The following is a 144,179-nucleotide window of genomic DNA, read 5'->3' as shown; positions in this document are numbered from 1 at the left end:
ATATGGAATCCCAAAATTCTGTGGTCAGGTTGTAAATCAGCCCCAAGATAAAGAATAGTACAAACATCATTTCTGATTAAAAATATATAGGGGCGCCTGGGTGGCTCAGTCAGTTAAGCGTCCAACATTGGATCAGGTCATGATCTCACAGTCTGTGAGTTGGAGCCCCCCATCAGGCCCTGTGCCTACAGCTGGGAGCCTGGAGCCTGCTTTAGAGTCTGTGTCTCCCTCTCTCTCTGCCCCTCCCCCGCTCATGCTCTGTCTCAAAAATAAACATTCGAAATATTTTTTAATAATAAAATATTTTTAATAAATATTAAAAAATTAATTTAATAATAAAATAGTTTTTAATAAATAAAAAATTAAATAATATACAGTATAAACAAAGCAAAACACATGTACACATAAATACAAGAAGAAACTAGAGACAATGATAACCTTGAGAAGGAAAACTGGCAGTTTAAGGAACATAGTAGAAGAGAGATTTAATTATTTCTGTATAATTTTTGTTTCATATCTATGTACAGTATCATTTTAAATAAATGCAAAAAAAGGGAAAAAAACAATAGATTTTTAAAACTCAGGTTATTCGGTTTGGGTGGCTGAGCCATTACCATTTAATATAGATTTGTAAGATAATGTCATGTACAGTGTCAAGACCTGCTGATTTTGAAATCAGCAAAACTCATAAACAGAAGTATGAAAATGTGGATCCGTAGCACCCTCTGCTGGTAATGAGTTGAAATTCAAGACACAGAAATCATTAATAAACCTAAATGATTATTATCAAGTACTCAAATAGTATATAGTAAGAATGATAATTTTTATATCACAATTTAAAAAAATCACTGGGAATTTACTAAAGTTAAAAAATTACACATTTTTGGTAGCAGTCCACAATTCTACTGTTTAACTGTTGTCTGAGGGCAGAACTTCACTTTTCATATGGGAATCGAGAAAAAAACAATACTTATTTTTAACAATAGTTATCACCAATGTGCATAAAAGTGAGCATAATTGTACATGTTTATCTTGTCAGTCTGTATAGTTTCCTCATGTTCTCCCCATTCTAATTTCTATGCACTAGGCCATACCCCCAACACACACAAAGTGCTCAATATTTTTCAAATGAATTAATTAGAATTAATTAATTAATTAGAATTAAGAATTCTTTGTGTGTGTTGGGGGTATGGCCTAGTGCATAGAAAAGAGAAGTCCCATAGGGTGCCTGGGTGGCTCAGTCAGTTAAGTGTGGGACTCTTGGTTTAGGCTCAGGTCATGATCTCAAGGTTTATGAGATTGAGCCATGCATCAGGCTCTGCACTGTTAGCCTGGAGCCTGCTTGGGATTCTCTCTCTCTCTCTCTCTCTCTCTGCCCCCCACCCCAAAATTAATTTAAAAAAAATAGAAGTCGGAGGCATGAGCCCTACTGCACGTCAACTTTTTTTTTTAATGCTTATTTATTTTTGAGAGAAAGAGAGCAGCTGGGGGGAGGTGTAGAGAGAGTAGGAGGCAGTATGTCTACGTGCTGACAGCGGAGAGTCCGATGTGGGACTCAAACTAGCTAACGGGTGAGATCATAACCTGAACCAAAGTGGACACTTAACTGACTGAGCCACCCACGTGCTCCACTGCATGTCTACTTTCAACAGCATGGGTGATGAGATGAGGAGGAACAGCCATAGAGATTGAAAAGGAGCAGCAGAAAGGTAGAAGGCAGAGGATGGAAAATCCAGTGAGTGTGGTGTCCTGGAAGCCAAGTGGGGAAAGGGTTTCAAGAAAGAGAAATGACTAGGAAATTACCTAGGATTATCAGTGAGGGAGGAAGATATTGGTTACTTGACGAGAAATTTCATTATAATGTGTTTCAAATTCTATGGAGCCAGTATTACTTTGATTCCTAAACCAGACAGAGACCCAAAAAAAGAGAACTACAGGTCAATATCCCTGATGAAAATGGATGCAAAAATTCTCAATAAGATACTAGCAAATCGAATTCAACAGCATATATAAAGAATTATGCACCATGATCAAGTGGGATTCATTCCTGGGATGCAGGGCTGGTTCAACATTTGCAAATCAATGTGATACATCACATTAATAAAAGAAAAGATAAGAACCATATGATCTTGTCAATTGATGCAGAAAAAGCCTTTGACAAAATTCAGCATCCTTTCTTTTTCTTTTTTTTTTTTTTCAGGATCTTTTCTTAATAAAAACCCTCGAGAAAGTCGGGATAGAAGGAACATACTTAAACATCATAAAAGCCATTTATGAAAAGCCCACAGCTAATATCATCCTCAATGGGGAAAAACTGAGAGCTTTTTCCCTGAGATCAGGAACACGACAAGGATGTCCACTCTCACCGCTGTTGTTTAACATAGTGTTGGAAGTGCTAGCATCAGCAATTAGACAACAAAAGGAAATCAAAGGCATCAAAATTGGCAAAGATGAAGTCAAGCTTTCGCTTTTTGCAAATGACATGATATTATACATGGAAAACCTGATAGACTCCACCAAAAGTCTGCTAGAACTGATACATGAATTCAGCAAAGTCACAGGATACAAAATCAATGTACACAAATCAGTTGCATTCTTATACACTAATAATGAAGCAACAGAAAGACAAAAAAAGAAACTGATCCCATTCACAATTGCACCAAGAAGCATAAAATACCTAGGAATAAATCTAACCAAAGATGTACAAGGTCTGTATGCTGAAAACTATAGAAAGCTTATGAAGGAAATTGAAGAAGATATAAAGAAATGGAAAAACATTCTGTGCTCATGGGTTGGAAGAATAAATATTGTTAAAATGTCAGTACTACCCAAAGCTATCTACACATTCAATGCAAACCCAGTCAAAATTGCACCAGCATTCTTCTCGAAGCTAGAATAAGCAATCCTAAAATTCATATGGAACCACAAAAGGCCCCGAATAGCCAAAGTAATTTTGAAGAAGAAGACCAAAGCAGGAGGCATCACAATCCCAGACGTTAGCCTCTACTACAAAGCTGTCATCATCAAGACAGCATGGTATTGGCATAAAAACAGACACATAGACCAATGGAATAGAATAGAAACCCCAGAACTAGACCCACAAAAAGTATGGCCAACTCATCTTTGACAAAGCAGGAAAGAACATCCAATGGAAAAAAGACAGTCTCTTTAACAAATGGTGCTGGGAGAACTGGACAGCAACATGCAGAAGATTGAAACTAGACCACTTTTCTTACACCATTCACAAAAACTAACTCAAAATGGATAAAGGACTTGAATGTGAGACAGGAAACCATCAAAACCTTAGAGGAAAAGGCAGGAAAAGACCTCTCTGACCTCACCCGTAGCAATTTCTTACTTGACACATCCCCAAAGGCAAGGGAATTAAAAGCAAAAATGAACTACTGGGACCTCATGAAGATAAAAAGCTTCTGCACAGCAAGGGAAACAATCAACAAAACTAAAAGTCAACCAACGGAATGGGAAAAGATATTTGCAAATGACGTATCGGACAAAGGGGTAGTACCCAAAATCTATAAAGAGCTCACCAAACTCCACACCCGAAAAACAAATAATCCAGTGAAGAAATGGGCAGAAGACATGAATAGACACTTCTCTAAAGAAGACATCTAGGGGCGCCTGGGTGGCGCAGTCGGTTAAGCGTCCGACTTCAGCCAGGTCACGATCTCACGGTCCGTGAGTTCGAGCCCCGCGTCAGGCTCTGGGCTGATGGCTCAGAGCCTGGAGCCTGTTTCCGATTCTGTGTCTCCCTCTCTCTCTGTCCCTCCCCCGTTCATGCTCTGTCTCTCTCTGTCCCACAAATAAATAAAAAAACGTTGAAAAAAAAAAATTAAAAAAAAAAAAAGAAGACATCTAGATGGCCAACAGGCACATGAAAAGATGCTCAACATCGCTCCTCATCAGGGAAATACAAATCAAAACCACACTCAGATATCACCTTATGCCAGACAGAGTGGCCCTAATGAACAAATCAGGAGACTATAGATGCTGCAGAGGATGTGGAGAAATGGGAACCCTCTTGCACTGTTGGTGGGAATGCAAACTGGTGCAGCCGCTCTGGAAAACAGTGTGGAGGTTCCTCAAAAAATTAAAAATAGACCTACCCTATGACCCAGCAGTAGCACTGCTGGGAATTTACCCAAGGGATACAGGAGTACTGATGCATAGAGGCTCTTATACCCCAATGTTTATAGCAGCACCTTCAACAATAGCCAAATTTTGGAAAGAGCCTAAATGTCCATCAACTGATGAATGGATAAAGAAATTGTGGTTTATATACACAATGGAGTACTACGTGGCAATGAGAAAAAATGAAATATGGCCCTTTGTAGCAACGTGGATGGAACTGGAGAGTGTGATGCTAAGTGAAATAAGCCATACAGAGAAAGACAGATACCATATGTTTTCATTCTTATGTGGATCCTGAGAAACTTAACAGAAACCCATGGGGGAGGGGAAGGAAAAAAAAAAAAAAAAGAGGTTAGAGTGGGAGAGAGAGCCAAAGCATAAGAGACTCTTAAAAACTGAGAACAAACTGAGGGTTGATGGGGGGTGGGAGGGAGGGGAGGGTAGGTGATGGGCATTGAAGAGGGCATCTTTTGGGATGAGCACTGGGTGTTGTATGGAAACTAATTTGACAATAAATTTCATATAATAAAAAATTTAAAAAAATAAAAATAAATAAATAAATGAATAATATAGTATAATATAACATAATATGTTTCAAAGTAAATGGCTGGAGAGAAATTAGAGTGTCTAAATATGGACACCACTTTTTTAAAAAGTTTATTTACTTTGAAAGAGAGAGAGGGAGCAAACAGGGAAGGGGCAGAGAGAGAGGGAGGGAGAATACTAAGTAGGCTCTGCACTGTCAACCCAAAGCCCAATGTGGGGCTTAAACTCATGAACCATGAGATCATGACCTGAGCCACAATCAAGAGTCAGATGCTCAACCAACTGAACCACCCAGGTGCCCCAAAATCTTACATAGGTAAGCTATCACTGTTTCTTGGGAACTGAACTCTTTCCTCTGAAGCTTTGGATTTGACACTGCATTTGATTTTTTACATAGCAACTGATACGTACCAAGGCAATGATTGATTGGAATCTACCCCAGATTGAAGTATAATCAGTAAATTTTGCTTATATACTTATCACCTATTCCTATTTGACAAGAGTGCCGGATTCATTTAGCTAAAGTGATTCCAAGAAGTAGATGTACATTGATCTCAAGTAATTTCAAGGTGTCTTTTGTTTCTGTGTATGTTAAATACTTCTTACAATTTAAAAAATGATCTATTTTGAAGGTAAAATGAACAAATCTTGAAATTAAAAAGCCAAAATATGTGTAGGAGTGAAAATTATAAATCAAGTATTTGGGAAGTGAAGATTGGAAGCTTGCTTACCTTAAATTCGGAAAAACTTTTAACTCTTCCTGTAAATACTTTTCTTTTTTTAACTCTAAATCAGAATAGCCACATTTGGAACACTTTTTGTTAATAGTTTACATAGTTAGAACCTGGCCTTAAACCTAATGTGAACTGGATTCTGTAAAGCAAATCTTTTCACAACTGCCTGGATGCACAAGAAAACTTTTTAAAAATACACACTGCGAGGTCATTTGTTCACATGGTCACACACCGATGCTTAGATGTCCCAGTATCTAATATGGCCACAGTAGTCTTGATAACCGAAGTCATGTTTTCCCATCTTTAGGAACCGGCACCAGAACAACCATATCCAACAGATGTCAAGCTACTTTGTGCACGAATGAGCGTTCCATTTTGTTTCATACTTGAATGCTATACATCTATTTTGGATTGTATATTGTGTTTGTGTATTTACGCTTTGATTCACAGTAACTTCTCATGTTATGAATTGATTTGCATTGAACACAAACTGTAAATAAAAATAAATAGCTGAAAGAGGAAAAAAATACAGGAGGTAGACTTCATGTTAAATATTCTGATCAAAGAGAGAAAGAAAGAGAGAAAGAAAAGAAAGAAAAGAGGGGGCATGCCTGGGTGCATCAGTTGGTTAAGTGTCCGACTCTTGATATCAGCTCAGGTCATGAGCTTGCAGTCGTGGGATCGAGCCCCGTGTCAGGCTGTGCACTGAGTGTGGAGCTTGCTTGGGATTCTTTCTCTCCCTCCCTCTCTGTCCCTTTCCTCCCCTCTCAAAATAAATAAATAAAATAAAATAAGAAATAAAATGGAGATAAGGAAACTTTTGGAGGTAATGTGTGTGTTTATTATCTTGATTATGGTAATAGTATTCATATGTCCAAGTTGTATTCATATGTCCAAGCTCATCAAATGAGTACATGAAATATATGAAGTGTCTGTGTTTCACTATATACCAATAAACAGTAAAACAAAGGGGGAAAAAAGGATTTTGTTGTGAAAGGAAGAAAAGAAATGGATAACACCAGTGGCAGAAGTGAAGTCAAGGGAATTTTGGGTTTTGCTATTTTTTATAGGAGAGAGAACAGTGTATTTGCACATTTGTGGGAATGATCCAATTCAGAGGGGAAAATGAGGCAACAGAAGAGAGACATGAGAATGGTAGCCCCTGTCCCGGAGCATGTGTCAGGGGGTGTGGCCTAGGTCCAGGATAGGGTTCTGGCTTAGCTTGCTGCAGAGGCAGCCCATCCATAGGCCAAGGGAAGGCAGCAGGTATGGGCACAGACACAGATAGATAGATATTGGGGAGACATGGTGAATGTTCTCTTCTGACTGCTTCAATTATCTCAGCAGAGCCAAAAAGGAGGGAGTGTTAGAAGTTTGAGGGGAGACGAGAAGGTATAAAATATAAAATAACCTAGGAGAGAGCATAACAGACTGCATTAGGGAAGCACAGTGAGATTGCTGGACAGCATAAGAGACGACACGAAGACCGGTGGTCCCCAATTTCACGTGAGACCAGCCGGCATGGCTGTGTGTTGTTTAGGTGCATGGGCGCTGGCATAGAACAGGGGTAGCATTGGGTTGTGATTTATCCAACAAGTACGGTGTGACACGTGAGAAGGAGTTAGCAGAGTTGAGAGTGTATGAAAAGCAGTGATTCAACAATGGACTTGGGATTTAACTGGGTAGGGAGAAAACATAGGACCTAAGGATGCAGCAGGAGTAGGATCAGTGGGTAGAAGATCCAGGTAGGGCCAGAGAATGATGAAACTGGGGCACTAGGAGTGAGCTAGAAAGTTAGAAGATGACACCCAAAAAGTAGAGAATGTCAGGGCTGCAGCGATCGGTAATGACGAAGTCAAGGGTACGGCCATGGCAATGAGAGGCTATGGTAGAGGGCTCTAATAACTATGTAAGGCCAAAGCTTATTTTCTTTTTCCAAACAGAGCACTCAGACGGCACCTAGTGACTGAGGTATTTGACATAGGTGATCTGTTTATATATCTGCCTTGGGTACTTCCAAAAAAAGCCCCTTGAGTGGTTCATGTTTCCATATTATGCACTAGAAAATCAAACAGAACACACACCAGTACTTCTTAAATGGAAGAGATATTTCATTCCTTCCAAATGTGCAATCATAAATACTTGAACTAAAGCCCTATTTAAGTTTGCAAGGCAAAAATGCTTTTTTATTTTCCCTGCCTGGCAGTTAAGAATTAGTGTTAGGGTTGTGTTACATAAATATTGCATTCACATTCTTGTTTTTATGTTATACAAAATGGAATCGCTTATTCACCATGACTTTTCCCCCATAAAACTACTCACAAAGTAACTAGCATACAGAGTTGGATAATAAATCACTCTATGCAAAACCTAGGCATTCTGCACACACCTAAATCAACAGATTCAGCTTTGGCATGTTAAACTCTGCCTCCTGTTTCTCAAACAAGAACTATTCTTGAAAATCAGAAACCAGGTGTGAAACTGTTACAAAGATGGAATGTCCTGACCACTATAATATATACAAGCATTGAATAGGTCCTAAAAGGGAGACATCAGTACTTATACAGTAAAACCTTGGTTTGCAAGCATAATTCGTTCCAGAAATGTGCTTGTAATCCAAAGCACTTGTATATCAAAGCAAATTTCAAGAACCTTTGGCTCAGTTGTGATCATATGACATTTGGCATCATGAACTACTCATATTGCAAGACATCGCTTGTTTATCAAGTTAAAATTTATTAGAAATGTTTGCTCATCTTGCAGTACACTCAGAGAACGAGTTACTCACAATCCAAGGTTTTACTGTATCTTTATTAAACTGTTTTCCTCCAATTTGTTTATCCATGATCTACAATATCTTGCTGGGAAACTAAACTGGGCTTAATTTCCTGATATTCAACTAGCGTTGTTTTTTTTTTCTTTTTAATCAGCAACAACCACAGGATGCTGGGGATTTATTCTTGTCACCAGTCGGGTCAGAAGGTGCTCACAGAACAGACACAGGGGATGACTTGACCTTTGCAGGGACAGGACAAGCCTAAAGTGTATCTGAGGCTCTGCTGAGATCCCCAGGCACCTGCTCCCTTCATGCTTTCCTAAACGCCAGACACAAGTGCATGGAGGGCACTGTGAAAAAAGAAGAAAAAGAAAGCAAAATAACATGTTTGTGAAAAATCACAGTAACATATTTTGTTTTATCCTGGAGTAAGACTACTTGGATCAATCTGTTGATGACTTTTTTTCTTACGAGTGAATCAGTTGGGATGGAAATGTTAATTTATTTGAGCAACAAGACAGCATCACAAAAGACGTTGGTGACAGTATCTATTGTATCTATTGCCTGGGCTTTCTGCCTTTCTTGAAAAATGCCCCACCTGCCAAAACAGGTGGATTTCCTCATAGTCGGCTAGTTGCTTTTAGTAATGAAGGGGGAGATTTCATTCGTGTGGATTATGCTTAATAAAGTCAAATTTAGCCTTTTGCGAACATTTTCAGTTTTTCCTCTTGCTTGTGCTCCCTCCACCCTGCCCATAAGGGCCTTCTGACTGAATCTGGTGCATTCTCCCTGCGAGAATTAACAAGACCAGCACCCGGTTAAGAGCACGGACTCAACACCTGGATTGCCCGGGGTCTCCTCTAAACACTGTCTCTTGGTCAAGTGACTTAACCTGATAACAATGGTATCAGAGTGAGGATTATATGAATTGCTACATGTAAAATACATAGAACACTGCTTAGCACCTAGTAGGCATTCTGAGTGTTAGTTATCTCATTGCCAAAAATATCTCAGACACGAGTAGTTTTTCTTAGCTTCTCTATGTCTTAAACATCTTTATCAATTATCTATGGCTAGAAAGCAAGCCTTATTCATCTGAATAAGCATTTTTTAAAGTTGATGAATAAGCATTTTTTAAAGTTTATTTACTTATTTTTGAGAAAGAGAGAGAGCATGGGTGGATGGGTACACGAGAGAGAGAGAGAGAGAGAGAGAGAGAGAGAGAGAGAAAGGGAGGGAGGGAGAAAGACAGAGAGAGAGGGGAGGGGAGACAGGATCTGAAGCGAGCTCTGCAGTGACAGCAGAGAGCCCAACTGAGGGCTTGGACTCACGAACCGTGAGATTGTGTCCTGAGCCAAAGTCATATGCTTAACCTACTGGGTCACCCAGACATCCCACAACAAACATTTATTATCTCACAGTTTCTGAGGGTTAGGATTCTGGGACTGTGTAGCTACGTAGTTTGACTTCCAAGACCCTTCACATGATTATTAGCAAGTCTCAATCCCTCTCCGCATGGGTCTCTCAGTGGGGTTACCTCACAGTTTGGCGGTTGGCTTCCCCCAGAGTGAGCAATCCAAGAGAAAGAGAAGAATCTCTCTCTCTCTCTTTCACACACACACACATACACACACACACACACACACACACACACACACACTGAGAGGAAGAGAGAGAGAGAGAGAGAGGTCAAAAATGGTATCAATCTTTTAAACCTAATTTTGGAAGAGATATTCCACCCCTGCCATATTCTATTCATTATAATCAAGTTGCTAAATCTAGCACATACTTAGGGTAAGAGATTTCACAAAGGCAGGAATTACTGGGGATGGCCTACCATACCATTGATTGTGAACAGATTTAGAAAGTGTCCCGGGGCACCTGGGTGGCTCAGTTGGTTAAGTGTCCAACTCTTAGTTTCAGCTCAGGTCACAATCTCACAGTTCATGGGTTTGAGCCCCACATGGGGCTTTGTGCTGACAGTGCAGAGCCTGCTTGGGATTTTGTCTCCCTCCCTCTCTCTGCCCCTCCTGTGCACTCTCTCTCTCTCTCTCTCAACATAAAGAAAGAAACTTAAAAAAAAGTGTCCCTGGGGCGCCTGGTGGCTCAGTCGGTTGAGCGTCCGACTTCAGCTCAGGTCACGATCTCACACTCTGTGAGTTTGAGCCCCGCGTCGGGCTCTGGGCTGATGGCTCAGAGCCTGGAGCCTGCTTCCGATTCTGTGTCTCCCTCTCTCTCTGCCCCTCCCCCGTTCATGCTCTGTCACTCTCTGTCTCAAAAATAAATAAACGTTAAAAAAAATTTAAAAAAAAGTGTCCCTAAATTATTTTGCCTATACATATACAAAGAGATTATTTTTACCAATGAGAACCAGTTTCTAATATCTACTGTCTTGATAAACATACAAACACTAGTTTTGCCAATATAAAAACCTTATTTATCGGGGCACCTGGGTAGCTCAGTCGGTTAAACATCCAACTCTTGATTTCCGCTCAGGTCATGATCTCAAGTTCATGAGTTCAAGCCCTGCATCAGGCTCTGCATTGACATGATGGAGCCTGCTTGGGATTCTCTCTCCCCTCTCTCTCTGCCCCTACTTCACTTGTACTGTCTCTGTCTCTGAAAAGAAAAGAAAAGAAAAGAAAAGAAAAGAAAAGAAAAGAAAAAAAAAGAAAAGAGAAAAGAAAAACAAAAAAAAACAAAAACAAAAAAACTTAAAAAAACCAATCCTATTTATCATCCAATTTGCTAATTTGCCAAGACCTGGTTAATGGAGGAGATAGGATAGCAGAGAATCTGGCTTTTTCTGTACAGTGCTGCTGACCACCCTGGAATGCACTAAACAGCACGTCAACTGATCACCCCTGGAGACACAGCTTAAACAAATTGCATGCACATAATATTTTGCCAACTACACTGAAACTTTGAAAAGTAAATTACAGACTTTATAACACCTTCCTGTAAGATTTTCTGTAACTCCTACCAAAGCCCTACATCTATGAAAACCCCTTATTTTAAAAAAATATGGCTACAAGTAAAAGCATAAATAAAGGAAAAAATAAAAAGTAAATGGTACATATTTTTCTAACTTACATGACTCTCAAAATGGAAAATCCAGACAAGTGGAATGTCTATGTTGAATCCCACTGCACAGCAGCTCAAAACTGAGAAAGTATTTTGTTGACTTAATAAAGCTCCCTTTGGCAGTTCAAAAAGCTGTGGTTGCATTTATGCTTCACAGAGTTGAGGAGTTGGTCTTCCATCAATTCTCAAATACAAGTGAGGAAAAGGGAGGCATCCAAAACTGATAAAATGGGAATGGCATGAAAATAATCTTTAAATTCAAAAACAAAAGTTTTAAGTAAGCAAGAGCTTGTTATACATGCTATAGTCTCATATATATGGAGAGAAAGGGAAAAAGCCTGAGTAATAATCTTTTCTTCAACTTTTATTATTTCCAAAACAAATCTAAAATTGGTAGTACTAACATTGCTGTGTTACCAATGATCATGCTGAAGCACAGAGAGGCTAAGCAACTTGCCCAGGATCACACAGCTAGTAAGTAGCATAGCTGGGATTTGAAACCAGGCAGTCTAGCTCCAGAGTCAGCCCTTTTAGCCACCATGCTCTGCTGCTAAGGAAGAGTGCCACAGAAGAAGTGAAATCAGGGAGCTCTACATGGAAGAAGTAACCTTTAAATATTTCCACAAGAACAAAATCCTGTGTGAGAGTAATTTCTTTACTCTAAAATGGCAGGAAAATGTCTGCATCAACAGAAGTCCCACATCATTAGTGTTTTACACTAGTGTCATAACTGAGAGGGCTTATGGGAAGTTTGGAAAGTCAGTGAAGAGCAAGATAACAGATTACAGTGGGGTGCCTGGGTGGCTCAGTCGGTTAAGCATTTGACTTCATTTCAGGTCGTGATCTCACGGTTTGAGGGTTCAAGCCCCGCATCAGGTTCTGTGATGACAGACAGCTCAGAGCCTGGAGCCTGCTTTGGATTCTGCGTCTCCCTCTCTCTCTCTGCCCCTCCCTCGCTCATGCTCCTTCTCTCTCAAAAATTGAATAAACATTAAAAACATTTTTTAAAAAAGATAGATTACAGCCACTTACCGTGATAGTTCTAAATGTGATATTCTTCTTGAAGGCAGTCCCATTGTCTTAATTAATATAAATTCTTATTTGCATTCTCAGTTTCAGGAGATAAGAACAACTTTCATATCATGTACACATCTGTGTCAGAAATTAAGTAACCAGACTTTCCCAGTACTGAGCAACCTTTTAAAATCAAATGCAACACTGTCAAATAGGCAGTGTTCAAATAGTTCAAATAGAACTTTCTGTGGTGGTGAAAATGTTCTACATTTTGCTGTATTCACTACAGTTGCCATTAGCCACGTGGTTTTGGGACACTTGAAATGTGGGTAGTGTGAGGAACTGAATTTCTTATTTTATTTTAATTAACTTAAATTTCAATTTAAATAGCTACATGTGGGCAGCAAAGATACTTAATTATATGAGTTCAAACTCTTCCCAAACTTCTGGTGTGGTCCCTGAGCATGAGTGGTATATAGACTGGTCAGTTGGGGGTCTCAAGAATTGCAGCTGTGTGGACCAATAGAACAGGCAGGATCTTCTTTGTGACTGGAAGTGGCTGCCATAGCAATTTCCTTGAGTTTGGGAAATATAGAGCTGGAGTGATATACTTGTAACCATACTTAACTCATATTTATTTTTTTTCACTTGGGGAAACATTTTTTAAAGTAAGTAGTATTTTCAGACATGATTCCAGGGAAGTGTTAGAAACGAATCCCAAGCCTGGAAAAGATATAGATTCTTAGGGATCTTAGCTGGACTGTGGGTTTTGAGAGAAATTAGATTTCTACACTGTTCTGGAACAGGAGAGGCTGCATTTAAAGTGCTATGAAGAAAGTTTCTAGGTTTGAATATTAATCTCTTAGATTAAAGATAACTGAATTCCAACTTCTGAACTTTCTACAGTAAGTTTTAACTGCCTGTTGGCATTGAAAGTCCAACATGGAAAAGCCATACTTAAAGTGTGTGTGTGTGTGTGTGCGCGCGCATGCCTGGTTTAATAAACTTTTTTTTTTTGAAATGCAATAGCCATATAAATAGAGGACAAATTGTACTTTAATCTTGAACTTTAGGGTTTGGAAGAGGTGTTCACTATTGGGAAAAACAGATCATTTACAGGCAACACACTGGGTTGTGAGTGATCAGGCCACACCCAGGATCAGTCTGCATTTGAAGCTATCCTATTCATGCTGATACCACATACAGGTGTAAGCGTTTGGCTCCACTCTGCCTTTCTTTCTTTTTTTTCTTTTAGTTTATTTACTTATTTTGAGAGAGAGGGAGAGAGAGTAAGAGAGCGAGGGAAGGGTAGAGAGGGAGGACAGAGAGCATCCCAAGCAGGCTCTGCACTGTCAGCACAGAGCCCGACACAAGGCTCGAACTCATGAACTGTGAGATCATGACCTGAGCTGAAACCAAGAGTCAGACACTTAACTGACTGAGCCACCCAGGTGCCCCCCACCCCCCGCTGTGCTTTTCTGAAGGGTCATGGCCATGCATTTACACATGGAAACCTTGATTATTTTGTTATAAATTACTTTTCCTTTGGCTTTCCTTTATCGTGTGTGTGTTGAAACTATGTGTGTGGGTAGATCATCTCATCTATGAATTTTATTTTAGGATAGTAAATGGAGCATTGTCAAATATTTGCAATAAAAAAGGACACTTTGGGCTTGAAGTCCTGAAAGCCTCTGCTCTGGAGCATGCTGGCCTGCTGCCAGCTGTGCTGGTTCTCATGTCAACCACACCAAGAACGTTGTCATGTTTGGAAACCCTCACTCCCAAGCAGGCACCATTTCCTTGGGGATTTTCATCTACACACAGCTGTTGGTTAATTTTGACCCTCTGTTTCTGCTCAGGGTGCAGGCATGGGTGTGTGGGCATTTTCTAATAATATATATATATCCCCCGCTATCCCCTAAATTTTCTGAAGAGCATCTTGTGGCCAGAAGTGATCATAAATTTCGTTGCCCACATTTGAGCATGTACGTAGTCAAGGATTCACCTGAAGTGACAATGTTTGAAGTTTCAGTAACATATTCCTCACATATTCAGTAACATATTCCTCATGCATTCTATGAGTTCAAAGTTTGATAAGCCCTGGTCTGTTCCATATTTGACAGTAATCCTGGTCATCGTTAATAAGAGAGACCTACATAACAGAGACCAGATAAACCTATGAGGAAAAATGGTTAACTATGACTTGATCTTTATTATATCCCAGTCAATATTAACATCATCTTAAACCATTTTTCTCTTTCTCTCTTTTTTCCTTCCTTCCCTCCTTCCTTTCTCTCCTCCTCGTCCCCTTCCTTCTTCTCCTCCTTCTTCTCCTCCTCCCCCTTCTTATTTTGGCCTGTGTCAGAATGGATACTTTCCTTCTTTGCTTTCCCAGAGTCCAGTTTGTATCAGACCTGGCCATTGTGCTTCCGCTTTCCATCTTTCACTGACTACAAATACTTCAGTCTTTGCTATACTTCTTTGAATCTGCTTTATTCTTATGCTGGCTCCCTCATCAATGAATTAAATAAATTTTTTAATACATGTTGATTCTATATTTGTATGGGAGTCATGTTGTCAGCTTTTAGCTTTGAAAGTTTGGGAGGTCACTGAGATGTCCAAGTGGACTCACTTGCTAAGACTCGTTAAACTACCTTGGAGTTGTACCTCATGGGCTGCTTAAGTCCAGTCATGTGTCAAAGGAATTTCCCTCTGCTGACTTTCTTCCTCTGTTTCCTTCTCTTTTCATTCTGTGTATTTGTTTTCTGTTTTGTTTTTTTTTTCTTGGCCAAGTCTGCTAATCTTTCCACATCTTGTCTAACTTACATTTGGGGCCATTTATTTTCCCATTACTGGGTCCAGTGAGTAAAGGACAATTGTATGCTGGAAAATGTTCAACAGTTGGTTCTTTGAGGTGGCATAGGGGCTGATTTTTCAGTGTCTACTGTTTTCTGTGGTATAAATACTTCCAATATGGCCAATGATAAGCTACCAATGTGATGTCACTGAGGGCAAAGTTAGGAAGAAGTAAGCACAATCCATTCTTGTGAGCCAGTGCAATAAGCTGTAGCACAATATGTCATGAACCACTAATCAGGTCTTGGCTTCATTATTGAGAAACATCCTGTACATTCCTGAGTCCTTAGAAAATAGTGGTTGGGCAACATTTTCTTCCACGATATGGTCCAGGAAGTAGTGCATAAACGACTTCCAGGCTGGTCAAGAGAGAACCCTGTGAGTCTGTGACGCACATGGCTGATGATTTATTCTTAATTGTTGGCAGTAATAATTATAATAACTGATCCCTGGTAAGTCTTTATCACCTGATCCCTGGTAAAGTCTCTCATGAAGATGAGGACCAATTTTCTGTTGGTGCAACATGACAGACAGAGAATATGGTCTGCTAGCCTGTTTTATTTCTCTGTTCATCTATTTGTGAGCACAAATCAACTAAGAAAATATTTTGTGCCCACTGGGAAGGAGAACAGCTCTTTGAGACCTGATCAGAGAGTTTTTATATTTCTGTGTTGGATTTTGACCTGTGAATGAGAACTGAAAGTACAAATTCTCTGATGCCTGTATGTCTATTAATGAGGGTAGTCTTTACCTCTTTTTGACAAAAGGTTAAATATTAATAAATTAGATTTAAAACACTAATAAATTAGTTATAATGCCTTCAAAAATGGGATCTGGATCAATTCCTTAAAATATTCAATTTGCCAAAACTCACCTAGAAGAAATAATGATATGAATAGGCATGTATCTATTAAAGAAATTGAAAAAAAAAATTAATAACCTTCCAAAACAGAAAAACTACAGGTCCAGATGGGTTCACTGGTGAATTTTAACAAACATTTAAGAAATAAATTAAACGAATTCTCTACAATCACTTTTGGAGGATAGCAACAGAGGGAGTACTTCTAACTCATTCTATAAGGCCAGCATTACCCTACTACCAAAACCAGACAAAGACATTACAAGAAACTTCAGACCAATATCTCTTATGAAATAGATGCAAAAATCCTCAACAAAATATTAGTAAATCAAATCCAAAAAAAGTATAAAAAGAATTACATACTACAACCAAGTGGTATTTATCCCAGGTATGCCAGGCTGGGTACAACATTTGAAAATTAATTGATATAACCTATCATATCAATAAACTAAACAAGAGAAACCACATGATCATGTCAATGTACGCATGAAAAATATTTGAAGAAATCTAATACCCATTCATCATCATCATAATCATCATCACCTCTCAGTAAAATAGGAATAGAAGGGAACTTTCTCAACCATCTTACAGATAATATTGTACTTAATGGTGAGAAACTTGAAGCCTTCCCACTAAGGTCAGGTACAAAGCCAGGACGTTGCTTGTCACTACTCTTTTTCCACATTGTACTGGAAGACCTTGATAATACAGTAAGAAAATAAAATAAAAGGTATACAGACTGAGAAAGAAGATATAAAATTGTCTTTGTTCACAGATGACATGATCATCTGTGTAGAAAATCCAAAAGAATCTACAAAAAGCTCCTGAAACTAACAAGTGATTATAGCAAGGTTTTAGGATGCAAGGTTAATATTAAAAAGTTAATTGCTTTGAACCAACATATACTAAAAATGAACAAGTGGAATTTGAAATTAAAAACATAACATTTATATTAGCACCCAAAATGAAGTACTAAGGTATCAAATTAACAGAATATATGCGAGATATATATAAGGAAAACTACAAAACTCTGATGAATAAAATCAAAGAACTAAAAATAGTAGTCCTCTCTTATCCACAGGGAATACAGTCCAAGTCCCCAGTGGATGTCTGAGACCACAGAAAGTACCAAACCCTACATATACTATGTTTTTTCCTATACATACATACATATGATAAAGCTTATAAATTAGGCACAGTAAAGATTAACAACAATAACTAATAATAAAATAGAAAAATTATAACAATATGCTGTAATAAAAGTTATGTGAATGTACACTCCCTCTCAAAATATCTTATTGTACTATACTTACCCTTCTTCTTGTGATGATGTCAGATGATAACATGCCTATATGATGAGATAAGTGAGATGAATATGGGGCATTGTGATGTAGCATTAGGCTCCTGTTGTGATATTGTGACCTTGTGATGATATGTCAGAAGGAGGATGATCTGTTTCCAGACCACAGTTGATTGCAAGTAACTGAAACTGTGGAAAGCAAAACAGTGGATAAGGGTGGGACTACCATAAATGGAGAGATATTCCATGTTCGTCGATAGGAAGACTCATTATTGTTAAAATGTCAGTTCTTCCCAATTTGATTTATTGCCAATGCAATCCCAATCAAAATCCTAGCAAGTTTTATTTTAGGTATTGACAACTTGATTGTAAAGTTTTATATGAACAGGCAAAGAAACCAGAATGTGCAACATCATCATCATCATCATCATCACCTCAATATTGAAAGAGAAGAATAAAGTTAAAAGACTGACACTACCTGACTTTAAGACTGACTGTAAAGCTACAATAATCAAGATAGTGTGATATTGGTGAAAGAAGAGACAAATAGATTACAGAATAAAGAACCCATAAATAGTCCCCTCCCCCGCCTCCGGCAAATATTGTCAACTGATCCTTAACAAAGGAGAAAAGACAGTACAATGGAGCAAAAACAGTCTACACAACAAATGCTGGAACAATTGGACATCCACATACAAAAAAGTGAATCCAGACACAGATCTTATACTTTTCACAAAAATTAAGTCAAAATGATGCATAGACTTGAATATGAAACATAGAATTACAAAACTCCTGGAAGATAGTTTAGGAGAAAATCTAGATGACCATTTATATTTAGGTATGGTGATGATATATTAAGTACAGCACCAAAGCCACAATCCATTAGAGAAATAATTGATAAGCTGGACTCCATTAAGATGAAAATCTTGTGTTCTGTGAAAGACACTATCAAGAGAATGAAAAGACAAACCAGTCTGGAAGAAAATAGTTGCAAGAGATAATCTGATAAAAGACTATTATCCAAAATATATGAAGAACGCTTAAAATTCAACAATAAGAAAATAAACAACTCAATCAAAAGATGGGCTAAAGACCTTACCATACACCTCACCTCAAAATAGACTCCATATGTTATCAGGGAAATGCAAATTAAAATAATAATTAAATAACATTATACACTTATTAGGATGGTCAAAATCCAGAAACTACCACCAAAGTCTGGTAAGGATGTGGAGCAAGCAGAACTCTTATTCATTGCTGGTGAGGAAGTTAAATGGTACAGACCTTTTGGAAGACATTTTGGCAGTTTCTTACAAAACTAAACACGCTCTTACCATATGATCAAGCAATCCTCTCCTTGGTATTTACCCAAAGGAGTTGAAAACTAATGTCTGCATAAAAAACAAACAAATCACACATGGATGTTTATAACATCTTTATTCATGATTGCCCAAACTTGGAAGCAACCAAAATGCCCTTCAGTATATAAGTGGATAAATAAACTGTGGTACATCTAGATAATAGAATATTTTTCCATGCTGAAAACAAATAAAAAGATATTGAGGAAACTTGAATGCATACTACTAAGCGAAAGAAGACAATGTGAAAAGACGACATACTATATGATTCCAACTATATCACATTTAGGAAAAGGCAAAACTATGGAGATGATTTTCGGGGGTGGGGGCAAGGAAAGGGTGGAGGAGGCAGGAAAAGATGAATGAGCAAAGCACAGAGGATTGTTAGGGCAGTGAACACATTCTGTATGATATTATAATGATGAAAACGTCAGTATTTATTTGCCCAAACCTATAGAATGAACACCAAGAGTGAACCCTTATTTAAATATGGACTCTGGGTGATCATAATGTGTCATACAATGTGGGTCCATCTTTGGTTTAAAAAAACACATCATCCTTGGTTTAAAAAAATTATGTTGATGGGGGAGTTTACTCATCTGAGGGGAAGAGGTATATGAGAAATCTCTGTACATTCTTCTCAATTTTATTGTAAACATAAAACTGCTCTAAAAAGATCAGGTCTTTAAAGAATATGAGACCTGTTTTTATTGGTTTACAGGAAATAATAAGTGCTTACATAAATTTAATATCCCTAAGTTTCCTTGAAAATAAAGAAATGGAACTTCCAAGGTAGTGTTCTATAAGTGCCAGTTTAAAAAAAACAAAAAAAACAAAACCCTCATAGAAAGTTCTGCTCAGAAGCATTTGATATAAGAAGCCAAATTCAAAATATCATGTGAATCCTTGGACAAATCAGACTAGTTTGATAATTTTGATTTAAAAATAGCAATATCAGGGTGCCTGGGTGGCTCAGTTGGTCAAGCATCTGACTTTGGCTTAGGTCATGATCTCATGGCTTGTGAGTTTGAGCCCTGTGTCAGGTTCTGTGCTGACTGACAGCTCAGAGTCTGGAGCCTGCTTCAGATTCTGTGTTTGTTTCCCTCTTTCTCTGCCCCTTCCCCACTCGTGCTCTGTCTCTGTCTCTCTTTCTCTCAAAATAATAAATTTTTTTTTAATTTAAATAAAAAATAAAAATAGCAATATGTCTTTTCCCCAATTTTATCAGTGTGAAGTATAAGTGCATAATTTTTAAAAATAAGATTGAGTTTATTTTTTAAGAAAGAAACTAGTTAATCTGAACTTCCTGAAAGCCTTATAGTATTTACAGATGAGATAAATTAGAAATGTTTAAGAATATTGAAAATATTGGGGTTCCTGCATGACTCAGTTGGTTAATTCTCTGACTCTTGAGTTTGGCTCAGGTCATGATCTCGGGGTTTGTGGGACTGAGCCCCACGACAGGCTGTGCATTAGCAGTGCAGAGCCTGCTTGGGATTCTCTCTCTTGCTCTCTCTCTGCCCCTCCCCTGTGCTCTCTCTCAAAATAAATAAATAAACTTAAAAAAAAAATACTGAAAATATAAAATAATGTGGTAATGATATTGAGTTATAATTCCAACAAATGTCTTCATATCAACAATTATATTTTCTAATGTGTTGGATTAAATATAATATTCAAAATTCTTAGGTAACAAAACTTTGGACTAATACAAAATTTAGATAATATTATTTGGGAAGTTGGTAATTTGTTTTTTTTAAATATGCCAATGCATGAGTTAAAAAAATTTTTTTTCATGTTTATTTATTTTGAGAGAGAGCATGCATGCAGGAGATGAGCAGAGAGAGAGAGAGAGAGAGAGGGAGACAGAGAGAGAGAGAGAGGAGAGAATCCCAAGTAGCCTCCATGCTGTCAGCCCAGAGCCCAACATGGGGCTTGATCCCATGACTCCGAGATCATGACCTGAACCTAATCAAGAGTGGGACACTTAACTGGCTGAGCCACCCAGGTGCCCCTGGTAATTTCTAAATAAGATAAAATATTGAAACATTTCCTACCAAATATACCAACATATACTTTTGCATTTTATTTTTATATGAGATAAAGTGGGTATAACTTTGTGTTAATGTGAATGTGCTCAATTTCAGCACTTTATAAAGGTGTAAAAGGAATATGTCTGACGATAGGAGGTCATATTATGTGTGTTCATGAGGTTTGCTGTAGTAACAAAATATTTATTTATGACAAGGCGTTCCACATTACTTAACCTCCTCCCTCCCTGCCCCCACCATCACCTTTCTATAAAGGAACAAGATGGAGTATTAGGATCAGAATGACATTCCTGCCTTACATAATTCTAACACCAGAAAAATATGTATGGCACAATGGTTGTCAGACATTAAACAAGAGAACAGTAATTCCTGAAAGAGAGAAAACAAGTGAATTAAACCCATTGATTAGTTCAGCTTCTTACCTGAAAGTTTTCAGGCTATAGCATAAGGAGGATCTGTCTACTTGGGGTATCAATGAGTTGAAGAGACATTGCTGGGACTACAGGAAAACCAAAGCAACTAGAGTTTTCAGGACAAGAGTCTTGAAGAAAAGAGAATGAGAATGTCACAGAGAGAGGTCTGTGGATCTATAGTGGGTCCCTCCTTTCCTTGGGTGCTGCTCAGCACATGTGTATAAGGAGACTACCCAAGGTTGGGGAAGAAACCACTTGAAAGGAGTAGGCAGAACAAACAAGAGAGTTCCCACAGGGCCTGGAGAAATTGTCATTTTCACCACCCTGAGTGGAAGACCTTATAATACATTGGACATTGGGTATAATACTCAGAAGAGTATTGTCTCAGTAGTGGGACAAAATCACCCTTCACTGAAGACTGAACTGATCCCACCAAATAAAATTTAAAAGCAAAACCTAGAAATGTAAAACTGGTTCCAATGGACTTAACTGTGTTCCAGAACAAAGCATAGGAATATTGAAACAAAAACAGAATAAGAGGGCCACTTGGGTGGCTCAGTCAGTTAAGCATCCTACTTAGGTTCAGGTCATGATCTCACAGTTTATGAGTTTGAGCCCTGCACTGGGCTTTCTCCTGTAGGCACAAAGCCCACTTTGAATCCTCTATCCCTCTTTCTCTCTGCCCCTCCCCCCACTAGTGTGCTTGTGTGCACACACTCTCTTTCTCTCAAAACTAAATAAACATTAAAGAAGAAGAAGAAAAAGAAGAAGAAGAATATCTCTCACCCAATATGATAAAACTCACAATATATAGTATCCAGTAAATATTTATCAGGCATGCAAATAAATAAGAAAATATGACACAGGCACCTGGGTGGCTCAGTCAGTTAAGCGTCCAACTGATTTCGGCTCAGGTCATGATCTCATGGTTTGTGAGATGGAGCCCTGCATAGGGCCTTGTGCCGATGGTGTGAAGCCTGCTTGGGATTCTCTGTCTCCACCCCTCCCCTACTCACATTCTCTTTCTCTCCCTCCCTCTCTCTCTCTCTCAAAATGAATAAATAAACTTAAAAAAAAAAAAAAGAAAATATGACCCATAATGGGGGGAATTAGCAACTATTAGAAATGGATCCAGGGGGCGCCTGGGTGGCGCAGTGGGTTAAGCATCCGACTTCAGCCAGGTCACGATCTCGCGGTCCGTGAGTTCGAGCCCCGCGTCAGGCTCTGGGCTGATGGCTCGGAGCCTGGAGCCTGTTTCCGATTCTGTGTCTCCCTCTCTCTCTGCCCCTCCCCCGTTCATGCTCTGTCTCTCTCTGTCCCAAAAATAAATAAAAAACGTTGAAAAAAAAAATTAAAAAAAAAAAAAAAAAAAGAAATGGATCCAGAAGTGACAGTTTAGAATTCATAGGTGAGTATACTAAACCAGTTATTACAAAGTATATTTGTATTTTAGATTATATCTCATATGCTTGTGAAGGTAGAGGAAAACAGGCGTGTTAAGATATGGAAGTTATAAAAAAGACCCAAATAGAGGCACCGAGGTGGCTCAGTTGGCTCAGCATCTGACTCTTGATTTCAGCTCAGGTCATGATCTTGTGGTTCATGAGTTTGAGCCCCACATGGGGCTCTGTGCTGACAGTGTAGAGCATGTTTGGAATTCTCCTTCTCTCCCTCTCTCTCTGCCCCTCTCCTGCCCATGCTCTCTCTCTGTCTCTCAAAATAAATAAATAAACTTTAAAAAGTAAAAATAAAAAAATAAAATTATAAGACAAATAAAATTATAAGAAAGAAAAATATAATGTCTGAGATTAAATACAGGCTAGATTAACAGCAGATTTGACACTACAAAAAAATACTACACATAAGATATAAAAACTATTGAAAATGACACAAACAAGAAAAGATTGGAAAATTAATGGAGTATCAGTCAGCTGGGGGACAACTTCAAGTGACCTATATTACATAAAATTTGACTTTCTGAAGAATTTAAGAGAGAAAGAATAGAAAAAATTTGAAAAAAAATTTCCAGATTTGATGAAAATTGTAAACCTATAGATCCAAGAAGCTCAAACAACTCCAAGCAAAAGAAACATGAGGAAAACTACACCAAGGCATATCAAAATCAAATTGTTTAAAATTAGTGATAAACACAATGTTAAAGGCAGCAAGACAAAAAGACACTACATATAGAAGGTCAAAAATAAGAATGACAGGAGATTCTCAATGAAAACAATGCAGGCAAGAAGACAATAGGGTAATGTCTATAAAATGTTAAAACAAAAAAAAAAAAAACCTGTCAATCAGAATTCTATATCCAGTGACAATATCTTTAAAAACATAGGCAAAATAAAGACTTTTTCAGACATACAAACCTAAAAGAGTTCGTTACCAGCAGACCTGCCCTAAAAGAAATGTTAAAAGAAATTCTTTAGGCAGAATTAAAGTAATACTTGGTGGAAAGATGAATTTACACACGTAAATGAATATCACCAGAAATGGTGAATAAATTAGTAATAATTTTTTCTTAATTTAAAAATCATATTAAAAGATAACTGATTGTTTAAAGCCAAAATAACAACATATACAGAAATAAAATGTATGTCAATGATAGCACAAAGGCCAGGAGATTAAAAATGGAAGACTACTTTTGTAAGATTTTTATACCATACATGAAATAGTATAGTACAACTTAAAGATAGACTGTGATTAAAGATGTATACTAAAAATCCTAAAGCAATCAATAAAAAATATATGGGGTTCCTGGGTGTCTCAGTCAGTTAAACATCCAACTTTGGCTCAGTTTGTGATCTCACAGTTCATGGGTTCGAGCCCAGCATTAGGCTCTGTGCTGACAGCTTAGCCTGGAGCCTGGAGCCTGCTTCAGATTCTTTGTCTCCTTCTCTCTCTGCCCCTCCCCCACTCACACTTTGTCTCACTCTGTTTCTCAAAAATAATAAATAAATGTAAAAAAAGAGAAAAGTTACCACTAATAAGCAAATATAGGTATCACTAATAAGCAATTATAGGTATCACTAATAAACAATTCTAGGATACAAAATGGAATCATGATAAATATTCATTTAATCCCCCCCCCCCAAAAGCAGCAAAATAAGAGAAAAAGAACTAAGAACAGATGGGACAAATAGAAAATAAATAGCAACATGGTAGATTTAAACACAACCGTATTCATAATCATAATATATAAATGAGCTCATCAACTCACTTAAAGAGCAAATATTATCAGATTGGAGAAAAAGAGAGACCTAAATGATAGACCAAGGCATAATATCCTAGATATGGAAAAATATGAAGACAAAGGAGAATCCCTAGGCAGGACTAGAGTGTATGTTAAACTTTATTTAACAAATGTTTATTGAGGGCTTACTATATATGTCAAAAGGCTAAAAAGGTGGATAAAGTTGAAGAACAGGTTTACTATGTGTACCTGAGAAAACTGGAAGGATAGGGGGCTTTGTTTGGAGGATAATGTTTTCATAAAAATTTTAGAGGTATAGTAGTTCTGGGAGATGAGAAAGTCTAGTTCAATTGTGTCAAACATCAGTATGCATATCAGTCGGTTCAGGTGCTTGTTCAAATGCAAACGTTACAGTCTTACCCCTACCCACCCTCCCAGCAGTTCTGATTCAGTAAATCTGGGATGGAGCCTGGGGTGAGCATCTTCAAAAGGAGTCAAGGGTATAACTGTGTCCATGAATGGCTTACTTAGAGTAAAAATAAAGATTTTCTAGATACTTGGGTGTTAGTTCTCATTTGAAGATGGAAGAAAATGACGATTTTAAAAGGAGATGAAAGTTGTGTACCGTATAAGGAAGTCTTCAGGCGTTTTGAAATGGAAGGTCTGAGCAGGCTGTAAATGATATATGTGTTAAGAAGTCATATAAGAGAGTGTCTTGAGCCTAATTTCATGTGTTTTATTTATTTATTTATTTTTTGATTTTTAATAATGTTTATCTTTATTTTTGAGACAGAGAGACAGAGCATGAGCGGGGGTGAGGCAGAGAGAGAGGGAGACACAGAATCGGAAGCAGACTCCAGGCTCTGAGCTATCAGCACAGAGCTCAACGTGGGGCTCGAACTCGTCCACCATGAGATCATGACCTGAGCTGAAGTCGGATGCTCAACTGACTGAGCCACCCAGGCGCCCCTTGATGTGTTTTAAACAAGATCTTTGGAACTTCCATAAAATGGTTTGGTTAAAGTAGAGAGTATTTGGGCAGTAGTGATTTAGTGAAGGTGCTTTATGGTATAAACATCCTACAGAATAATAAAAAACAAAACAAACATATTAGATGGGAGAAATTGAATGCCATAATAATAACTAATGTTTACTGAGTATTTACTATGTGCTAGGCACATTACTTTACATGTAATAGCTCTTTTGGTCTTCATGAAAACTGCAGGCTTTTTTAATTCTCATTTTATAGGTAAGGAAAATAAGGTCAAGATAGATTAATATGTCCAGATGTCACACAGATAATAGTTAAGAGGCTACTGTCCAACCAGGAGATGATGAAGTTTGAAGTAAGGCATTCTAATGAGTGTTAAGAACAAAAGGCAAATTTGAGAAATAGTAAAGAGAAAAGTTTATGGAAATTATAAATGATGAAATTGGTGGAGAGTGAAGGAAAGATAGGATTTGAAGTTGACTGGCAATTGTTCGGGCTACCAGTTAAAGTATACTGTTACTAAGAAACATAGGAAATGCAAGGGGAGCCTACCAAGCATACAACGTATGGTAGGGGTGTGTGTGTGTGTTTGCTGAGAAAAGGATTTGAGAGTAAATATAAGTTAATTATACATAAGATAAGAATTTCCTACTGAGTTGGAGATGCCTTTGGGTCAAACACATGGGAAAATACATGGGAAATATGAGTAAAGAATTCTTGAAGCAAGTGGCACTGGACTGTAGATGTTATTGAAGCCAAAGAATACTTTCAGTGGTAGAAATAAAATACCTGACCAATAGCAGCAAGGCAATAAAGACATTTAATTATCTCTTAAGACAAATATTTTGAAGGTGGGCAATTCCAGGTTGGCAGGGTGGCTCAACAGCCCAGGCTCTCTCTCTGTTTTGCCATCTTCAATATATTGGTTTTTGATCTTGGGCATGTCACTCATGGTTGCAGCATGGCTATTGGCAGCTCCCCGAAACATATATTTATAGACAACCTTTAAAATGAAGAAGGGAGGGGAGCCTGGGTGGCTCAGTCGGTTGGGCGTCCGACTTCGGCTCAGGTCATGATCTCACGGTTCGTGGGTTCAAGTCCCGCATCGGGCTCTGTGCTGACAGCTCAGAGCCTGGAGCCTGCTTCAGATTCTGTGTCTCCCTCTCTCTCTGACCTTCCCCTGTTCATGCTCTGTCTCTCTCTGTCTCAAAAATAAATAAACATTAAAAAAAATTTAAAAAATAATGAAGAAGGGAATGGCACTGGCAAGGTCTCCTTGCCTGACTTTTTTGTTGTTTTTCTAATTAGAAGGTATGACCCTTCTTAGAAGCACTTAGATACCTCCCCTTAGGTCTCAGTGATTAGAACTTGATTCCTTGGTCCTCCCTGGCTCAAGAGAGTATGAGAAAATAGGTATAATGAAAAGTAAAATGAGGAGCACCTGGGTGGCTCAGTCAGTTGAGCATCTAACTCTTGATTTTGGCTCAGGTCATGATCACATAGTTTGTGAAATAGAGCCCTGAGTCCAAGTCTGCACTGGCAGGACAGAGCATGCTTGGGATTTTCTCTCTCCCTCTCTCTCTGTCCACCCACCTCCCCCCCCCCCCTGCTTATGTTCAATCTCTCAAAATAAATAAGTAAACTTAAAAAATAATAAAAGTCAAATAAGATTGTCATTACTGCCTTGGATTAATAATCATTCATCCCCCAGGACTAAGCATATTTTGTGCCTCTGCCCGAGGGGGCGGGGGGAGGGGGGAGAATCAGGGTTTTGTTCAAAGAAGAAAAGGAGGAAAATGGTCTTTTGGTAGTTTTGGATGAAGAGTAGATGAACTCACCCACAGAGAGCATTTAAAATTTTTTTTAAATTTATTTATTTTGAAAGAGAGAGAGAGAGAGGGAGAGAAACTGCCAGTGGGGGAGGGGCAGAAAGAGAAGGAGAGAGAAAGAATCTCAAGCAGGCTCCACGCTGGCAGTGCATAGCCTGACATGGGGCTCAAACTCACAAAACCATGAGATCATGACCTAAACTAAAACCAAGAATCAGACACTTAAACATCTGAACCGCTCAGGCGCCCCCCACAGACAGCATTTTCAATGAATGAGAAAAAAATGTTGAGAACAGACGATGAAAACCCAAGAGTGATCAATATGTAAAGAGTTATTAAGAGGTAGAAGAGGATATGATGGGATTGAAGAGGAATAGTCTGAAAATGTCCACTCTCAGTTGAGAACCACAGGTCTATAGGGCCAGTCTTCAGGAAAGACTGTAAGAAGACAATACTAGGTGAAATGGATCTTGAAGACTGGATATCATTTGGGCAAGCAAGCTGGAGGGAAAGAAGTTCCAAGTAGTGTTATTTAAAAGCAAGGAGGGAAGATTTCAGATGTGCTTAGGCACACAGCATGTGCTCTAGTCTGGCTCATGTTAAAGCATATGAGTGCAAGTTACATTCTTTTGAGTAGGGGGAAAATCTAATCAGAACTGAGGGCTAGGAAGATTACTGGCCATCTGTGTGTTGGGTGGATTGGGGCAAGGAGAGATTGGAGGCAGGGATAACAGTAATCCAGGGGAAAGGCATAATAAATGACTAAAGAAAGTAGGGCAATGAGAATGGGGACAGAGCAGGAAGGTTATAAGAGATCTTGTGGAGATGGAATTGGGAAGGCCTCGTGATAGTTGGATGTGGGAGGCTCATATCTTTCCCTCCTGCTTTAAAAGCTATCCATGATGGCATGAACTGTATTCAACTTTGGAGCCTGGATGACTGGAAGGTTGCTGATGGCATCAGCAGAAAGAAGGAAGACAAGACAAGCAGGTTTAAGAGGGAAGATTATGTGCTTGAATTTGAACCAACTGGCTTGAAGTAAAGGTGATGAACCAGATATGGGCCTTTGGAAATAAAGTTCTGGAGATCAGGAAATAGATTAAAATTAGAGGCATAGTTTTGTAAATTATCAGACTAGAAGTAACAGTTGAAATCACCTAGGAACAGAGTATAAAGCAAGGAGATTTAAGGTCAGATTCTGGTGGGATCATTATCTTGTCCACATCTAGAAGGCCTGAGGAAAAAAGAGTCGTGATCATAATTGAAAGAAAAGGACATGTCAGTAAGACTGGAGAAAGTCCAGAATAGCACAGTATCATGGAAGGGAAGGTTTTCAAGGAGAGAGTGGTCAGCTTTAAGAGTCAGGGTGGGAGGTGCCCTGAGAGACTGTAGAGAACTAGCAGGAAGATTTACAACATTCTTTCAAGAATTAGCTTATTTTTAAAAATCTGGAAGAGGGGCACCTGGCTGGTTCAGTTGGTAGAGCATACAACTCTCTATCTTGGGGTTGTAGGTTTGAGCCCCACTTGGGTGTAGAGATTATTTAAAAATAAAAATCTTAAAAAAAAAAAAAAAAAAAGAACCTGGAAGAAAGATTCCATAAATTCTCCTCATATTTTTTTAAATTTTTTAAAATTTATGTAAATTCTATGTCACACATGGGGCTGGAACTCATGACCTCAAGATAAAGAGTCACATGTTCCACCAACTGAGCCAGCAAGGCACCCCAGATTTTTTCTTGGCTAATAAGTGATGTGTTTTTAATATTCCCGAATTTCTATTGTTGTACCTTCATTTTATATCCTTCACTTATTAGTCATGGAAAATGAGTAGCTGGTACTTGTTCTAAGGTGATTAGGATTGAAAGATTCATAGGAGATATGTGGGGCATACACAGGAAGCCTCTAATGCTGGGCACTGTGCATGTATTAACTTGTCTCTCTCTCTTATACTTCCAAATGAACTGCTCCTTTTTTTATATTAGTGATTAGAAAAAAATCAATCTGAGTTTCAGAGAGATTAAATAACCTGTGAAAGTTTGTACATTACAAATCAGTGCAACTGGGTATACAAATTCAGATCTGCATCTAAAGCCGGTGATTTTCCCCAATCTGTGTCATCCCTTTGTTTGATGATTATTTATTAAATAGCTCCTCAGTCTTCTCTTAACTTACTTTGGATGTTGCTCTAGGATTAGGCTTGAGTCCGATTTGTTCTTTGAGGGACCTAAATAAAGAATCAAACTAAGGGGCGCCTGGGTGGCGCAGTCGGTTAAGTGTCCGACTTCAGCCAGGTCACGATCTCGCGGTCCCTGAGTTTGAGCCCCGCGTCAGGCTCTGGGCTGATGGCTTGGAGCCTGTTTCCGATTCTGTGTCTCCCTCTCTCTCTGCCCCTCCCCCGTTCATGCTCTGTCTCTCTCTGTCCCGAAAATAAATAAAAAACGTTGAAAAAAAATTAAAAAAAATCAAACTAAGAAGAAAGTGTGAAGGAGTTGTAAAAACACTAATCTTTTTTTTCCCCCCTTTGGCCAGAAATAGTTTATCCAAAGATTATTGAGGTATTTAGTGGCAGCTGGATGTGAAGGCTGCTACTGCTTCCATGTCCAACAAGAACTCTTTGGATAATTACCTTTTCCTTCCTTGGCTATCACCACTCCTGGGCATAAGGGATCATCCAACTTGGTTTTCCCCTACATTTGATGGGGCAGCCAATGCTCTCTGATAAAGTGAGTCTAATTTTACATGAAGATTAGGTTCTAGAAGATGTACAGTAAGGCTAAAAATAGGTCCAGTGGGTGTAAAATGTCCTGGAAAACTTTATATATTTCCCATAAAGTACAATATAAATGATTTTTGAATATTTAATTTAATTTAATCCTCTTAAATTTACTATTTGCAATTTTAATTTTAATATTTAATTTTTTTGGTGTGTGTGTGTACATGTATGTAATGGGATATATATATATATATATATATATATATATATATATATATATATGAAATATAAAAAGATAGAACTTTGTAGTATTTTTCATTTGAGAAATAAAGAGAGGAATGATTTTGTTCCCCTAAATTGGTAGAGTGGAATTTTAGAGTACACTTCCCTCTACTCTTTATGACAGAAAACATCATTGCTTTCTGCTAACTTTTTCCCAAGTCCCAGGAACTGGGAAAATTTGTGAGTTTCCCTTCCTCTAGATAAGATTTAGTAAGAATCAGAAGAGAAATTCTGCAAGTAGTTGGTATATAATTTTCATAATGATAACAACAATAGACTGTTCAAACAGTGGTGACAAAAAGGAGTTGAGCTCTCTGGGGCTCTGAAATCAATCTCAAAGCTAGTGTGGGTATGTTAGAACTATTTTGTCTCTTCTTCAAGTATAGTTAAAGTCCCTGCCTACAGGTAAAGATATGAAATACATTAAGTTTGGAGAATTCAGCTGCCTTTAGTATCTTTTTTTTTTTTTTTAATGTTTATTTTTGAGAGAGAGAGAGAGAGAGAGACAGAGCACAAGTGGGGGAGGGGCAGAGAGAGAGGGAGACACAGAATCCGAAGCAAGCTCCAGGCCTTGAGCTGTCAGCACGGAGCCCCACCCAGGGCTCTAACCCACAAGATGCAAGATCATGACCTGAGACGAAGTCTGATGCTCAACCGACTGAGCCACCCAGGCACCCCTCATATCTTTTAACTGTGACTTTCTTGAAGTGTAGTGCTGTTGGCAGAGTAACAATCTTGGTTGATGATGACCCTCTTCATTTGAAAAAAAACATTTTGGGTGTCTAGGAGGGAAGCTTTGGGAGAGTTTACATGTAGCAATGAGGGAGAACTGTGGGACCCTCCTCTCAACATTGGAGGGAAATGGGAGGGCAGACATAGCCAGATTGCTCTCATACTCTTCTGGATATGTTCATTCCCTAATTCCTCTTTCACTTCTACCTTCTTTTAAAGCTCTTTATATCACCTTCTCTCTTCCTCTATTGCTAACATCAAAAGAATCCTTAGGTAGTCATTGGATCTAGAAGTCATTGACAGGCATGCTCTAGAATTGACACATTAATTAATTCTGGTCTAATGTCCTATCATGCTTTTTTCCCTTTTCATGCCCTATTTTCTCCTCTTAAATTTACTATTTGCAACTTGATTCTTAAAAGTAGTATGTTTATGGAGATAAAATTCATATATCATACAATTCATCTATTTAAAGTGTATAGTCCACTGGTTTTTAGTGTATTCACAGTTGTGCAATCATTACCACGATCCAATTTTAGAACATTTTAAAATTTATTTATTTTTTAAAATGTTTATTTATTAATTTATTTTTAATATTTGTTTCTGAGACAGAGACAGAGCATGAACAGGGGAGGGGCAGAGAGAGAGGGAGACACAGAATCTGAAACAGGCTCCAGGCTCTGAGCTGTCAGCACAGAACCCAACGCAGGGCTCGAACCCACAAACTGTGAGATCATGACCTGAGCCGAAGTCGGACGCTTATCCGACTAAGCCACCCAGGTACCCCTAACTGTTTATTTTTGAGAGAAAGACATAAAGAGAGAGAGAGAGAGAGAGCTAGTGAGGGAGGGGCAGAGAGAGAGGGAGACAGAATCTAAAGCAGGCTCCATGCTCTGAGCTGTCAGCACAGAGACCCACGTGGGGTTTGAACTCACGAACCAGTGAGATCATGACCTGAGTTTAAGTCAAGTGCCACCTAACTGCCCCTAATTTTAGAACATTTTAATCACCCCAAGAAGAAATTCTGTACCCATTAGCCATCACTCCCCATTACCATTGGGAACAACCATCCGTTTTCTAGACATTTCAGAAAAATGGAAATCATACAATATATGGTTATTTTTGACTGTCTTATTTCATGTCTTATAGTGTTTTCAAGGTTAATTCATGCCCTATGTAAGCATGAATCAGTAATTCATTTATTAACAAACGATATTTCATTGTGTAAATCAGTGCATGAACATTTTGCTACCTGGATTAATGTTTGTTTTCTGTTTCCCACGCTAAAATATGAATTCTATGAGCATGAGAACATTTTTGTTGTTTACTACTTTATGCCTAGTATTTTGCCCAGCATCTGACATGTAATAAGAGATCAATAAATTTGTTGAATGATTGAATCATGCATTCACCTAACCAACATTTGTTAAGCAGCCCCTACACACATTTTTGTTCAATACTGGGATCTGTCTTTACAAATCTCCTAATCTAATGAAGTACTATCTGGCAAACACATAATTAAAAGAAAATTGAATTTAATAAAGGCTATGGATAAAGCACAGTGCACAGGTTCAAGTTTGCTTGAGAGACTCTGCAAAGACTTCCTAGCAAAGGTTTCATTTGAGATTGACAAAAATAGGACATTGCCATATTGACGGAGAGAACACCTCAACTAGAAGGGCCATTAAGCAAAGGCCAGGAGCCTGACCTGAGCTGCTGGGCATGGGAAAGTAGCAGTGCTGTATCTTTTGTGCTGCGGAGAGGGTCCCACAGAGGATGAACTGGGCCAGCAGGCAAGGCTCACATCAGAAAGAATTCTATATGCTCCCAGGATTAAGGATTATTCTTCCAGATACACAAGAAACTGGCAAAAAAAAAAAAAAAAAAAAAAATGGTTGTATCTGAGGGTGGGCCGTGGGACTAAAAATCAAGGATGGGAGAAGCCGAGGTTGGTAAACTTTTAAAAACCAGACACATGCTCTTTACATTAAAAACATACGTTTAAAATTTTCTGCTTTCGATGACGGGAATCCACCGTAGAATTCTGAACAGGACTTTCGGGAAAGTTACTTCGGGGATGGTGGGAAGTGAGGCGGGCGCGCAGCCAGCTCAGAGGGAGTGACAATCACGATCTATTCATTTCGTCCTTCTCCTTGGCATCCCCACACGCGGATGCACACTCACAGGCACTAACCGAGCGAGGGGTAACATGTGGAAACATGTCTGCAACACTGGCACCCCCCAGGAGTGAGGGACGAGGGCGGCTGGGGAGGGCGCTGGGTCTTACTCGCGGTGCTGGGAGTGACTCTACCCTCTGGGGGCGGTCTGGGGGAAACACAGCCTCGAGACTCTTCCTGCTGATGCAATCTGCTAGAGAGAGAGCCGGCGAGCTCCGCTGCGGGCGGACCAGTCAGCAATCTCGCCCGCCACGTGTGGCCGCCGCCGCGCCGGCCCGGTGCCCAGCCATTCATTCCCGCAGCCGCCGCCGCGCGCCCCGGTCGCCCGCGCCCGCGCAGCCCCAGAGCGCCTGGGACGCCCCGGGCTTGCCCTGCGCGCCGTTCCAGCGCTCTTCACGGCCCGCCGAACCATGAAGGTAACTGCTTACGATTCTGCCTGTGTTTTGCAAAAACGTGGGCATGGATTGAGGCTGCGATCCCGCAGAAGCACAGTTGGCAGAAACGGGGCGGAAGAAAGACGAGCGTGGTTCGTTTCCACGCAGACGTTTCGAGTACCTTCTTTGTCAGTGGTGGTTGGTCGACTGAAGTCTGATGCTCAGACCTTCCTTTTCTTTTCGAACTTGCTCACAGGATGTCCCTCCTCAGGCTTTTTCACAGCCGCATTTGTGAACGGAGGTGGAAGACTGCTCGCCGCTCCCTCCCCTACCTGTTTTGAAGTTTGGGAAGGAAGAGGAAGCTTTTTTCAATCGTTAAGATGCATAGGAGGTGGGGGGTTTGGGGCACGAGGTCTTGGGGTGTCTCTGGCTGTAAACAGGGGTTTCCTGGTGGGTGTATGCAATGAAGGAGGGAGGTGCAGAAGCGGGGCACGAGGGTGGGAGAAGGGGGGAAAACCGTCTCATCGCTGTTAAAAAGCTGAAGGCTAGTCTTTGGCTGGTGGAAATTAAAGCTTCTACGAGTTACAGATCTTAGAAGCCTAAGGGCATTCTTTTATTAAACTGAGTGAGCGCCTTAATGGTTTTAATTCTTATGCTAATCAAGGGTAGTTAGCCTAGCTGCCTATTACTTCTGATGGTTTAGGTGTAGAAAAGAACACTGGTTAAGTGTTTTCCTGGTGTCTTATACGTTGGAAAACTTCCTTGAGGTTAAAAACAGAAGAGCAGCTTTTTAAAAGAGTGTAAAAGATGGGCACATAGCCCTGCCATCTGAATATATTGGAAGAGCTGTGCGACCTGAACTTTTAGGAGAAAGAAACCCACCTTTGAGCATTTTGAAGGAGGAAGATTGAAGTTACGGTTCTCAACTGCACTTACCCACAACCCGCCCCAATCTACAATTCCACTCTCAAGAAATAATATGTAAAAATGGTGCCTGTTTGGCCAAAAATTTCTACTGAGATTAAATAGGAACTGAGTGGAAACACTGTTCGGTGTTAAAAGGAGATCAGGCAAATGTGCCACAGTGACAAGATTTAGCAACCTTTTGCTTCCATAGTCAGATACTCTATTTCTGCGGTGCTCATTCCTGTCTCATTTCAACTGAAAAATACACTTTGATCACGTATGGGGTTAGGGATTAAAAGGTGAAAATTATGAGAATAAACACTCTTGCTTTTCTAGCTTTTCCCTGTCCTATGTGGAGCTGTCGTCTATTATGAATTTTTGTAAATTCATGGATATTCTAACATGAGTCCCCAAACTCCTACCTGTCCCTTTTACAAGGTAGTTTTATAACACAGGACACTAGAAGATATCCTCAAGTAGTCTCATATCTGTTTTTCTGATATCTTACTGAAATTGGGAAAGAAAAGATTGCTTTCTAGGCATGAGGTTCCTTCCGGTTTGTTTTTGTTATTTCAAAAATTTTTCACCGAAGTTTTGCTGTCATGATTATTATTATTATTATTTTTTTACTGTTATTTGCCCATGGCACCAAGATAGGCTCTGTCTTTGGCACATTTTCCAGACGGGGCTCCCTTGCCTGGGAGCTTCTATTTTAAGATGGACACATGCAGCATGGGCAACCAAATAACGAAACTAGCATATACATTGAATAGGATGTGTCTAAGAATTGTAAGTACATATTATGATTTGCTGAACTAAGGTGGTGATTTAAGGAGCCACATATCTAAAGGGAAAGAGAGACAAGAGAAGTCATAGTCAGGGATGTGTGGGTAAGTGAAGGAAGTGAGAGGGTAGAGAGGGCTGTTTTGTGTGTGTGCAGGGGGCAGGTCCTGGGGCTTGGCAGGCAGAAGGGTTTACTTTTCAAATTCAGATGTGGCCCCTCAGGCAGAGCTCAGGGATGCGTAACCAGTTAAGCAGGCCTAACAAAAGGGCATTGGTAGCAACTGGTGGTGAGAAAAAAGGGAAAAGGGAGGGGAAAAAAAAAAGACAATAATTTGTTTTGGTTAATATTTCATTTAGTGACTTTCCATCACTTCATTTCATTTTAGAACTACAGGGAGAAAGGAAGGAAAATTAAGAAAATTTTCCATTTGTATGGAGGAATTTCTCTTGCTCAATCAGCTCATTGAACCGGGGAAGGTCTAATTATTTGAAGTGGGTTTAAAACCTTATGAAAAAAAGTTGAAAACAGTCATTTGATTATTACAGAGATTTGTGCTGAGACCGAAAACAAGTTAGGAGCTGCGTATTTCCCCCATTGTGCTCCTGAGTTTAGATTTTATCCCTCCGTTCAAGTCAGGACTTTTAGATCTGTAGGGAAGAAAAAATAATTTTTCCTCTACACCTTCTTAGGTTGTAAAACACAGATTAACAGGAGAAAAACAAAAAAAAAGTTTAATCCCATGTGTACTTCCTGTATACATGTGAGATATCCAGGAAAAGTGAGTAACTCCACAAAATGGCCCAAGCTACCACCTTAAAATATCATCCTCAGCTAAAGACCAAGGAAAGATGTTGGGGAGCAGTGAGAGCGGGGGAGCCAGGTTGGGAAATTTTCAGGCAGAGCACAGTAAACAAGAGTAAGATTGCAGATTTAAATCAGTACTTTCTCCATTGGTAAGTTTTTAGAGATTTAGTTATCCTTTTCTTCAGAGAAGAGACACCCTGTACAGGGGAGGAGAGACTCCCTGAAAAATGGAGATTTCCCTCATAAATATGAATTTCTTTCAGAAAAGGGCAACTTCCACTCTGTTTTCTGAAATTGTCCTATGTCTGACACCTCTCAAAAATAACTGGTCCAAAGTAATTGTTATGCCAGAGGCATATTTTTAGCATGGTATATTCCACTTCCCTTGAGTTCTTTATTTCTAATATCAGGTTGTAAACCAGTGAACAGTTGGATAGTAGTGTTATTAACCTGAGAGGTCTGGGCTTATGAGTAGACTATTTCTGTGCATAAATGAAGAGTTGTTTCTAAACTCTGGCCAGCTTGAGTGTTGGGTTGGTTATATCTTTTGGGGTTTCAAATTGTCTGCTTCTTTGAATGGCCTCTTCTCCGTGGGTGTAGGAAGATGGAAATTAAGAGCTTTCTCTTTTTTCCTTTAGGCTTGGCAACGGCAACTCCTGTAAATAACAGATGCCACCCTGGGGAAACCCAGTGGAATGTTCATCCTTATGCCTAAGGGGATTTTGTTACCATATAATGGAGAGAATCTAGGACCTTCCATGATAGACATCATTATTTCAGGCATCCTCTGCTTTCTAAATGATACTAACATTCTTTCTGAGCACTGGAGGAAACTGGCTGCTCTGCTCACTTTACAGTTGTAAGTGTGGGCAGTCTTTGTGTTGTAACTTTATCCCCTCAACAGCTGTCCAAATGCTCTAAGCATTTAATATAACATATGGTAAACATTCCAACTGATAGGCTTTCCTGAGCCTCTGTAGCCCATTTGGTAATACATGTCATGGCCGTTCAACTAACGCCTCTGAAATTGGATTCTGTATAAATCAACTGAGACACAAATGTGAGGTGCAACTCAGATTTTTAAAATACTTCCAAATTAAGCATTTGGGATGCTCGGATTTATAAATACTACTTTGTCGATATTTGCAATCTTTATAAGATCTAGTCTGAGTCACACCATCAATGGTGAATGCAAAGCCAAAGCAGAATCAAGAACCCCAGCGTTCAAGTGCCAATTGCACCTATGCTTCTAATTAGTTCTCTTAAGTCCACAAGCTGCATAATATTACCTCTGCAAAATGAGCATTTATATTTTAAAAATAACTTAGAGGGGCGCCTGGGTGGCTCAGTCGGTTAAGCGTCCGACTTTGGCTCAGGTCATGATCTCGCGGTATGTGAGTTCCAGCCCCGCGTCGGGCTCTGTGCTGACTGCTCAGAGCCTGGAGCCTGTTTCAGATTCTGTGTCTCCCTCTCTCTCTGACCCTCTCCCGTTCATGCTCTGTCTCTCTCTGTCTTAAAAATAAATAAATTTAGAAAAAAAAATTTAAAAAAAAAATTAAAAAAAAAATAACTTAGAAATTAGATCACCTTATTAATGCAGCATAGCCCATCACATGAACATTTTTTTTCTCTTGTCATATTGGCTGTGCCTTTTTTTGTGAGAAAAGCTATTTTACACAACACTTCTTTTGTGTTCGGTGGCTAATGGGAGAAAGAAAATCTTAAAGAGATATTCAAGGTGCAAACATATAGAAAAAAGTTGAAAAGAGGGAACAGAGAAGACAAGCTATGAAAAAACAAAAGAGGAAATTATATTACCACAAACAGTATTCCAGAGAAGTTGTACTGAAAAACACATGATTCTTTGTAATTGAAAAAGTGTAAAATACTTGTGAAATTCAGCTAGTTCCCTTAACACTTGTCTTAGAGTTCATCTGAAAATAATTGATTTCTTAGTTCTTTGTTGTGATATGTAGGTCTAAATATCTGATCGATTGCATTTATAGTCTACCCTAGTCTGAGAAATGTTTTTCCTATTTTAACTGTAAATGGCTATTTGCCTTAGGAAGCCCTAACCAGCCTAGGATGTAATTAGAGCATTCAAATTCTGACTCCTTGTATGTCTAGACAGAAGGGACACCTGTTGGGATGTTCTATGCCAAACATTGCCATAGATATCTCTTACGTGACCAACAAAGGTCTCAACAGAGTTTGGGCTTGAGGCCAAGGATGTATTTGCACAGGATGATTGCCCAGCAGTTGTTACCATTCGACCACTACATTAAAGGGCGATTTTGCCTAGTACATTTTACTTCATTTTAACTGATTCAGATTCAAAGTTATATTGTTTTGATTTTAGTACTAGATGTTCAAGCATCTGAAATCACAATAAATGTTAGTTTGAGCTTCGAAGATAAAAAGTAGAGTTAAAATGGAGCTATAAAGTTTACAATGGAAGCAGAATGCATTCCTCACGGATTCCATGGTTTTCAGTGCTGTGAATGTTATATATGCTTGCAAGGTGAGTGTTGGTGTTTATAGAAGAAATACATTCAAGCTTGAGGAAGGACTTCGTTGCTTAACTAAGATGATGCTTTATATTTCTGAATGCCATATAAATTACATGACATTGAATTGTAACCTCAAAACATTTGTATAAGGAAAGCATTGCAGCTATTATTAACCCTGTTTTAAGGACAAGGAAAATAAAGATCAGAATACTGGTAGTGTTTAAGGTCACAAATTGCAAAGCATAATGAGAAATTAGAGTCCAATGAGCTATCCATTTTACCAGTCATTCTAGCCTCTTTTGGGTCTGATAACATGTTGTAAATCTTATGGAAAGTACAAACAATCTCTCTAGCAAAATTTACAAACATACTTAGCAATAAAATTGTGTGTCTCAGTTATTTGTTAGTAAAACCAAGATGAGAGACTGATGGGAAATACTGAAATGATCTAGTTATTTAGAGCAGTAGAGAGCTATTGGCTCTTGCCTCTGCAATCAGCTGAGGTGTGAAAATATATAAAAGATCCACACTGTCCTTTGACTGTTGAAAAGTCCCAAGTAATCACCTGCCTTTAGCTCAAACAGAAAGGCAGTTTCCTTATTTTTTATCAGGATGTGAGTTATCAGTTTCTTCTTTATGTTTTATCTCATAAAGATCTAAGGTGTATAGTGTAGGAGAGGAATAAAAACTTTTCTAGTACCTTCTTAGGTTCTGTTGTTGGGGCCGTGCAAATTAGACTGACAAAAGAGAGATTAACAAGGGAAAAAGAAGTTGATTAGCTCATGTAGCATACATGCACAAGAGAGAAATTCAGTGATGAGTAACTCAAAGTTGTGGTCAGAATTTGGGCTTACATAGCATCTTAACAAAGAACGATAAATTTGTAGAAAAATAACAAAGAAAAAGGCACAGGTTTTAGGTTTTCAAGTGCAACAGACTGGGCAGATAAATACATTTGGGGAAACTAATGGGGTAAGGTTTGTGTACGTCCATCTCACTGCTGACTGTCTTAATGCTGTGAAACTTCCTCAGGAGAGGGGATTTCTCAGAAGTGTCTGCTTTTAGTCAGAGAAGGGAATCTCCAGGAAGGCGTCTTTCTCCATCTCATGGATCTCCATTGCCTTTAGCTCAAAGTAATCCTTATGTCGGGGCACCTGGGTGGCTCAGTTGGTCTGCCTTCGGCTCAGGTCATGGTCTCACGGTTCATGAGTTCGAGCCCCACATCAGGCTTGCTGCTGTTAGCCTATTAGTCCAAAGCCCACTTTGGATCCTCTGTCCCTTTCTCTCTACCCCTCCCTTGATTGTGCTCTCCCCAAAACAAAAGCAATCCTTATATCAAAGTGACATATTTTGGGGTGGCACATTTTGATCCCTTATACTATTCATAGACTAGAACTTGATTTACAGAATCTGCACCCTAATATCTTTGATCTCAATGTAGTTTTGAAGGGTGTGCATGGCTGTTTTGTGAAGCAGGGTTAATACACAATTTTTTACTAGAGCTTAATAGTTGGGGTGCCTTGTTTTCCCATTTCTTAGCTATAAATTCCCCACTACAGTGCCTGTCAAAGGGGCAGGCGTACAAGGCCATGTCCTACCTGGTGACCGCACCCTAGCCACAGATGATTGTAGCAAGGGTGGATATTTGACCCAATTTCAACCATCGTTTACTTCTTTCTTATTCTCTTGTCCCCCGTGTTCAACGAGATATCGTACCCTGCGGATTCTCTTTTCTCCATATCTATATGCTTTCTCTTTCCCATTGCTAATGTACTGATTTATGCTCTCATTACTTCTTACTTGAATTTTTCTCAGAAGTCTCTCAACTGGTCTCAAGCTTAATTTTCCTAAGGCACTATTTTGATCATATCATTTCTTCACTCAAAATACCTCTATGACTTCCCCATTGTCTACTGAATTTAGCTTAGTGCATAAGGTCTTTTTCTAATCTGTTCTTTCTATAACTTTTCTATCTGTGCACTCCTCCAGTCATAATGGGTAGGTTTGCTCTACCTCAGAATGAGGTCTTATATTCCCACATATTCCCTCCTAACCTCTTTGTCTCCATTTATGCCTCTCCCTGTCTATGCCCTCTGGCACACCCCTCACTATGTGGCTCACTCCCCAGGCACTTTTTGAGAAGAACATTGACTACTTTTAAAGGGAAATGAATATGGGTGGAAGGTGGTGGAAGGAAATAGTAGGGTTACATTTTGAAGTCAGGATATAAGATACTGATCATATCCTATAGTCTCTCTGCGTTCACCTTTCCTCTCCTCTGTCATGAACATCCTACCATCATTGGTGCTTGGTAGATTAGTTGAGCTAAATCATCTACCTGTTTTAGGCTTCATAGATCAGATCAATTAATCATGTTTTATACCTCTTCGTGTTGTATACCTTTTCAAACAGCAGTTACATCTTAACATCTGGATTTGTTCGGAGTCAAAGCTTTAGTTGACTCCCAAAAGACAAAGGTTTATAAAGACATAGAGAACAGTAAATATTTACATGTTTTAATGCCTAATTGACAGACTCATTTTATTTATTTATTTTTAAATGTTTATTTTTGAGAGACAGAGAGAGAGAGAGCATAAACGGGGGAGGGGTAGAGAGAGACATAGAGGATCCCAAGACTCTGCGTTGACAGCAGAGAGCCAAACGTGGGGCTCGAACGCACAAACCATGAGATCATGACCCGAACCAAAGTCCAACACTCAACTGACTGAGCCACCCAGGTGCCTGGCCAAACTCATTTTATATAGCTGTTATTTTCTGATTGACTTTTTTTTACAGAATGTCAGTGGTGAAACTATGTAGATTGCAAATAAACTGTAAGCATAAACAATTTAAATGTTTCTGGGAAAATTCATAGCAATATGAACTGAATACCATGAAATTCCTAGCAAATAAACCCAGCAATGCCAGTCTGCTAAATCACTACTGTTTTCATATTTAGGCAGGTTGTAAAGGGAAGCTCCCCTGTCATATCCCAAGGAACTGACTTAGAATATTGAACAAAGTCATGTGTCTGGGAATGCTAACCAATTCCAATACTGTTTAACATGTTTTTTTTGTTGTTGTTGCGAACAATGCAGTTTTTAAGCAAACTAATTAATGCATACACTGACAAACAAATCCAACAAAAGAGGCACTTAGAGGCAGTGTTCATTGAATACTGGAATTTTGAAAGAAAAAATCTATTAGGTCATTTTAAGCATTTACTTCTGCCAAAGAAGGATTGTCCTTTCAAGTTTATTTTTCTAGCTTTCAATTCTATTCCACTTAAATATCTCAACAACTAAGACTCTTCAAATCTTCTGTGGGCAGTTCTGCCACGTAGTATAGTCACTGTTTAAAGTTTTCTGATAATTAACTTCTTTTTCCTTTCAGTTATATACACCAACCATTTTTGCTTGGCTATGCTTATCATTTGCCATGAGTCTATATGCTTTTAAAAAATATATAACATTATGTATGTCTTCATGACTTGGTTACAAAGTACAACGTTGTTAACTAAACTGGCATTTTCTTTTGCAGTAACATTAGAGCGAATATTCTACTAGTAATGTCAGTAATTCAGTGAATATATAGATAAAGGATGTCAATGAGGTTTGTGCGTCTTTAATAATTTCATGCATGAGTCTTAACATTAACGTCATCCCTGCTGGTAAACCAGGCACCTTCCTTCCTCTTAACCAATGTTACGAGAACATTATTTACAGTAACCCATCAGCCCGCCACTTGACTTAAAAGGACAACACTTTGAAGCTGGGAATGAGGAGTCATTAGCAGCCATATGAACTTAACTACATAATAGCAGATAGATTTAATGGTTCAACATCATTGTTAAGACTTAGCTTAATTGGAAGTGTCTTGTATTTACTTGTAAATGTGTGAAATGATGTATGAACAAGAGTATTTATTGCAGCATTGTTTGTAAAGACAAAAGATTGAAACACACCCATATATTCATCAGGTGTTAAAAAGAATGAGGTAAAAAAAAATCAGTAGAGGGAAGAATGAGTAAGCTCTTTCTATAGATAAGAGGAAAATCTCCATGAGCCTTTTCACTGTACATGTTTATGTAGTGTTTGATTTTTGACACATGAATTTATTATGTTCACAATTGAAATGAAAAAGGAAATGGAAATGCTGTAGAGTGAAATTAACTTGACTCTAAAGCTATTGTCAAGAAAATCTGAAATACTGGGTAGTTTAGCACAATTTGGTTAAGACCCAGGATATATACCTTGACAAAATATCTAAACGGTTGTATTTAATTTTTATTAACTGAAAATGATCTATTGAGAAGGCAAGTTAAACACAATGTGGACACCAAACTTTACAGTAATTGTTATATTAAGAGTATACAAACTCTTCTTCAAACCTAAAATGTATATATTACAATAATGACCGGCAAACAATGATTAATTCGGGTTTCATTTAATTAAACACTTATGTAGCTCTTACTAAGGCTATCAGGCTTTGTATTAGGTAATAGGCAAATGGAAATAGTTCAAGCATTATCCTCACTCTTGAGAAATAACCACTCGGGGAGAGAAATGTATAAAAAGCAAATGCAGTAAAGTATAACAGTTGCCACAATAGGAGTCTGCACAAGGTACAGGGGAGCATAACAAAGATTAGTCAGAGAAATCAGAAAAGGCTTTATAGTGGAGGTGAAGGTTGAGCAGAACCATGAAAGAAAGCCAGGTGACCAAGGGAGTAAGAGCATCTTAGGCATATACATGTTGTGCTTTTATCCAACCTCAGATTCTGGACCTAGATTCCCTTACCATAGAAGACCATGAAGAAAAGCATATCTGGCTTTCCTTCCAGAACACTGGTAAACACAGACAGCCCCCAGTATCCAGCAAACTCCAGAGAATGAACTATGGGAACTCACAGCATTGGCAACCTGACAAATGTGTTAAATGGGCCCTATTATACTTTTTTTCATGAAGCCCTCATTCACCTTCACTCTCTGTGTTTTCTGTCTTGACTCAACCCTCACTAGAACCTCCCACCCAAATTTGTCCATAATACCCTTTGCAACTCAGTATTAGCACATCCCCCTTCACCTTCACTAAATATATATTGATCCTTCTGGCCTTAGGTGAGGTCATTTCCCTACCTTCCACTGGTGCACCTTCTCAGAATTGGAAGGGGCTGATCTCCTTCACTATGTCCAGTGCAGTTTCCTGTGAAATCCCTCTGCTAATCATGCCATCAGTCTGTGTACCCTCTCTCCTCCTGTAATGATCATTGAAAGACCTCCTGGTTACTTTGCCCCCATTATCCCCTGAAGATTTTAGCACTTGGCTCCCAATTCTCTCTTCCAACCCAAGTCTTGTTCTCCTGTATTATTTCAAGGTACATGGGTGGCTCATTTCCCTTTTTGGTATCTCAGTCACTTTAATTTCTCATCTCCATTAACTTGCTATATTTCCCAGATGCAACGCACACCTATGGCTATACCCTGGACTTTTGAATGACATTAAATTACAAGTCCTTGGGTTATTTTTGGTCCAAGATATATCTGATATTTGTACAGCTCTCTCCATTTTAACTTCCTTGTGTCCAGTTCAAGTCACTGTCTTCTCTTCACTAAATATACAGTAAAACCTTGGTTGCGTCCATACCTCATTCTGGAAACATGCTTATAATCCAAAGTACTTGTATATCAAAGCAAATTTCAAGAACTTTTGGCTCAGTTGTGATCATGTGACACTGGCATCACGTACTACTCCTATTGCAAGACATCGCTCATTTATCAAGTTAAAATGTATTAGAAATATTTGCTCATCTTGCGGAACACTCGCAGAATGAGTTACAATCCAAGGTTTTACTGTGTGTGTATGTTTCTTGCTCACGTCTTGCTCACCTCCACCTCCTACCCCTAATCTGTTCTCCATAGAGCAAAGTAATTATATCATCCATCTGCTTAAAAAAATTCGTGAACCCCTTTCAGTTATGCTTTGAATAAAACCCAAAGTCCCTACCATAGAAGTCCCAGAGGGATCTAGTTCCTCTCACCTTTGCAACCATACCTTGTTACCCCTTAGCCCCCAAACTTTTTCTTCAGGGCTTTTGTACTTGGGAATCCCTCTGCCTGGAAGGGATTGTCTTCCTACTCCTGATCTAGCCAGCGTCTTATCACCCTGCCAGCCTCAGACTGCATGTTGTTACCTCACAAAGACTCTCATGACCCCCTGTGATTCCCAGGCTTTCGGAGCACTAACTGCAATGTGTAATTGTTTATTGGTGTGATTATCATTGTGGTTTTGGGACTGATGTCTGACTCTCCCACTAGATCATACATTTCTTAATGGCAGGCAACATACTGCTTTTTACTACCATGCAACCGTACGTATTCTAATACCTGGCCTGTTATAGATGGTTGATGAGTGTGGTAGGCTCAATAATGGCTCCTCAATGATGTTCATGACCTAATTGTCAGAAACTGTATTATAAAGGAGATTTTGCAGATGTGATTAAGTTACAGATCTTGAGATAGGGAGATTTTCCTTGATTATCTGGGTGGGCCATTGTAATCACAAGGGTCTTTACAAGAGAGAGCAGGATGGTCATGGTCAGAAGAAGATGTGATAATGGAAGCAGAGGGGAGTGTGTGTGTGTGAGAGAGAGAGAGAGAATTAGATTTGCACATGCTTCACTGCTTGCTTTGAAGATGGAGGAGGAAGTGGCCATGAACCAAAGACTGTTAAGCGGCTTCTATGACTTCTAGAAGCTGGAAAAGGCAAGTAAGCAAATTCTCATCCTAGCACCTCCAGAAGGAATGCATTCAATGTGAACACATTGCCTTAAGACTTGTGACTTCCAAATCTGTAAGATAATAAATTTCTGTTATTTTAAGCCACAAAATTTGCACTAATTTGTTACAGCAGCATTAGGAAATGAATACCAAAATGATTTTGGTACCTGGAAACAGGGTGCTTCTGTAACAAATACCTAAAAATGTAGAAGAGGCTTTGAATTGAGCATTGGCCAGAGAGAATGGAAGAACTCTGAGGACCATAATAGACAAAGCAGAGATTGCCTTGAAATGAATGGACTGCTGGTTAGAATATGGAAACCAAAAGTGCTGCTGGTGAGGACTTAGAAGGAAGTGAGGAATAGGATACAGAAAATGTATAGAATCTTACAGAATATTTAAAAAGTCACAAACTATTGGTAGAAACAGGGATGTTAAAAGCACTACCAATGAGGGCTCAGGAAACATTGAAGAACGTGTTCACGGAAACCTGAGGAAAGGTCATCCTTGTTAAATATGGAAGAAAGCTTAATGGAATTGTGTATTATAGTTATGTGGAAAGCAGAACTTGTAGGTGATGAAGTTGGGTATGTAGTTGAGATTTCCAAGCCAAATACTGGTTTCCAAACAAAATACTTACCTCCTTTCCATTTCCCTCAGGATGATTACCTCAGATACTGTAATGCATTTATTGGACAAATGTTCGTAGAGTACCCACTATGTAAATATCAGGCACTGCTAAAGATCTTGAGGCCATAAGGATGAAGAGTTGGCAAAGTCGCTGCCCTCCTGGCCATTGCAGGGAAAGGTCATGTAACATGGTAGTTATGAGCACGAACCGGGGCCAGACTGTAGATGTTTTGAGTCCTGGCTTTGCTTATGATCGACCTCTGGCAAGTTATTTGTGCCTAAGTTTTCTTATTTAAAAAAAAAAAAAAAAAAATTGTGGGGGGGCGCCTGGGTGGCTCGGTCGGTTAAGCGTCCGACTTCAGCTCAGGTCATGATCTCACGGTCCGTGAGTTTGAGCCCCGCGTCGGGCTCTGTGCTGACAGCTCAGAGCCTGGAGCCTGTTTCAGACTCTGTATCTCCCTCTCTCTCTGCTCCTCCCCTGTTCATGCTCTGTCTCTTTCTGTCTCAAAAAAAATAAATTAATTAAAAAAAAATTGTGGTAATAATAGTACCTTACCTCATAGAGATGCTGTGAGGATTACATAAAATAACAAGTGTAAAGCATTTGTAACAGCACATGATCCAAAATAAGTCCTATATAAATAGTAAGTAATATCATAATTTACTCTCATATACTGGTACCAAATATTTCAATTAGTGGTGTAATAGGAAGAAAATAAAATGAAATGATGTTATAGTGACAGAGTTGAGGGGAAGCCAGACTCATTCATACTGGCTGGTCAGGGAAATCTTCAGAGAGAAGGTGAACTTTGAGCCACGACCTGAGCACTGCATACACAGGAAAACACTATAGGGTGATTTGAAAATGAGCATCCCATGCAGAGGGAGGAACAAATGAGATTTCCTGGGGTTTAGTGAGCCAGGGAGAAAGTTATAGGAATGAAAACTCCTTTAAATGGTGCTGAAGAGTGTACATTTTATTCTAGTGCAGTGAATGCCCCTGGGCAGGGGTAGGGAGAAGGGAATGGAGGGTGGAGGGTTGGGTGAGTGTTGAGCCACAGAAAGATCACATTTTTAAGAGTCATTGGTGAGTCAAGTAGTGTACTATGGTCACATTTTTTTCTTGCACAACATTTGCTTTTCCTGCAGTTATTGCATTATTTTCTTCCATTTATTTACTTTACTATGTATTTATTATGATTCTTCCCGCCTGCCCAATAGGGTTCCGAACAAAATTTTGCATAGGTCAAATGTCAGTTCCTCTTTTTCTCAACTCTTTTTCCCACTACCCTCCTTATTCTTACTCCAGTCTGTCCTGGTATCTTTCTAAGACTTCCCCTTAACCTCTTTTACCCTCTGTGTTAGGTCTCCAGACTTTTGGATCGTATGGCTTCCTCTTTCTTGGTTTACTTCCTTGTTTGTGTGGAGAATTATGCTCCAATAGTTGTCAAATAAAGAGCACAGGAGAGGTCAGTGTTTTGATCCTTGCATGCCTCAAAATGCTTTTGTTCTACTATCACTACATTGGTATTTGATTGTGAATAACTTTCTAGTTTAAAAATGATTTTCCATAAAATTTTAAAATAATTGCCTTATTGTTTACTAGTGTCCTGTGTCACTAATGAGAACACCAAGGGCACTCTTAAATTTTTTTTTAACTTTTTTTTTAAATTTATTTTTTTTTTTAATTTTTTTTTTTTTTAATTTTTTTTTTTTTTCAACATTTTTTTTTATTTATTTTTGGGACAGAGAGAGACAGAGCATGAACGGGGGAGGGGCAGAGAGAGAGGGAGACACAGAATCGGAAACAGGCTCCAGGCTCCGAGCCATCAGCCCAGAGCCCGACGCGGGGCTCGAACTCACGGACCGCGAGATCGTGACCTGGCTGAAGTCGGACGCTTAACCGACTGCGCCACCCAGGCGCCCCTTAAATTTATTTTTGAGACAGAGAGAGACAGAGCATGAACGAGGGAGGGTCATAGAGAGAGGGAGACACAGAATCTGAAACAGGCTCCAGGCTCTGAGCTGTCCGCACAGAGCCTGACGTGGGCTCAAACTCACAGACTGCAAGATCATGACCTGAGCCGAAGTCGGACGCTTAACCGACTGAGCCACCCAGGTACCCCAACACCAAGGGCACTCTTAGTTAAATACACTTTTTTATGTAACCTATTTTTTGTTCTTCCATGAAGTATACAAGATCTCTTTTTATTGCTTGTGTTTAGAAACTCTATGATGACATGAGTCCTTATCCATCCTAGGAAGTTTTCTGGTCATATGTCTTTGATAGTTTCTTCCCCTCTTCTTTCCCTGTTTTCTTCTTCTTAGACTTATATTAGTTTCATGTTAGACCCCTGTAACTGATCTTCTCATTTTTAAATTTTTTCTCTCCTTGTATCCATTTTTTTGGGTTAGGGGATGATTTTTATCAATGTTTTTCTTCTAACCTTTTTCTTGAAATTCTAAAATTTTAGTCTTCTTATTTCTAAGAGCTTTTAAAATTCTCTATTCCTATTGTTTCGTGAATAAAAGAATCTTCCCTGTATTTCTGAGGAAGTTAATTAAAAAAAATTTTTTTTAATGTTCATTTATTTTGGGGAGAGAGAGAGACAGGCAGACTGCAAGTGAGGGAGGGGCAGAGAGAGAGGGAGACACAGAATCTGAAGCAGGCTCCAGGCACTGAGCTGTCACCACAGATTGAACCCACGAACTGCGAGATCATGACCTGAGCCAAAGTCGGCCACTTAACAGACTGAGCCACCCAGGAGGCCCTCTGAGGAAGTTAATTAAAACCTATATTTTTGAGAAAATTAATTAAAATATTTTCTTTTGCTCTCTTCATCGCCCCTCCCTAACACCCATTTTTGTTTCTGGTGTTTTTTTTTTTTTTTTTGGTGGAGGAATTTACCTTTCTTTTTTTATTTATTTATTTTTTTAAATTTTTTTTTTTTTTAACGTTTATTTATTTTTGAGACAGAGAGAGACACAGCATGAATGGGGGAGGGGCAGAGAGAGAGGGAGACACAGAATCGGAAGCAGGCTCCAGGCTCTGAGCCATCAGCCCAGAGCCCGGCACGGGGCTTGAACTCGCAGACCGCGAAATCGTGACCTGAGCTGAAGTCGGACGCTTAACCGACTGAGCCACCCAGGCGCCCCGGAATTTACCTTTCATGTTAGTAGGCTTTCTTGAAATATCTGGTGACTTGTAGCAATCTATCTAGGCATTAAGAAGCCTATAGAGAAGTTCTGTCTGGCTCCTTCTCTGGGTGTTTCGGTTATATGACCACATGGAAGTGACTAGGCTGTTTCACTGGAGCACTCCCAGATAATCTTAACTCTAGGTATGTTCTCAGGATATTATGTAGTTTTTGCAAGAAGAATCATCCAATTTGCAAAGGACTTCCTGCCAGTGTTCTACAGGCCCACCAGGGGTAGGGGACTACGAATTTCATCATTAAGTGGGTTTTCACTTAATCCCCTAAAAACAGTGTTTAGATTCCCTCAGACCTGGATCTTTTGTGCTCATTTCTTCCATTTCCTGCTGGAATCTGGAAGGGGTAGTTACACTGTGGTGCTAGGTGGGTGTAGAGACACAGAGGTAGGCGTGTGTGAACCTTCTATGGGTGAGACAGGATGTCAAATGAGACGGTGGCCTCCACTGAGGCTCTAGTGCTAAGCACAGAGGGAAAAGTACCTCCATGTTCCAAACAGACATGTTTGGCGTACCCAAAGAACTTTCTGAACAACAGCAAAACCAATTCTGCAACCTTGAACTTCTTAACTTATCTCTAATTTATATTTAAGAGAAGGCTAGAGATTGAGCAGGCAAGGCAGAAGAGGCAAATTTGGGGAGAAAAAATTATTGGCCAAGCAAGGTGTGTTTGCCATTTCCCCTTCTTTATTTACCCCAGAGGAGGGAGGGGGTGATATTCTCATCTCTCCAACAGAATACTTACCAAACACTCTGAGGAGATTTGTGGGTTCCTTTGCCTTAAGGGTCTGGAGTGGAGCCTAGAGGCTCTTGAGAGCACTTGATGTGTGTTCCCTGGCCTATTGGTGTGGTATATACTGAGATTTGACTCCTGAAACAGTCAAGGCTGGCTGATACTGCCTGTGGTGGGAGAGTCAAGAAAGGGTGTTTGTCAACACCATGAGCTATGTGGACTTTGAGGAAAGGTGCCATATTGGAATCACCTAGACGGAACCCTGCCCAAGAAGGCTGCTTGCTGGGGCAAGGAGAGCCCAGCTATTGGAGGCTCTGTAGGGCATAATGCCAGAGCCAGAGCTGAAGGAGCATCATTAGTGAGGCAGAGCATGTATCTTTGCAGTAGGGAGCTGCAGGGCAGAGGCCTTCTTTGGTGGTGGGGATAAGGGAAGAAGGGTATGTGAAGAATCCATAAATGCTCTGTGATGCACATATATATATATATATATATATATATATATGCGCACACACACACACACGCACCACATCTTTATCCATAATTTGGCTATTGTTGATAGTCCTGCTATAAATATTAGGATGTTTTGAAGAGTTCAGGCCAGTTTTTTTGTAGGGTGTCCCACATTCTAGATTTTGCTTGTTATTGCTTTATTAGATTGAGATTGAACCTCCTGGTAAGAGGTAAGAATACCACCAAGGTAAGATTGTATACTCCTCATTGCCTCACATCAGGAGACACACAGTGTTTGTTGGTACCTCCATTAGTCATGTTAAATTTGGTTATTTGGTGAAAGTGATGCCCAGCATCTCTCTCCCTTGTAAAGGGGCATTCCCCTCCTCCCCTTTTAATTAACATGTAATTAGTGCATGATACTTTGAGACTGTGTAAATACCCCAGTCTGCAACAACTTTTCATTTGATGACCTTAGTATCCTGTAACTGGTCTAATTCTATCATTCTCAGCATCAATCAGCTGACATTCTGGTATAAAGAAAAGGTTTCCCTTTCTCTCCCTTCTCTCTCATTATAATTTGTTATTGTTATTTTCTTACAAGTTATTAAGAATTATTCACAATATTTTCAATAAATTGATGGCAATTTATGGTCTTCTCCATCTAGAAAAGAGGAAATGAGAAAGTAAGTTACCAATACACTTGCTTGAAATTGTCTAGTGCTCGAATCATGCCATCATACAGACTAAAAAGCTACCGGTGAAAAATCAACTTGGATTTTGTTTGTTTTGCAATAAGATCTGACAGCAGCTGAGTAAAAATTAAACAAATTGATCAGGATCGTCACTGATTACAGAAATAGATGGGGACTGCCCACACTACTTTCTACTGTAGTATTCATTAAGTGCCCCCATGTAGTCTGAAGGCCTGGGTTCTAGTGTCAGCTCTGCCTCATTCTGGGCCTTTTATTCTGGTCAAGGCAGCCTTCCTGATACCCAGTTTGGGTATCTCTAAAGTGAACATAAGAAATATACTTGAATCCTTCATGTCTCCTTCCCTCAAAGACAGCTCCTCTCTTCTGCATCTCCATGGTTAATCAAGGCCTCTCAGTCTATTCCCATGCAGAAGAGAGTTAATGAAGCAGGCCTGAGAATGCCAGTCTTGGAAACGTCTGTTTGCAGGGTTGGCCCTTGGCTGTTGTCTAGGAACTTGGACTTTGAGAGCATTCCCACAATTCCCCGATAAGGGTTCACTGTGCCTAAACTATTTGTACAAACAATGTGGTTTTTACTGAACATCTGCTTTCCTTCCAGGAGTGTGAAATTTTGGTATGTGCTAGGTAGAAGGTGCTTACGTGACCAGCCCCCAGTAAAGACCTTGAGCACCGAGTCTCAAATGTGTTTCCCTGGGAGACAGCACTTCACATGTGTTTGTGGTAGAGCCCCTCCCTAAGGAATGCAGTGAAAACCTCAAGACAAGGGAAGGCAACCTGGCTATGTGCGTGTGCACATTTGTCATGACTCCGTAACATAGAGCGCCTCTTCAGATTGTATGTTACCGTAGACTGGAGACAAAGGAGCCAAAACTGTACGAAAGGCCACCAACCCCTGTTGCACTTAGGGCTCAGCCTTTTGGGGTCTTTGCCCACTGAGCCCATGCTGGCACGAATAAAGCTGCTTCATGGAAAGAAAAGCCTCAGTGTCCCCACCCTCTTTGTGTGAGTCGCTGCTGCCCGTTGTCTCAACTTGTTGCTGGAGGAATGAGGAGTGTTCTGTGTGATTCCCCTGGAAGAGGACTCTTGGACGGTTGTGCCTGGCTTCCTCTGAAATTTGTCCCACATGCCTTTACCCTTTGCTGATTTTTGCCCTGTGTCCTTTTTTATCCTGTAATAATTCATAGCCGTGAGCACTGGATCCTGTGAGTCATCTTAGCAAATCATCAAACCTCTTCCAATTTTCGCATCTCTAAAATAGGGTTTATAATAATAATAATAATATCTACCTTATAGTGTTGTGAGGATAAAATGTGTGTGGAACTAAGGGCCTGATGAAGGGTGCATCTGATAGAGGGTGGTTGTTATTATGGAGTATGTTCACTGTTCCCATAGAGCACATCTTGTGTTCATGTGTGTATGCTCATATCTTTTCGTCAGGTAGCACTATTATATCTATTCAAGTAAATTAACTCTCAAATCTTTGATGACTCATCTGATGGGAACGCCAGGTTCACATGCCAGTTTATAAGGGCCCCTGGTTCTTTCACTAAAACGTACATGTGTGTTCACCACCTAACAACTATCAAATAAGTAATTTGGGACTTGTTTTGTCGTCTGAATGTGTCCTCCCCAAAATCACATGTTGAATCTTAACCCCCCAAGGGAATGGCATTAGGAGGTGGGGCCTCTGGGAGGTGACTAATCGTTCAGGACTGGGATTACTGCTGTATCAAAGAGGCTCTAGATCGATCCCTTGCCCCTTCATCATGTGAGGACAATGAGGAGTCTGTAACTCAAAAGAGGGCCCTCCCCAGCCATGCTGGCACTGCGATTCTGGATTTCCAGATTCTAGAACTGTGAGAAGGAAATTTCTGTCGTTTATAAGCTTCCCAGTCTGCGGTATTCTGTTATAGTAGTCCGAATGGACTAAGACAATTTTCCCTTTTTTCTTCTTTTCTTTTATTCATGCTTTCCTTTGTCGTGTGCCTGGTAATCTATAAAAGCAAACTATATATTCTAATGGCAGAAAGTTACAGAAGTGAGGAAGGGGCATGGAGTGGATTTAGAGAGGAACTTTGAAGTTTCTCAAGTTGTGACTAGTGGGAACTATTAAAAGAAAATGTTCCAAGGATACATCATAAATCCACGTCCTCTACAAACTGCTTACAAAGTTTGTCCGTCGGCTGCCTTGAGATGGAGGGAATGCTGCTGAATGTCTCATTAAATAATACAAAGGTCTCCAAGGTATTTGATATCTCTTAGGATCAATAAAGCAAAGCACTGAGGATGCCTCCTGACTGGTATGTAACATGCCTCAACACCACAAGCACCACACTATCAAAGCTGACTTTCAGGAAGAGTACAAATCAGGCTCATTAAAGGCAGAATCCCAGAGGATATTGACTTTTGGCTCTGTGGCTCCAGATTTAGAGCAGTCTCACATTCAGAGTCCTGTATCCTGGAGAACTGTCCATTCGTGCTATTTACATATGTAAAACATGATGGGGCGAGACTGGAGGCTTTGGATCCAAATTGGCTGTCCCTCCCTTGTCTGCCATCTGGGCAGTGCACTTTCTGCAGACTGCAGAATTGCTACCGCTCCCTGTCTGCTCCTGTTTTCTGTTCAGGCCCCAGGAAGCTGGAATAACTCCCCAGAGGGCATCCATCTTCCAGTTCCTCTTGCTCCAACCCATTCTATACATTCTTGGGAGACTGATATCACCCGTAGCCTTTTTTTTTTTTTTTTTTAATTTATTTTGAGAGAGAGTGTGTGTGCATGTGTGTGTGCCCAAGTGTGGGAAAGGCAGAAAGAGAGGGAGAGAATCCCAAGCATGCTCCTCACTATCGGCACAGAGCCCGATGTGGGGCTGGAACTTACAAGCCGTGAGATCATGACCTGAGCAGATAGCAAGAGTCAGATGCTTAATCGACTAAGCCACCAGGTGCCCTACCTGTAACTTCTTGAATCAAGTGCCTTAAAAATGTTCCCCATTGCCCATAGAATAAACTAGTGGCATACATATTCCTTAATAATCCTTGCCCTGCCTCCCCAAATCATTTCTCGTTAGTCTTCTTTATCTTATACTTCCCCCAACTTCCTGTGACTAAACCCTACTTACTTTTTACTGCTATCTGCTTTAAAGAGTTGTATGGTGATGATGAATTGCAATTTAGACCTGTTATAGGATATTTTATTTGATCTGACATCATTTATGACCAATAGGCTATTTTTCTGATGATTTGAAGTAGCTGGAATCACCACGGCAGAAAACACCATGTAAACATAAAACACACAGGTATGCTAACACTTTTAAAACTGTCTTGTTTTATGGCAGAAGATAGACTGGTTGAGAGAAATGCAGTTCTTTACTGTTGAGTCTATTTTTACCCAATAGGTGATTGCATTATTTTAAAGTCATAAGATCTGCTTTTATTTTGTAAATGAATCCCATTCAAATGCCCAAAGCGAATTGCTATTTAAAAGCCATTTGTAGGGACTCCTGGGTGGCTCAGTGAGTTAGGCCGTCCCACTTCACCTCAGGTCTTGACCTCCTGAGTTTGAGTCCCTGGTTAGTCTCTGTGCTGACAGCTCAGAGCCTGGAGTCTGCTTCAGATTCTGTGTCTCCCTCTCTCTGCTCAGTCCCCATTTGGACTCTGTTTCTTTCTCTCTCTCAAAAATAAAGAAAACATTAAGAAAAAATAAAAGCCATCTGTGGCAAAACTTTAGCATATCAGAGACCCTATGATACATCTGTTTTGTAAATTGAGACTGTCATCTATTGGGCTTACTTACAGTGGGAAAAAATGTTTGCCACCATCATTGGTGAGAAAGAGCTTCCATACCATTTTTTTTTTAAAGTAGAGAAATAAGTTAACCAGACTTTTTGAGGAAGCAAGTTTTAACTCACTTGAGGACTGCACCAAATCCAAAGAGTAAAGGATCTCCAGCAGAAAATTGCTCCAGTAATCTGAGGAAAGGCTAAAAAATACTGTGGACCTCCTAGTACAACGGTAGAAGTTCTGGCCACGTGGAGTGGTCTAAGGCCATGTGTTCCTTAGATGCTTAGGGAGCGTCTAAGGCCAAACCACCTTTTCTCAGCCAGGCAGCAGTATTCTAAGGAAGCCACACAGCAAGGTTCGGTTTTAGAGAAGTGAAGTATCTGTAGATCCTTTCTTCACTCTAAAATGATAAATAATTCCAGTTTCACAGATGCCAAAATTTCTCTAAATACCTTCAGATTCAATGTGAATCTTCACTGTAATAATTATAACCAGCGTAAATTGAGAATTCACTGGGTGCCAGCATGGGCTTTTGTGAATGTCTCATTTGGTCCTCATGAAAACTCATTTCACAAATGGGGAAAGTGAGATACAGAGAGATGCGATAACTAGATTAAGCTTGCAAAACTATGAAGTCTGGCAATGTCACTCTACAGTCTATGTGCTTCACTGCTGTATTATAGGGTCTCTTTAGAACCTTGATAACCTTATATTAAAACAAAGAAATGACTGTGACATATTCTGTTCAATGGTTTACAAAATGCTGTCACTTACGTATTTCATTTTTACCTCTATAGGGAAGGTAGCTGAACTTCAGAGATATTAATGTGAGGTTTAGAGACATTAGCTGATATGTCAAGGTCACATATGAACTAGACAGTGAGCTAGAGCTTGAAACAAAATCTTGTAATGGACTCAGAACTCATGTCTTAATAAGATTCAGAAAAAAGTTCCAAAGGGACTATCCAGAAATTAGAGGACATAAGCAAAATACCTTGTAAGTAGATGAAGGCGGTTTTAGTGCGTAAGTTTCAATATATCGATGACACAGAGCTTGAACAAGTGAGCACATTGAAAATCTATTTTTGATTCTTTTATGCCTGACACAATACAGTTTATACAGGTGTCTGTTTTCTTGCTCTCTTGCTCTCCCTCTTTCCCCATTTGTGTGTGTGTGTGTGTGTGTGAGAGAGAGAGAGAGAGAGAAACATATCAGCTCGTCTATCAATTTTTTTCTTACCGTAATAAGTTTAGCCAACATCCATCATATTAATTTTTACCTTACACAAAAACATGGTGGATTTATACATTCCAAAAATTTATTCAGAAAATATTTTTTGAGGTTCGTACGTTAGCCTGGATGTGTACTAAGGCCCAGAAATCCAAAGGAAAATGAAGTCACTGCCCGACAGGCAGAGACTGCTGTACAAACAAGCAAGGCAGTAATCAAGTGTCATAACTGCTCTAGTAAACGTAAGGCTAACCCCGTGTCTCCAGCCTGCAGAACTTACACCCCTAGGGATGCAAGATGACTTTCCGCAGCGGTACACGGGACACACGAGTGTTAGGAAGTCAACCAAATTCAAGGCTCCTAACCTTTCTGTAAGTCTTTCCTAAGCCCTGCCAAGGAGGAAGCATCTTGCCAGTTCTCTTTGCCACCTCCCGGTACAAAACAGCCCTTCTCCTGCTCTACAAAAGAAAAGCTTCTCTTTCATTCACTCCAAATTGTCCAGCAAGCCACCAGAGCATAAAGAAATGGATGGCTGGGATTATCACGTCAGCAAAACCTTCTCTAATCAAGTCATCATAAACCCACTGCCAGGCTTCATGTCTGTGTCACTGCTGTTTCTCCCCACTAGGGGTGAAGGGTGGCATCAGAAACCGGAAGTTTGGTGTGTGTTGCCATAGTCCACATTCAGACTATGTTAAAGATGGAAGCAGCAGGAGCAATGACACATTTTGTTTAAAGATCTTGCCTCTTCCATCCCCGAATCATCAGGGCGGGAGAGAAACACTGATGAGGGGCGGGTCCTTGTTTCATCCGGGTGAGGGACACATGGAATGCTTCCCTGCCTTATCTCTCCATATTAAAATCAGAGTATTTGAAGTTTATAAGAAGACCAGGAATGACAAACACGAGGCTTGCCCCTTCTCACCAGGAGAAAGCTTGGTAGACTCACTCTTCCCATCTGTGTCTCTGTTGTGTACTTGGCATCTTCTCAAAGAGAGGGGTTCAGTGTCCTGTTTACTTCTGATAGGGAATGACATGTCTTAGAGCAAGAGGGACATATCCAGAGAAAGTAGGATTTTATACTTTCTTGAGCATGTATTACACTCACAGGAAAGGCATTTTCATTAACATTTTCCAAAAGGCTACTCTCTTCCAAAATTCCACATTTTCCTTTATGTTTATCTTTTGCTCAGTGTCAAGCACCAACCACTTCTCATGTCTTTCCTACTTACCACACAATTAAAACTAGTTTATCTTAGTGGTAATATATTGTGGATTTTACTGTAAATAATGCACTTAACAATCACGAATAAAACTTAATACATCCGGGTTGTGGCCCAGTGCCTTTTCTTTTTGCGGTTAATTTCCTCCAAGTAGATTAACCTGGAATCTTACCAACTTATCTTAGCAACTCCTTAGGTACTAGTGTAAAACAAAATGTTCTCCAACGCAATCAGGATATAATACTCTGGATTAAAACAAAAACAAAAACAAAAACAAGGCTCATTTAGTTAGGATTAATTTCTCCCTCCCAGAAGTTGATATATGCTTCTATTTTGGTAAAAAGCAAAATTAGAAACTTACTTGTTTCCAGACATGAAATGAAATTTCTAGTCTAGATTCTATCTGGAATCTTGTCTGTTTCTCTGTCCTGTCGCTTCTCTGTAGAGTACTGCTGGGTGACCTAGAGGTTGGGCGTGCTGAGAGTTTCTTCTGTGGACCAAGGGAAATGGGAAGTGCAAATGAGGGGGAGGGGAAGGTCAGGAAGTGAGAGATTAAAGAAAGAATCCTGAGAGGCAGGTCCACAATGTGCAGAACCCCCGCACACAGACTGAACTCAGGAATCTGCCCTTGGAGCCCCATGGTTTCCAAGCTGTGTGCCCCAGAGACCCCTGGGGTGTCCGAAGCATTGATTGTGTGTGTGTGTTCTTTAATATGCAGAAAAAATTACTCGTATTTAACTTGCAGGGGTCGACATGGGCACCCTCTGCTCAGTCTGTGCACCAGATGATCGTGCTGTCATAAACTTTCCTTGGGGAGAGGGAGTGCGGCCACTGCCCCAAGGGGCCACCTGCATTTGCCCTCTTTCAGCAGGTTGTGATTGTGGCAATTTATGCGAGCCTGGTTAAGGAGATTTACAGATTACGCCAGCCAGTGTTAATTGATAATCCTTGCAAAAGGGACAACGGGCCTTAAAAGATTTCTGCAAACAAAACAAACACAAACAAAAAATTTAAAATCATAGAATCAGAATTAGAAAATATTGGTAATATAAACACAAGGACATAACAAAAATAAGACAACTAATATTTTGTCAATGCTTATTACAAGCTCTCCATTATCCATATTCCAAGATAAAAATAATGATTTAATCAGAACTGACAAGCGGTGGGCCACAAAATTTTGGTATCATCAAGAAGACTTTACAAGGCATTTATGTCTGCTATCATTAATGATTACTTGGGTCTTGTGTATATTGGGGCCTTTAGTCAAGGATTGTATAAGAAAACAACCATAATTCATCAGATATTTTCAAAAAATATGAATTTTTAATGATTATCTCATCTTTTTTTTTTTTTTTAACGTTTATTTTTGAGAGAAAGAGAACGTGAGGGGGAGAGAGGGACCAAGAGAGAGGGAGACACAGAATCTGGAAGCAGGCTCCGGGCTCTGAGCTGTCAGCACAGAGCCCAACTCAGGGCTTGAACTCACAGACTGTGAGATCATGACGTGGGCTGAAGTCGGACGCTTAACTGATTGAACCACCCAGGTGCCCTGATTATCTCATCTTTTTTACTCCTATTTGTGTGTATGAGTTATTATGTATTAGATTATTTTCATGATAACTAAACATGTTAGGCTTGCATGCTGCTTTGGTTAAACATATATATTTCTATATAACCAACCCACCCAAAACTTTGTGGCTTAAAACAGCAAGGTACTATTGTCTCTCATGGTCTGTAGGTTGTCTGGACTCAGCAGGGTAGTTTTTGTTTTTTTTTTTTTTAATTTTTTTTTTAATGTTTATTTATTTTTGAGAGATACAGAGACAGAATGGGAGTTGGGTTAGGGGCAGAGAGAGAGGGAGACACAGAATCTGAAGCAGGCTCCAGGCTCTGAGCTGTCAGCACAGAGCCCGATGTGGGTCTCGAACTCACAAACCGCAAGATCATGACCTGAGCCAAAGTTGGACGCTTCACCGACTGAGCCACCCAGGCGCCCCTCAGCAGGGTAGTTTTAACGTGGGTTTTCTCCTGGGGTTTCAGTCAGTCTTCTGGGAGCTGTACGGTGTGGATGTACAAGATAGATACTCACAGTTGATACTGGATGTCGGCAGGGAGTTCATCTGGGTTGTTGACAAGTGAGCCTGCACATGGCCTCTCCATGGGCTTTGGGCTTTCTACAGCATGGTGTCTGGGTTCCAAATGGGGGAGACCCCATGCCTTCCAAGAGGAAGGAAGCAGGAGCTTCTGGGCCTGTTAAATAAAGTATGCCCCTAAAATTGGAACAGTGTTACTTATACATTTGTGCCATATTCTATTGGTCAAAATAGTCACAGGGCCTACCCAGATTCAAAAGCGCGGGGAAAATAAACCACCTCGTGATGGGGTTGGAACAGAAGAGCATATTATGGCCATCATTGAAAACTACAGTCGGCCACATATGCTAAAACTTTTCCTTATGGGGTGTATAGTCAAAAAATTTGAATCCACGGGAAGGACTCAGAATGGTAGGTAAGATCACATACCTTGTCACAGTGACTTGATCTATAGCCTCGATCTTGGGGGAATTTAGCTAACATCTCTGACAATGGAGAAGATAGGATCTGTGGGGTGCGGTGGGGCCACTTTCGAGTATTAGATAAGAAGATGTGCACCAAAGTACCCACAGTATCATAACTGGCTGGATCAGTAGCAGATATTCTTATGGTTTTGAGTTGGGGAGGGGCTGGTGTAGACACTTTATAGAGCAAGCACTCTGATGACAGCTTGGGGATGCATCAGATGGAGGAGAAGGTGGAAGATCAAGGATGGGGCCAAGGAGACCAACAGGGGGACCGTCACCAGGTAAGGAGCATCGAGGAAGGAGCGACGCAGGCAGAGAAACGTGCATACAGAAGTCCTAGTGTGAATTGGTGACATACTGAACGGGGTGAGAAAGGAAAGGGAACATCTTGAGGTGTGCTTTTGTGATTGATCTTTTGTACATGGTAAGCAAATTTTGCTAAGAATCCGTCCCCATAAAATCATCAAGTCCTAATGGAGCATTGTGTGAAAGTCCTTTTATTTTGTAAATCAATTCATTTTATTGGTAAAAATATTATTGCTCAAGATAGAAAACATGACATTAAAGGTGTTATGATCATTTAGTTTGAAATAAAGTTAGTTAACTGTTACGAGTTGAATTGAGTCCCCCCAAAAAGATATGTTGAAATCCTGAACTCCAATACCTGTGAATGTGATCTTATTTGAAGACGGGGGACTTTGCAGATGTAATCAAGTTAGAATGAGGTGAAAGTGAATTAAGAGGGGCCTTAGTCCAATATGAATTGTGTCTTTAGGAGGAAAATAGAGACACCTGTAATCACCCCCTTCGGAGACTCTGTAAGCCAAGGGACACCTGGGGTTACCAGCAGCTGGAAGAGAGGCAAAGGATTTTCCACTGCAGGGTTTTTTTGTTTGTTTGTTTTGTTTTTAATGTTTATTTATTTATTTTTGAGAGTGTGAGCGCACAAGCAGGGGAGGAGTAGAGAGACAGAGAGAGAGAGAGAGAGAGAGAGAGACATAATCTGAAGCAGGCTCCAGCCTCTGAGCTGTCAGCACAGAGCCCGATGCGGGGCTTGAACTCACAAACTGTGAGTCATGACCTGAGCCAAACAACTGAGCTGCCCAGGCGTCCCTCCACTGCAGGTTTAGCATGTGTCGCCCATACCTAGCCTCTAGAACTGCAAGACAGTTTCTGTGGTTTTAAGCCAGCCAGTTTATGATACTTTGTTACAACAGCACTAGGAAACAGATATAGTAACTATATATGTACTACAAAGAATTATTCATTTTATTTGATTAAAGGGGTTTGGCATTGAATAAGCCCAACTAATTCTTTTGTCAAGATTTCTTTCTGGTTCACTGAACCAGTTCTCTGGTTTCCAGAGACCGGAGATGGGGCTTTCTCAGGGCGCCTCATCTGTCTGTGCCTTCCCAAAGGCAAGCAGAAAGCATGTAAATAATAGGTATGCAGTTTGTTTTTATGAGCCAAACAGCCTTATTTCTAAACTGTTTATTATTAAAAAAAGAGAAACACTTGAAAAGCTAACTAGATATTTTTAAGGTTTTCGCCCATATAATACTGTTCTGATCATTAATATAGATAATCCAAGGGCAGCTACTTAAAGTGAAGAACAATCATTTTTTTAAAGTTAAAAAATAAAAACGTAACAATAGCTAACATTTATTGAGCAAGATGCTAAGTGCTGCTGAGTCCTTTGTACATATCTTCATGCTGAATCTCGTCACTGCTTTAATTTTTACTCTGATTTTATTTTTTAATGTTTATTTTATTTTTGAGAGAAAGAGAGAACATGGGAGAGGGACAGAGAGAGAATCCCAAACAGTCCCTGCACTGTCAGAGCAGAGCCTGATGCGGGGCTTGAACCCTGAATTGTGAGATCATGACCTGAGCCAAAATTAAGAGTCAGTTGCTCAACTGACTGAGCCACCCAGGTGCCGCCCCTATTCTGATTTTAAAGGTGAAACTCAAAACAGGCTAGTAATTTGCTAAAGGTCATAGAGCTAATAAGTGATAGAGCCAGGATACCAACCTTTCGCTATGACCAAACATATGACAATGCCCAAACCTGCACTGAGACCAGAGCCACATGGCGTATTAAGATATAAATAAAAATTAGGCAAAATTAAAAATTCAGTTCCTTAGGTACACTAACCACATTTGGATGCTCGGTAGTCTCATGTGGCCTGGTGCAGGTACAGAACATTTCCATCCTTGTAGAAAGTTCTATTGGAAAGCACTGGTCCAATCCCTTAATAGAATACATTGAAAACCCCTGTTAGGACTGGTTAAGGGAAGAGAAGGAACAGGAAAGAGGAAAAGGAAAGAGAAAGATTTAGGGTGAGGGAGAGCCTTTTGGTGAAGAAAGAAACCTACATCTAGGGGTAGAGTGGGTTTCTGAGGACATTTTTAGTCTGTTATCTTGTGAACTTTAGCAGTGAAAATTCTGAAGCATGTTAAATATATACTTTTTAAAAATCAGAGAGTTACAATTTAATGGGTAGTTAAATCTCAGCCTTGTGCCTGGCATTGGGTGAGGGGGAACAAACAGGCACAATTTACCATCACAGAAATTAGAGCAGCATGAATCAAATAATTCCAATAAAGTATGACAGTTATTTTGAAACGGAAAGAATTCTATGAAAAAAAAAATAGCAGAGGGGCCTATGGCAGCCTTGATAGGGTTCAGGGGTGTCTCCCTGAGGACGGAGTGCCCCATAAACTGATAAAGGGGGATGAGAGAGCCAGCCAATGGCAGGGGCGTGTTTCAGGCAGACGGCCAGCTGTGAGAAGGCCTGATGCCCAAAAGAAGGACTGAAATAGTTAAATGTGTGGCTGGAGAGAGGGAGAGTAGGGAACAGACAGCCAGAGAGTCAGGGGCAGGGTTCAGAATTTGGGATGGGTGGGAGAGCTGGCTAAAATATCTTGTCACAGGGGCGCCCGGGTGGTTCAGTCGGTTGAGCCTCTGATTTCAGTTCAGGTCATGATCTCGAGGTTCTTGAGTTTGATCCCCAGATCGGGTTTGCTGCTGTCAGCCCAGAGCCCGCTTCGGATCCTCTCTCCCCCTCTCTCTCTTCCCCTCCCTCATTCACACACTCTCTCTCTCTCTCTCTCTTAAAAATAAATAAATTAAATAAATAAATAAATATTTTGTCACCAGGATGTTGTAAAGTTTGAGGATTTTATTGGCCTAGAAGAGATATGTTCAGATTTGCATTTTGAGACGATTTCTCTGGTTGCCATGCTAAGAATGGCTTAAGGGGAAGCAAGGCTGAAGATATAGAGGCTACTTGGAAGCTATTTGGTACCAGGATGGCAATAATATGGCTGGAGAAATGGCGACTGTCAGGATATTTGGAGGTAGAATGTATAGACGTTGGTGATCAGTTGGCTGTGCTTGAAGGATGACCCTGATGTTTCTCGGGAGGGCAGCTGCATGGAGTAGGGGTCAGTAGCCTACAGCCCGCAGGCCAAATCCGCTGTGTCCTGTTTTTGAAAATGCAGTTTTATGGGAACCCAGCCTTGACTGTTCTTTTACATATTATCTGTGGCTGCTTTTGCCACACATTGACAGATTGGAGTAATTTAGCAAAGACCACATGGTCCTCAAAACATAAAATATTTACTATCTGGCCCTTTAAGAGAATGTTTGCCAAAGGAGATAAATGATCATTACCTTCATTTATTGAGGAATTAGCACTTACCAGACAAGGTTCTAAGTAATTTACATATGGTACATGTTACGATGGTCCATCCCATTTGGCAAACATGAAGTGTTGCCGTTGCCCCATTTTATTTACAGAGGCACAGATGTGACATTCTCATTCACTACGGTAGCTTCAGTGACCACCTGCGTGCCACTGACTCCTCAGATGTCTACTTCTAAACCAGACCTCTCGTTTGAGCCTCAGACAGGCATATGTCTAACAGCCAGTCTCAGAGACCAAAAACTCAGCATGCCCCAAACCAGACTCCTGCTGGTTCATCTTTCAGTGTTCCATTTTTCTTAGCGAATATCACCAACAAGAAGAGCAAGCCAGAAACCAAGGAGCCCTTCTTGTCACCTGTCTCTCCCTATTCTTTCTCTTGTCCACTCTGTATAAAGATTGCAGAAATCTGGCTGCTTCTCTCCGGCTGTATCACCCACCACCTGCCAGATCCAACTTATTAATAGGTCATCACTTATGTGGGTTCTATAATAGCTTTCTCATAAATCCATTTCTTCAGCCACACCCTCCTCCAGTCTCCAAACTGCAGCCACAGTGCACTTCAGTCCTGTCAACCTCCACCCCTGTTCCCTATCTAACCCTGCCCTTTGGATGGTTTTTCTTGTTCTTAGGATTCCATGAGTTCTTTCATTGTGTTTTTATGTTGTTTCATTGTTTTTGAGTTACTGTCCAGATAACAGGAGTGCAAAATAATTCTTGTCAATGCACATGCAAATAAGTTCTGAAGGTCAGGATTCAATTAATGTATCTCCCCTATTGTGGAAGAAGCTGGTTTTATGTCCATTTGCAAATTCATGTCACTATTCCTGACCCAGAAGTGTGTCTGTTCTTTGAACAAGTTTTAACATCTGCCTGGTAACTTCATTATAGTTACATGGACTATAATATAAATTCATTTTCTATGTATATGACAGTCATACTTTTACCTTTATCAGGGAAATTATCCTTTAACTCTCTTTAAAAGGCACTACGTGGTTGGCTGTCTGCCAGCCCTCCCAGTCTCACCCTCGACCAAGTTCCCTGCTTGTCTCCACTCCAGCCCTGTCTCTCTTGTCTTTTGTAAGTGCCACATTTCTTCCCTTCTCAGAGATGTTTTTTTCCTGGAACTCACTTTCATCCCAGATGTTTTTCATTCTCTCTTATAGTAAATATTTTTATCCCCTAGGTCTCTAGTTAAGGGTCCCTTGCTGGAAAGCCCTTCCGGACATTTCTGGTAAAACACAGGTAGCACTTGTTACTTTTGCTTTTTTACATTTGTAGGATTAGTTGCTGCTTTTTAACACAAGTACCATTTTTCTATGTGGCTAAAGGCAATGCATGATAATGCGATGGAAGTATGCTCACAATACATCCCCAGCACCTAGCCCAGTTCCTTCACGAATGTTACATACACAATAATAAGTATTTTAGACAGATTTTTGGTGTAAGTACTCACTGCTCAGGAGAGAGGTGGACTGAAAAAAATACATATTTGGGAGCCATCAGCATATAGGTTCAGCCACAAAAATGCACAGGAAGCAAACCATTGGGTTAAATGAAATGAAGTCTGTTAGGAGCCTTGTTCAGGTGGAATAATAGGACAGGAGTCAAATTGTAGCCACTTGAAGTGGGAGGAAATAGAAGCAGTTAATACAGATTGCCCTTGCACAAATGTTGGCTCTGACAAACCAAAAGGTATAGGTAGCACTGTGATAATTCTTGCAGTATATGTTCTCTTGATGGAAAAGGGAGGGTTTGGGGGCGCCTGGGAGGCTCAGTCCATTAAGTGTCCGACTTCAGCTCAGGTCATGATCTCACGTTCATGATTTTGAGCCCCACGTCGGGCTCTGTGCTTACAGCTCAGAGCCTGGAGTCTGATTCAGATTCTGTGTCTACCTCGCTCTCTGCCCCTCCCCCACTCATGCCCTCTCTGTCTCAAAAATAAATTTTTTAAAAAAGGGAGGGTTTACAAGTAACACTTAAAATAGCCAGAAAATTGGAGCTGTGTAATATCTATCTTTAAAACAATAACAGACTTTTAATGCATGTCTGGTGTAGTCATTTTTTTTTTTAATTTTTTTTTTAATTTATTTATATTTGAGACACAGACAGAGCATGAACAGAGGAAGGGCCAGAGAGAGAGGGACACACAGAGTCTGAAACAAGCTCCAGGCTCTGAGCTGTCAGCACAGAGCCTGATGCGGGGCTTGAACTCATGGAGTGCGAGATCATGACCTGAGCCGAAGTCGGACGCTCAAACGACTGAGCCATCCAGGCATCCCTGGTGTAGTCATTTAAACCAAGCTTTTTTTTCCTTAAAGTTCATTTATTTATTTATTTTGAGAGAGAGCACGCAAGTGAGCATGAACAGAACAGGAGCAGAGAGAGAGAGAGAGAGAGAGAGAGAGAGAGAGAACCCCAAGCAGGTCCCACACTGTCATGCAGAGCCGGGTGTGGGGCTTGAACTCATCAGCCGTGAGATCATGACCTAAGCTGAAGTTGGATGCTTAACCGACTAGCCACCCAGGCGCCCCTAAACCAAGCTTTTGAATGCAAACTGTTAATAGTTCTTCACCTAAGAGTTTCTTATTTTTAGGCAAGGGGACAAGGTTGGAAAATGGCAGCCCTAGAGTTTACTTAGTCAATACTTTTTTAAAAATTTTATTTTAAAATTCGATTTTAAATTTCTTCAGGGACTCTGGTTTCCAGCCACATGTGACCTGCCTGGGCTGGAACTTGTCGCTCCACCCAAACCTAAGGAGCTGTTCTATGCCTTTTCTGAAGGGAAGGGAGAAGTGAATGCTGTTTTCTGAGTTGAAAAGATTAGAGCTATATTGTCTTTAGGATTCTATGAAATAAATTCTAAAACCAGACCAGATTTAACCGCTCTTACCCAGAATAAACCGTTCTCCCCCCTTTCCAAGAACGAATGAGCTACTTCCTATTAATTTAAAAGCCCAGAAAGGCTCATAACTGAAGCTGACGTCGCCCTGGGAGAACACGTAGAGAAGGCAGTAGCTTCCTTTTTCCTTTCAAAGGTTGCTTTATCAGCTTCCTTAAATATTGCTTCCACGGGTTTACAGCAGCGAACGGTCAGCTCGATTGGGGCTCTTTATTTTGCCTACAACACTGAATGGCTGGGCGGATGCAATAGCGTCGAGGTCTTCCGGCAGAAAGAGCTCTTAGAGGGCGTGAGCCTGGTAACCCTGCAGCATCCCACAACAAATCCCACTTGAGGAGGTGGTGCAAAGAAATCTAAACCCCAGATTCACGTTCTCGCTCATCCGTTTGCACGTGGGGATCGGTGGCAGAAGAGAGCCAGTGCGCAACTGCCAATCCCGGACTGCAGACTCGGGGGCAGAAGCTTTTAGCTTTTCTGTCCACGGAAACTCTTCCCCTAATGTAAATTAATTTCCCCAAGTTTGCCTTCGCCCTGGCCGAGGGGCGTGTCCGGGCCGGTAACCCTGGGGTGGCTCGGTAAATGCTCCTGAAGTGCCTGCCTTTGGAAAGGCGCTCGCTCGTGGCGCGCACGCTCGTGCCCCAGCCGGAGACCAAGTGGCGGAAACTAGGGCTTTGGTTTTACCCACCGAAAAGAGAGAGGGACCAGACGGTTGGAGGCTCCACCCCCGGGGATGCTGGAGGGGCTGCGTTGTTCCCTGCGCCTGGCCCTGGCGCTGGGCCCCAGGCGGCGGCAGCCCGCGCCGCGCAGTCGGTGCGCCGGGGCTTGGTCACGCCGCCGGCTTTCGCGTCCAGCCGCGCGCTGCGTGCGGCCACAGCTCTCCGCAGCCCCGCGCCCCCGGGGACTCCCCATGGCCAGTCCAACCCGCGCCGCTGCGGCCTTCGCCCGCCAGGTACCCGAACCCAGACGTTTGCGGAAGGGGGGCGGATTGCACCGGCGTCTCCGAAGCCTGCCGGCCTGGTCGGGCGCATCGCTGTCGTTTCCTGCACTATCCTGCTTTGCCGCACACCGCCGTTCCGTCTCCACCCAGGCGTTTCCTCTCTCCCCAATCCTAACCGAAATCTAGAGCCCCAGCCAGCGAACTCCGCCTCGGAGAGGCCCCCGCCGGCCAGGTCTAATGCCCAGCCGCTGACGTGCTCCGGAGCGCGGCGTGGACAGCCACCGGGGACGTGAGGGTCGCCATGGAAGCTGCTTTGGGGGAGGAGGGGGAAGCGGAATTTCTGGGCTGCCAGAACTGACAACCACATCCTGCGTTCCTTTGCCACCCCAAAATATTTTGACCGCAGCCTTCTGCCTTCTTGGATTCCACCCCCCCCCCCCCCCACTTTTTTTTCCCCCTCTCCATCTCTTATGTAGCTATTTAGCAGATTGGGGGGAGGGGGGTTGTTTGTTTTGTTTTTAAGGTATGCACCTTTCCCCAACTCGTCCCTCAACCATTGTGCCCTTAAGTATCGTTTGAATTACCCCCTAATTTCCTGAGGTTTTGTCCTTAACCTGTGAGGTTTGGTGTCCGTGCGCCCGCATTGCAGGACCCTGCCCGTGGAGAAAATGGTTCATTCTCGTCCTCATCCCTTTTCCAGCCTTGCTATTGTGCGCCGGTGATTGACAAGACCACGAGGCTGAGCTCGCCCAGGAGATTTTTCTATAAATGGCTTAAAACCCTGGTCTAGACTATTCGCTCCGATGTGAGGGGGACAATCACCTTCTTGTTCTTTGCTGGTGAACCCTGGCTCTGTAGGGCGAACCTGGAATTTAACCAGTCTGCCCTAAGCTAGCGGTGGAGGACGAAAACAGCTGCGTCCTCCTGAAAGGTTGAAAGTGAAGGGCAGCGCTCCCAGGACGCTCTCCTTTGGGGCTGGTGCCCGGGTGCTTGATCTTCCTCCTGTTTGCTTGGGTACCTGAGCGGAGCACGCGGTGTGATGGTGAGTGATACTGATTACCCCAGGCCACAGTTTACCCACCTGGTTTTACTTAATGAATTTAATTCTTCTTTAAGGACTGCAGTAACGGATGCTCCCCAGAATGTACCGGAGCAGCGGGATCAAAAGAGATGGTGGGGACTTTCAAGGTAAGGTTATTTGCTCAAGGTTAAGTCCTACAACAATTAACTGAATAAATCTATTTCTTGTTGAGATTTGGGGCAATTTCACGGTGTGGATTTTACAGTAGTTTAGATATGCTGCCATGCATTTTAGATTCCACTGGGGGGGGGGGGTCATTTGGGGAGCAGTAATATCTTCATATCTAAAATTACCTAGAAGTTAATTACTTATTTCATGAATCATAACTTTTTCTTGAAAAACAACTAATTTGTAAATATTCATCTAGATAGAGGTTTATCTGATTGTCTAAGTATAACCTTTCACTATGCTTGTGGAAAAAGTTACACTTGTCATTTTTCTCTTTAAACCAACACCTAACATTTTACAGTAAATGTGTTGTATTTTCCTACCTACTCTGAATTATGGGGTTTGTATATTAAATAATCTCATAACTTCCCAGGCAAATAGTGAGGAGCAAATGAGGAACAATCTTGTAAAAGCACTTTGAAAATCATAAAAATACAAATATAAGGTGTATTATTATTTTCTTTATAAATTATCATCTCCACTGCACCCCACCAACCATGGAGGTTTTTGCTTCCTCTCTTTATGTCTCCTGCCTATTTCAGTCACTCACTGTCAATTGTCATCCATAGCACAGAGTGTCCTCATGATCTCACATCCTGGCAGGGTTCAGAGAGGGAGTGGAAACTTGACTCATCAATTTAACACACACCCAGCTCTTACTGTGTGTTAGGCATTGGAAATCTGAAGATAAATTCAAGATAAGGTCTCTGCTGTCAGGATTTAAAAAAAAAAAATAGAATATCGTAATTTCTTTACAAAAATAAGCTTGTGAATTTTATGTGTCCATAATGCTCCTGGTCCTTTAAAGATCATATCCTCTGTAACCTTATAGCTGATCTAATCTACTCTGCTAATCTATTAAGACTAAGTTCTAATACATTTGGAGACTTAAATATATTGAGATATTGGGTCCTAGGAAAAATGAGATAAAACAGACTCCTATTTGATAATCTCTCAGAGTCCTTTTATATAGTAGGTAAATTCCTCAAAGGGTATATAGATGAATGTGATTTTTTTCCTCAAAATTTCTTTATATTTTTATACATAGAGAATTTTTGCCAAGTTAAAATTAATTCATAATGTAAATAATCTGCTGAATTTAGATTTCTATATATTATGTTTTAGTTAAGGGGGAGGTGTGCTGACATTCTACATTTGTATTTATATATTAAAACATGGGTTGTTAATGGTGGTTGTATTCACAGTGCATATGTGATGAGGCAAATGAAAAATGAAATTGATAATTTTGGGAGAAAAATGGTGGGTTTTATAAGACCATTTTTGCTTTTGACAAAAAGCAAAAATATTTTTCTATCTCTTTTTTATTTACTCCATTTGTATTTTTAAATTGCCTTTTGGATTTCTCATAGGGAGTTTTCATATTGTATCTCCTCCCCTCATTTTGATGCAGTCATTTTATTTATTTTTTATTTTTTTAATATGAAATTATTGTCAAATTGGTTTCAATACAACACCCTGTGCTCATCCCAATGGGTGCCCTCTTCAATGCCCATCACCCATCCTCCCCACTCTCCCACCCCCGATCAACCCTCAGTTTGTTCTCAGTTTTTTTTTTGTTTTTTTTTTTTTAACGTTTATTTATTTTTGAGACAGAGAGAGACAGAGCATGAACGGGGGAGGGGCAGAGAGAGAGGGAGTCACAGAATCGGAAGCAGGCTCCAGGCTCTGAGCCATCAGCCCAGAGCCCGACGCGGGGCTCGAACTCACGGACCGTGAGATTGTGACCTGAGCTGAAGTCGGAGGCTTAACCACCCAGGTGCCCCTGTTCTCAGTTTTAAAGTGAGGATCCAGTTTCCCAACAAAGCCCAGAAATAAGATGCCTTATTACAGAAGCTTTCTATGGACTCCAGAGTAATCTTTGTTTCAAAGAAATCCGCTGTTTCTTCCACTTTCCCCTGCTTTATTCATCTCCACAGAATGTGACACTCGAAATCTGTAATTCTGCTCTTTGTACCTTTCTATTAGGTTTTAAAAGAGGGTCTCTAAAAGATCATGAACATAGCACCTAAAACTTTCGAAGTAGAGTAAGAAAAGTGCACTTTTTGTAGAACAAAGTTGTACAATTTCTGATACACTTGTAAGGCTGAGATAGCTCTTAAACATTACGTGTTGTGTCCAATGCAGAGAACAGCTCCAATACTGAGCAATGAAGGAGAGATGTTGCTAGAATGCTGGCTAATACAGCCCTCAGGTGCAACCAGGTTGCATTTGCCTCTTATGGGCTTCCCCATTTCAGAGCAAATACTTACCCAAGCGTGGCTTTGAGTTAGGAACTCATTGTTTTTTTAATACGCTTTGTTTTTGTCAATATTTGCCATTTCACAGTCCAGTCCTTGTGGCCTTGCCTTTCAAATTCTTCCTCAGGCATAATATGGCCTGAAGTCATCAGAGAACATGGAGCATTGGAAAGGGACAGATTAATTATGCAGGAGAGAGTATCACTTAACAAATATTGTTCTTTTTTATCCATCTTTGGAAAGTAAATGTAGAAAGTTTCTAAAGAACACTGATAAAAACTGTTTGCAAAATTTCTTTTATGCCAAAAATTTTTTCACCACCTTAGACTTGATTTCATATCTACTCAAAACCAGTCACAAACTTCAGCTAATATTGTTTACTTTAGAATTTCATTCAGTGTCCAATTAGGATATTTAATATTCTTAGGTAATTTCTCTTGGAGCTCAGGTTAAAAGCTGTTAGTTTTAGTTTCCAGAATTGCAGAAAATTTTTTAAAGAAAGGAAAATAGACTTCTTGATGAAATTCTGAAAGCACTAAGTTGTGCATTACTTTGAAAAACTGTATGTTGGGCAATCCTTTACAAATTAGAAAGTTAGAGGGTTGCTGTTCATATCATTAATAAATCACATCTTATAGGGGCGCCTGGGTGGCTCAGTCGGTTAAGTGTCCGACTTCGGCTCAGGTCATGATCTCGTGGTTCATGGGTTCGAGCATTGCATCGGGCTCCGTGCTGACAGCTCAGAGCCTGGAGCCCCCTTCAGATTCTGTCTCCCTCTCTCTATATACCTCCTCCACTCACACTCTGTTTCTCTCTCTCTCTCTCTCTCTCTCAAAAATATTTTTTAAAAATCACATCTTATAAAAGGATGTAGCGGCCTATGAAAATAAGGCTTATAATTTAATCATTTGTATTCAGTTTCCAGAAACTTAATTAGTAGTATCAAGTTATAATTACAGGAGCACTAAGTCAAGCATAAAACCACCTATTCTATATCTTTGCCATTAACTAGCTTGATCTCACAGGGCCAGTGGATCACTATGGGTGGTCCTAGAGATATTTTAAGGAGAGTTCAGAAAAGTAAAAATTATATACTATGCCATGCTCATTCTTTTTTTTTTTTTTTTTTTTTAAGAGAGAGATAGAGCATGAGCAGGGGAGGGACAGAGAGAGGGAGACACCAAACTGGAAGTGGGCTCCAGGCTCCACATTGTCAGCACAGAGCCTGATGCGGGGCTCAAACTCACAAACTGTGAGATCGTGACCTGAGCTGAAGTCCGAGGTTTAACCACTGAGCCACCCAGGAGCCCCTAGGTTATGATAATTCTTAAAGTTGGTTCTTTAAGGATCTGTAGTAACAAAAAAGGTCTTTTAGTAAGATTTTTATAAAATCTACAGCAGTCTGTTGTGTTGAAATATACTAAACCATGAAGATCAATCCATATTTAGTGAAATTTACAACAGAATTATTAGTACATATTTGATGTGTATAGTAGTTACTGTGCTAAATGAGAGTCGAACATAATCCAAAGCAATGACTGCCTTTTCCAAATGTTCAAATTGGCTAAAAGATTTTATAGAGCCAAACCAAACATTTTGGGAGCTGGGATGTCTATCTGTGTAGAGGGATTGTGTGAGCAACTGCTAGGCAGTTTGAAAAGCTGAGGATACCCCCAGACTGCTGGGCCAGATGGGGTGCTACAGTTTCCATACTTCCTGCTGGAGTAAAAGAGAAGAGAGTTTGGATAAACTGGCCGCACCACATGTCCAGTGTTACAGATGGAGGAAATGATGGGAAGAAAAAGAGGTAAAGGTGGGAAGACATCTGTAGCCAGGTTTTAGTCCTTCCTGTTAAACTATGGCATATAAACAAGAATGCTTAAGGGCTGGTCAGTTTTCAGGCACTGAGGAGACCCCAAATACAGCCCCCCTGTGTTCCTTGTTAACAGATTGTGTTTGCAGTTCTCCGACCAGCCCTGCTAGGCTCCCTTGGAACTTGATAGATCAGTGTGATACATTTCTGACCAGTAAGGCATATGGAAATTCCTGGAGAAATGTTGCTTTTGTGATCAAAAGGAAGAGACTTGTCTCCTCTTATCCTTTTCCTCCCCTATCTTTGGACCTTGATGAGATCATTAAAGCTGAAGCTACAGCTATAAGCAGCTCTTCTTTGACCCTGAGGAGAAGGCTAAGAAAATCACAGGGCCTTGAGATGATGGGGTTCTGTCGGACCTGGCTCTTTCAGACTTAACGTGAGAAAACCAACTCCTGTTTGTGTTTTACTTACTTGCAGCTGAATGCATTCCTAAGTGATAAGTAAAAGGTTAATGCAGGACATTAGTGAGAGGTAGAACTGAAAAAACAAGTTAGTGCCATACTTGGGATACTTAATTTTGCAGCTAAAATATTTGGCCTTAAATCTATAGCCATTTAGGTATTCAGTGCACATTGAAAATTATGATCAAGCATGCGATTATGTTCAGAGAGATTATAAGGAAGAGATACAGAATATTTGCTACTGAGGGGGTAGTAGAAATTGAGGAATCAGATTTCTTAAAGAGATTCTTGAAATTACAAGTGTCTCTATTACTGATAGGGGGAACCAAGGGTTGGGAGAATGTTGTGAGAATGATAAATTACCTCGAAAGGAATGAAGATGTAAAGAAAATACAGGAAAAAATAAACAATGAATTTGTTAATGGAGGTCCTGTCTGGAAAGTGGGAATGTGGTGGCCAGGGTGCTAGTTGGGAATTTGACACTTTTCATTTTTCTTCCCTTTACAGTAGAAATTTAACGTAGTAAACACGTATTACTCTTACTAAGTGAATTAAGGCTTAAGAAGTAAGGAAGTAGTGGGGCGCCTGGGTGGCGCAGTCGGTTAAGCGTCCGACTTCAGCCAGGTCACGATCTCACTGTCCGTGAGTTTGAGCCCTGCGTCAGGCTCTGGGCTGATGGCTCGGAGCCTGGAGCCTGTTTCCGATTCTGTGTCTCCCTCTCTCTCTGCCCCTCCCCTGTTCGTGCTCTGTCTCTCTCTGTCCCAAAAATAAATAAAAAACGTTGAAAAAAAAATTAAAAAAAAAAAAAAGAAGTAAGGAAGTAGAACATAATATATCAGAAATAGGGACCAACTTTTGGAGGAAATAGGTGTTCCATTTTAGATACGTTCAGTGTGAGATAACCAAGGTCCTGGGATTACAAAATAATGTACAGATTTTGATAAGAATTCACAAATGAGACTTGAATCTCTGAAGTGGTTCTCAGCCCTTCCAGTCTTAGCAGCCAGTGTTGGGAACCCTCACTCTTCAGGTTGCTGAAATCTCTGTGTGTGTGTGTGTGTGTGTGTGTGTATACATATACACACACATATATGTACACACTCACACACATATATACATACATATGTTCACACATGTATATATACACTTATATATGCATACATATATATACATACATATTTATACATATATATAAATATATATACATATATATAAATATGTATATATGTATAATGTTTATTTTTGAATAAGAGAGCGAGAGAGAATTCCAAGCACGCTTTGTACTGTTGGCACAGAGCCTGACTTGGGGCTAGAACTCATGAACCGTGAGATCATGACCTGAGCTGAAATCAAAAGTCGGACGCTCAGCCAACTGAGCCACCTAAGTGCCAACCTAAGATTGCTGAAATCTTCAAGGGAGATGGTGTGGTATGGTTCTGAGCCCAGAGTGCACAGTTAGAATCACTTGGGTAAGTTCAAACAAAGAACGCTTCCCCTGCTCTATCCCAAAGATTCTGTTTCAGTTCTGGAATGGAGTGTGGGTTAGTGTTTTTAAAAAGCTCCATAGTTGAATTCAATGTGTATCCGGGGTTGAGGATCCCTGGTGCAGAGGAGGAAATGTAGAGGCTCAAAGAAAAAACTCAGTGTTACCCGGATTCTTGTGTTTTACCACTGCCAAACTATCTTTCTCCCCCTTCCTGTTTTGCTCCTTCATACTTTTGGAACAAGAAATAAAAGCATGGAAGCCATGTGTCTAGTATTATCCCTGATGGCTACTTCAGATTGCCCAGAATAAAGAGGTAAACTGGGGTTACTTTAATTGCTAGCAGCCTCTATGGTGAGGATTCTTGGGGATATAAGGAAGATGGTGTACAGTCTTACCTGCACAGAGCCAGAACCCATGCAGAATTGGAATGTTAGTCAGTGTACCGTGAAGTAACTAGTTCTCTCGGCTCACCCCTTCCCCCACTCCAGCAGCCACAGTGCCTCCATGACTCCTCTGCCACTCCATTTCCCCTACATTTCCTGAATTCCTGCCGCACTGAGTCTTCCCTGTTCCTTGAATATGCCAAGTCTGGTTCCTACCACAGAATCTTGGCCCTTGCTTCCTCTTACTCAAATATTTTGCCTCTGGATATCTACATGGCCTACTTCCTTCTTCATTCAAGTCTTTGCTTAAAGGATACCTCATCAGGAAGGTCATTCTCAACGCTGCTACCAAAAATAAGCATTTTCTTCCCCCACTCTGTCCTTTTAAGCAGCTTTCATTTTCTTCATAGCACTAATCACCTGCTGACCTCTCTTCACTTATTTCTTTATACTGTTTTTCCTGCTCTAAGACAACAGGATTTTACTTGTTTTATTCCCTGAGATTCCTTTGGGCCTGTAGCAATACAGGTACACAGTAGCTCAACAGATATTAGGCTGAATGAATGCGTAATACTTGCTCACAGTGGCTACTGCCTGTCCATGGCTGACTGTGAGCTTGCCTGAGAAGGAGGGGCTGGGCCACAGGCATCTTTGCATGTGTTGTGCTTGCTTATTTATTTATTTTTGCGAGAGAGAGCAACACAAGCCTGGGAGAGACAGAGAGTGAGGGGGACAGAGGATCCGAATCGGGCTCTGTGCTGACAGCAGAGAGCCTGACATGGGGCTCGAACTCGCAAGCTGTGAGATCATGACCTGAGCAGAGTCGGCTGCTCAACCACCCGAGCCACCCACGTGCCCCTCTCTTGTGCTTATTTAGTGCAGTGCCTGAACCATTGTGCTGATTCAGTCAGTGTTCACTGAGTGAATAAAAAAGGCAAAATACTAAGAATAATAAAGCATATAAGGAAGAAAGAGGAACCATGGGAAAGAGAAATAAAAACAACCCTACAGTTGTTTGATATGAGGCCATAGTCTTGTTTTTAAATATTATGTAGATTATTATTGATATAAAGTATATATTCCATTGCTTATATTGATTTCATGGCAGGTGGGGTTGTTTGTTGGAGAGCTTAGAAATCATGTAAGGTGTAAGGATCATGTGTAGTTGATATCTTATTGATTAGCTCATTAGAATTGTTTAGCTAATGATAGAAATAACTTGGAACGTGATCTTTATTTTACTTTTGAAGAACCATGCAAAACACTGGTTCTGTCACTTGGGGTGGGGGAAGCTAAGGTCTGCTGTCTTTACAATGTTGAAGATGTACCCTGAACTTAGCAAGTAGGAAAATCTCTCTCCTACTCACACTCCCATCTCCATTTGTACCTATTCTCCTCTTTCTGTTTTGGGTCTTACTACCCTCTCCTGTTATTAAGAAATTTTTATATGTAGTTTAAATTTTTTTTTTTTTTTTACATTTTTATTTATTTTTGAGAGACAGAGACAGAGCACAAGTGGGAGAGGGGCAGAGAGAGAATGAGACACAGATCCGAAGCAGGCTCCAGGCTCTGAGCTGTCAGCACAGAGCCCGGTACGGGGCTCGAACTCACAAACTGTGAGATCATGACCTGAGCCAAAGTCGAACGCTTAACCAACTGAGCCACCCAGGCGCCCTTATATGTAGTTTTAATAGGTGAAAATTTGCATTGTTTGTGTTACTATATTGATATGGTTAAAGATTTTTCTTAGTCTAGGACTAAGAAAAGCCACTAAAAAAAAAAGCTAACTTAAGCAAAGTCATATGTGCTTCATTGTTCAAGAACACTGTGACACCGTTCATGTAATGAAAAGTTTGTGAGAATTTTACTCACTTTAAATCCTGACCATCTTCTGTGAATAAGTCTGACATTCATCAGGGAGTACATCTGAAGTCAGCTAGATGTTATTTTCATTTATTTAAGAAAATTTGTACTGTATTGAGTGTGAAGCACTGAGTTAGGGCTGGAGATTTAACTGGGATGTCTACTCAGAGTTCTTGTCTAAACAGTCTAGAGGGACTGACAAACTTTTTTTTCCCCCCAAAGTTTTATTTACTTATTTTGGGAGAGAGAGGGAGAGGGAGAGAGAATCCCAATCAGTCTTTGAATTGTCAGCACAGAGCCTAATGAGGGACTCAGTCTCAGGAACTGTGAGATCATAACCTGAGTCCAAATCAAGAGTTGGGTGCTCAACTGACTGAGCCACCCAGGTGCCCCACTGGCAAACTTTTTTAATGGGTCAGATAATAAATATTTAGGTTTGAGGGCCATAAGGTGTCTGTCACTGTTAGTGGACTATGCCATCATTGAAGGTAAAAGGACAGTGTGATTGTGTTCCAATAAAACTTTATTTACAAAGAGGCCAGAAGGCTGAATTTAGCCTGTAGGTGAAATTTGTCCAACATTCTACCTGGTCTAGAGGATAAAGGGAGAGAAATGGGATTCAAAGATCCAAACAATTTAGCTCGATTGTATCTCTTTAAATACTTTTTTTTTTCTTTTCTTTTCTTTTTTTTTTTTTTTGCACTTAGTAAAGGATTTTAATTAATTTACTTGTTTGGATTAAATGGTGGTAGAAGAAAGTCCATCACCACCACCCCCGAATTTGGCATTTTGTTGGCACCTTCCAAAGTAGCATTCATCACAAGACTAACCTGAAAATTACAATAATGTGTTGTCTTTAGTGCCTTAGGCTTCACTGTAATGTGAGCTTTGTGGTTATTTTAGAATAACATTCAGCCTGAATGTTATTCTAAAAATAAAACTGATTATCATTCATAGTCTATCAAATGACTAAGACATGTGTAAGACAGTGAATTAAACAGAAGCAACTGGATCATTTTATTTTATTTTATTTTTTTAACATTTATTCATTATTTTGAGAGACAGAGAGACAGCACAGTCAGGGGAGGGGCAGAGAGAGGGGGAGACACAGAATCCGAAGCAGGCTCCAGGCTCCAAGCTGTCAGCACAGAGCCTGATGCGGGGCTTGAACTCATGAAATGCGAGATCATGACCTGAGCCGAAGTCGGACGCCCAACTGACTGAGCCACCCAGGCGCCCCACAACTGGATCATTTTAAATATAAGAATAAGAGGGGCGCCTCAGTCGGAAGAGCATGTGACTCTTGATCTTGGGGTTGTGAGTTCGAGCCCCATGTTGGGTGTAGAGATTACTTAAAAGAATAAATAAATTAAAACTTAAAAAAAATTTAAAAAATATAAGGATAAGAGCTGATGATCTAAAGGGAAGTTCTATACTTGATTTTGGGAGCAGTGTATACATTTGTGTATTAAGCGAGTTTGACCTTCTTTAGGAAGTCAAATCTGTCCCTCGTTTAATATTATCTTTTAATTGGTCAAAAAGCTCCTTCCCCTGTGATTTTTGTCAGCAGTCTTCAGCCCTTGAGAAGTTAGTGATGGGACTGCGATTCGGGCACGGATGTATTTGGCCATTTGTAATGGGCAAGCTGGCTATGTGCAGATTTAGTAAAATGCTGCTGTGTGAACCTACCTATTACTCCTAATTTATCCTTCTTTCAATAAGAGGTCCTTTGTTCACTGTTTCAGCACAGAATAGAGGATTTATATCTTGGTGTTCATTCTCTACATCTCTGTTTTCAAAGAGGAAAACATTTGCTTCCCTCTGCTCATTTCTTCTATAATGCACCCAGGGGGTTTTGAAGGCTTATGCCAAGAATTCTTGGAGGGAGTTGGAGTACAACCATCGCCAAGAGGTTCAGTTCTTAATGACTTTAATTTTAGTTTAACAAATTGTCATGAGTGTTGCTGTTTTTGTCATAGAAGACACCCCTTACCTCTTTCCCGAATGCTCAGTATGGTGAGAGTGAAGAAGGGACGTGTTCTTGACTTTTTCCATCATTTTACACCATCTGCTCTTTTGTCCTCATTTCTAAATATCATTGAATTTGGTTCTGATACTTATTAGGCAGTGTATTGTGCAGAGATTTCAAACAACAAGCCAAATTCTGAATGCAGGCATGATTTATTTGGCTCACATAGTATTGTTAAATTTCTGAGTTAGTTGCCAGCACTTAAATGTCAAATGATTTCACTTTTTAGTGGCCAGTGACTTAAATTTCATTTGACTTTTGATTTTCTGTATCATCATGCCAGTGGATGTTCAATAACTTTTCTTTAATGGTGCTGATTTTTCTTCCCTAGGCTAAAGATCTAATAATCACACCAGCCACCGTTTTAAAGGAGAAACCAGACCCAGCGACTCTGGTTTTTGGAAGTATTTTCACGGATCACATGTTGACCGTGGAGTGGTCCTCAGAGTTTGGATGGGATAAACCACATATCAAGCCGCTTCAGAACCTATCATTGCATCCTGGCTCATCAGCTTTCCACTATGCAGTGGAAGTAAGTACATGGGAATCAACGAGGGTGACTTATTAGATCTTCACTGTGAGTACACGGCAGCTCTTCCTGCTCAAATAGCTTGTGGGAAGTATAGGCTTTATCATATTTACTCAAGGAAGTCATAAATGTCTTTAAAGCTTTCCCAATAGGCAGTTAAATTGAAGGTAAGTCTTAAGGACCAATTTTTCAGATAATTTGGAATTTTCCATAATGTCAATGAAGAAATTATTTACAGCAAATACAAGGACAGTAGGTAAGAGAATTAGCAATAAAAAATCTGGTACTGTTACTATTTTACTAAGTCATTTCTGAGATCTTTTAATGACTGAGAAGGTGTTATTGAGTACAATGTAATGGTTACATTTTAATGCTAACTGCATGTTTTTATGACCGGCATTAATGTGTAGTTATATGTGTTAAGAGACATGTAATTAAATGTCATTCTTCAGGCATGAGTAGAATAATTGTAAGCATAAAATATTAAATATTTGGAGAATGCTTTCTCTGGTCCTTGTTAGGATACACTCTTAGATTCACAACAGACTCCTCATTCCCTTGACCCTCATTTTGTTTTACTCATTTTTACTGTGTTGGACATCTTTCCCAGAATATTAGAATCCTGGAAATAAGCAGTGGCCTACCTATTAAGGGACTAAAAGATGGTAGTAGTAGATATTTATAACAATAATGATAAAATTAGTTTTGTTTATTAAATTCCAGTAATGTGCTCTGAACCTTATATGGGTCATCTCATTTAACAGTGAGAAAACATAGTTAAATATTCAGGTCAGTCATCTGGCTCCGATTCGGTCTCTGTTGTTCCATAGGGAACTCCTTGACTTGGGAAGCTTATTTAAAATCACTTTGTGCTTCCAATTTCTTTACCTATAAAATTGAAGTAGTGATAATACCTACTTCATAGTACTATTATAAGGTTAAGGTAAGGTAATTTGTTTAAGCATACACACTCATGCCTGGTGCAGAAGGAGAGCCCAGTCCTTACCTACTATTTTTAACCCTTAAATCAGCATTATCACCTATTGTAGAAGCAGGTTCAGAAAAGTTAAGTTTCTCGGCCAAGGTTACACAGTATTAAGGGAAAAGACGGGGTACAAATGCTGACTTCTGCTTTCTGTGATATCACTCCTAAATGCATACACTAAAATTATGAAGAGGCCTGTCCAATTAACTTATTCAAAATTATAAATTTGAACAATTTGGAAACCTGTTCAATGCCCAGTGTATCCACTAGATGTTGAATTTGAGGGTCTTCAGTTTCCATTCCCATCTCTGTGTCTGAACTGTATTAGCTTGGATGAATTCTTTGATTATCTGAACACTCCAAGCCTCCATTTCTTCAACTATAAAATAAATAAGAATGGTAGCTGCCCTTCCCTGTGTCATAGGGCATCTAAATAGATTTCCAACAAGTTTTCAAATGCCAGTGGCTATCAGAATATTTTTTAGCTTTCAAAAATCACAGTAATCCCTTCTCATGTACTTCCCATAGGCCACTGGTTCTCAAAGTGTGGTCCCTAGAGCAACAGCATTAATGTGGCCTGGGAGTTTGGTAGAAATCAGAAACTCTGAGGGTGGACATGTACTGTGTTTGAGACCACTGCCCTCAGATTTGCCATATTCCTTTCAAATTTTTAAGCATTCCCTTTATTTGCTCTTTATTATGACCTCTGTCATGTATGTATGGGTCTGCTTCTGGATCTCATTTTTCATTGCACTGTCTTATCTATTCTGTTCTTTTGTTTTGTTTGTCTGTCTGCATAAATGCCACACTGTCTTGATGTCTGCCTGGGAAAAGTCCTTCTATTTTGCCTTTCAAGAGTGTCTTGGATGTTCTTGGCCCTTTGCTTTTCCATATAACTTTTTTTTTTAATTAATTTATTTATTTTTGAGAGGCAGAGAGAGAGACCAAGAGTGAATGGGGGAGGGGCAGAGAGAGAGGGAGACACAGAATCCAAAGCAGGCTCCAGGCTCTGAGCTGTCAGCACAGAGCCTGAGTGGGGCTCGAACCCATGAACTATGAGATCATGACCTGAGCTGAAGTCAGATGCTCAACCGACTGAGCCACCCAGGGCGCCCCTTCCCTATAACTTTTAAATTTAGTTTATCAAGTCAATCAACTTTTATAGCTTAGTTTGTTAAAAAGAAAATAAAACTCCCTGACATGATGTTCATTTGGGTTACACTGGATATATAAATTGATTTGGGAGAATCAACATCTTTATAATATTCAGTCTTTGGATCCGTGAGTGTGAGATTGCTTTCTGCATTTAGTTAGGTCTCTAATGACTTGATAAAGTTTTATATTGTCTTTATGGGTCTTTGCTTCTTTTGGGCACGCCCCCCCCCCCCCCCATAGTCCTCTCTTAATTCTATCATAAATAGTGTTTTTATTTTCTAACTGCTGCTGTTACATAAGAATATAATTTTGTATTTGGTTACCTCATCTAAGGAAATACATTTCAAAAGAATATGTTGATTTGTGCTGATTTTCTACATATTTATTCTTACCTTTGTTTCATGATCTATGAGAGTATGTATTTATTTATTTATTTATGAGAGACAGAGCACAAGTCGGGGAGGGGCAGAGAGAGAATGAGACACAGAATCCAAAGCAGGCTCTAGGCTCTGAGCTGTCAGCACAGAGCCCGGCACGGGGCTTGAACCCACAGACCATGAGATCATGACCTGAGCCAAAGTCGGACGCTTAACCGACTGAGCCACCCAAGCACTCCTTTTTTCTATTCAGTCTAATGCTTTTTATTTATTTTTGCTTTATTGTAGTTGCATATAATTGCATAGTATTGAATTAAAGTAGTTACAGTGGGCAATTTGTGATGTCCCCACTCTGAAAAGAAAAGCTTTGGATTTTATCAATATGATGTTTGGTTCAAGTTCATTGTAGATATTTTTTTTTTTTTAATTTTTTTAGTTCATTTATTTATTTTGAGAGAGAGTGTGGGAGGGTCAGAGAGAGACAGAGAGAATCCCAAGCAGGCTCTGCACCATCAGCACAGAGCCTGATGTGGGGCTTGAACTCACAAACTGTAAGATCATGACCTGAGCTGAAACCAAGTCAGACACTTAACCAACTGAGCCACTCAGGCGCCCACATTGTAGATATTCTTTATCACTTAACAAAGTTTCCTTCTTAGTTACTTGGGAGGCTTTTTTTAAAGAGTCTCAAATGAGGGGTGCATGGGTGGTTCAGTAGGTTAAGCATCCCACTTTGGCTCAGGTCATGATCTCATAGTTCTGTGGTTTTGAGTCTGAGCTATCAGCTCAGAGCCTAGAGCCTGCTTTGGATTTGGTGTCTCCCTCTCTCTGCCCCTCCCCTGCTCATGCTCTGTCTCTCTCTCAAAAATAAATAAATGTTAAAAAGAAAATTAAAAAATAAAAGCCTCAAATGAATGTTTAATTTTGTCAGATACATTTACTATATCTAATGAGATGATTATATAGTTTTTTTTTCTACCTAAGCTATTAATATAATGAATCTCATGTTTTCTTATGTTACATCAACTTCTGTTCCTGGGATAAATCCAACTTTTTCATGCTATGTTATCCTTTTGTATATTTTACATCTGTTACTTTTAATGAGATTATCATATAATCTTTATATATATTTGAACCTATATCAGGTGCAAACAATTTTAATTTTTAAGTTTATTTATTTTGAGATAGAAAGTGCAAGCAGGAGAGGGGCAGAGAGAGAGAGAGAGAGAGAGAGAGAGAGAGAGAATCCCAAGCAGGCTCTGCACCCTCAGTGCAGAGCCCGATGTGGAGCTCGAACGCCCGAACCGTGAGATCGTGACCTGAGCTGAAATCCAGAGTCGGATACTTAACCAACTGAGCCACCCAGGCACCTCAGGTGCATACAATTTTTAAATTGTAAGGTAAATGGAATCCTGTGACATTACCTTTGAATTAAAGTTTATTTTGTTCTGCATTGACTAATGTAACCTCACCAGCTTTACTTAAAAAAAATTTTTTTTTCACATTTATTTATTTTTAATAGAGAGAGACAGAGCACAAGTTGGAGAGGGGCAGAGAGGAGACACGGAATCTGAAGCAGGCTCCAGGCTCTGAGCTGTCAGCACAGAGCCTGACGCAGGGCTCGAACTCACAAACTGTGGGATCATAACCTGAGCCGAAGTCGGACGCTTAACCGACTGAGCCACCAGGTGCCCTAGACCACCAGCTTTACTTTATTTATTTAATTAAAAAAATTTTTTTTAATGTTTTTTATTTATTTTTGAGACAGAGAGAGACAGAGTATGAGCAGGAGAGGGGCAGAGAGAGAGGGAGACACAGAATGGAAGCAGGCTCCAGGCTCTGAGCTGTCAGCACAGAGCCCGGCCCGGGGCTCGAACTCACAAACCAAGAGATCATGACCTGAGCCAAAGTCGGATACTTAACTGACTGAGCCACCCAGGCGCCTCCACCAACTTTAGCCAGAATTTGTATGACATAATTCTTTTTATGTCTTTTTGTCTCATGTGTGTTTCAGATGTTATCAGCTGAGACCAATCTGACAACTTTATCTTTTAACTGAAGCTTTAGTCCTATTACATTTAATAAGTTACTCACATATTTGTACCTAAATCTCATCTAGTGCTTTTACATTGTGCTGCATGATGTAGACTTTTCTCTTGTAAGCTCTAAGGCTATAAGCTTCTAAAGGCCCAACTATCATTCAGTTCGAATTTTCTAATTTCCATAATTTTTCTTCCTTGACTCATACTTTAGTAAATGAGTTTCTTCTTTTCAAAATGTTGACATTTTGTGGCTGTATTTCTGATACTGATTTCTGATGTAAGGTTGGGAAATATGTGAAAAGAACATGCATTCTGCAGGTGGTGTGTGCAAGGCTCTGTGTATCCACTAGGCTAGTTTATTTTTCCTGTTCTTCAAATCTTCCATATCTTTACCGAATTTCAGCCTGTTTGTTCTGTCAGTTATTTAGAGAACCAGTGTTAAAATTTCCCAGTAAAATTATTGATTTTTCTCTTTTCTGTGTGTATCAGTATACACCTACTCTTTAAATTATTATTAAGTATAATTTATTGTCAAATTGGTTTCCATACAACACCCAGTGCTCATCCTAACAGGTGCCCTCCTCAATGCCCGTCACCCACTTTCCCCTCTCCCTCACCCCCATCAACCCTCAGTTCTCAGTATTTAAGAGTCTCTTATGGTTAGTATGCACCTACTTCAAAGGTTTTTAACATCCCTGCCCAGTGGTTTGTCTGGGGCGCCATTTTGAGAAAGGTGCCATGGCCCTAACACAGGATGGTCTTGAGCTGCTTGGGTTCTATGATTTGGGAGACTAAACCAACCCTGGTCACATCTAGATTATTTACTATCCAGAGTTTGAATGAGCCCGATTAAATGAAAGGATGCATGGGTGTTTAGGGCAGCAGGGTACCATGGGTTCTTTGCCTCCATTTTCATTGTCTGGGTAGTTTGCCATGTTTTGTGATTGGAGATGTTTTCTTCCCACCTACATTGAGTGTTATTTAGTAGTATGGCTCCTAGGTAAGGGATACCTTTGACTTCCTACCAGATTTTTGGTACTCAAAGAGTTCTTTTTCTTTTCTTTCTTCTTTTTTTTTTTTTTCCTTAAAGAAGTTCTTTTTAGCCCAGCTACTCTAACCAGCCTGTCAACTGCTGGCTTTTTCTAGATTTAGAGATCTTTGGTCTAAGTCAACAACTTTACATGATGAAGAAGATGAGCGCCAATGGAAAAGTCAGTCTTTTAAACACAGATTATTTTCATTAATGATTCCCTAAGATTTATTTCTCTTTTATCTTTAGTTATTCGAAGGACTGAAGGCATTTCGGGGAGTAGATAATAAAATTCGACTCTTTCGGCCAAACCTCAACATGGATAGAATGTACCGATCTGCTGTGAGGGCCACTTTGCCGGTATGTGAGTGGATTTAGGAGTTTCTTGTATGTTTCTTTCTTTTAATGTAATGGGTCATTGTGAATTTACCATGGAACAAATCATTTCTGAATGTAGTTGACCCTTGAGCAATGCAGGGGTCAGGGGAACTGGCCCCCACATGGTTGAAAATCTGTTTGTAACTTTGACTCTCCAAAAACTTGACCGAGAGCCTACTGTTGACTGGAAACCTTACCAAAACATAAACACTTGATTAACACATATTTTTTATGTTGTGTGTATTATATACTTAATTCTTGTAATAAAGTAAGCTAGAGAAAAGGAAATGTTACTAAGAAAATCATAAGGAAGAGAAAATACATTTACAGTACTGAATTATATTTATTAAAAAAAAATCAATCTACATGCAAGTGCACCCGTGCGATTTAAACCCATGTTGTTCAAGAGTCAACTGTACTTAGATTGATATACAGTACAAACATGTGAACACTGAAGTTACTTCTGATCTACTTTGTAATCAGTGAGGTAAAAATTAGCAATTCCAGAGCCTATTTTTTGTGAGTGTCTGTGGGGGATTAATATGTATGTAGGAGATAATAGGATAAGGACGAAAAATGTACCTCAAACTAAAATCAATAAAATTTGAAGACCTTATGAATTTATAATATGTGAAATGGAAAATAGGGTGTGCCACACAGATATTTTGGGAGTATCTTGCCTAATTGCTTTGGGCAATAGCAAGTTTGCAGTGACTTATTTTGATATTTTACCCCAAGCTTTATTATTTTTTTTAAATGATATCAAAATGGTTTGTCATAGCCATTGGTTCCTGTCTAGAACATTGTTTGTTAAAGAGCAGAATTCATTATACAGTGGGTTGGATTTAGATTATAAGGCTCATATCAAGGTAGGAGGTGTCTTAGATTACTTTCCTTGCCTGAGACGTGACCAGGCTGCCTTTCTGAGCTGAAGAAGTTGTTTTCTTCTTTTACATATTCTGTGTATCTAACTTTCAGGAACCTAGCCCAAGCTGTACTTTTGAAGAAGCCCAAGTAACTACTCCTTTTTAGCCAGGTTCTTCCTTTTCCTTCCTACTTTTGCAACCCATGCTTCACCTACCTCCTTCAGAGGCCATAATATAGTACCAGAAGGGAAATTACAGTGAATTCTTTGAACTTGTTTAATTCTTGTGCCATTACAAATTACCAGGAAATACTTTAAAGTGGGGACAGGAGGAAAGGGACGTAACATCTCTTGGACCTCAGCTCTACCACAAACTGTGTCTGATGGTTTTACATTCTTTGCCTGTTGAATCATAACAGTAAGCCATTTCCAAGAAGGTGTATGTTGTACATTTTAGTAGCACCTTTGTACTAGAAGAAAATTCGAGCCCTAAGAGGTTAAATGACTTGCCGTAAGTCACAGAGTAAAAGGACATGGCAAGAAACTGGGTGCGAGTCTATTTAATTCCTGGTCAAGTTCTCTTTCCACTAAATCTTATCGCTAGACAACAGTACCAGAGATGCCTACAGGTGATGCAGGGTGATGCTATGTCCTATATGATGGACAATCCTGATTTCTATAATACTGTGCTATGATTCCTGGTTCTAAGTTCCCATTTAAATAGCCAGTTCTTGATGTCATGAGTTTTGTTCACATGCGTGTTTCTGACTCATTTCAGTCTTGGATGACCCATCACATACATCTCTGACAGTATGTTTCTCTGTCCTGTTGAGCGAGTAGAAATTACTTATTTTACATACTGTCACCTATCTAGTACATGAAAACCTTTTTCTCCTTAGAAATAAACTGCCCTTTGCCTTTGCCCATTTTCCTGTTGGGTCATCTGTGTCTTTCTTACTGATTTTCAGAATATCTTAACATATTCAAGTTATGATCCTTGGTTAGTTATGTGTTATGAATAACTTTACCCAATTTGTTGCTTCTTACATCTTCTAAAGAACAGAAATCATTAAGTTTTAAATAGCCAAATTTTACCCATTTTTTTCCTTTATGATTTGTGCTTTATGTCTCTGATTTAGGAATTCTTGTCTACCTTTAGGAGACACAGGTATTTTAAAATGTTTACTCCATAAAAGTCTTAATGTCTTATCGTATTTAAGTATATAATCCAACTCTAGTTGATATTAGCTACAGTAAGAGGTAGGGATCCAACATTTTATCTCCTCCATATGGATAATCCATCATGCCATCACAATTTTGGTGGAAAAAAAAACACAGAAAAAAAATTCTTGTCTGGTTTTATTATTACTGCTTTTTTTTTTTTTTTTTTTTTTTTTTTTAACAGTCTAAAGCTTTCGTGAGGATCATTTCTTATTGCTCCAGTGGAAGAAAATCCCATTATTCATTATGCTTTACGTTCCTTCAGGTATTTGACAAGGAAGAACTTTTAGAGTGCATTCAACAGCTTGTGAAACTGGATCAAGAATGGGTCCCCTATTCAACAACTGCTAGTCTCTATATTCGTCCTACATTCATTGGAACTGAGGTACAAACCAACTCCTGTTTTGGGGTACTTTGGTAGACAAGTTATCATTGTTTATTCTTGTGTGAAACTTCTAGCATATAGTTTGAAAGGGCCGCCAGCAACATCATAAATGACTCCTTTCTCCTGATTATCAAGATTAGGTGTTGGCAAACATTTCTTTAAAGGACCGGATGGTAAATATATGAGGCTTTGTGGGCCATTTGGTTTCTGTCACAACTACTTGATTCCACCATTGTGGCACAGAAGCAGCAGCCACAGTTACCAATGTAGATGAGCAATGAGCAAGGCTGTTTGTCTTCCTTTAATCAAGATTAACCAAATACTGATTTCCTCAATATTTTTCTGAGTTTCCTCAGAGGCATTCCTCAGTGTAATGTCTCGTCTTGGCAGTAGTTCTCCAAGGTCGAAGTGGTAATGGTTTTGAAATTTGGAGAAGGAAGAGCTGCTGCTTCTTATTTTCATTTTCCTGAAGTCTTGGGATTACTAAGGATTGGGAGTGGAAGGCCCTCTTCCCTCACAGGAAATGTTGAAAATAAAGTTCACAATGGGAGGGTTAGAACTTGAGAGTAGTAGCTTTAAACACCCTGGCTGTAAGATCTGCTGGTGAGCCACACTCTACTGGCTGAGGCCCTTGCAAAAGGACATGCCTGGAAAGGCTAAGGCCGTTTGTGTGGGTTGAGTATGTTCTATAAAGACCCTCTCACTTGTCTCCTTCCTCTTAGAGTGAGTGATACGAAGGGATAATTGATGGGTGGGGGAGATTGAGTGTGGGTAGCATATGGAGATCTTTAGGAATAGAGAGGAAACATAACGCTTTTACTATAGTCTAGCCATTCTGTTCTCTACTAAGTAATTGTAAGCTTACCAAGTTCTCTACTATGCCATCTGGATGCAAGAAGTAGGGAAATAGAAGGCCATAGAATAAATACCTAAATGGTCTTTTGACACCCTCTTGATGCCTTTGAAAGACTATTAAGAATCTAGATAATGAACTTCATGAACTGTAGTCTCCCTAGCAAACTTGAAAGAATTGGGACAATTTAAAAAATGATCTGCTCCTTATGTCTCTGGCATTTTAATATTAATGAACTTTTAATCTATTTTATATTTTTATTTATATAATTTTATTTTTTTATTTTTTTATATTATGTAACTTTAGGATAGGAAGAAGCAATTTTTAATGTTTGTTGAAACATTTTTACTAATCTGGAAGCACTGTCTTCCTGTTATCCCGAAGTAGTTTCCCACTGTAAGATCTAATTCTTCTATTCTGAGTTTGTTGAGAATTTTTGTCACGAATGGATGTTGGATTTTGTTGAATGATTTTTCTATATGTCTTGACATGATTGTGATCTTGTTCTTCATTCTATAATTATAGTGTATTCATTTTTTGGTTTTAAAACAACCTTGCATTCCTGGACTAAGTCCTACTTGGTTATGGTGAATAATTAGTATTATATCTTGTATTCAGTTTGCAAGTATTTTGTTAAGAATGTATGTCAATGCTCCTAAAAGGTATTGGTCTGTAGTTTTCTAGCATAATTAGTTCTGTGATTTAGCAAATTGTTTAGAGTCCCGGAATCCTATAATCTAGAGTTAGACCACCTTTTAAATCTGATTTTATAGTCTAGCCTGTTGTCACAATAATCCCCTCTATTGGCAGTCTTCAACTTTTTGTATTTGAATTACCCAAGTATTTTTTAAAATATATGTGTTGACTCCCATCCCCAGAGATTTTCATTGAGTAAATCAGAATGGTAATTCTGATGCCTGCCCATATTTAAGACTCTTGGTGACAAAAGCCATGCCAAGTAGTTCTCTTCCACTCTGCCAGCTTACATATTTGATCATGCCTTGGGCCTCAGAGTCAAGAATTTTTAAAAATCTGCTTTATAAGCAATAGGGTAAGAATTGAAGGAAATAATTGATATCATTTGATGTGTCAACATTATTTATATTTGGTTGGTATATTTATATCAACTAGAATTTTTCTAATTAATGGTGTAGGCAGAAAAAAAATCACCTATAATTCAGAAATGAGCATAATACAAATAATGTTCAATAAAACATGGATTTAGGCATTTGTACTCTACACAGATGTTATATAATCTAGTCTGGTAATTATCATGCACTGTCTTTTCATGGTGGTTGCATTAATAAGTGAAGTATTGGCTGGAGTATTGGCTTAGTCTCAATGACTTCTGGTTCACTGGGATTACTTCATCAGGGATGACTAACTTTTGCTGCCCTTTTTACGTTACTTGGTTTTGTGAGGGTTCTGTCTTGTCACTGGCTTCACAGAATAATTGTGGGCTCAACCTCCATATCAGTTATCTGATGTTTTGGTCTTATCTACTGTGGCTGAAATCCATTTTTTTTTTTCATGTTCTTTTCATGAGTAGATTAACTGATTAAGGCAGTCTTCGATCAAAGAGTTATTTTGATTTCTTTGAATGAGCAAATATATGTTGGGGTCATTTATTAAGTGATATCACCCCCTAGTCGATCTCTATTCCCAGGTATGATATTCCCTTATGTGTATAGAATATTCAGTGTTGAACAACAAATTTTTTTGTATTGAGCTCCAGCCCAGATCCAAATAATCTAAATCTGTGGAGCCAGGATCAGAGACTCTGCATTTAAACAAACTCTCCAGGGATTTCTTAACTACTTTCAAGAGTATCACCATCTCAAACCTTGTGAAAGAATTAAGCGTATGTCTAGCAGTCTTGAATGCTTTATTTGCTCCAGGGATTGTAAACTGGCACCAGGTAGAAATATTTATATCTTTGAAAGCTCAGTGTCATCCCAAGGGCAGGGTGTTGTTATCACTTTCAGGGGCCATGATATAACATTCAAATATTAATCATTCCTTCTCATGCCTAGTACAATTTGGTAGCTGCCATGTACTGAGACAGTGACTCTAATACCAACTTCTGAATTTCATTATATTTGCAATATGATGCTTCTTTACATGTTTTATAATTAACTGACCCTTCATTTTTACCAATTTTCATAGGTAATACCTATGTATGAATGTATTTGTACAGTTTGTCATATGTCTTCTGGCCTTTGATAATAATTGGATCCATTATTAAAATCCTTTTAGGTTTAGGATTGTAATAAACAGGAAAGTATTTTATTGGAACATTTATAATCAGCTAGTAGTATGTAACCAGTGAGTAGAGATTGCCAATAAAAAAATACCAGGCTGCCAGTGGGTAGAAATTAAAAAAATATTTTTTTTCTATAAGGTTCATATTATTAAACAAAATACTAAACATGAATACATAAACCTTTTGTAACAGGCTTAAATTAGAGAGTAAAATCATTCATGTTACCAAAAGATTTTTCAGGGGTGCCTGGGTAGCTCAGGTGGTTGAGTGTCCAATTCTCAATCTCAGCTCAGGTCTTGATCTCGGGGTCGTGAGTTGAAGCCCATCATTCGGCTCCATGCTGCACCTGAAGCCTACTGTACTTATTTATTTCTTAAGTGTTTGATTGTTTATATATTTATTTACAGAGGGAGAATGTGACCAGGGGAGGGGCAGAGAGAGAATCCCACGCAGGTTCCACACTGTCAGCACAGAGCCCAGTGCAGGGCTCGATCTCACCAACCATGAGATCATGACCTCAGCGGAAATCAAGTCAGACACTCAACCAACTGAACCACCTAGGTGTCCCCTGAAGCCTACTTAAAAAAAAAAAAAAAAATTTCAGCATCCCTTTAATATCTTCTGAGTATTTGTAGGTAATTAAAGAGAAGCTAAAAGCTGTAGAATGCTTCAGACCACAGCTGATTATGTGTCAATTAGAATTTAAGATAAAATCTGAAATTGTAATATTTAAATAAAGAACATTTACATGAACAGTTTCTAAATTTTCACTTTACCAGACAAGAAGCAAAAATTATATGACTGTCAGGTTCAGTACCGGATACCGAACATTACATCTAAAAAAGCTGAGTTTCGCTGATTTTAACATGTTTTATCAAACTTCACTCTCTTTGGTAGCTCCAGGCAGGTGCAGCTATATGAACGTACAAACAGACACAGGCTTTATTTTGTCAGTGATTCTAAGTGTACAGGTGATTTGACCATAGTCTGTAGCAAAATACGCACAGCCATGAACTCTGGAATCCTCTTGTATGGTCATGGCTCTCAGCCTTTCACTTTCCAGTTTCTCTCAGTGCCATCTCATCTCACTGGAGGCAGCACTGCATAATAGCAGGGCTGAGAAGCAGTGTCACAGGAAGGGTCGGGTCTGATGGTTAAGAGTCAGCTCACCCAGCCCCTTTGACGAGGTCCCAGGCTGACTGCCACAGATGTGTAAGCTACCAGTAGATTGGACTTTTTTTCAGCTGTACTCCAAGATCGACTGACCTTCGCTCACGTGGAGGTTGATGAATTCCTCATATTCAGTTAACTCCTACTTCTGCATTCAGAGTGCCCCTAAATAAATTTGTGCGCTTGAGCTCAACTAGAGAGGCAGTCTGCTTTTGGTCAATTCCAGCCTCAGATGCACAGAATACAATCTGAACAGTGCAGAGCATTTTCAGTCACTTCACATAAAACACTCTCTCCGTTCACATCTTCTGGAAATCTGTCAGTATGACATTCTCATTAGAGCTCACATTTACAAAACTCCTGCTGCCAAATGGTCCACTCCTTGATTTCTGGTTCACTGCGTAGGGAGCTTAAGGACATAAATTTCGTAGACATGTCTTTCTTTTCCTTTTATCACCTTGTAAAATCTTCATATCACCCATATAATGTAACCTATAATCATAACAGTTCCCATGAAAAGAATTCCCTTTATTCACTGCCTTTATTTATGCTTATACATCTTATATCTTCCCATCTTTTCTCTTCATTCTGTAGCCTCTATAGATGAAAGAATCTGAACAGATTTGACAACTAGTTACAGCAGCAATTAGTGATCGTTAACTTGGGTTTTGTCTACACTTTAATTTTTGTAATGTTTATTTATTTTTGAGAGAAGGAGGGGCGAGCGAGCAAGCGGGGGATAGGCAGAGAGAGACAGAGTCACAGAATCTGATGCAGGCTCCAGGCTCTGAGCTCCAGGCTCTGTGTCACAGAGCATGACACAGGGGTTCGAACTCATGGACCATGAGATCATGACCTGAGCCGAAGTTGGTCGCTCAATTGACTGAGCCACCCAGGCGTCCCAACAATTTAATTTTTTTTTTTAATGTTTATTTATTTTTGAGAGCAAGAATTCCAAGCAGGCTCTGTGCTGTCAGCACAGAGCTGGACACAGGGTTCGATCTCCTGAACCATGAGATCAGGCCTGAGCCGAAACCAAGAGTTCAACATGTTCAACTGACTGAGCCACCCAGGTGCTCCTCGTCCACACTTTTAATGTGCTCTTTTGCGATCCTATTTGAGATATTTATTCACTACACTGGTTACAAACAGTATTAAATTCTCATTTGCATAACTTAACAAGTTTCGCATTAATGGCCCCGTCTAAGTATCTTCAAATTTTGAGTTGGTTTTCCGAGATCCAGCTTATTTGCATTGATTGCAGCTTGTGATGATCAGCTTGTTCTCATCAGTCTACTCATACCAGTGGACAGCCCCTTCCACTGCATCATTATCACAGGGGATGCTTCTTGTGGTCATCTTCATTTCTACCCTTGGAGTGTGGTGCAGCCAGTTAATAATTCTACCTCTCAGTTCAGGGCACCTTCCCATCACGGGCGCTGAGGTCTTTCTCTTGGTTTCTTGATTCCCTTCCATCTTCATTCCCCAGTCTCATCTCATCTCCTTCTCCCCCATTGGAAATCATTATCATGTATTGAATGAATATTCTTTTGGTTTGTATGTGTTTTTAAGTATTTCTCATTACTTTGTATGCCTGGCATTTTCGTTTATGTAAATGGTTTTGTTCTACAGATCTCATTATGTTTCTTAACGTTTTCCCAAGGCACATTGTTTTTCATTTCTGTCCAGGTTACTGTGTGTATATCCAGTCCATCACTTCTTTCATTCTTTCATTCTTTCGTTCTTTCAACAATTTTTTTGATGATTAATTTTTATTTCTGAGGAATATAGTGTGCATGTGAGTTGGCGAGGGGCAGAGAGGGAGACACAGAATCCGAAGCAGGGTCCAGGCTCTGAGCTGTCAGCACAGAGCCCGACACGGGGCTTGAACCCACAGACCGTGAGATCATGACCTGAGCCAACGTCGGACGCTTAACTGACTGAGCCACCCAGGTGCCCCTCCAGTCCATCACTTCTAACCGCTGCAACGTTGTTCCTGCCAGACACCTGCCACACCTGTCCCAGTTGTCTTACTAGGATTCCATTTCCCTGTTGCCTTATATGGTCCTGCACTGAGCAGTTTGAAAATGTACAACCAAGGGAATTCTTTAAAGAGTGTTTCCCAACCAGATGCCCTTGGCCCATCTTACTTTCCCAATCTAGGAAAGTTCTGCTTTTCAGGAAAGTCCTGGTTTTCTTTGATGAAATACAGTCATTGGTCTGACACTGTCACTGTCCCCTGGCATTATGAAGCTCTCCTAAGTGTCAGCCATAGTGCTTGCTGCCTCCATTGTGCTGAAACAACCCTGTGTGTAGGAGCTTATGGTGTCATTTTAGAGATAAGGAAACCGAGGCTCAAAGACATGAAATAAGAACCCCTGTGCTCTTAGCCTCTCTGTCGTGGGGTTGGGTCTAGGGATACAGTGCTGAGCAAAAGCCACAGTTTTGCTCTCAAGGAACTCAGTGTCTAGGGCAGGAGTCCCTAATAAAACCCATGAAATGAACGTGTACTGATAGGTAGAGGTCAGTGCTGTGAAGAAATGTGGTGTGGCTCAATCACAGTGGTTAGTGTGGAAATAACAGACGGGGCTACTCAGATCTTTCCCATATTGTTCTGTTATCAGTCAACCTTTGTGTCTATTTCCTTCCCTTCTCTGAGCTAACTGCTTTTTTGCTCCCAATTATATTTGACATAATCACTCCAGGTTTTATAATATGTTATATATTATGCATTACATAACACATAATCACACAATGCACACATGTGTTATATAACACACATATACACATATTCAGTTACAATACTTCCAAATTTAGGAATATCAGTTTTCACATGCCAACTTGCCAATCTATTTCTGGGATTTTATTTTTTTTTAAAGGAATTTTTAAAAATAATTTTTAAATTTTTAAAAATGTTTATTTATTTTAGAGAGAGAGAAAGAGCAGGGGAGGGCAGAGAGAGAGGGAGACACAGAATCTGAAGCAGGCTCCAGGCTCTGAGCTGTGAGTGCAAAGCCCGATGAAGGGCTCAAACTCACAAACCATGAGATCATGATCTGAACTGAAATCGGACGCTCAACTGACTGAGCCATCCAGGTGTCACCCCCCAATTTTTTTTTTAATTCAGGTATAACTATCAGATATAGAACATAATGACCCAATGCTTGCATATATTGCAAATTGATCACCACAATAAGTCTAGTTAACTTCCATCACCATACATAGTTACAAAATACTTTTTCTTATGATGAGAACTTGAAAGATTTACTCTTTTAGGAACTTTCAAATGTTCGCGATATGGTATTATTAACTGTAGTCGCCATGCTGTAAGTTACCTCCCCAGGACTTACTTACTATGTATCTGGAAGTTTGTACATTTTGATCCCCTTCACCCATTTCTTCTACCCCCTGCCTCTGGCAACCACCAATCTGTTCTCTGTATCTATGAGCTCGTTTTGTGTGTGTTTTCATTTTTGTTTTAGGTTCCAAGCATAAGTGAGATCATCCAGTAGTCTGACTTATTTCACTTAGCATGATGTCCTCAAGTTCCATCCATGTTGTTGCAAGGCTGGATTCCTTCTTTTTTTCATGGCTGGGTAATATTCCGTTGTATATGTATACCACATCTTTATCTATTCATCCATCAGTGGATACTTAGTTTGTTTTTGTGTCTTGGCTGTTATAAATAATGTGCAGTAAGCACAGAGGTACATATATCTTTTTGAGTTCATGTTTTCATTTTTTTTTTGGATAAGTACTCAGAAGTGGAATCAGTGGATCGTATGGTATTTCAATTTTTAATGTTTCTGGGAATCTCCATACTGTTTCCATGGTGACTGTACCACTTTACATTCCCTCCAACAGTGCACAAGGGTATTTTTCTGGGATTTTAAAGGTGAGATTGGGGGAGGGAAAAACATCTGGTAACAAACTCAGTACGAAAGGTAAACAAAGATAAAGAAGCTTCCTTCCCACTATCATTCTGATCCAGAGTTCCACAGTTTTCCTCCTTCCACAATTCCTGTTGTCAGCTTTTCTTAGATTCTTCTAGTGGTACATATTCATACCTCTGCCTGCCTACATGTGTTTGTCATTGAAACATACATTGTGTGTTTCTTTTTACAAAACTAGAAGTAATTTTTTTTTGCTTTGTATTTTTTACTTTAAATAACAGAATAAATAAGTGTAACACAAATTCAGAATGGTTTCTTTTGCTTCCTTCTACATTGAGCAGGGTTTGGAAAGACAAGAAACTGCTTTAGCTGTATATCAATTAACTGTGAGTTTAATTGCATACCTTGGTTATGGTCACTTGGCACACATTGTTTAAAAAAAAAGATTTAAATTACTCCTACTTCACTTTATTTTAAAGGGAGTGATAGAAGGAATTGGAATAGACTCAAAAGCTAGAATTCAGGGCATTTATACGTGAGATTAGTCTGCGAGTAGAACTTAACACTCTTAAAATGTCTTCCTATAGTCTGTAAACATTTATATTTACATTTTTCCCCTGGGTTTTGTTTTGTTAAAAAAAATAGAGGAGAAAATAGAAAATATTTTAATACTCCACAATTCTCACTCCCAAGTGGTCAGAAATGAGGAAGGATACAATATTTATTAAGACTAACCTTATGCTACACAATGTGCCTCATAATTTTATAGATACTATGATACTTATACCTCACAATAGCCCTATGGATTAACTATTACTATCTCCATTTGGTAGAAGATGGAATAGAGATACAGAAAGGGAGATGTCTTGCTAAATAACTTATAAATGATAGAACAGAACAGAAATTAGAACACCAAAATGATTACCTTCCAAATTTATCACCTCCTGCCTCTCTCTTCCCATAGATATGGTGAGAGCAAAAAAACTTCAAATTGCTAAGATTGCAAGGATTTTCAAAATCTTCAAAAATTTTCAAAATTTTTTGATCACAAACCTATATTTGCACTTTGGTTGCATTTTAGAAGACTTAAAACACTCATAAATGGAGAGAGATGAAAGATGTTAAAGAATATTAATCCAATTCAAAATGCATTTGTTGAGCCTTAGCTATGTGTAAGATATCTTCTCAAAATTCCTCTTGGGGGAACAGAAAAAAAAAATAGGAAAATATTCCATCTACCTCACCCCTAGCCTGCTACAGAGAGCTTTAAGTGTTTAATCTGCTTTCATACAATGCTATTAATCATAACATACTTTTGATAATCCAAAACTAGAGGTAATTCTTTGTGCAAGTTTTGCCAAAGCTCAAAGATTTTTACACACGTTCTCACACACACATAGAGTTTAAAGAGAATTAGAATGAAAATCTGTGCACATAATGCCCAGTGAAGATTAGAACATGACAGTACAACTGGGGTCAGAACATGACTAGTACAGTTGAAACCCTGTGTGTACCCTTCTCTGTTGATTCCCCTTCCCTCCCCAGAGTCAAGTAACCATGTGGCATGTACTTAATTCTTTATTCTCTCCTCCTTTTTACCTCCTGCCCCCAAATATGGGGTTGTTTTACTATAGATGGACATCTGGGTTGTTTCTGACTTTTGACTTATAAATAAAGCTGCTGTGCACATCCTTATACACATCTTAGGGTGAACATTTGTACCACTTTTCTTTGGTATTTACCTAAGAGTTAGATGTGTTTTTGCTTTACTAGATACTGCCAAATGGTGTTCCAAAATGCTTATACCAGTTTATTCTCCCACCAGCAATGTATGAAAATTCTATTTGCTTCTTATCCTTGCTAACACTGGTAGTGTCTTGTTAATTTTACCCATTCTGATATATGTAGTCTTATCTCCTTGTGGTTTTAATTTTTATTTCTCTGAGATAGATTACATTGAGTACCTTTTTATATTTATTGGCTATTAGAAATCCTTTTTGGAAGTATCTTTGCAAATCTTTTGCCATTAAAAAGATTGATTTGTCTTTTTAATTTTTTTAGAGTCTTTATATGTTCTAGATATAAATTCTTTGTCAGAGGTACATTTGTTTCATAAGTAAGTTTCCATTCTGTGACACAATTCTTTGTCAGATAAATGTATTACAAATAGTGTTCCAGTCTGTGTCTTGCTTTTGTGTCTGTGTTTTGCTTTTTCACACTCTTACTGGTATTATTTATTTATTTATTTATTTATTTATTTATTTATTTTTAAGTTTATTTATCTTGAGGCAGGAAGCAGTGTGAGAGGGGCAGAGAGAGAGGGAGAAAGAATCCCAAGCAGGCTCAGCACTGATTACATGGAGCTCGTTCCCATGAACTGTGAGATCATGACCTGAGCCAAAACCAAGAGTCAGACTCTCAACTGACTGAGCCACCCAGGCACCCCACTTACTGGTATCTTTTAGAAAACAGAAGTACTTATTTTTAATGTAATTAAATTATTTTTTCAGTATGTTTTGTGGCTTTTATGTGTTTTATAGAAATTCTTCCTTACTCCAAGGTCATACTTGTGCTTTTCCATTTAAATGAAATCCATTTGGAAGTGAACTTTTTGTGAAGGACTCCATTTTATTTTTCTCCATATGGATGACAAGTTATTCCATTACTATTTATTGAGTGGTCTGTCTTTTCTTGCCTGATTTACAATGCCAGCTGTTGATATGTTAAGTTTCCCATAGATGAAGTTTGTTTGGCTCCTCAGCTGTACTCACTCTCTCTCTCTCCCTCCCTCCCTCCCTCCCTCCCTCCCTCCCTCTCCCCTTGTTTGTTTCTCTCTCATTTCTACATAAATGTCAGCCATACTATGAACACTCTGGTTTGTATTCTTGTTTTTGTATTCACTATTTGTCTTAGAGATTCTTCCACATTAGTACATATGGATCTACCTCTATTTTACCCACTTTCTTAGCTGCAAGGCATTCCATCGTACATATATATTACTTAATTGAATACAGGATGCCATAAATTATATGTCACCCTGTTATTTATGCACTGAAATGGAGAACATGGCTAAACTATGATGCAGTACCTTCCTGACTGAGTCATGAATTAATCATACCAGCCTTTTATTTATTTTTTAAATGTGTGTTTTCAGAGAACATCTGCAATTCTTCCGGCCATCAGTTGTGCTGCTTGGCTTATGATAGGCATTTTTTATTTTTGCATGTATCTTAATAACAAAAGCTAACACAGATTTATCTTCTTCATATGGATGTCTTCCTACTGCGGGTCCCATGAGAAGACTGGTTGTTGCTTTGTAGGAAAATATTGAATTGCAGGTGTTTGATATTAATACAGATATTTGTTTCACTAATATCAAATACATGCCCTACGTGTATTTGCACCTTTCTCTGCGATAATTTTTCTTTCAGGGCCAAGTCATACCATAACTTTTTAAAGACATTTTAAATGACAATTAACACATATGACATCACCAATGCCCATAAGCCATTGGAAGTACCATCAGTATGAACAGCTAATTCCAAGTCTGGTAATGCCGGCTTTACCATGAGTATACTGAGCCAAAAGCAATTGTAAAATGCCGAGCCTGGATTTCAGGCATGTTAATGTGAGGAAAAATGAACATCTTAGGATCTATGAAATATGGCAGAATAATTTATGCAGCTAGTGTCCTGTTGATCAGGACAAACATAAGAACTATTATTAGTAAATTGAATAAAATGAGATAGTTAAATTTGGGAATCTTAAGAGTGCAGGCTTTCTTCAAAGAATTTATGCTGTAGACATATCCCCTAGTTCACATGAAGGCATATCTTCAAGGATATTTATTGTAGCTCACAAAATTTTCTGACAGAGTGGATGTGAATATGAGAGGAGAAAGGTCAAATTTTCCTTTGGGTCAGAGCAACTGGGTAGTGACCATTTGTTGGGATGGGGAAGAGTGAGGGAAAAGGTTTTTCATGCATATTTGTTGGAGGTGATGATGGGTAGAATCTAGAGTTCAGGTTTGGACATGGTAACTTAAGCTCAAGTTACCAAGTGGTAGGTAGATCTACAAGTCTGAAATTCAGGGGAGTGTTTGGAATTTAAGTCATACATTCTAGTGTTTAACATAAAACGCCTTTAAAGTTAAGGGTTGGAATGAAGTTATTAAGAGAAGAAATGTAGACACTGATGAAAAGAAGGTGAGGACTAAGTCCTGGGCAAGCCACAGCATTTAGAAGAAAGGGAGATAAAAAGGAATCAGCTAAGAAGTCTGAGAAGTAGCAGCCTGCTAGGTAGAAAGAAAAACAAGAGGGCTTGGTGAACTGGAAGGCAAGTGAAGGACATGGAAGCAGTGATCAGTTCTGGCAAATCCTGCCCACGGGACCAGAGAAGTGAGGTCCAAGGACTGATTCTTGGATTTGGCAACACGAAGGTCCTTGCTGAAATGGATGTCCTGGAGGGGGACATGCGGTAAAGGGAATGTGTTTGTTTTAGATGGGAGATACAATGGCATATTTCTAAGCTGATGGAATTATCCAGAGAAAAGGGAAAATTGATTGTTAAAATATTCAAAAGATTTCCCAAGCTCTACCTTTGTCATGGTTCTACTTCTGAGGGTGACAGTACTGACAGGCAGTGATACGTGACCATATAAAGGTGACAGAGGTAGAGTACATCCGTTTCTTTGCTCCACTGTGTCACAGAATGCCCCACAAGACTTGTACATAGTCCCCTTCATAACCTCCTCTCCCTTGTTCTCTCTCAAATCCATGACATTCAGCCTTTCAGCCCCCTGAACCCCCACTGAAATATGCTTGTCAAGATCACCAAGGACCTCCATTTGCCATATCCAATAGTCCATTCTTGGGGCTCCCTTCAGTGTAACATCCTTTCCCGTGCACCAGCCCACTCAGGATCCTCTTTCTCATTTGGTCAGCTGGGTTGGGACTTGCCTATTTGGGGAGCATCTCAGGGTAGTTGTCAGCTCCCTGTGTTGGTCTAAACTGTCTCTCTATTCCGGGCCCATTGTGTGCTTGGCCCAGACAATAGAACCAAATTGGATGGAATCACAAAGTCAAAGTCTGAGTGCTTGAGGCTAGGTCAGTGAGGAGACCTTGGTTTTGAGGCCATTCTTGGTACAAGGAAAATGTACGTGTAGCATTTTCCTATCCTCTGGAGAAGGGGCCAGCAAACTTTGCCTGTGAAGCCAGATAGCTTCTTGTCTCTGCCTTTGTAGCACAAAAACTTCAGTAGGCAGCACATAAATGCATGAATGCATGTATTCCAATAAAACTTTTTAGAAAACAGGAAGCAGCCTGAAGTTTGACAACCCCCCCCTCCCCCCCATCAAGTCATTTCACAAAGGGAAATGAAGCGTGGTTTTTCTAAAGAGGGACTCATTCTGGCTCCTCCTGGGTACTTCTCTATTGAATTTTCTGGACCATTTGTTTAATAATCCATGCTGAAATTTCTCTTTAGGATTGATTTTGAATATAACCAAGCTGTATTCCCCAAGATATTGGTATAATGATCCTTTTTCCTAAGTGTTCATTCACCACAATTCCAACATTGAGCATTGAATGTAGTTCCATGGTCCCATCTATAGTCATCTTAATGTCACCTTCATGCCCTGCGTGTTGGTACATATTGAATTTATTTACCAGTTATAAATGATTATTTATAAAAGCAATAACAATCGCTATTTGTTGGATGCTTGAACAAGATGAGGTTATGGGTGCTTTCTACAGGTTATCTAATTCTTACACTGACCCTGTGAGCAGGAACTATCATTGCGTTTAACTTTAGACATGACAGGTAGGTGTTCTTTTGGTTGTTTTCTCCTTATCTTTAGGTTTTTTTTTTTAAACTGTGTGTTTTTTAAAGTTTAAGATCTTTTCTTTTAATGTTTATTTTTGAGAGAGAGAGAGACAGAGCACAAGCAGGGGAGGGGCAGAGAGAGAGGGAGACACAGAATCCGAAGCAGGTTCCAGGCTCTGAGCTGTCAGCACAGAGCCTGACGTGGGGCTCCAACTCACAGACCGTGAGATCATGACCTGAGCTGAAGTCCAACGCTCAACTGACTGAGCCGCCCGGGCATCCCAAAGTTTAAGATCATTCTTATTTAAAAACTAAAAAAAGAATGAAGTGCTAACCTTCTTTTTGTCAAGTGTTCAATATATATTGTCTTTCTATTTGACCAGGACTGATATCCTCTACCCATTTTAGAGCAAGCCTCAGAAAAATTCTGGACTTTAGCTTCTTCCCATGGTATTCTTTGAATGTCTACATATAAATTCTGTTAGTTTAGAGGCCAGCACTAAAGGAAATCAGGGGACAAAGGAACAATTTCTCTGTGGTGTCAGCGTAACATACAAGGATTAGCATCAGATTTTTTTTTAATCAAAATAATTCAAATATGGCAAATAAGTCCCCTAGGTTGTTTTCACAACCCCTTTCTATAAACAACATCTTATTAATATGGAGAGTCATTGAACAAAAACGTAGTGAACCTGGTATAACAATGTACAATGCTCTGTGTAGGGGACAAAGATGGTCTTCATGGGGTGTACAGATTTGTAAGAGGTAGGGAATTAAAGAAGCATTTGTAAGAAGGTGTGATGGACATTTTATCTAAATGTACGGAAGTACACGGTGCTGTAATAGCATGTAACACAAGCACCTAACCTTGTGAAGAAGGCTCGTTTTCTGAAATCACAGTAAAAATTGAGATTGAAGGATTTATATTACTTCAGAAAGAGAGGGCATGTCTTAGTCTGCTGTGGCCGCCATATCAGAATCCCACAGACCAGGCATCTCAAATACCAGAATTTATTTCCTCACAGTTTTGGAGGCTGGAAGTTCAAGATCAAAGTGCCAGCAGGGTTGGTTTCTGGTAAGGTCTCCCCATAGACGTCCACTTCACTGTGTCCTCCCAGAGCCTTCTGTGTGTGCAGAGGGAGTGGAGAGCTCATGCTCTAATGTCTCTTCGTCTCATAAGGGCACAAGTCCTGTTGGCTTAGGGCCTAATCTTTTGACCTCATTTGACCTTAATTACCTCCTTAAAAACTTTAGCTCAAAAAGTAGTCACATTGAGGGTTAGGGCTTCAATATATGTGTTGGGGGCAGACACATTTCAGTCCATAACAGGGGAGCAGAGAGCATTCTGGGTAGGTAGAATAGTTCAGGAAACCATGTAGAGGCAGAAAAGTGAGGAACTGAAAGGGGCCAGTGTGGTTTGAGCATGGGGTGCCTAGAGTGTGAGGGCCCTGCTGAAGGCTGAGGTGAAAGGAAGTGAGGCCCCAGTTTGAACCCTCTCTAGGGTAAGAAATCTTGGGTCCTTCACTTATTGTTTTAAGTTTCAGCACTACAAAAAGAGCTCTGGACTAAGAGCAGAAGATCTAGAGCTTAATAACTGACCTTGGGCAAATCATTTGTTTGGAGCCTATGTAAAAATCAGGAATTATAACCCTTAACTTTTAGGACTGTTTGATCATATAAGGTAAAACCTGTGAAATGTCTTAGAAACCAAAAACTGTGTAATTACTGAGGTGTTTTTTTTTTTTTTTTTTTTTTTTTTTTTTTATATTTTTTTTTCAACGTTTTTTATTTATTTTTGGGACAGAGAGAGACATAGCATGAACGGGGAAGGGGCAGAGAGAGAGGGAGACACAGAATCGGAAACAGGCTCCAGGCTCTGAGCCATCAGCCCAGAACCCGACGCGGGGCTCGAACTCACGGACCGCGAGATCGTGACCTGGCTGAAGTCGGACGCTTAACCGACTGCGCCACCCAGGCGCCCCTGTTTTTTTTTTTTTTTAATCTTTCACCAGACCAACTAGTTTTTCCTGCCAAAAGGTCATGAATTTGTGACTCACATGCTCAAAGCTTTGCATGAACCACTGGCCCTCTCTGTATCTCTTATAGAACCCCTCAATCCAATATTCTTTACCATTTTCCCCTCTAAAATAAATTAGGATCCTTTGGGGATTAAAAAAAGTCATGCCACTCTGTTTGAAAAATGTCCCTGTTATTCCCAATTATCTTATTTCTTCTGTCCCGTATTTGTCTTGCTTAACCAGAATTTTTCAGGGTGCCTGGGTGGCTCAGTCAGTTAAGCATCCAACTTCAGCTCAGGTCATGATCTCACACTTCGTGGGTTTGAGCCCTGCAGGCTCTGTGCTGACAGCTCAGAGCCTGGAGCCTGCTTCAGATTCTAGGTCTACCTCTCCCTACCCCTACCCCACCCACGATCTATCTCTCAAAAATAAATGAATGTTAAAAAAACAACAACAACAATTTTTCTGAAGTTTCCACACTGCTACTGTGTTTCTCTGCCTTCCACGCCACAAGGACTAATAGTACCTTTCTCAGCTCTCAAAGCACTTCCTGCCATCATTCACATAACCTCTGAAATCCTGTCTTTTTATGCACTAATTTTCTGACTGACTCAGAAGTGGTAATTTTCACTGGAACGTGTCACTTTATTTTCCATCACACCCGAGTGTCTTGTTATTTTGTGCAAAATATACATGCATTGAATACCTTTATGTGTTTGTGAGGTATAATATAAAGTAAGATGAGTATTTTTGGTACACATCAGAATATCAAGCTAAGTCAGTGTGGTCCCTTGAGAAGTTACATACTTTACCTCTATGAGATTTTATATTCTCCATTTCCCCTGGCCTTTTTTTTTAAAAGCCATTTTTCAATTCCTTATATATTAAAATAATCCAGGAAACTAGCAAAAAGAATTTAAAAAAACCAACAATGTTCATAAGGAAATGAAACTTAATGAAACTGATTTACATTACTTATCAGATGTGGTCTTTCATAACTTCTCTTTATTTGTGTGGTTTTTGCTTTATTTGAATAGAAGACTGACCTTGTCATCATAGAAGTGTGTTTACTGCCATTTAATTAATATTATAAAAGAACTTAATTGCAGCAATAGCACAGAATTTAAATTGCTTTCCAGGATAGAAGGGAGAATTCAGAGAAAACAAATAAAGGTTCCTGAGGGTAGAAGCAAACCCAGTCCCAAAGCTCCCTTCCTGATGCAGTTAACTTTTATTTATTTTCACCCTTGAAGCAGTGTGACCATTTGCAGTAAAGTCGCAGAGTTCTTTTCATGAGAAGACGATCGATATAAGTAATCATTTAAGGATGAGGGTGACTAAGCTGTGCTCAACACTAGTACTTGAAGTACTTGTAAAAAACATGAATTGACTTTGCTTAAATTTCAGAAAATAAAATGTTAGTACACATAACCACATTTTCTCAACATTGGAAAATTCTAGTCTATAATTTACCTGCTTGCTAAGAATAAAAGTGTTCCTTAAAGGTTTATTGATTTTTTTTTTTTTTTCCCCCAGAAATAGATTTAACTCATAGGATTATTCCATTTCCATCTGTGCTCTCTATACCACCACCTAGTGGAATAAATGCAAGTTTACCCATCATTTCAAGTCAGGGGAAGGAAATGAGGAAGATGAAAATTAACTCACACCAGTATTTCCGTGATGAGGAGTTATTGCTTTTAGTATAACGCAGGTTGCGAAAAATACATGAGTTTAGAGTGAAAAAAGCCCATTTATGTGTTCTCTAATAAAATGCTTATCTGTTTGCCCACAAATAAGCCATTTCATTCAGAAACGTAGAAGATAGATAAATGACTGAAGATGTGTCCTGCAGATTGTATTTCTAAGTTCTGTTGGGGAGCTTCTCTTCATTACTCAATACGAGGGTTCATAAAAAAGTATATTAATCTTCACAGTTCCTCTGAGATGAAAATATCATTGCATTTACTTAACTGATAGGTAAATGAAAGTGTGGAGATAAGATAGTCAGTTTTTATCCAAGCTGAGAAGAAAGGCAGGTTTGTATTATTATTCTGAACTTTTCTGTCCCAAACATTGAAATAAAAAAGGCAAATGAAGTTTTAAGGCTCTTCACTCTTTATTGGTAGGTGAGTCCTGCTCAGCCCCAACTAAGAACAAATCCAAACAGGTAAAAAACCAAAACCTGTTGTTGCTTGCTGACTCTGGTCATCCAAGCCTTTCTTGGTCTCATGTTCACATGGAGTGCAAATGGAATCATGTTCCCGTTTTCTGAGGGTTGCATGCCTTTTAGATGGCATCAGTGTGCACATATAGAGACACATTTTTTTAATGTCTGTGAATATTTTACCTACCTGATTTTTAAAAAAAAATTTTTTTAATGTTTTATTTATTTCTGAGACAGAGAGAGACAGAGCATGAGCAGGGGAGGGGCAGAGAGAGAGGGAGACACAGAATCTGAAGCAGGCTCCAGGCTCTGAGCGGTCAGCACAGAGCCCGATGCGGGGCTCGAACTCACGGACTGTGAGATCATGACCTGAGCCGAAGTCGGATGCTCAACCGACTGAGCCGCCCAGGCGCCCCTTTACCTACCTGATTTTTGATGACCTGGCCATAAGTAGTGAGTGAGGGGCCTTGGGCCAGTAGGTAATAGAAGGGAGATGTAATGAAATTCAGAAGAAAATACCCCCAAATCCACTTTTAGCTAGTTTATCAAAACAAAAGCCACAAAATCAGCTTTTTTGTGTGGAATTGAGTCTCTTCTTATTCTGTCCATGACAGACTCTTACCACCGTCTAGTCAGACCAGAGTCTAGTGAAGACTGGACACAAGTGTTTTATATCCCAAGACTGTAATAATCCTGGACTTGTTTTCTTATTTCCAGTGGTCTTGAATAGCATAGAATAGCCCAGTAGCCTTTTTTTTTTTTTTTTTTGCCTTTATAATACATAGCCCTTAAGGCTTTCAGTCTTTCAGTTTTCCTCCTTAGTAAACAACTGACAGTAATTACTTATGAAAACTGTTTTATGCTGGAGATATTTATATGGTTTTGCATTGCTAGCTTATGATTTTCCAGTGTTTGTGGGAAAGACCATTTTCTATCTTTGTCATTCACGTTATAAATTCCTGAATCCTTCATTCTCTGGCTTTTAGGGGGATATTTATCTCCTCTGGTATCTTTGTCTATAAGGAGGCTACACTCTTGCTGTCTGCTTCCTGTGACAGTTGTAGAAATGGCACACTCACCTGTGCCTGCCACCTGCTGGAGGCCCTGGCATGTCCTGAAGTAGCAGTAGTCAGTGAACATAGAAGGGGAAACTAAAAAAGCAAATATTACATTTCCTGTCCACAGACTAAAGTCATGTCTGGGTTCTTCCCTTTTTCATTTCCCAATCAGTGCAACATTGCAAGGTGTTATATAGCTAGTTGTCAAAAAGGTACCTCTCCTCTTAAAACCCTACTCACACACACACACAAAAAAAAAAAAAAAAAAAATTGACAAATTGGCTTTTTTCCCTAAAATCCTGACTCAGAAGGCAAAGCAACATGAAACTTCAGCACTCCATTCTTTGTGTTTTCTTCTTAAAAGACCATCTGGCTTTGTGTAACTCAACTTTAGAAGGAACAGCTCCTGTGCCTAGACAGCCCCTCTGGGAGGTAGTTACAGATCTATTCTAGACTTTACGACTGTTGTCTACATTTAAATTAACAGTCATGTGTACTTTTATTTTATTTTAGCCTTCCCTTGGAGTCAAGAAGCCTACCAAAGCCCTGCTCTTTGTAATCTTGAGCCCAGTGGGACCTTATTTTTCAAGTGGAACCTTTAAGCCTGTGTCCCTGTGGGCCAATCCAAAGTATGTCAGAGCCTGGAAAGGTGGGACTGGGGACTGCAAAATGGGAGGGTAAGTAAATCTGTGTCTCTATCTAAAGGAAAGAGCCCCTCACTACCACTGAGTTATGTTCATCCCACATCAATCCAAGTACATATATTAATATTCAAGTTGAAATGCTCTTTTTTGCTTTGTGTTTACTCTCCAGTATTGAATTGTGCTAGTTTAAAGGATAAACCCGTGACCCTTTGTAAGGGAGAACCAAAGGCAGGAACTGGAAGAAGGGACTAGAGCAGGAACAGCATGCATGCTCTGAACGAACTGTCCCTGGAGGCTGTGTCTCTGGCTGCAGGCGGACAGGTGGCCTTAAAGAGCATCTGGTGCTGGGGACGAGGCTCTCAGTTGGCTCCAAGGAGTCCTGTCTGGGGAAGGTGCCCGCTTCACTCAAGTGCTGTCTTCATTGCCACAGATTGTAGCCCTACCTGCTGCCAGCTGGCCGAGGGACAGCCCTGCTTTGGCTCTGTCAGGCCGGTCTCATTGGCCATATGTAGCTGGCTGGAAATAAAAGAGCATTTAAAAAGTGTTAGACAATTTCAGGGGTGGACTTGGCCGTGACATGAGAATGCCCCTCTGGGTGAACAAGAATAGCCGGATTAACCAGTGTGGGCTCTTCCTTTGTGTGCATCAAGTACTGATGTGTATCACAGACACAGGCAGCAGCAGTCCTGGGAGGCGACTCGGTGGCAACTTCTGGGCTGTGGGAAAACATGTAGATTCTGGGAGCCCTGGGAGCGTTCAGTGACATGCTGCTGGGATGTGAGAGAGGTGTTGACAGCTGGCTTTGAACCCTCTATAGTCTTTCTGTATTTTTATTTTTAAGAGAGAACATGAGTGGGGGCGGAGCACAGGGAGAGAGAGAATCCTAAGCAAGCTCCACACCCAGGCAGAGCCCGACTCAGGGCTTGACCCCATGAACCTGGGGTCATAAACTGAGCGAAAATCAAGTTGGATGCTTAACTGACTGAGCCACCCAGGTGCCCGTTTTTTTCTTTCCTACAAAAAAAAAAAAAAAAAATTATCTCTCTCTGTCTCTCTCTCTCTCTCTCTCTCTCTCTCTCAAAAATAAATAAATATTATAAAAATAATAATAAAAGAGAAATGGCAAGTGGGAGGCAGTAACTTACATCTGTCTGTTGTTTCCAAGAGGTTCTAAAGCTCCTATGCTCTCCACCCAGAGAAGTGCAAGGAAAACACAGGATTTTGCATTCAGTATTAACCTATTTGGTTGGCAGACATTTGGCAGCAGCCTTAGATTTATATGTTATTGCTTCTTCTCTAAGCCAATTAATTCAATAATTACCTTCCAAGATTTTTAGGACCTCTATAGTTAACTGGAATTTATTAAATTGCTGTGGATTCTCCTAAGCTGAAGGACTTTCTGCTTCCTAAGTGAATCTGAGGAAAAGAGAGAAGGATTTTTTAACTTCTAAGATTACTCCACCTGTTTTGAAGCCACCAGCGATAGTAATATTATTTTATATCTAAATATACATAAGTGAGGGAAGTAATACAATGGCACACAGCTGCGGGAGAGTTGTAGCACAGTGCTCACCTGTGGTTAGTGTGGAAATCAGCTGTACCAACTACTACTCTCTGGGTCCCCCGACTAGAGATTCTGGTTTGTTTGGTCTGCTCTGTAGCCTCGCATCAGAATATATTAATGTGTAGCCAAAGTTGAGAAGCCCTGAGCTAGAAGAAGGTCCTCCATCGTAGGAATGTCTTATTCCCAATTTCTTAGTTTCTTAACCTGGAAAGAATGGGGCCTGCTGCCTTCTTTCTACTCTATCTTAATTTTTCCTCTTTCTTTTTTGTTGTCTTGTACTCTCATTTGGCACTTAACTACAAGCTTTGAAGTCAGCTAGACCTGGCTTAACCTAACTGCCTTGGGATGTTACTTAACTGCTTTAAGCTTCACTTTCCTCATTTATAAAGTTAGGCCAGTGATACCCACCTTACCTGTGAGAATTACTTGGGATAATATAAAGTGCCTACTACCATGTGGTCAACCTATAGAAAGCTCCCAATTAATGTGTTATAACCTAGCAGTTAACAACGTGGGCTTGGTAGTCAGAGATATGGGAGTCATACGCTTGTAATCTGTGTGATCTTACATAATTAAGTACCCTCTTCCTCTAAGTCCTCAAAAGTATAATAAAGTCTAGTGTTGTTGTAAGATGATTCAGTGAAATAATGGGCTTAAGTACCTAGTTCCCTGCCTGGCAGGTACTAAGCATCCTGTCAATAGACAATAGTTGATATTCTGAGGCTTGCTTTCTTGTTTCATCTCCTGGACCGTGTCTTTTTTTTTTTTTTTTTTTTTAACGTTTATTTATTTTTGAGACAGAGAGAGACAGAGCATGAATGGAGGAGGGTCAGAGAGAGGGAGACACAGAATCTGAAACAGGCTCCAGGCTCTGAGCTGTCAGCACAGAGCCTGACTCGGGGCTCGAACTCACGGACCGCGAAATCATGAAGTCGGCCGCTTAACCGACTGAGCCACCCAGGCGCCCCTCCTGGACCCTGTCTTAAGAGCAATCTGTTGGATTTCACACAAGAGAATTTACTCTTTTGGAGAGAGATATTTAATATCTCTTCTCCTAGATATTTATTCCACTTAAAAATTTTCTGTGTAGACAGTTTTCCAACTTTTTCATTTTTCTCTTTTTCCAAAGACATGTGTTTCTTTTCTGAATATTGGCAGCACATGAGAGGGAACCCAAATATATTATCAAAGTATTCATGACCCGTGGATATTAATAATACAGTTTACACCTGAGGGAGAATTTTGAGGAAAAACTCATGTGGGGAAAAACACTACCTATATAATATAGTAATCAGTCAATCAGTCAATCAAATAAGCACCAAACAAGTAAAACCCCCTTTTTCTTTCAGTATACTGAAACACTTGAGGTTTTTAAATTCTCTTTCTTGCCCAAGTAGCTTCATGATGCCAAAGAATCATGGTTTTAGTTCAACCAACACCCTCAAAAGTGTGTGTGTGTGTGTGGGTGTGTGTTTAGAAGGTTCTTGGAAAGGCTAGTTATTCATGCTGTGAAAATTCTGTTAATGTTAATAAAGAGCATTTTATGAGAGAAATCAATTATTTTTAGATTTGGAAAATCTCACTGGTTGTGTCTATGAACTATAGAGAAGTCAATTAAAATAGAAGTCATTTTAAAAAAAAAACAAAAACTTAATTTCATTAGGATATAAGAGGCTCACATAAACTGTTTCTTAGTTTTTATTGTTACTGTTTCATTTTGTTCTGCATAACTCTATGCAGTATACAAAGAAAGTATTTGCACTTGCCAGAAGAATTTGTTAAGGCAAAAATTTCAACTGACTTGCTTAAGTTCACATATAGCCAAATAGTAGAAGTACAAGAGCTGTATGTAAGCCTCCTGGCCCCAAACCTGTGCTCTTTCTATTGGACTCCCCTCTGAAGCCTTGTTTGTTGTTATTAAAAAGTATTCATAATTTTAACTCCACTTATTGCTTATTTACCACTAATTCTGAATATGGGTGGCCTAAATTTTATGCTCATTAAGTAAAATCCTCCTATGTATAAGTGTGGTATCATCTCCAGGTGCACCAATAAATTTACATTTTATTATCTGCATTTGGAAGGTCTTTTAATGAATCTTGTATTACTTTGATGTGAGTAAACCTCATGACTCAGGTTGCTGTACCTATATAGTATAATGCCCATTTTTCGTTTTTCTAGGATGTTTTAGTTATAGTCAATACTCTTTGAGTTGCAAGTGAGAAAACCAACTCAAGGTGTGCCTGGCTGGCTCAGTCCAGTGCCTGCATTAATAGGAATGAGTGAATAAGAAGGGCTTATGTGAGCAGCCTAGGTTACATGTCCATCCATTAATTCAGTTGTGCAGGGCGAGGTACTGTGACTGTCACCCCAAGCAGAATGACTTGGCTCCAAAGGAAGGGCCAAAGAGAATATTAATGGGAAGGCAAGCCGTGTAGTTGAAAATGGCAGATAGCCGCCATGAATATGGTTCTTGTGTTTAAATTATACTTCCTTTTTTTTTTAATGTTTATTTATTTTTGAGAGAGAGAGAGACAGAGCATGAGTGGGGGAGGGGCAGAGAGAGAGGGAGACACAGAATCTGAAGCAGGCTCCAGGCTCCGAGCTGTCAGCACAGAGCCTGGTGCGGGGCTCAAACTCACAAACTGTGAGATCATGACCTGAGCCAAAGTCAGACACCTAACCGACTGAGCCATCCAGGCGCCCCTAACTTATACTTCTAATTAGACATTTTGATCTTGACCAGATATAAAAGAGATAATTTAAAAGGCCTAGGTGGGTATATTTTGTGGGAGATGACATTCATGCTTTGTAGTCGTTATTGTTGTATGTTTGGTTGTTTCTGCTTGTTTGTATGGGAGCAGCATAATCGAAGGATGGGTTTAGGGTTTATTTCCAAGCCCTGCTTGTCATATGGTAGTGCTTTCCCAACTTGTTTGCTAATGTCCTGTGAAAGCCCAGGAAAGTGAATTAAACAACCAGGGGCTTAGGGAGGCAAGCAAACATCACATTTATTTGAGGACTCTTATGTTTTATTGAAAACATTCATCCATATTTTGTAATATACTCCATAATTTTCTTATTTAAGTTTAATAAAAGATAATACATTTAAAATACTAAACTAAACTGCTATCCTAGGAAGATGTGCTGTCTTCCTTTGATTTTGAATAAATAGTGCAGGGTGAGAAAAATGGGCTTTTGGAATACTTTTGGCTAAAATCAGGGTTTTTAACATTTTGTCCCACCCTTTGGAGAATTTAGGCATTGGGCATTAGCTATTCCTTGGGTACATTGAAAGGTCTCAACTAAGAGCACAGCTTGGTGCTCTACTACTTAATGTTATTTGATACAAGTTTGGCTAACTCATAGTACTGGTGTGAGATTTAAATGAAATAATTCATGGACAATTGCTTGGAATGTGAAAAATACTTTTAATTGTTATCATTAACTTAGCTATTTACCTCTTTTCATTATCTCTACTTTACAAGTTTGTATTTTGCTGTGTTCTTTCTCAAATGAGTGCAATTAGATCATTTAGCTTCTCTAATGAGTTTTCTTTAACGTTAGGCAGTTAACTAGAGAATATATGTGCATACATACATGTGTGTGTGTGCACGTGCACATAAAGGAGATGTGCATTGATCACATGCACATGCAGATTGGTACCAAAGATGAGGGAGTGGTATATTCATAATCAATACATTTTCTCTTTCTTAAAAGGAATTATGGCTCATCCCTTTTTGCCCAATGTGAAGCAGTGGAAAACAGCTGTCAGCAGGTTCTGTGGCTGTATGGAGAGGATAATCAGATAACTGAAGTTGGAACCATGAATCTTTTTCTTTACTGGATAAATGAAGATGGAGGTAATTCACTCAGATTTCAGCTCTTTGTTCTTTGTCAGTCATATTCAATAGGCCTGGAAGGAAAAGAACTAGGACCTTGGAACAAGGAATAAGTAGCACAAGTCCAAAGGCTAAGGACCACTGTGCTTTGTTGTTCAAGTAGAAATGAGTTTAAATTTACAGAATTTATAAAGGTTTTGGTTTCGGTTTTTGGCTCTAGATGTGCTTATCATTGAGATGCCAACTTAAAGAATTTAAATCCCCATGATTTGAAGATTCGTAGCCTTATCCCCTCTGCCATCTTCGTAACAGCTTTTCTATCTGAAATCCCCTGCATTTGGAGATAGGTCTCAGATCAATTCACCATATACTATATGTATAAAATGTAATAACAGGCATCGTCTACTGATTCTACTGATATGAGATTTAGTGTATTCTCTTGCTAGAAGTCTTTTAACAACTGATGCCCTTTCTACATACTTCGATAATATATCAGGAGCCTTCCAGATTTACTCTGGAGCTCAATTTGATTAAAACACACTATTTTTATGGACAAATTCGTCCCTTTTAGGATTGTACTTAGATTCTGGTTCATTCAAGACTGTTAATAGGTATCTACTATAAAAACCAGTTATTTCTATATATCTAAATATCCTAAATGCTCATCTTTCTTTTCTATTTTTTTTTAATTAGTTGGCAGAAACATATAGGTTTAGTGAAGCATTGGCAATGTCGATGGTATTGGATTAAATGGCCAATCATGGGGAAAAATACAGATAAATGCATTTATTTCCATTAGAATTTTAATAGTCACAAAAAATTTTAACTATCTTTTTAGGCTTGTTTATGTTCTTATGCTGTTCATTTCACAGTACTGAGTATAGAGACTAGAAAAAGTTCCCAAACACTTATAAAGTCTGAGTGTTCATTTCAATTAAAATTTTAAGTAAAATTTTTATTTTGAAGTAGCTACAGTAACTTCTCTTGCTCTTTTGTTTTTTGGCTACTAATGTTGGAAAATGGTGATTCACATGTGGCTGACTTCAGAGCTATGCACTAATTTGAGCATTAGTTGTAGAAACTAGTAAGATGAGCCTTATATTCCAGTCAGAGGTAGAATAAATAGAAGGTGTGGTGAGTACACCTTGTCCTGGGGTTGACCATTGGTAATCCTTGGCATCTGAAAAGCCAGATACAGGTCATGCTGATTCTTCCATTCCTGTTGTTTATACTTGGCACTATTTAAAAATACAATTTATACTGGAATATTCGTGATTTCCAAATTTGAGTCATTGCCTATGACATACCTCAAAAGCTATGCTTGACAGATGACAGCCAATGTTGCACTCTGCATTTAGGAGATAATAGGTTGATTCAACTCATTCTTTGCATCGCCTGCCCACTCCAACGCCCTTGCCCCCCCACCCCCCCCAAAAAAACCACACAACTCTAAACAAAAACAGTTACATCATACAGAAGTGGTACCATCATTATTTATGGATGGGAGATGTCAAGATTTAAGTACAGTTTGAATCAGAGCTCCATGATTTAACCAAGAACACAAGAAACTTGTCCTGGTGAAAAATTACTTCTTATCCAAACAATAATCATGAACCATTTCCGCCATGGCTTTTAAAGGTCAGAACGGAAATGAGTGAATTTGTCTTCTGACTCTTACAAAATATACAAGACCTTAAGAGTTGCTATTCACATTATGGTTGCCTGAGATAGCTTTAGTCCATCTTGAGGGTGTTCACCTAACATATCAAATAAAATTTGAAGTAAGGGGACAAGAGATGGAATAAATGTTTGGACAGTACCATGAGAGAAGTCGGTAGAATGTAAGGAATAACCTTTAGGCTAAAAACAAAAGAAGACGTCGAAAGAACTCTAACTTCACCATGTGGCTTTAGGAAAATACAAAGAATAATGAGTTGAAAATCAACAAAATACTGATTTTCACAAACTTTGCCTATTGGAGGTATGAGTAGAACTCTTTTAGTAAAAACCTACCTTCTTTCTATGAGCCCCCACACTCACTGCCCCTTTGGGACATGATGGCTGCTGCAGAAAGGTATATAAAATAGATAATCTGTGTTCACAGCACACTGCTGTGCACAATAACTATCTGTGGCAGTTGGCCTATAACCCATGTGGTTTTGGCTCTAGTAACAGCAACCCTGGTGTTAAGATCACACAGCAGCGATTCTCTGTTTTACTGTGTTGGTGAGTAATTTAACATGCACATTTGCTATTCACTGTTGGGACAAACAGTTTTATCTCGCACTGGACTTTGGAACTATCCTGAGAATAAGACCCAGTTGTGTGGTTGAGTTTAGAGTTAGTCTGGGAGAATGATCATGACAGTGAATGTTGATGTGGCTCAGTCTGCTCAGGCCCCATGAGCCTTCTCAGACATCAGGCATTTACAGACTTTGGAACATTCTTCCCTGGGATGTGGGTGTGGCTTGCTCTGTCACTGCTTTCAAGTCTTTGCCCACTTACCCCATTCTCAGTTAAGGCTTTCCTCGAGCATCATAATAAATTGCAAACTCCCTCCCCCCTGACCCCTAGCATTCCTCATTATCTTCCCTCTTTTTTTTTTTTTCCTTTTTTTCTCCATAGTCTAACATACTATTTAACATAATAATTGTTCTCTACCTGTTAGAAAGTAAACAGGAATTATATCAGTTTTGTTCACTGCTTTATTCATAGTGCATAGATAAGCCAACTGCACACAGTGCCTACCTCGATAATGTATATTTGTTGAGTAGATAATAATTGTGTGCGCTTGGGCACTCATACAAACCCACATTCCCAGTTTTTATTAGAGATTGACTTTGGGATGTCACAGATGACTCCTGCTGTTATTGCTTCTAAATTCTTCAACTCCTAAAAATGATTTCTTTGTCAAAAACAAGTTGTGTTTGTAGGCTCTGTTTTCCTCATGTTGGGCAATCTGGAGCTAGTTCTGGCTCTTGTAAGCATGTTTGTGGTTGCAGAGGAAAATGAATATTTCTCACCCAAATGTTGTCATGTCATCATCTCTGTCTGGCAACCCGAGAAACAGATGTTCTGTGTCTTGACCTTAGGCTAGTGGTTACAGTTTTGGGTGTTAAGTATATTTCACAGAACTACACTTGCACATGCGAGGCCGCTGTTTTTATTTAACTTGATGTAGCCTTAGAGCTCAGCAAGCTTTAGGGAGGGTCCAGTTTGGAGGCACTGGAAGTATGTTTGTCTATATGTGTGGGGTATGTGTGTGCACATACACACACACACACACACACACACACACACAGAAATCCCTACATTTATGTATCCAGCCAGCTAGCTATTGCAAAGCACAGGTTTATTTTGAGATCAACACTTCTAAACATGACAAAGAGTAGCCCTAAGAACATTGCCAAGAACAAATTTTCTTCTTTCCAGAAAGCGGTTTTCAGCAGATGATTTTTAGAAACAAACTTCAAAAAAATCATACTGCTGTCTCCTAGCAAAGAAGATTATTCATTTATTTATTTTTTTTATTCAGAAACACTTATTACATACCACCCTAGGCCAGGCACAATGCCAAGTTTTAGGGACACAGGAATGAATATAGAGTTTTGGTCTTCCAGACAGCTTGCTTTCTGGGGATGTCTGATGTAACCACAGTGGAGCAAGTGAACCCAGACCACAGTATATGAAAAGAAAGGACAGCGGTCTCAGTGTGGGGCCACTTAAGTTGTGATCCTGACTGTCCCCCAGTGTCACCAATCTTCAAGTCATTTATGTTTACAGAGCCTCTGTTTTTTTGTTTTTTGTTTTTCTGTAAAATAAGGATTGTATGAGGTGACTTTTGAAGTTCTTCTTCAGAAGGTTCGAGCCCCACGTTGGGTGTAGAGATTAAAAATAAAATCTTTAAAGAAAATAAAAATAAAAAATAAAATGGTTGGGAGGGAGCTTAAAGATACCAGTGTGATTTCTATAGTTTTTGCTACCTGGTGATCCTTTGAAGCATACCTGGAATATTTCTCTGCAAACACATAAGTAACACATCTGCTACAAGGTTCAGCATCTTTATAAAGTGATTTAAGGTTTAAGTTTCTTACTAGATTTAGATTTTTGGGTGCCAGACGTGGGGAGGAGAAGGGAATGTTGGGTACCAGAGATTTTTTGTAAGGAGAGCTTGTGTGGTTGTCGGATCACACAGACCATTATAGACAGATCACCATGCCAGCCCTCGTGTCAGTTAGGAATGCATGTGATCACTCTCAAAGATGACCAGTGTCTCACCTTGGCTCTCTGTGAATCACCCATGGAGTTTTGTTTTGGGTTTTGGATTTCTTTTTCTCTTCTTTTTTCTTTATTAGCCACATACATACTCGAGCCCATCCTGAGTCCATTAACATTTGGATCTCAAAGGGTGAAGTCAATATCTCCATATTTGATGTGGATATGCCTCCAGGTTTGAAAATCACTATAAGTAGACTTGTCTATGAAGGGTAGTCTGGAAGCAGTGACCAACCTAAATAAGCATACACACTTCTTGAGGATGGGTTTTCCTCCACAGTATTCTTACATGCTTTGGTAATGACCAGTGTTCCTGAGTAAGATCTATCTACATGATTCTAATTAGTAGCCAGTGTTAATCCTCTAAGGTAAATTTTAGCTTCAGAACTTTCCTCTTAGTATTTGTTAGTAGAACATCATCTCAGTTTTTCCTAGTTAAGGATAAATTGAAGATGATTAGATGAGTGACCTGCTTCCTTCTCCTTCTCCTTCTCCTTCTTCCTCTCCTTCTTTGTCTCCTTCTTCCTCTCCTCTTCCTCCTCTTCTTCTTCTTCTTCCTCCTCTTCCTCTTCTTCTTCTTTTATTTTTTTAATGAAGATCTACCTGAAGTGTGAATCAATTTGGGAAGGTAGACAAGGCAGAACAGTAACATCATCTTCATGTTTATTACTAGCAAAGTTGCCAGAAACAGTTTTTAAAAAATGGTTGTTGATATAAGGCTAATGTAGTTAAAGTTTGAAAATATTCCAATTTCTACTTGACAGAAGAAGAACTGGCAACTCCTCCGCTAGATGGCATCATTCTTCCAGGAGTGACGAGGCAGAGCATTCTGGACCTGGCACGCAAGTGGGTGGGTGCCTTTCACGTGAACCACTTTAGAAGCATGAAACAGAAAGTCATCAAAATGAGCCCGGCTTCGTTCCATCCAGTGTTATCTAATCTTTAAATCTTAACTTGAGTGGAAAGAACTCTTCTAGAAGGACTGTCTCACTAAGGCCAATATAGAAGTATTGTTTATAGGAAGGGCAGAGAGAAAACAGTTTGGCAAGTTATCCTAGTGAAGCAGTATTCTAGTGCTAATCACAAGCTCTGTAGCAGGTGTCTCCTGCCAACTCACCTGGTTTATACTTCATGTGCTTCCATTTCACCAGTCCTGAACTTTTCCAATCTCAGTGTGTTGTTTCCCATTCCAATAATTTGTAGTTCTTCCCTTCCTCTGTTTATTCCAGTGTAACCATGCTAGTCGCAGAAATTAAAGAATTTTACTGACATAAATGTTTACTAACATAACTTTATTAGGTTGGCTGCCTTTTTTCTCCCTCCTTCCTGCCCCCTGTCCTCCCAAATTCACATACATGCTTATTTTAAAGTCAAAACACTCAAGCAAATGTAGTTGTTTTCAGTAGAGTTTCTGATCTGTGTGACACAGGCAAGCATGTTAAACCATTTGGTATTGAAATGACATTTATAACATACTCAAGATGAATATTCGATGAGTTGGTTATCTGGCAAAGGTTCTTGGATGGAACTTTTGACCCATGTGTTAAAACGGTCTCCACGGGACATGAAAAGACTTTGAGCATACTGTGGTCAAACAGTATTAATAGGACAAATGTTTAGAAACGCACATATTACCTAGGAGAGTACTAGCATACTTTCTCTGGAAAAAGCTTTGGAAATAAAGGAAATGTGCTATAAATAATTCTACAAAACCCTGAAGTAGACAAGACCCAACTGCCACATGCTGGCTGGCACATTGGGCATGACATTTACAAACTGTTGGTATAATTTCAAACAGCTTGCCCTGTCCTAAATATGTTTGCAGTTGGAAAGATGTATTTTCGAAGCTCAGTAATTTTTGTTTTATTAAAGAAAAAAATCAACCAAGTACAGAAGGTTTGATGACAAGTTGCAAGTGGAAATGCTTTCCCACACTAATGATTTGCTAGCATGAAATTAGTTATTATGGAGGAAGTTTTTCCTTGACTCCTTAGCTGTAATTTATTTTAAAAGCTATTTTAAAACAGTGAGACATAAATGCCAAGAGGCATGTGGGGGGTTACCATTACTTGCCAGACAGGGGAAATTGTCCAAAGATAAGTAAGGGTGAGCAGAGGAAAAACAATTCTGTTTATTTACAAGAGATTTTTTTTTTTTTCCCCAGAACACAGAGCTCATCTCATTTTCAGTTAACTTGGCTGATTTTCTGGAATTTATTTATTTATTTATTTACCTTTGAACAACATAATTGAAATTCCAGACTGAGATAAACTGAAACTTGCAAAGAGCCATATTTCTGTTGTAGACATATTTTCCTACTCTCCCAAATCATACTTACAGCATGATGCCTTCTTCTAATATTTTGAATCTTGCCAAGGGCTCTGAATTTCGTTTTTATCTATTGTGGATCTGTAAGTTTTAAAAAATACTCTTCTTAAAAAAAATTAAGGTCAACAAAGGATGGATAAATATTTTTTTAATAAGTTTGAGACAAACTTTGAACCTTAACCACTAACATAAAAGAATGAGAATTAATACAGATTAAAGAATGAGTTTCAAAAGATCATTTATTTAAGCAGATAGTTTAAAAGCATCAGCTTTTTTTCCCCCAATTTCCTATCTTTGAGCAAATGAAATGTTGAAATAGTTCAGCAGAGTCGATGAGGTTATGCCAGTAATTCTGTGATGAAACTCAACCCAATAAGATACTAAAGAGGAGCAAGGGGATTTCTGCTGTAAAGACAACTGAATCAGTGAATTGAGGAAAAAAAGGAATATCCCATGCAATTTCTCAAAGTCCAAATATACTTTCAGTGTTTTAAAATAATGAAATAGTTCAGGTAGTTAAACTCAGTCTATGTTTTCACTCCATAGAAGACCTAGTAGAGAGTGGAGGAAATTTAGAGCCAGTCAGATCACACCTGAGTTCAAATTCAGTTTCTGCTGTTTACTAGCTATGTGGATTTAGACATGTCGCTTAGCCTCCCTTTGAACCTTAATTTCTTCATCCGTATAATGGGGATGATAATACCCACCTTAAAAATGAGAGTAGGAGGCATGCAATGGGTGCTGAATAAATCATTATTAATATTATCTAAGAATATGTTCTCTTTTGTGGTAAATAGGGTTCAAGACACTGTTAACATAGAACACACATTAAGTAGCATGGGAAGTGCCTTATCTTGTGAGACTTTAGGCATGGCAACAAATAAAAGGCCAAAAAAGCTGGCATGCATTAAAATATACCCCGTATTTTATAGTGATGGTGTTACGTTATACTCTGATCGTCTTACTCTGATCATCTCGTTTAGCGATGCTGTGACCTTGGAGTAGATTGCTTAACACCTCAGCATGTTTACCAGTAAGGTAGTGGTGCTCTCTTCAGCTTTCCCTCAGAGGATGATTCTCACATGATTTGAATTCAGAGTATCAGGTTGAAAGGTTAAGTACGACAGGGCTTTTTTTGCATGCCTTTTCCTTGCAAATGTTAATATTTCTATTTTTTATATTCCATACAGGGTGAATTTAAGGTGTCAGAGAGGTACCTCACCATGGGTGATTTGACAACAGCCCTGGAGGGGAACCGAGTGAGAGAGATGTTTGGCTCGGGTACAGCCTGCGTTGTTTGCCCAGTTTCTGATATACTGTACAAGGGTGAGGTAAGAGACAATCTCTTCACCTCCTGTCATTTCCAAGCATTTGCCTATAATTTATTTAATTCTTTAAATGTGTAAATGAAATGGTAGTTGGACCCAAGATGCAAAGGATTTTTTTCTTTAATAACTTGGCAGTTTGTCCCAATGAACCTGTATTACCAAATTACTTACTCTCATCTTTCCAGCAATTTTGTGCAAGCTCCAGTGTGGGAGGGAGTCAGTTTTGTCCTTGGAAATGTATCACATCTGTTTTATGTCAATTTAGGGATTGGAGATGTGCCAATAAGCGTCCGTTCTTATTTCTTCCTTTTAGCTTGCTAAGAAGGTTCTACAGGTAATTAGATTTCCGTTTCTGGTTTCCAAAAGTACTCCCAAACTATTAGAGTAGCAATGGCAAACAGTTATGGAAAATTCATTTGAATGATTAACTCCTACGTTTATTATTATTATTGCTTCTGTTGTTGTTATTACTATTTAAACCACTTTATGAAAAATTTTCATTTGGCTAAGTTGGTACATCAACTAAAATCCTCCAAAAAGAATTCAATCATTTGGTTGGAAGAAGTGTTCTCCTCCCAGTGAATTAGTCTGATTTTATATGTGGTATATTTCCACTCTTTGTTAGTTTTGTTGTTGGTGGTAGTGGTTTTTTTTTGTTTTTGTTTTTTTGCTTTGCCCTTTATTACAAAGCTTGGATATTTAACATCGTCGTCTAACTTTATAGCTTAAAGGCATGTGGGTATTATTCTTAGGATGTGAATTGGCTTGACTTAATCATATTAAATACAAACTTGATTGGTTTTTAAATTGAAAATAGATAAATAAAATAATTATTTTTCCTCCATTATTTTCCTTTTCTGATTTTAATGGTGGCTACTTCATTGCTTGAGATTTTCGAACTTGCTTGTAAGGAGTGGCTTTTAACATGATTCCATTTACAGATTGATTGTTTCAAGGGAGAATTATTTTACTATGTATCAATACTTTTACTGAGTATAAAGCTACTGTTTTGTGTTTCATTATTGTAGTATCTAGGTAAATGCATTATTGGTCCACTTTTTTAATGAACTAAAGTTGTCATGAAGTCACATTTTTTAAGTACAATCATTTCACCTCTAGAAATAAGTTTATAAAGCTCAACGTTTTGATATTGGTCTTGTCTCACAGGGCATGCAGAGCTAAAGGTACATCTAATTACCCTATTATCCTAAAGAGCATAAGAAGAAAAGAGTGACAGCATGGGCTATCTACTAAAATCAGACTATCAAAAGCCTGCAAGCCAGCCAGGCAGGAATGGACATGACTCAAGTGTAAATTAGAGGCAGGAAATCTCTCAGCCCCCAGTGTAATGATGCTGTCCAGCACTGTGGAGGTTTGACTTGGAACAGACATAGGTTTAGAAGCCTATTTTGTGAAGGCATAGACTTGCTTTCATATACGTCCCTGCAATGACTTGCTTTAATTTGTGGCAAAAGGTTTTCGAGTTCTCATTCCCTGCCAGAAGAATTAGGTAAGGAGGCCAATCATTCATCCTATAGATTCTCAGAATCCTGAAAGAGGTAGGATTCTTTATGTTTGGCCACTGTTTTAGGTATCCCTAGCTCTTTGGTCTCTTTGGTTCCTCATATCAGCCTGAAGACCAACATATAAACCAGTTGTGCCTTAAAATCAGTTGGTAGGCAAGAAACAAACTATCATCGGCTACTTTGTTTTTATTCAAATTCAGAATAGAAAAAGAGTCTTTGGCATAAGGGGTTGGCATACGTGGTCAGGTTATCATAGTACCATTCCTTATTTCAGTGGGATTGTCTTAATACAGTAGAATTGCTGAGTGTCTTGCTTATTGCATACATGGATATCCTCCAATTATCATGCCTGTGATATTCTTTCATAGACTGTACACATCCCAACTATGGAGAATGGTCCTAAACTTGCAAGTCGGATCTTGGAAAAATTGACTGATATTCAGGTAAGGGCTTCTTTTTTAAAAAAAGGTCATCTTATTTCAGATGATTTCAATCAGAACTAAAACCAAATCATATTTCAGTGGAGAGAAGAGAGTAAACACTGCCATTTGGGGTTAACAAATTAAATTTGTAGAATAAAGCACAAAAGAAAAATATTACCTGTGATTCCAACACTGAAATATAACCACTGTTAATTTTTGATATCTCAAAAATATTTTCTGTTAATATACTTCTTGAAGTATTTTTCTAACAAAATAGTCATATGTGATTTGTTACCTGCTTTTTTTTCATCTAGCAAATCATTTGCTTTTTCGTATCAATAAATTTCTCCATTCCATGTATAAAATTTAATTGAATTCTGTGATATTGATGTACTATAATTTTTAAAGAATCATTATTATTGAACGTTTATGTTGTTGGCAGTTTTTTTTTTTTTTTTTTTTTTTACCTGTTACAAACAGTGCAATCTTTGATTATTTCCTTAGGATAAGTTCCTGAGATTGTAACTGTTGGGTCAAAAACAGTGCATACCTATTTTTTTTCTACTGCTAACCTTGTTCTGCCTGTTTTTTCCTGAGCAGCAGTTTACAGTGGTGTCTCATCAGACAGTTAAGCATATCTCTAGGCAGGCTTATCAAGTACCACGTAATGCCAGGTCATCAATAAAAGGACTATTCTATAACTTGCAAACCCCTCACACGTTGTTGGACGATTTTGTTGAGCCCACATATCATCATTGCCAGTCAGTGAACGTACCCAAGGGGAGCTGAGATTCATACTGAAATGTGAAATAAAGTTTGATAGTTTGAGTGACACCAGATGGTTTAGGTCTTAAAACTATACAAAAAAAAAAAAAGTTGACAAAACAGCAGGCCCCTCCAGAGCAACTGAGGTCCTGGGATAGTAATAAGAATGGTATTTTTGGAAGACTTACTCAGCAACTTTTATGCAAAATTAATAACATTAAAAGGTAAGAATGATTGTGGTTTTTGAATCGATGAAATGTTGCTCTTTTCCTCTTCAGTAAAGGCTTTCTATAGAAATCTTTCAACTGGGGCCCCTGGGTGGCTCAGCCAGTTAAGGGTTTGACTCTTGATTTTGGCTCAAGTCATGATCTCATGGTTTGTGAGATTGAACCCCATATCAGGCTCTGTGCTGACAGCATGGAGCCTACTTGGGATTCTCTATTCCCCTTTCTCTGCCTCTCTCTCTCTCTCTCAGAATAAACATTTAAAAAAATTCTGCAAACTAAATAAAGGAATATCTTAATATTAGAAGACATATAATTTGTTGAGTCTTCTACTTTTATACATGGAAACAATTAAAAGTCATTGGAAAAAATTCAATTAATAAGAATATTTGGATGTTTTGGTAATCTAAATTTTTTTACAGTTGAGTAAATCTGATGAAGGTAATAAGTTATTAGTGTTTTGCACAAATAAGAAACATAAATAGAATAAAAATATATAATTGGCCAAATTATGAAAGCCTTTATCCAAAACAGAAATTGAAAGATTTTTAAGAGGGAGGCAGTATTTGCAACAACATGGATTGAACTATAGTGTATTATGCTAAGCAAAATAAGTAGCAGAAAGACAAATGTCGTATGATATCACCCATAAGATAAAAACAGATGGGAGACAGACTATAAGAGATTCTTTTTTTTTTTTTTTTTTTTAAAGAATTTTAAAGTTTATTTTTGACAGAGCACAAGCAGGGGAGGGGCAGAGAGAGAGGGAGACACAGAATCTGAAGCAGGCTCCAGGCTCTGAGCTGTCAGCACAGAGCCTGACGCGAGGCTCAAACCCACGAACTGTAAGATCGTGACCTGAGCCAAAGTCGGATGAGCCACTGACTGAGCCACCCAGGTGCCCCAAGATTCTTAAATACAGAGAACAAACTGAGGGTTGCTAGAGACATGTTGGATGGGGGGATGGGCTAAATGAGTGATGGGCATTAAGGAAGGCACTTGTTGGGATGAGCACTGAGTGTCATATATAAGTTATGAATCACTAAATTCTATTCCTGAAATCATTATTACACTATATGTTAACTAACTTGGATTTAAACAAAAAATAAAGAATAATAAAAAATAAATAAAACTTAAAAATTGGAAGGAAAAGGGGGGAGGTCGTGTTGCTATGGTAATAAGAAAATACCACTTTGGAACCTTTTCTTGAATACATACAGAGGGGAATCCTTCATTGTATCGGACTTAATACACAAAATGAGATTTCAGTACCTCTTGGAGATTATATGAAATAAGAAAATTACCCTTAATTTGATTTGGTTGTAAAGGATTAAAAGAAAAGAAAAAGTCAATTGTATTTGAAAGGGAAAATCAAACTGTATTAAATTTGAATTGGAAGAAAGATCTAAGTAGAGGTGTTTGATGGACATAATCATGAAGCTTTGCCTAAGGCAGGCAAAAGCAGAAATTTCCTCTCTCTTGAGATAGTGCCAAAGTATATGCATCAGAACTCTAAGTAAAAGAGAAGCCCAAAGACATATTCTGGGGGCAAAAGGACACGCCATTACAAAAGTTCTCAGAGCATTTTTACGGTAAGGTTATGGATGTAAGATTAGTGAATAAGTGAATGTTTTTGATTAATTCATTCAATAGATATATGTCTTGAGCACAAACAGTGTGCAAGAGACTATTCCAGGTGCTGGTGATTTAATAGTAGTAGAAGGGATAAAAAAAATTGGAGAAGTCAAAGCTGTAGAGAAACAAAATACTCAATTTAAATGTGAGGCCACATGAATACTTTTAAGAATAAAAGATCCATATGAAGCAGAGAATGAGAAGAAACAACATTTTCCTTTTACCTGTATATATTCTCTATATAACTTAGTGCCTGTGGCTAAGAAGAAATTAATTTCTCTTTTTACCCTAGGTAGTAAAATGTAATGGTGGTAACACTGAAAATTAATGATACATTCAAAGCTTCCCTAGGAATAAGGAAACAAAAAGGGTGGAGACACAGGATACGTGAGATAATATAATGATTCTGAATTAAACCACAAACCAGAAGGACCAACTCTGCTCCAAATTGTTAAGTAACAGAGGACTATCTATTCAGAATCTAAGACCACATCCTTCTTTTTCAATTATTTTATGCCTGTGGGCATGGAACCTAAAGTTTCAAAATTATTCTCTTATAGCAAATTGGTGCTGTCACCCAAGCTACAGGTGCCTGTTTCTGTCCACGAAAAATAATTTAAGTAATTATTGAGGAAAAAGCATAGAATTGCATCATGTTTCACATTTGATCTCTTTGACATTACATGAAAAACGTGGATATTTCGTAAGAAGTGCTCTGGTAAATTGAAGAGAGCAACAACAACCAATAAACCCAGAAGATTCTTGCCACTGTGACGTGGGGGGTGGAAATCCTTCTTAACCACAGATGTGATTGTCATTTAACTTGTGTGTTTCTGTATATGAGTAAGAACCTCTGAGGTTAAGTATTCATTCCCCTTGGCGAATTTTCCATAAAATTCCATGGATTTTAGATTGCCCTAAAAATACCTCTTAGGAGGGGAGTGTTTCAGTCTTTTTTTTTTTTCCCCTCTTTCTTTTTTCAAGTGACAAAGAAAAACACTTTTGTGTTACTTAACCAGACTTCAGCATGGAGAACATTAGCCATATTGCCTATGTTTCTTTTCTCTTGCATCGCTCTTTGTCAATCTGATTACTCACTATCGTATTCACCAATATGCCTGCTATTGGGATAATCTCTGTTCTCCAATTGACTCTGCTGTCTACTTCTTCCTGCCTTTCTGTACCTTCTACAGTTTGCCTACTTGAGAAGGTATTGGTTGTCTGTCAAGACACATCTCCTTGAGGAACTTTTAAAGTCTGTCTTGAGCAACATCCCTGTCCCCGGTACAAACACGTATTCATCCCCTCAAATATAACTTCTTCTTCCAGCTTCCAAAGTACCTGGGTTCCATATCACACATGGCCTTTAAGTTGTATTCTAATTAGTCACACACTTGTCTTTGTTCTAAGGTTGTTTGAATGTAGGAATTGTTTTACTCCCTTCTTATAACCCCAGTATTCAGTACAAGGCCTGGGCTATCATACACACTCAGTAATGTTTCTTGAATAAATGAATAAAGGAACAAATAAGTGAGTGATATACCAGACAGATACTGAAGGACAAAAACATGTTGCTCTTATATATTAACACATTCTGAGGAGAGGTGGGAGGAAGGCCTTAAATAATATCAAATGACTTTTTTTTTAAATTTTTTTAAACATTTATTTATTTTTGAGAGAGAGAGAGAGTGTGAGTGGGGGAGAAGCAGAGAGAGAGGGAGACATAGAATTTGAAGCAGATTCCAGGCTCTGAGCTGTCCGCACAGAGCTCTACACGGGGCTCGAACCCATGAACTGTGAGATCATGTCCTGAGCCGACTAAGCCACCCAGGCGCCCCACATACTACTTTTCGAGAAAACTTTGAGAGAACCTGATTTTAGACATTTTTAAAGTGAAATGCACATACCAAGACTGCTGTCAGAATCAAATAAAAACCTGGAATCCAGGCCTTAAATATCAGGGCAGCATGTTTGTGTAACTAACAGGGCTGCTGTTGAGGTTTTAGAAAGTGGGAAGTAGTGATTGCAAAGACCTGAGAGGTGGAAGTCCTTTTCTGTTTTTTTTTTAAATTAATTTATTTTATTTTTTAAATTTGCATCCAAGTTATTTAGCATATAGTATAATAGTGATTTCAGGAGTAGAATCCAGTGATTCATCCCCTACATATAACATCCAGTGCTCATCCCAACAAGTGTCCTCCTTACTGCCCCTTGCCCATTTAGCCCATCCCCCCTCCCACAACCCCTCAGCAACCTTCAGTTCTCTATATTTAAGATTCTCTTATGTTTGTCCCCCTCCATATTTTTATATTATTTTTGCTTCCCTTCCCTTATATTCGTCTGTTTTGTATCTTAAATTCCACATATGACTGAAGTCGTATATTTGTCTTTCTCTAATTGCATTTAGAATAATACACTAGTTCCATCCATGTTGTTGCAAACGACAAGATTTCATTCTTTTTGATTGCTGAGTAATACTCCATTGTATCTCTCTCTCTCTCTCTCTCTCTCTCTCTTTCTCTCTACACACACGCACGCATACACACACCACATTTTCTTTATCCATTCATCTGTCAATGGACATTTGGGCTCTTTCCATACTTTGGCTATTGTCAATAATGCTGCTATAAACATTGGGGTGAATGTGCCTCTTCAAAACAGCATACCTGTATCCTTTGGATAAGTACCTAGTAGTGCATTTGCTGGGTCATAAGGTAGTTGTATTTTTAATTTTTTGAGGAATCTCCATAGTGTTTTCCAGAGTGGCTGCACCAGTTTGCATTCCCACCAACAGTGCAAAAGGATTCTTTCACTGCGTCCTCGCCAACATCTATTGTTGCCTGAGTTGTTAATGTTAGCCATTCTGACAGGTGTAAGGTGGTATCTCATTGTGGTTTTGATTCGTACTTCCCTGATGACGAGTGATGTTGAGCATTTTTTCATGGGTCTATTGGCCACCTGGATGTCCTTTTTGGAAAAGTGTCTATTGATGTCTTTTGCCTGTTTCTTCACTGGATTATTTGTTTTTTGGGTGTTGAGTTTGATAAGTTCTTTATAAGATTTCAGATACTAACCCTTTATCTAATATGTCATTTACAAGTATCTTTTCCCATTCTGTCGGTTGACTTTTAGTTTTGCTGATTGTTTCCTTCACCATGCAGAAGGTTTTTATCTTGAAGAGATTCCAATAGTTCGTTTTTGCTTTTGTTTCCCTTGCTTCTGGAGACATGTTGAATAAGAAGTTGTTGCAGCCAAGGTCAAAGAGGTGTTGTTGTTTTTTTAAATTTTTTTTTAATGTTTTATTTATTTTTGAGATAGAGACAGAGCATAAGCAGGGGAGGAGCAGAGAGAGAGGGAGACACAGAATCCGAAGCAGGCTTCAGGCTCTGAGCTGTCAGCACAGAGCCTGACACGGGGCTCGAACTCGCAAACCGCAAGATCATGACCTGAGCCGAAGTCGGACGCTTAACCGACTGAGCCACCCAAGTGCCCCAGTCAAAGAGGTTTTTGCCTGCTTTCTCCTCTAGGATTTTGATGGCTTCCCGTCTTACATTTAGGTCTTTCATCCATTTTGAGTTTATTTTTGTGTATCATGTAAGAAACTGGTCCAGGTTCATTTTTCTGCATGTTGCTGTCCAGTTTTCCCAACACAATTTGCTGGAGAGACTGTCTTTATTCCATTGGATATTCTTTCCTGCTTTGTCAAAGATTAGTTGGTCATATGTTTGTTGGTCCATTTCTGCATTCTGTATTCTGTTCCATTGATCTAAGTGTCTGTTTCTGTGCCAGTGCCATACTGTCTTCATGATTACAGCTTTGTGATACATCTTGAAGTCCAGAATTGTGATGCCTCCAGCTTTGTTTTTCATTTTTAGGATTGCTTTGGCTATTTGGGGTCTTTTCTGGTTCCATACACATTTTAGGATTGTTTGCTCTAGCTCTGTGCAGAATGCTGGTGTTATTTTGATACAGATTGCATTGAATATGTAGATTGCTTTGGATAGTATCAACATTTTAACAATATTCTTCCAATCCATGAGCATGAAATATTTTTCCATTTTTTTGTGTGTGTGTCTTCTTCAATTTCTTTTCTAAGCTTTCTATAGTTTTCAGTGTATAGATTTTTCACCTCTTTGGTTAAGTTTAGAGAGGTAGGTGTCTTAAATAGTTTAGGAAAAGGAAAGCCCAGTGAGATAGGTGCAGGATCTGTATTGACTGTAGGCCACCAGATGGAATTTCTTTTAAAATTCTGTTTTCCCCACTAGTGGCTACAGTTTTGTAAGAATAAATGACCATTAGTGGTTATTGCATTTTTTTGTTTTCAGTGGAACAGCTTGATGGTTTTTAGTTACATAAGAGCCCTACTCCTTTTCCCTGCTGATGTCCCGAGTTATCCTTCTCTTTGTGTGCATACTAAGTGAACATTTCCAGATTGCCTTGATGACTCAGCCCCTTGACCAGCTTCCCAGCTGTACTTGTTCCCTAATACACACTTCTCCACGTTACAGGATTACAGAGCTTTGCCCATTGAATAGGATTTAGAACAAGAATGACAAACTGTCACCTGGTGGGCAGCACTGATTATAATTTTATTGGCATCACAGAGAATAAGTGCATGACATGTACATTGTCCTTTTGTGTTGCTAAGAACTTTCCTGCCTAATGTAAAAGGCATTTAACAAAGGCCATGTAAAATTATTTGCCATATGTATGTTGGATGTGAAGTAATGAACTTGTCATTAGTTGTGTTTTGGTTTAGTGTTCTTCCTGGAATTCATGAAAGATGAAAATTCTGCATACCTCATTGATAATCTTCCACATGGGCTGAGTACCACCCCATGTGCTCAGTTGGATTTGCCATGTTGCTTTAACCTCATCTTCGATTCCAGTGAACAACATCAAGTCATTGTGACTTACAGCAGACCTGCCAAATGCTGAAGGAGTAAGCCTACTGCTGTGGTTCTGTAATGACCCTGATAATGATAGCCTTGCCCATGCAGACATGTGTTCTTTCCCCTCCTTCTCTAGGTACCTACTCCTGAGGAAAGAATATAATTTCTCTCTCTGCTAACATCTGTCATCTCTACTCTTGAATTATTTTGCCTTGAAAAATTGAATCAAGTTATTTATCATCTAAATGGAAAGTTTGATCGCTTACTGCTTAGGTCTAGATAGTTTGAATTACCTGTATGATCACATTTCTTAGATACATCTCAGAATGCTATAATTTTTACATAAAAGCATAAATTATAGGATGAGGAGGCCAATCTTAATATATATTATGAAGGTTCTTAGAGTGATATGGCCTATGACTGTCATTGTAACCCAAATAGATTTTTGACGGTTTATAAAACTGAAACAACTAATCGAAAGCGAATTCACTTTAATTGATGAGATTCAAGATGGAATTATGGCGGTCACGAATCACAATAATGTAGATCTGCTAAAATGTCAATATGATGACACTCAATTATTAATGGCATGAGTATCTAATGTATTAATGGGAATCCAAGTAAGAGAAACAAAACACGTATTTTGATCTTACCTTAAGTCATGTTGTACCATACATAAATCAAGCAGAATTTGGGAATTTTTATCTAGCATTTATCATGAATCAACAATTAATAGTGGGAAGCCACACTCTTGAAACAACTCTTTCTGATATAAATTCAGCAAGTCACTTATAGTCATTGGGCTTCCTTCATTCTCTTTTTTATGTAAACCAAAAGGTTGTAAGTAGACCCATTCTTGGCTCCCAATATTTTTACCGATTTGATAGATTCTGCTGCCAGAGGTCTTTAAAGCTCTTTAAGAGGAACCCAGCACATGGACAATATAACATAGGAGAAATAGCATCAGATAGAGGCAGGAGCCCTGGGCTTCAGATTAAGAGTTTTCTAGAACCTTAATGTCCTTAGATGTAAAATAAGAAGCTTGGCTTTAAGAGTACATTGCTCTTCATACGTGATTTTTAAGCAGCAGAAATTTTCTACAAAGGAAATCTTTCCTAGAATCCCAACATACAAAACTGATTAAAGTGGAATTGTTCTAAAGTCCAGAGCTCCACTTATTTGACTCATCCTTGCATTTAATTAATTAATTTATTTTTTAAAGGTTTTATTTTTAAGTAATCTCTACACCCAACACGGGGCTCGAACTTATGACCCCGAGATCAAGAGTCACGTGCTCTATCGACTGAGCCGGCCAGGCTCCCCAAAGCCCCTACATTTTAGATGATCATTAAAGTTCTTTCCCATTTGGAACTGCTAATGTTTTATCTGAATTTCAACTGAAGTTATATTGGGAATGAAAAGCCGATTCATGTGAAAAGGGGACATCATCGCAGGAATTTAGGCAAGCACATGGTGGCAGACTCACTGGCATGGTGGGGGAAGGAAAGATATGTTCCAAGTCCATCTCCACAGACACAGCTATGTGAACATGTGGAGGGAACTCCAAATGGTAGTCAAGAACATGTCATTGGTGCGAGAGAGACCTTTGGCTAGGGTCTGGGCTCGGCTCTACCCTTTACGAATTACCTGAGTAAGTTGTTTAATCTCCCTAACACAGTTTTTCTCATCCATAAAATGAGATCGATAACGGTGCCTACTCTCTGGGGTTACTGTGAGGATAAATTTCATAGTAAGTCTGTCAAGCTCCTGGCACCATAGCATTAGCACTGTGAGAGCTCATTTGAACACAGATATGTTTGATGAATGAATGAATGAATGCACGCATACATGAATGAATGAATAAAAGAACAAATTGATCAAAACTAGCTTTCTACTTTGGACATCTTGAATGTCTTTGTGTCAGTTAATTCAATTTTAAGTATTAAAATTCAGGTTTGTGAAAGCAAATTATTTGGAGATGCGAATCAAATTCTGATTGTGATGTAGTTCCATAACATTTGAAGTAATAAGAAAAATTGAGATGTTAACATAACCTGAATGACTTTCATTTAGAGAACAGAGCGTTTGTCAATTTAATATTTTGTCCATGAACATAAAACCCTCTTGAGAAAGGGGGCTTTCAGAGCGGTGATTCTCAAACTTCACTGTCATTAGAATCCCCCGAAAGTGCTGGCTGAAGCATGGTTGCTGGGACCCATCCCCAGTAAAGTCTGAGGTATGGCTTGAGAATTTGCATTTCAGACATGCTGCCTGGTGATGCCGATGCTCCAGGTCTGGAGCACACACTCTGAGCATCGCTTCTTTAGAATAAAGATGATTGTAATTAAATTTAACTCAGTTACTTTATTTGGGGAGCAGAAACTAAATACAGAATGGTGATGAAAAGGCATTACTTAGAGACTTATTTCAGCTATAAATTTGAATTCAACCATAATTATAAAACTTGTGATTCTCTCCAGGTATTTGATTTATTTCTCTCTAATCCTATTTTTAACACGAATATGCTTTTACTGTTCAAAATAGGAACAGACCTTTTTGTATAACATTGGTTGTATCGCTGAACTTATTTGTAAGCGATTCTTGCACTGGTAGTGTTTACACTTAAACATGTTTTCTTGCTTTTGTTGTAGTACGGAAGAGAAGAGAGCAACTGGACAATCATAGTATCCTGAATGGAAAATACAGAATATCATCTGTGTGCTATGGAGACAAACTGTTGCAGTTGAATTACAATAGATTTCTTTGGCTACCTGTTTTTAGTTGTGCCTAATGTAGTTTGTGTTATCAGTTGTTACCAGGTGATTGTTTCCTCATGCCAGAGAAAATGAATTGCAATCATCAACTGGTATTTTGTAAACTCAGTGTTAAAAGCTTACTTCACCTTCTCTTCGAAAGATGATAATGTAAGCCATACGGCATAGACTTTTCCTCAATAATCTTAGTTCCTCCCTTATTAGTTTCCTCAGATACAAAAATATTTTCTTCCTTAGTGTAAGTTACGTTCTGCTCCTCAACCAAATGAGTTTCTTTGTGTTTAAAAACTGATCTGAGTAAATTTCATAGGTAATGTTTCCTGTGACATTATCTTCATCTTCAGAAAATGGTTGTGGGTTTTGTTTTTTTTTTTGTTTTGTTTTTTGTTTAATAATCAAGACTGAAAAACTGGTATTTCTGCTTTCACATTTTTCTTTGCAGGCCCCTTAAATCCATCTTAAAGAGTAAATCTCCTTTCTTCCTGATGTCACAGTCTCCTCCAGGCTCTCCTTGTGCATCAGCAGGACCTGTGCACATCTCCACCATTGTCCTTTCCACATTGTATTGTGATTGGCTGTTTGTCAGCCACCAACACAAGACTGAGGCTCTTGTGCCTTTGAGATCTTTGTATCCCCCTGCCTGGCACATAATAGGTACTCATTAAATAATGAATGAATGAACATTTAGCTTCTATAGAAGTGTACCTTCTTTGTTTCTATATTATGAAACCTCTTTATTAGAATTTGTGGTTGATTCTGACATTGTGTCCATTTACCTCACGTTGTCTTTATTTTCCAGGGACTGCTAAGTCATTAGAGATACTCAGAGGCATAGTTTGTTGGAGGGATTATTTCATATTTGAAGACTGCCTTGGAATTGAAATAGCAGCTCTAGAGAGGTCATGATATCATACCAACCAAATGGAAATGACCTTTGTGAAGTGTTAAATACATATATGTTACATGTTAAATACAAAATAAAGAATCATATTTAGCTTTTGGTAGAAAGCAAAGGGGTATACTTTGATATACCTCATTTCTGTTGAATGGGGCTGGGAGGATCACATGGTTAGAGTACAGGAGAGCGATTCTAGATGATCTTTTCCTCATTTAGGAGCTGTGAGTTAAAATTGAATCCTGGTTTATAATTTAGGGGAAAGTCAGTCAAACCTTGCTAGAAAACGTTTACCCTTGGAAGGTCAACTCTCAGACATATTTTGGTTTCCCTCAGTTCTAGTAACTTTCATCTTGCTGATCATATTTCATTCTCTTTTCAGAGCAAGGGGAAAAAAGACCTTCTAAAAGTTTGATGTGTTAGAAAAATTTCCTTAAGGCATTTAGCAGCACATAGCAAATGGGGCTTTGATTCTTTTCCAAGACTTTTGGCCATAGGGTTCTTTTAGATAGGAATGGTAAAATGAAAATTAGGGAAGTATATAAGATGAAAAGGAATAGTAAAAATATCTTTTAGGGGGCTTTTAATTGGTGATCTGAAGTCTTGGAAGTCTGTTCTTTTCAGGCCTCAGGTGCTTTAACTGTCCTCTGCACACTTCACCAAGTAGTGTTCTAAGGGTATGCATTTACCTTGGCTAAATCCTGTGACCTTCTTTTTAAAGCAGTAGTCTAGAAAAGACTTGCAGGTAATTCTAACCTGTCAAGTAGCACTTAATAACTAGACCTACATTTCTATGAGAAATGGAAGTCATTTGTTTGCCATAAATACATTTCACACTTTGCATCTCTAAATTTAGTATGGCAACACATGTCCGTTATAAAAGTTAGAGAACAACATGTCTTGACATTATGTCTCTATGATTTCTTTCATCAAACCTTAAGAGCATTTTAAGCCCTTTCTACCAGATGGAGTGAAAACTAAGGATATATATTTTTAAAAACTGGAGGTCTCCTAAAACTGAGAGAGCGCAATCTGCCATTTTCTTAAGTAATAAGACAGAAAATTGACCTTGACACTAACTTGTTAAATAGATTTAAAAGGAACATCTGCACATCTTTTTTCCTTGTGCACTATTTGTTTAATTGCAGTGGATTAATACAGCAAGAGTGACACATTATAACTAGGCAATTATCCATTCTTCAAGACTTAGTTATCCTAACACTAATTGATCATTTATGGTGTAAGATAGTCTAGCATTAGGAACATGTGAGGCTAATCTGCTCAAAAAGATCAACAAATTAATATTGTTGCTGATATTTGCATAATTGGCTGCAATTATTTAATGTTTAATTGGGTTGATCAAATGAGATTCAACAATTCACATGTGCATGAATATAAACAGAACTGGTGGCACTTAGAATGATAATGATTAACTTATTTTTCATGTTCTCTTCCTCCCACTTTTTTCATGTTTTACATTTCAGACCAAGTTTGTCAGCTTTTTCCTAAACACACTGGTAGAAACCGGGATTTTTTAAATTATTTTTTTAATGTTTATTTATTTTTGAGACAGCATGAGCAGGGGAGGGGCAGAGAGAGATAGAGACAGAATCTGAAGCAGGCTCCAGGCTTTGAGTTGTCAGCACAGAGCCCAACGTGGTGCTTGAACTCACAAACTGTGAGATCATGACCTGAGCCGAAGCCGGATGCCCAACTGACTAAGCCACCCAGGTGCCCCGGTAGAAACCGGGGTTTTAAAATGAAGTGTTCAGATATAAACAAAACTTGGGCATTTCCTAAAGATATTTGCTATTAGAATTTTTTTTATTGTTACAGTCATTTATTAAGGATTCAAATCATGGATACCCCAAAAGAAGCATCAACTGCAGGGGTGTGTACCATGCTCTGAAGGACCTGCAGCTGGCAGAAGTGAAATTAATAATACCTGTTTTAACCTTTGCTTTCAAAAGTGCAAAGTAAAAGTAAAAGGGAAAGAAATAAGCGAATGAGAAAACTTGTTAGGAATCATGTGTTTTTTTTTTCCCTCCCTGGTAAACACCCTCTATTCTTTTCTCAAAATGTTGCCATAAGGTAAAGGAAAAAAAAAAAAAAAAGATGACAGACAATAGCAGCAGGAAAGTACAGTGAACACCACTTACATGCCGTGCAGCGTCAGCACTCCTGAAGTTTGGGGAAGCCTACGTGAGATGCCCTAGGATCAGGTTTATTGCTCGATGTTATTGTACCTAAACGAGTGGTCTTGCTTCCTTCAAATCGGCACTCTTGAACACTTGAGGCAATTAATGAGTATGTTTTGGTCAAAAGAATTATAGGAGCCTCTTATTAAAGCAGTAGATTCAACTCCACGTTAGGGGGTTTTTGCTATAAAATCAGCTTCCAGAATAAGCTTATTTATTCTCCCTATTCCCACACAGTGCTCAGTTACTGTATTCTTTTTCCTTAAAAAGTTCCTTTTTAAGAGCATACATTGAGTTTACCATTACGATTGGGAAAAATGTATTTTAGGCAGAAAATAACAATACTTGTTCACTTGTTTATATTTTCTAAAATATTTAGGGCAATCAATATTCGTCAGATGGACTAAAGCAAAGGGCTTAGGGGTCAGAGAAACATTGTAAGGCTCACTTATTTTATATTCAGATGCTATATGTGATCAAAGAATTCTTCCTTGTAATGTGGATTTCTTATGTGTATATTCAGAAACTTAAGTTACCAATAGTAATGCTCATGAATAATTAGTGGATAATTCATAATACCTGTCACTTTGTGTTTTTACAAGTAGAATTTGTTCACCTGTTTTCCAGATGTCTGCTCCCAACAGAGAGTACCAGCTTTTCAGTAAGGATTACCTATTAATTGACAAAGATCATAGAGATTATAGTTAATTTGATAAATGTTGGTTGAGTACCCACAAATTTGCGTCTAACACAGCTAGTGGTAGGGATTAGGAAGTTAGTTCTAGAAAATAGTATATAGACGTTATCCTCGTGGAGTTTATACTCTACTAAAATTTTTAGATAAAAAAAGTTATTTAATGCAGTTAGATAATAGGAGATGATGGCTAGAACACATGTCTTATCAAGAAATCACAATGAACATTTCCATCTCATTTTTTAAGGAAATTCGTCCCTTTTTCCATTCCTTTCTTCTACTGCACAACTACTCGGTAGGATTAGTATTTAGAGGGTTATTCAACCGTCTACCTGGTGTGATTCCCTGTTGGTTTACCACTTACTTCCAACCTGCCTAGTACATTTGATAACTACATTCTCTGGAGCAATGTTAAATTGTCATGGTTCATCTAACAAAAGATCATCTGAAATTACAGCATCCTTGCTGATCTTAAACTCAAAGCCAGATATTATTGAAATAAAATGTTCCTAGAATGAGTTTTTCTGGAAAATGTCTATTATGAATCAAACTCTTTAGAGCTTTAGCTTGAAAATGATGGATCCAGCTACTCAGAAAATCACAAGTAGAGGACTAATATAACAATGACTTTTCATGGTTTGAGATTTTAAAAGAAAGGCCATTTAACGTATTGCAAAGAGATTCATGTTCATCATGGCCAAAACACGCTTTAAAAAAATTCAGAGGTAGAAGAAAGTGATTTTTCATCCTTAGTGTACATACCACATCAAAAGACTTCAGATATTAATTTGGGGAGCTTGATAAAAAACATATCAACATGATGTAATAGTGTTTGTGGGTAAATAATTCTGTGGGATCAGATAAGTACATACATTTGCTTTCGTGAATGATTTAAATGAATGATTCAAATGTGAATGATGAAGGCATGAAATTTGATATTAGATAATGAAGCGGTCTTTAAAATCTGCTGGATGCAGTTGAAGTCTTAAGTAAGCCTTTTTCTGTCTGGAAGTATATGTTTCATACCTCTGTAGACCCTATGAATAAGGCTTAAAACTTAAGTTGTATAATGTTCCAATTTACAGAATCCACTGTTGGGATGTAAGACTTGACTGCAAGCTGTGGTATGAGCATGAATTAAGATGTAGTTTCAATGACAGATTTCTCTGCACATCCACTTTTATAATGGCTACGTTCTACTATTAAATTATGGGGCAAGAAACTTTTAATTAGAGAAGATGTCAGAAGAAGAACAACTGAAGGTAGAGGAAGAAACACAGGAAAAAAGTCAAACTTGCTTCTGTGTTGTCCAGAGAAGCCTTGTCCTTATTCGGCCAACCATAGGGGTCTTTAGCGTTCAACGTAGGTGCCAAATACCAATAGTGCCGAGGAGGAAGTGGCTAAGTATAAGGGCCAGTTCATTAGGTATTAGAATTAGGCCATGATCTCGAGATAATAACCTGACGGTCGTGGAAACCACTGTACTACAAATTTAGAGAAGACTGTATAATTCCTTCAACTACTTAAGATTCGTGAAGCTTCTTGAGGCTGAAAAAATAAGTGACAAGGAGTACATTGTGACTTTTGCACAGTGCCGCCCCCCCCCCCCCCCACGCGCGCCTTAGAAATACAGTTTACCGCCATCCCCTTTTCCTTGGTGAAGGCTACCTGATTTGGAAATTAGTTGAATATTGTCATTTAGTTTTTAACTAAAATGTGCAACATGCTGCAATTTCCCCAGGTTAATTTCACAGCAGTCATTCTCAGGGTTAACAAAGGAATGCATATATCTGCCTCAATTTTTACGTCTTTGGTAAGTTTCTAAAAAGTGCAGGAATTCTCTCAAGAGTATGGCTATAAGATTTCGAATGAAGTCTTAAAAATAAGCTAGCTAATCTGTATGCATCTGTAAATTCTGCAGATGTTTCCCTGGTGACTTAAGAGAATGAATGATTCTGACATGGACTCAAGTGGCTAATAAACAGAGCCTATGTCACTGCTGAAGAGTTTGCACTTGCTTAATAACGGTGACTGAGAGAAAATAAGTAGTTTGAGGAAGTAGTTTTTAAATCGGAGTTTATAGATAGAAACAGGAGAGTATCAGCTTAGCTCTGGAATTTTTAGAATATGTGCTCTTACACCTAAATCTAATTGCAATGAAAAATCCCAACCATTGATTGTCTCAAAGTTCTCTAGTTGTGTAGTCATTCTTGAAATTCTCTTTAAGAAAAATCAAGTGCAGAGAAATAAACACTTTGTAAATAAGGCTTGGCTTTCATGAAAAAATTGTTTAAAGGTTACGTTAAAAGATTTAAACTCACTGAAAGTGTAATCGAAATGTGGAGAATAACATGGGTAAAGGAAACTACCTCATTCTTTGAAGGTTTTGTAGAAGCACAATTAAACATCCTAAAATGGCTTTGTCACTTATGAACCATCTGGTGTGAAAGAACTCTGTAATGTCTAAAGGACCTGGAATAATTGTATTTTTGCTGGCAATAGACACATTCTTTATTGTTTGCAGGTCTCATGAAATCTTTAATTACGCACTTGTTCCTGTCATCAATAAAACAACTTAAAGGAATCCTGTTTGTGTAGTCTCTTGAAATTAACATTTGTTGGATGCATGAAAGTAATGCTTAATTACCATTTTCGTGATGTTCTAAGGCTTTTGGTCATGGGAAGTAAATGTAGTGTGGTATTTTTAAACCAAAATGACACTGGGAGCATGAAAAGAATTGAGCACACCCAAAAAACCTATTAACTATTCACCTGGGTAGAATCTAAATCTATTTTCAAACATTTGGCTAGAAATACAGTGGGCTTTTCAGAGTTGTCCTTTCCCCTGGGTATGGATCTGTCTTCAGTAAAATTTAGCTTTGTCTTTTAAATTTTGCACAAAATAAGGGGAATAGATTACTTCTTTCCATTCACTGTCACAGTGAATCTATCTCACTGATACAACACACCCATATGTGGCTAAATAGCTGCAGAATTAAAGACACTGTATAAAATGAAAGGCATTCCATCTAAACTCAGAGAACATCAGCGATGTGTCCTTTTAGTCAAACCAGACTTTGTATAAACTGCCCTCATGTGCACATGTCTGAGAGAATAAAGCCAAATGCATTATATCTGAGGGTCACATATTTCATACTCATTTTCTTATGATTTGTCCCAATGATTGCCAAGTACAGCAAAACCTAAGGTTTTTTTCAAGGAGTTACTATAAACTGAAAAGTGTGCTCCGTGGCCCTCTTCTCCCAACACTGTCAACCTGTGACAATATTAGCCTTTACCAAGATCTTTATCAAGGAGTTACATGCAGACTTTGAAAGGTCCACGTGAAGGTTATTAGTCAAGTTCTCTCACGGCATCACTGCTCAGATCCCACAAGAGTGACAAAGACCTGTCATTCCTGAGGTTGAGGACATACATTCATTGGAGCTTATATGATTTATCAGTTGAGACAGCAGTCTCCTTCAGGGGAACAAGTGTCTCCTACATCAGTTTACTAACAAACAAAAAATAAAAGGCTTGGAGGAACAGGGAATTTTCAATCTTTGTAATTATTTTTCTGCTAAGCTGATTCAATTTGATCGTCAACATATTTTTAAAATCAAGAATCTGATTCCACGACAGTTGCCTTCTACCATGATAACTTTTGATGAAATGTTCTATTATAGCCTGACTTTATTTATAGTGCTGATGACTTACAGGATCACATTCTTGTAATCAAAATACCCACAGCCAAGATGTAGACACTTCTTATGTGTATGTAAGACAATCACTGGGTTTATTCTCCAGTCATGTCTGTATGCAACAGGGACAGTGCTGACTGAAACCCATGGTCATTCTCTCCAAAGGTTTTGTCACTAAGTCAAGAGGATTTTTGAAAAATCTGTGAGAATAACTCCTGAAAAAAGTTTAGTTACAAGACTCAGGCTGAAAGTATCCCAAACACAGTGTAGCTATATATATATCTTTTTTTTCTTTTTCTTTTTTTCTTTTTTCTTTTTCTTTTGGAGAGAGCACAAGTGAGGAAGGGGCAGAAAGAGGGGAACAGAGGATCTGAAGCAGGCTCTGAGCAGATAGCAGAAAGCCCGATGTGGGGCTGGAACTCAAACCATGAGATCATGACCTGAGCTGAAGGCAGACTCTTAACCAACTGAGTGAGACAGCTAGGCACCTCTAAGGTGTAGCTATTTTTAAACTGAACTGATTTAACTAAAAGGAAGCAATTAAACTGCTTTTGTTTTAAAGATAAGTATAATAATCTAGTAAACATTTCTCAATATTCATGATAATGATAAACAGATAATAGATACTTTTCATCTCTGGGTTCTTTTCAAGTTATGGCTGGAGGTAAAAAAAAAACCTCTTTCTTAATATGCACGTTGCTTAATAATTAAGAGAATGGTTAAGGGCCATCACTGACCCTGAGACTTTAAGCCAATTATTTAAATTCATGGAAAAAATGGAGATCATAGCAGTACCAGCCTCATGGGTTATAAGGATTAATGAATTAATATTGTAAAAAGTTTACAATATTCATGAGTAAAGTATGAGCTAATGGAATTTTATTAAAAATAAATAATGAACCCAAAGACAGAGAGGGGCTAGTAAATACTTTAGAAAAATGTACAAAGAAGCTATGATGATCAGTTCTTCCTTCTATGCCTGGTGGAAGTGGTGAATGTTTCTAATTCAGACCAGTGGCACAGGACAAGAGGCATAATCCAGCTTCCCCAGGTTGCTTAGGGTGAATTAGAAATGTGTGATCTAGTCAAGCCTGGAGGTGAAATTCAGTGCTAGGCCAAGCAATGATTGATAAAAAAAATTATTAAGAAGGGTTTAGATGGTTTTAGTTTTTAGAAATACAAGTTAAGCTCCAAGTTCTACACGAATACAACTATGATGGTTAATTTTACGTGTCAACTTGACTAGGCTATAGAGCTCGGTTATTTGGCTAAACACCAGTCTAGATGTTGCTGTGCAGAAGGTATTTTTAAAGTTGTGATTAACATTTAAATTGGCAAAATTTGAGTAAAGCAGATTACCCTCCACAATGTGGGTGGGCCTCATCCAGTTGAAGAAGGCCTTACAAGTAAACATAGGTTTCCCATAGAAAAAGGAATTCATTCTTAAGACTGCAGCATAAAAACCCTGCCTGAGTCACCAGCCTGACTGGCCTGCCATGCTGATTTCAGACTCAAGACTGAAACATTGACTCGTACCGAGTTTTCTGCCTGTCAGCTTGCCCCACAGAGTTTGGACTTGCCAGACTCCACAACTGCATGAGCCAATTCCTTAAAAAAAATTTGCGCTCTCTCTGCATGTGTGTGTATTTTATATGTGTGTGTGTGTGTATATATGTGTATATATATATATATATATATATATATATATATGATACATATAAATGTTACATATTATATACTGTATATTGTATAAGTTCTATATATATGCATATATTGGTTCTGATTCCCTATAGAATCCTGAGTAATACAAAAACAAATAACATTCTTAACATTCCAAACTTAGTTTCCTCTTCTAAGGAAGAAAATCACGTGTTTTATTATGTCCTTTTGACTCAGGTATCTAACCTAAGGCACGCCTTCATTCAGAAACTTGTTAATCATGTAAGGTGTCAATAGTCTGCTCTAATTGCAAACAGTACTTATGAGAAGGTAAGAATTTCAGGACAAGCGATGTCGTACAACCCAAAGAAACTAAATGAAGGCAGATTATCACAAGTGAAATTGCAGGCACCTGTGAGGGAAATATTTGAGGGTTGGGCCTTCATCAAATGCCCATATAATATTGTTAGTTCAGTGTTTCTGGCCCAAATCTATGCCCTGAGAATGTAATATGGCCAAAAAGTAGATGGAAAGAACCCCTTTCTGGTATAATTGAGGGATGGGCTTGTTTTGACGGGTAAACGGCCTTCTGATGATAAAAATCGGTTTCATACTTTTACTAGATGTATGGCTGCGATGATCATCGCAGGAGTCACCTAGATCCTGCTGACTTCACACAGCACGGCAAACAGTTTCAACCCCATATTTACTGATGCTTTCACTACCACGTTTAATTTAAGAATCATCTTTTATCGTCATTTGGACTTTTATTTACCTATCTTCCCAGTATATTAAACTTGTATTTGCAAGACAGTTTCTGTAAATTCCTGAATAAAGATAATAAATTGGTCTGCTTCTCCAATGAGATTTGAGAAGGCAATTTAAAAGGCAATAGGAAGCCAAATGAGGTTAAGTGATGGACACAGAGATCATCCAACATGATCTCCATCCTCACGACTTTGGTTGTTCTCTCAGAGGAGAGGAGGACTTCAAATTTCATATGAGAACGAACAGTATTTTTCTAGGGCTTGCTTTTGTCATAATCGTGAGGTTAATGTTTGCATTTTTGCAAGAACATCCCCACCCTCCACCCCCCCCACCCCCCCAAGTCTAATGCAAACTTTCTTTAATGGCAATAATCCTCCTCCTCCTGATACTTTCTAACAATTATTTTGCTAATTGCTTGAATGGCTAGCTTTTAGTCAAATGTGTGGAGGGCACAGTTTTACATTGGAGCTCCCTCTTTCATGTAGGTGACTATGAGAACTTGTAATTATGCCAATGTTTGCCTTTTCCACTTGTCGAGTAACTCTTCAAAGGATTACAACTTACTGGTTCTCCTGTCTTCCCAGAGGAAAAAAATCTTTACTAATTTGTAGACAGTATATACTAAGCAGCTTGCACAATGCCTAGTGTCCAGTAGGTACATAATATTTGGCAGCTTCACACCTTCCTTTATCAAAGCCCCACTTAGCTCCAAGTATTAAAGATGTCTTGTCTGAAGCCTAAATCTCACCAATTCCTGAGTTCATTGGAAATAGGTCTGATAGTGCATTAACAGCTGAGGTTCAGGGGCATGAAATTATCTTTGCCGCCCTAACCCCAGCGTCTGGTGTTTCTTGGATGAGCCCCTGATCCCACTGAACTTTCTTCCTCTCAACCTGCCTGTCCATCCATTCTGATTAACTGAATTTCTGCCCCAGTATAGTTCTTCTCTGTGACAGACACCCTGCTCGCAGCCCCAGCCCAGCTACC

At 39.1% G+C, this 144,179-nt stretch overlaps 1 protein-coding gene across 3 annotated transcripts; it reads left to right on the top strand.

Annotated features, from left to right (window-relative positions):
* Positions 1-33,188: 33,188 nt before the first annotated feature.
* BCAT1 (branched chain amino acid transaminase 1) lies at positions 33,189-139,648 on the top strand. Of its 3 annotated transcripts, none has more exons than XM_060658142.3 (11): positions 33,189-33,478; positions 68,418-68,489; positions 79,178-79,378; positions 85,214-85,324; positions 87,694-87,813; positions 107,572-107,735; positions 112,987-113,129; positions 118,148-118,233; positions 120,902-121,042; positions 122,934-123,008; positions 133,155-139,648. In XM_060658142.3, the coding sequence occupies exons 1-11, from the start codon at positions 33,473-33,475 to the stop codon at positions 133,194-133,196; spliced, it is 1,161 nt and encodes a 386-aa protein (XP_060514125.1). In that variant the 5' UTR covers positions 33,189-33,472; the 3' UTR covers positions 133,197-139,648. The 3 variants fall into 3 exon arrangements, with proteins under 3 accessions (XP_060514125.1, XP_060514124.1, XP_060514126.1); XM_060658141.3 differs by lacking the exon at positions 33,189-33,478 and adding an exon at positions 66,937-67,313; XM_060658143.3 differs by lacking the exon at positions 33,189-33,478 and adding an exon at positions 67,328-68,343.
* Positions 139,649-144,179: the final 4,531 nt, after the last annotated feature.

Source organism: Panthera onca, chromosome B4 (genome assembly GCF_046562875.1).
Source record: "Panthera onca isolate mPanOnc1 chromosome B4, mPanOnc1 haplotype 2, whole genome shotgun sequence".
In the NCBI taxonomy this organism is placed as follows: domain Eukaryota; kingdom Metazoa; phylum Chordata; class Mammalia; order Carnivora; family Felidae; genus Panthera; species Panthera onca.
This window is presented reverse-complemented; position numbering and strand designations above follow the sequence as displayed.

Coding starts and splice junctions, on each gene's coding strand:
- BCAT1 (XM_060658141.3), top strand. CDS start 67,095: ATGCTGGAGGGGCTGCGTTGTTCCCTGCGCCTGGCCCTGGCGCTGGGC. Junction 67,314..68,417: donor CTGCGGCCTTCGCCCGCCAG/GTACCCGAACCC, acceptor TTCTTCTTTAAG/GACTGCAGTAACGGATGCTC. Junction 107,736..112,986: donor GGGGACTGCAAAATGGGAGG/GTAAGTAAATCT, acceptor CTTTCTTAAAAG/GAATTATGGCTCATCCCTTT.